Here is a 139,776-nt window from a genome sequence, read left to right on the forward strand (position 1 = left end):
AGCTCAGTCTAGGCTTGCTCAGTGTCTGGCACTTAATGATTAGAGAATATTATCAGAACAGGACAAGCATATTTTATTCATCAAAACCTCTTAGCACCTAGAAATCCATGCTATAAGGACAGCCTAAGAACATACATCTTTTTTATGGAATTGTTCTTGATGGTCTTTTATGAATGATTTTTTTTCTAACTGTTTTTTGAATACATTTATACTCTTTCAAGTTAGCAGATTGCATTCAGAATGAGACTGTCAGCTGCAGTTGGTGGCATGTGGGCATGCCAGTTTCTATCAAATAAGAATTCACCCCTTAGAAAATTCAACATTAATATAAGAACTGCTTCATCTTAATAAACTTTTTAATTGACTCATCTTCTAATGTAAGCAGTTTTTTATAATGGAAAAATAACTATGTGTTTAAATCTGGCATTTTGATAGAATTTTCCATAGTGATTCATTTTTAAAAAAAAATAAATCTTGAAAAGAACTTTGAAGCTTTTGTATTCTGAATTTGTTTAAAAATATAGATTTTGTAGATTTGCAAATCCAATTAATATAAAAGAAAATGTTACAAAGTAGCAGCAGTGCTCTATCTAGTTTAAATGCTTTGATACTACATATATGTACTTCCTAACTCTGTATAAAATCTAGTATTCCTAAAACCCAAATGTTACTAACAAATAAAATTGGCTTTAAAATTTTATTCTGTGACATTTTGACAAAGGTGAAAGTGAGGTAAAACTTCCCTGTGCCTGAGATTAGGCACAAAATAAAACCTGATGCAGGTGGTATTGCAGCTTCTGATGGTTTTCTGTCTTCATCCTAGGCATGTGAGGTTCCATGCTGGATCACCAAATACAAGAGAGACATGGACAATCTGGCATTAGCTCCATCTTGAGCCTGCCAAAGGACTTTATTCTCTCAATTCCTGCAACTATAGGGATAACTAAGGACATTGGGGAGACCCTAGATAATGCTAAGGGCTCACCTGTTTCCAATTCCTTGAGCAGTAGTTTCTTCTGTCACCTTCATTTTACCCTCCTCACTTCTCCAAGCATGACAGTGATGGTTAGAAATGCACCTCTGCAGTCTCCTCCTTGGTTTGCCACACAACTCCCTGAGCTACTTGCCAGAACCTGATCAGATGCTGAAATTTCCATTTTGCTTTGCCTTAAATGCTTATTCAAACAAACAGAAAACAACCCATAAGCACAGAGTGAAGTCCTCAGGCTCTGGATGACTACAGCGAATTGCTTGTATGTATGCAAAATGTTGTCATAACAAAACAGGTGTTCTGTGGTAATTGGGCTAAATATCCTAACAAACAAGGTTCATCTGGCACAACTCACCCAGAGCCTTCAGGGGACTTGCAAAATTTATTTACCAGTGAGAGAGAAAAATATTCTCCTTAAGCTAAGGCAGTGTAGAATAACAGAAGCCAGCCATATGCATCCTTTTTGTGAAGCAGGAAGGCTTGTTTAAACACAGCATGATCCTCCCTGACACTTCTGCAAAAAGAAATGGCCTCCAGTCCCTACCAGATCTCCTGCCTACACCTTGGTTAGAAACTGGTTCTCCTAATCTTTAGCAACAGGGGGGAGAGGAATAACTGGGGAAAAAACCTGACTTCATCCTGGTGAGTTTGGGCACATTTTGTTTCATGTAGATTTGGGGTAAGTCAGTAATGGGGTGTATGAAAGAGGTGATCAAAAGAAAGTCTATGGAAGTAGAAACTTTGTTTGGAGATAGGGAATAAAATATATGCAATCAAAATATGGCACAGGCAAAAGAAGGAATAAATAAATATGCCAGCTCAGGGACCAAGGTCAGTGATGTAGACAGAGGCATTCATGTTTGTATGTTTTCCTACAGTTAAACCCCAAAATGTGCTCAGCAGCATGTAATCATAAATCCTGACTGGATCAGAGAAGCATTTTTCATTGTTCGATCGCCCTTCCACCGAAGAGAGCGCTGACAGCTTTCCTAACAGGTGGCACTTGCTCTATTATGTGCTACTAAAGAGTGAAATGGTACAGGCTGTCATCCTATTCCCAAGTATCATGTCTTAAATGTAAAAGAGCTTTCAGTATTTGACTCAAACTAGCAGTGTGGTCTTCCATCCTCTATCATAAACCTGAATATAACAACATTTTGGACTAAGCTTAAATAGGTGGATTTTTATACATGATTTGTGAGTCTATATAAAATTCTAGGTCTGCTGAAATCAATAATAAAGTTCATACCAACAGTTATAGAGCCAAGGTTTACTGAACTTTTTTAAAGCCAGGCATTTTTAAATGTCAGAAATAATGTATTCAGGAAACATTAGTGCCTTTGCTCAGCTGAAAGTGGGAACCTTGCTCATGAAAGATTTGGCTGTTCTTCCAGCTTAGCTGGTTTCTGGATATGCTTTGCTGCCTCCTACACATCACGCAGTAGTGTTGAAACCAGAAGAAAACAGGATCTTTCTTTCCCTCCTGAAAGCTTTGCATGCCATTCCTCCTAATGAGCCCAGGGTAACAGCTGGGATCTCAAAAAACCACAATGCTGATGGTGGATTTGATCAGCAGTGGTTGTTGGATGCTCAGACAGGGGTTCCTGGAGCATGGCTAGAGCAGTGTTGGATCTGTTCCTAAGAAGGGGGTTGGATTTGCTTTCCAGGGGTAATGAACTCTTACCCTGTCATGCAAGAAATGCTGATGTGTCTGTGGGTAAAATACCAGCTGAATTAGAGTCATTAAAGCCCAGACATATCTTTTGAGGGTCAAGGAGGCAAGGAATTGTAATTCACACTTATGGGCGAGTAAGCACATAAATTTTAGTATTTAACTAATTGCTTACCTTACAAAGATAGATTGGACAAGGCTTTCCCAGAAAACACCAACAGTTTGGACATGTTTGTATATGGGGACACTTTCCCAGTCCTCACTCAAAACCCTGCCAGAAGGTCATTTCTCATTATTTAAACTTTCTGAACTATTTCAAATCATTTAATGGACCCAATATATCCAGTGTTTCTACAGCAAGGATAGAACAATTCCCTTAGGATCCCTCAGAGATGCAGTAGGCTCTCAACAGCCTTGTGGACTGGCATAGGAGCAGTTAAGAAGCAATGAACTCTGGTTTGACCTCTAGTCAAGAGAAACTGGGTGTTCCCCATCCAGTCCAGCCCTGGGAATGAACTGTGAGACACTAAGCCAGCTATTTGTGGCTGTATTTCCCTAAAATGTTTCTATTTTTCCAAAAATAGTTAATTGCCATAAAAACAGGACCCGTCTCAGATGACAGGCGGGTCAGGAGCTTATCTTTTATTTTCACAGGAATGGCACATGAGGAGTTATTTGCTCTAGAATGTGATGTGCAGTAACGGGTATGAGCCAGCACTATTTCGCCCCAGGAAGAAAGTATGAAGTCATAAGTTCTGCATTTAAAATAAGAAAAAAAGCTCCAGGAATCAAAGACTTTATCTGGGAACAGAGCATGCCTGCCAGAACCAGAAATAGTTCTGTTGCCTGTTCCTTTTTTCCTCAGGCTCACAGACCCCAGAGGTGTTTTGGGGAGCGAGTGGAGTTGCAGTGTTTTAATAAAGTACTCTGGAATTTTGTTAATGTGAAGGGCTGCAAATACCTGCAGTTCTGGTCATGTGAGCATCTGCATTCAGCTGTCCTGGATTTTAATGAGGTTCTGAAGAACATTAGCTATGTAATTCATGTGGCTGCTCTTTCGGCCAGTAATAGGGCATAGCAAAGGTAATGTTGTGTTCACGTTTAGCTTGTAGTGTTTGGCTTACTGGAAAGTAAAAATAAGTAAAAGAAATCCTGTGCCTTGAATGGGATCAGAAAGACACTTGGAAATGAAAGGAGTGATTTGCAAATGTAGAACTCAAGGAGTGATGAGTAAGGCTAACCAGAAAAGACAAGGAGCCTGGTGTTAGAGTTTCATACCCAGAGACTTCACTGCAGGTCTCAGGCTCACAGAAAGCACTGTGTCCTATTACATTCCTAGTTAGGAAGAGCTGACAGCTGAAGTGAATTTTAAAACCTTTTTCCCTTCAAGAGAAAACCAGGTTGATCGTGCTTCTTAGAAAGAACAAATGCTCACTGTCTGGGGACCTCTTTATTAGGGCATATAGTTTGCTTTTGGTCCCAGTTCAGTTCTGACTGGAGGTCAATTCCTGCAAGAGGACTGCTTGTGCATTGATGCCTCCCCCAGAGAAGCAGGGGCTGGCTCAGGAGCAGAGCACTGCTACAGAGGTACCACTTGGAGCCCAAAGACAGCAGCTCCTTCCCAGGAAGCAAACTGAATTCCTCTGTGTGCCACTTTTTAGATTTCTGGCCATAAATAATGGAAGATTTCTGAGCATGGACTAGAAGCTCATCCATACCCTGAACATATATTTAATCTTCCTTCAGCATGCTTAGAAGTGGGAAGATAGCAATTCCATATGCGAGTCCTGCTCTGAACTTCAGCTTCCTTTATAGCTGTGGTCAGGTTACATGTCTTTTCTACTCCCAAAATGCACCCCCATTGTTGGATCTGGTGTAGTGCTGCTTACTTGCTCCCAGGGGGGAACTTGGCCTTCTAAAGGAAGTACACTGTGAAATCAATCAGCACACAAGTAGTCATTTGCTGTGTACAGCCCTTTTTCTGGTCAGTTACCTGTTCTGTGATTGGGGCGGAGAATGGTCCTACCCCCTGCTCAGTCACTGGTTGCTGAAAAGTCATCACCTCTCTTGGCTTATCCTTCCCCTCCTCCCGATGGCAGTCTGAGCAACCTACCCATCAACATGTGGCACTCCAGCAGACAGACCAAGGATGCCCTCTCTAATGACCACTAGAAGGATCTGGTCAGACCTGCAATATCAGGCAGCTGGTTTTGTTGAATCCTCCTCAGAAACTGTCTTCCACCTCCTCCTGAACTCCTCAGGAATGGGGTGTCACAGCTGGGGAGAGACCCTAGGCATGCTGGGCCAGAGCTGTTGTGCAGTCCCTCTCTTGTAACTGCAAAGGCCAGCTTGTCTGTGAAGATATTTGAATCACATTTTTCCCCTGCGCCAGATTGTGAGCTGTATGTCATGCTGTCAAGGCTAGCAATCAGCCTGATTGTTGCAGACTTGACAAACATGCTTATTTTTAGAACTGTTGGATATTACACATTGCACTAGATCTCCCTTTCATGTTAAAGACTTTAATCTTCTGCTGGGGTTTCTTATTGGACATCTGCCCAGAATATAAAGACTGATCTTTCTTTTTTTCTCCTTTCTTTGATAAAGTGTCAGAGCCTTACTGAAAGGTGTAGATGGCAGTCAAAGGATCTCAGCTGAAGTCATGCCTCTCCCACCTCTCATCCAAATTATAAGTGGGGGTTATTGGCAGCATGTTGAAATAACTTTACCTTGGGATAATAGCCTTTTGCTTATCTCCCATCTATCTGTCACACTGTCTAACTTCTGTATTAACAGAGTCTACCTTTGGGCAGCTCACACAGTACAGTAGCTGTCATTCTGTCCTCACTCCTGGGTATTTAATGTAAACTAAACTAAAGTATGTTAAAGGTATACCAGGAAAGACAGTCATTTTTCCATCTCACTCCCCAGCAAAGTGAGAGGTAGCCAAAATAGTGGCCCTGCAGCACTCCAGATGTGAAGTAGCACAGTACGTATCATTACAGAAGAAACATTTTCTGCCTCAGGGGTCTATTAGTAATTTTGACAGCAGAGGCACTGTAATCCCATGCAGAAGAAAACAAGAATAAAATAAGCTGGGAACTAGTGAAGTCCTAAAAATTAAAATTAAGACCCAACTGAGATATCCTGGCCCTGCCATCAAACTGGAGATTGCTGCAGACTGCATTCTGGACTGCAGAACTCATATTGCCTGGCTGTGATGGCTGGGAATAAAGTGAGACTTGAAAAGATGGCAAAGTTCACTTGAAAGGCTCATTTCTTTTATCCCAAATGTGAGGCTAGGTGACAAATCTCCCACAAAGACAATGGACTCTGAGGAACTGAGGCCACAACTGGCATGTGACCACCTCCTTGACTAGCATGCTTCCCCCTCTCTGCAGGAGATGCTATCCAAACACAACAAGAGGAGGCAGAAAGGAGCTGAGACAACATCTAAACCTTACTGGAGCCCCAAAATTGGCCATTTATGAGAAGCAAAGGCCCCAGTATCTCACCAGCCATCATTTGCACTGTGCCATAAAATGAAACTTTGTCTTCCCCGAATTTTTTTAAAGCATCTAAAGAGATAAAGTGCATCAAATAAGTCAAAATGTTTATGACTATGTTCCATAAATGAGTTTTTCTCCATAATTTCACGTGTTATTTCTGCTCTCATTTTTTTCTGAATGGCATTCACTTATTGTTCTGGTTTTGGTCCATGGCCTCATTCAATAAGACTGGGGATATAGACTTTTGATCCCTCTTTATCAATTTGAATTTTAAAAGGGGGTCATGATATAGCATTTCCACAGGCTAGAATATACCCAGTTCTTCAGAGAGGAAATACGTGAAAAATTCCTCAAGAAGGAATCACTATACCTTAACAAGATATGTGATCTTTTGTGCATTTAACAGCATTTGAAGTGCCCCACAACCATATCTCTCCCTTCTATCCTGCTGTCCAGCTGATCCAGCTGGTGACATGAGCTGATAAGGACATGCTTGGCAGCCAAGCTCCGCACAGAACAAATATCAGTGCATTGCCTCTTGAGCAAGTGTGAGAAAAGGTAGGAGTGCCACAAACAACAGGGAACTGGCCTGAGGCAGTTCAGCTTGTTAGCAGAGAGAGTGGAGCAGCCCTGAAACAGATGTAACCAACACCCTTCATCTGTAATCACAGCACAATTCTCATGTCAGGAGAGCTTGGGCAATATGAGGATCTCAACTGCTGTCAGTGTCCCATTCATGAGAAAACAGAAGATGTGGCAAACCTCCAAGGTTTGATGGTCGAGCAAGGCAGCAAGTTAGTATAGCACAGGAGAGACAGTTGCTTTCCAGCTATGGATCTCAGTTACTTTTTTTTTCCTTTCTTTTTTTTTTTCCATGACAGATGGGGATTAGTGTAGCTAACCAATATGCCTAATCTCTGGAGAATGGAAACATTTTATGCCACTCAACAGGAGGTTTTATAGATGCTAGAGGTCAAATTCACAATGATATCTGAAAAACTAAAACCTGCAGGGGTACTTCCCTTTTGTCTTAGTGGGAATTTAGTCTCTGGAGGGTTAAATCTTAAACACCTTTGTGAAACTGAGCCTGGACATTTAACATTTAAACTATCTCCTGAGGAGTTTTTTCTCAAGCTATTCCTGAGTTTCAAGAATCTCTACATCTGCTATAAAGCTCAGACTGTGTGGGGAACAGATTTTAACTATTTCCACAGTGTCAGTAATCCTGAAAGCAGCAAGACTTGCTGTACAAAAGTATACCTGCTGTACAAAAAGTATTGACAGGCTTATACTTTTAAGAGTAGCATTGGCCTTTCCCCCTTAACTGCATAACTGGGAAACTGTTTAGTGAGTGATATACCTGCAGTCACAGACCCTGGGAGCCTAATATCCCATGAATTCTGTGTGGATGGAATGGTGTTGCAGAAACTGAATTTTATGTCAGACCTGTCGATAATTCCCCACCACTGGCATTTTTCCACCTTTATTAGTACAGTGCCTGTTTCATACACCACTAGCATTGGTAGTGAAAACATTTGCTATGTCTTCTTATCTGCAGGAAAAAAAAATAGCCCTGGATTTCTCTTTGAAATGAGGATTCCCAATATGTGTCAAAACATGCTGCCTCTTTTATTAATTCCTTCCCATAAGCATTTCAAGGACCACGGTTTAAATTAAAATTTAAGAGCAAAACAACCTGGAATAAGGTATCACCAGTACCTGCTAGAACACCTTCCCTTTAAGGCCTTGCATTCTGCCCCAATTAACATTCCACTTTTATTGCATGTACCTGGCCTGAAGAGAGTCAGTAGCCACTGGGCATAGGATAAATTGTTGGCCTTCAGCAAAATGAACAGCTGAAACACATGCAGTACCTGACCATGCTTGTTAGGCTATTTGCTCCTTTAATCACTGCTGCACTCGTGAATGCCTGCTATTCAATTATCTTCCAAACCTTCATCATGTCACTAGACAATAAAACGTGACAAGACAGGTATTACTGTGGTAAGGTCATCTGATATCTAGAAGTGTCTCATTATTCCCTTCAGTGATTAGCTACAATTACTGCTCTAACCCAGGTATTTGAGACCATAACTGTTTCAAATACTCATCACAGGATACCTTATGAGCGGTAGAAGTGTTCATGGAGTGTCTCGAGAGCAGCAGCAATCCCAGAGAGAGTGCTCCAAAATATGCTGAGACCCCCAGTTTGCTCCAAAGACACAACCAGACACTCTCAAGACAAAGGGTAGGCAGCCTGTATCTTGCCTGCGCTGGTTGCAAGTGGTATCAGAGATAAGAAGGATCCATGGGCAAGACCATCCTTGACTCATCTTTCTTGCCCTAATCAGTCCAGGCACGGCTGATAGGACAGCTGGAGCCCAGAGACTAACCTGAAGCACTCAAAACATCTCCCAGAGGGGATGCCCCAGAAGCACCTGTACATGCAGGCTGGGTTGGCCCCAAGGACAACATGTTGCCCCTCTCTGGTAACACAGGTACATCTGGCTTTAAAGTTACTGCAGTTTCTGGATTTGTTAGGAATTTATAATTAGATTTAAGATTGGGCCATCTTGTTTGTTAATCCAATGTAGTCCTATCCTAATAAAGCCTCTTCAACCAGCTCAGGACCAAGAAAAGTTTTTGTTCCTGATGCCTGAAAAGAGCAACTTGCAGGGGTTACAACCAATAAAAACTGCATGATCCCATGTTCCTCAAGTGGGAGGTAACTCACTGAATTCTTTGCATCCTTGAGGTGACACCATTTATAGTGCACAATGGACAATGGAGAGTTCCCTCCAAGAAAGAATCCTACAGGTAAGCAGAGATGAAGGAAGCAGGGCTGGCAGTAGGAATGCTGGTTGTTGAGGAGAAGGCAGGACAGACACAGAGTTTAACATTTCTCAGTAAATCTAAATTACATCCAGGATCAAATTATTGTTGCCTCTCCCCCTTTCACCCTGCCCAACCAAAGTCAAACTCTGGTGAAAAGGAGAATTCATCCTGATCCTTGAATTCAAAGGCAAGACACACATTTCATAGCAGTTCTGTGAGAGATGGAAATGATACCTGCATGAAGTCATAAACAAGAACAGCCAGACTTTCACTGGGGAAAGGCAGTTTTACAGGCGCATTGCCAACTGAAACCTCTCTCCCACTGTGGCTCAGTGGCCCCAGTATTTGCTCTGCCTTCCACAGAGCATTCAATGTGACAGGCTAATAACCACAGCTGGCACTGCCGCTGGCAAAGTCAGCAGTTACCTCGAGCAGATGACTGATAGAAATGGGCAAGATGGCTTTTGCATTACCTACCAACAGAGCCCTGGAAAGTCAAGTAAGGGGATGTGGCAGATGTCCCACCCCAGTGGCACAGGAGTAGCAAGCCTTGCTCTCCAGGACTCGCCTCCATTCCAGCCCTTCTTTTGTCCTTCCCCATCCAGCAGCAGGACAAGCCCAGTCCTCCAAGCTTCGGACTGCAAAATTCAATCCTGCTAACACTGCTGAAAGCTTTGAGCTGGCCCTGCAGACAACATGGCTCACTGCAAGAGAATGAGTTGGCAATTTTTTTCTTGTGGTACAATGAAACTTATTTAAATAAAATTCTGATTAAGACAGAAAGGCATGGACTTGATTCACAGCAGGGAAAGCTGAAAAGTGCTTGCTACATGCCGTTAAATTACCAATTTCTACCATTTTATTTTTAAAGCAGTGTGCTGTTTCTTTGAGCTGGGAACAACACGGCATGCGCATCATTTTGGGTAATGTCTATGCAAGGTCAATTTCTTCATTTGATGTTATTGAGCCCAAAGTAAGAAACATGGGGGATTCTTTTCCTCTCCGGTTGTGCAGTGTCTATTGCCATGCAGAAATCAATGACCCTATGGTAGCAAAAGATCTGTCTTGACATGCAAATGGTAAATCAAAGAGGCCCCCCCACCAGAAGGACCATGCAGCTTTTAGAACTCCATGTCCTGTGCCAGGGGTGTGCATCAACGAGGTAAAAGAAACTTTTTAGCGCTCTCATCTACTTCTCATATTTAAGTCATAACCGCTAATAGGGCACAGTTAAAATTTGCAGATCATTGATTTCTGTCTCAGTTACAGAGGACCTGTTACATGTACGAGGCACATCTGGCTACAGTTCAATTATACAAACATTAAGATACCCTATTACAATACACCAAAACTTTAATTTAATGCTAAGTGTGAATAATTTTATTCATTTTGACCATATTTCCTTCTCGATCTTAATCAGCTAATTGCTGACCAACTTTTCCATTGCCTGGGTATGACTATTCTCACCTTAGGCCATGCAGCCATGTTATAGCTGGTCATTTAAGATGGTTTCCATTTCCTACTGGTATAAGCATGTCAGCAATCCTGAAGCAAATACTCAAATATATTTCATATGGATAGTTGTATCTAGAAACTAGAACACAAGAACTTCCACAGAAAATGGCTACAAATAAAGCCAGATAAAGAAAGTTACAGGAATTAATATTAGTTCATCCTTTGAGCTTTTTTCCTTGATCTTCTTGACAGAAATGTTTGATCCGCCATCAGCTAGCCTAGCTGTGATTTTGGGGTACTGTATCAGTTTGCACCACTTGAGAATCTAGTTCTTTTTGTACTGTCTATGTTTAGCTATAACAGAACATCCCAGAAAACACCTCCAATACAAATCAGAGAAATGTGTCATCGTAACTGTTGTGTTTGTTTTCACTACCCAGACAGAGAATTAATTGCATTGATTTTAGGAATCTGCATTTTAGATGAGGGTGCACTGCACAGGACAGATAATTTTGCACGATTGTGAGAATAAGCACTCATCCATTTTAGAGCATCTCGTTGAAAATAATCCCTGGCCTTCTGTAATGACAAAAGCTTACAAGTGTAGTTCTTTTCTATAATAACTTTCAGTGAAACCATCTTCCTTCAGCAATGCCCTGTTTTAAAGGATCCAGCTACGTTAGAAACATTCCCTTCCTCTGCAGAGGGGGCAGTGATAGCCCACTGTCACTATTCTGCTGCAATTCCATATTAGGCTGTGATGGAGAGCAGTCAGCCCTGTCAGCTGCAGCCAGGATAAGCTTTCATGTTTAAATCATGTTAGATCATTCAGCAGTTATACCCAGGGCTGCCTAAATAGCACAGATAACATGCCTGACAAGTCTAAGGCAGGTAAATTAAGAAGTGCTGTGCTGAAACTGTTTCTACTGATCAGTTTTTTTTCACTGGATTTTGAGGAGTATCTGTACACCCTTCCTCAATGCATGGCATTGTTTTGTGCCTGTGCCTCCACTCCTCCAGCCATTTTCTCAAACAATCTTACACCCCAACTGTGAGTGCAAAATGCCATTTATTCCACATCATCAGTGCTCAGGTAGCATGCAGATATGTGTCCATCACTACCTGGGAAATCCTCTTCTCCACATTAAAATGTCCCTCCTCTTCTATGAGATAGCAGACAGATGGAGGGATGAGAACAAAAAGTTGATCCAGGAGAGCAGAGAGGGTGAGGTAAGGAAGACAGGTGAGCTTGCCAATTCATTAGTCTATTAGCCCAGAGGCCAAAAGGCTATTGCGAAGCCTCCAGGTCCTGCTAAACACCTGGATGCAGGCCAGTACTTAATGAGAAAAATTTCTATCAGCTGACTGTGCTGTGGCTTTTTCTTTTCACCACATGCATCAGCATAGTAGCAGCAGTTGATACGAGCAGACTATTTCTAATTCAGTTATTTAGTTTCTGTGGCCAAATATTTGGCCATGGTACCTGGACTTTCTATATGGTCATCTGAGTCCCCCGGACTGGCTGAAGGGTGCTTAGTTTGCAAAGCATGCTGTAATCAAAGTCATCCAACTCAGTCTGGTAAGTCAGGCTTCCTGAATTCTTCATTATAGCAGTCCTTCTGTGGGGCCCTGAAGTTTTAAGTGACTCACAGCTATGTACTGTGCTTATGTGTCACTCCTGAGACTTGTATTTGTATAATAAGCCATTGGAGAGATTATTCATTGTATGTAATTAAGATGTTGGTTAAGCGTGACATCCAGAATGAGCATTAGAGCAAAAACTCTTCACTAAATCTGTTGCAGTATTCCAAGTCATCAAGATATCAGTTTGACTGACAGATCAGATAATCTCTTTAGTAATCCTCTGAATTCTAAACACAGAAACCCGTAACTCATCATCAGATAAGAATATGTTGTGTTTATATTCTAAAGTGATGGAGGGCAGCATTTCATTTGGCTGGGTTTATCCACTCCCTGCATAAGGTTCTTAGAGCATCTCTGTTTCAAAATGAAGTTTAGTAACATCAGGCAGGTTTATCCTTTAATGCCAATGACACGTTCTTGCAGAGGTTCTGCTTGTTGGTTTGGTTTTTTTTACAAGGCACTAACGATGTAATAAAGATCAATTAGTGTAAGTTATAGTGTCTGAAATGTATACATTCAAGCTGTTAAATGTGTCAATGGAGATCCATAATGACAACAATGGGCATTTTATTCTCAATAGGGATTGCTCTATTTGCCAGTATGAGATGTGGGGTTTTTATTAAGACAAAACCAGTGAGAAGAGCCCAGATTTGAATACAGCTGAAATAAAAGCCTTGCTTTTCACAGCATGATAACCCTTGATTTTGTAAACACTATTACTTTGCTTTCATTACATATTCCTGCTGGTATTATTTCACGGCATCAGCTCTTTTACCAGTTTTGTTTGGCATCGTATTAAATCAGGCCATCAGAACATGCTTAGCACCTCACAGCTTAAAAAACCCCAAATTAACATGGTGTTTTATGAAGGACAAGCACTTGCATTTCAAATAGAATCTGTGTATCCATATAAATATCTGCCCAGGTCTAGATGACCCATCAGATGAAAAATTTTAAAGCTCACTGAACTTCTGCACCCATTAACACACAAGGGAGTGCTGTGAATAACAGCACCTCTGTATGCTTGGACATTCCACAGTCCAGTTAAGCAGGCATGCACACTCACTACTGGATCAGAGAGAGGTGATTACCAGTACCAAGCCCAAATCCACCCCTGTCTATGGGTCCATATTGACAATTGAGATGTACTTCTGCCGTCTCCTCATTCCACCATCACTTTAAATTGTTAGAAGACTTCAGCTGATTTTAAAATCATTTTCAAGGTATCTTAAAATAAGTATGAAATGCAACAGTAGGATATTTGCCACAAACTTACTGTTTAAATGCAACAAAAACTAGTGGCAAATATGTTGCTTGGATCATTGTGAGTGCATAAAGCAGTTATTAAAATTCAGTGCTTGATCTGGTTTCCAAAAAGGCTGTCAGTTACACTGGATGGGCAATTCCTCACTAGGCTGAAATGGATCCATCTGAAGGCATTTCCATATCCCTCACAGCAGCCTGGTCCCAGTGTGGCATTCAGCCAAATGGAACAGACAGTGCTTCTCCAATTCCCAGCTTGTCACACTAGAGGGTTTTCCTTTGTTTGTGTTTCTCAAAGGAATACTTTTGCTATGAACATTTAGAAATTGTCTCTGAACACTGTTTTACAAACTTGAGAATTTTACATAGGATTCTTCTGTGCATGGCATTTCTTGAATTTTGTGCATCTGAGGTAGGATATCAGCCTTTACAAAAGAACATTGAGATGTCAAAATTAGATATTGTTTTCTCTGGAGTGCTTCTTGTTTGTTTGTTTGCTTGCTTGCTTGCTTGCTTGCTTGCTTGTTTTTAAGCTGTAGTCTGTAAGAAGATTCACTGTCCCACTCCTCTGTGATTCAAAGTTTGATCAAAGAAATTTCCTCAAAATTTCAGCAGGAAAAAAAGTCTTTTATGAGCTGAAATCAAGCACCACGTCTTTCAGCCTTAGAGAAGCCTGGGAAAAATTTGCAAGTATTTGAAATTGAAGGGGAAAAAACCGATTCATGCCGAGAGTGACTTCCCTGACACCTGGAGAAATGCTGCTCTTGCCTCTCCCCCTGCCATGGCCTCCAGTTAAAACAATTTCAACTTTTTCAGAGCAACATGAGAAGGACTCAAGACCAGATCTTCCACTCACTTTTTTCCACTAGGCTTTCCAGCAGTTTCATTCAGGTTCACCTTAATACAGCAGAAGGAAAGTGAGAAGGGAGATGTGGGAATAGGAGAGATCTCTCCTAAATATAAAAGAATGACGGTACTGAACCTCCAACTGAGGAATGCTCACCTCATCCCTCTGATGGACAACTCACAGTCCAAGGGGACTTTTCAGGCAACTTGAGGTTTGCACACCTTGTACAGAGAGTGCTTGCCTGAAGTCTTGCAGTTGTGCTGGCACAGAGCTGGGCTCAGCTGCCACCCGAGGACTCAGCTGTGACTGCAGCAATAGGATACCTGTTCACAGCTTTTCTTTGATCCAGAAATCCAGAGAAATGCCTGTGCTTGGCCTCATACCTCTGGGACAGCATCACAAGTGCATGCAACATCACAGCCGAAGGAAATCAGTAATAACAAGTAGCACACACATGAAAAACTACCGGAGCTGTCAGGGATTGAAATATTAGTGGCCTATGCCTCAAGAGAGCCACGAAAACATGAAACATTGTCCATATATCACTGACTCTGATCTGCTTGCTTGATTAAGATCTCAGGAATAAGGTTGGATAAGGAAGAAAACCTTTTCCACAAAACCTTCACCTTCTCAGAAACAAAGATATCATTGAGTCCAGTGTGTAATAAATTCATAATCTCCTGAAATAATATAAAGTGGCTGGGCAACCCAGCCCTCAGGAGCACAGGCAGCTACACTGACAGAGCAGGCAACTTCTGTAGAAGAGATGAGAATTCACCTGATCTTGGCCAGTCCTGGGGCTTCAGTCACAGCTCCTGCTGGTGAGCCCATACCACACTTCCAGAGAGCTGCCCAAGTGCCAGTGTCTGGATTTGCTTTCTGTAAATAAAAATAATTAGCAATTACTAGTCTGCTGTTGATCAGTATCCCATTCTTGAAAAAAGAACTAAAGACCCTTTGCTTTGTAGGTTTGACTTTGGAATTAAGACTAAGCTATCATAAGGTTTCCTACATTGGACTTTGAAATCTGCAACAGATCTAAACTACAGGTTCATGTTACTTTCCATACATTAATCATTTCTAGAGCTCAAAATATGTTCATTTGCTTAATACAAATCCCTTAATGTGCGGTATGAACATGTATTTACTGAAGATCCCATCTGTGCTTTGGCATATTTATATTAGATGCACGGTTCATCAGTCAGTTACAGAAGATTTTTTTTTTTTTGTAAACTAATCACTGCCACAATTTGGAACTATATATTAAAATGCTTCAATTATATGTCTTTTACTATGAATGAATCTTTTCCTAATAACAGCATCGCACCTGAAGTAATTAAATAGATGTGGAGCTTATAATCACAACAGAAATTGAATTCTCAGTTAACAATTCCAAAGTCCTATTGATGAAAATTCCTACTGATTACAATTCCTATTGATTGAAAGTGATTTTAATCAGTTCTGTTGTTTTTTTAGAGGATTGACCACAAAATAAATATTCTTTTCCCATATGAGAATATTTGCATTACTAGGAGCCATACAGGGATGAAGCTTGAAATTCAGTGTTGGTTTACTTTGTCTAGCTGTCTCCTCTGAAGGGAAAAACAACCTTCTTTTGAAGACCCCCAGCACCATAGTTTTAAATGCATGGGCATATCCAACAGATAAGACATCAGAAAATTTTTAAAAGTCCATTTCTGAGACTGCCAAACAGCTCAGCCAGTGCAAGCATCTACCTGCTTGAATTTTTAAACACTGAGCAAGCACAGGAATCAGCTATAAAAGAAAAAAGCTTCTGGTTTATCAAATGTAAAACCCTTAATATCACTACATAACAAGGGAGCTTTCTAAAATGCTATTAATTTTTTGATATTATGCACCTGTAGCATCTTTCACTGTTCTTTTTTTCTGAGATGTATAAACCTCATATTTACGGCAAAAATAACTATTGGTGTGGAATAACTAACGTGAACCATTCAGATTACTTCAGCCTTCAGAAGAGTTGTGGTCTAGGATTTCTCAAATCTCCTATCAGTGACAGCCTCAACCAGATCATGGTTATGGTCATCATGCTCCTTATGCATGGCTTCAAACCACAGTGGTTATTGGTATTTTACCACAAATTTTACTGATGTAAAAGTGTATTTCAGTGGGGAGAGCATAAGCTAGTGGCTCTGAAGGCATCACTGTGACACTACACGAACTAAACATCTGCCTGGGTGGGGACTCTGAGAAAACCCGGTGACTGGCTCCATTTTGGAGATAAAAATTTCACTCCAGCCTGCTTATTCAGGGATGCATGGCAATGAGCTTTATGAAAACCCTTCGAGAACCAGCACTGAATTCAACATCTGAAAAAATTTCAGTTGCAAGTCCGTCAGATCTGGCCTACGGAGTATAATGTCATAACACATGGTAATGTATCTGAGACAATACTGTTCTAAACCACACCACCTTTCTAATTTTCACATGATCCATAAGAGCATAATTAAGTCAGAAATTCTGTTGTAGTAGGGAGTTCTCACTTTCTCTCACTGCCATACATGGTATGGACAGACTTACAAAAAATGCCTGTAATTGGAGCCGTGAACACCTGAACTTCAACAGAGAGCAGCTGTCAAAATACTGTAAGTTCATCTTCAGATCAAATATCCTCAATGGTTCCTTTGCACAGTACCTTTGTTTAGGCATCAGAGCACACAAGTCTCCCAAGAAGGATCTTGGTTAAGATAAGCTGATGTCCTGTCTTTAAATCTTTCAGAACCCTGACTCTGTGTGCTGTTATATACTGTCAACTCCAGTATTCTGCAATGTTGTGACCTAATCCTAGCGTCTAACTTCATGTTGGAGATGTGCTTTGCCTCCTTTGGCACTACAATGCTATTGCTGAGGACAGAAGGCGTCCTCTGTCAGTGGAGGACATCTGCAAGTCTTCTGATAAATCAGATTGACTAAAGATTTTTCTTCTTTCTTTTTTTAATTAAAAAAAATTCAAGCGAATCAAAACCATTTGAATTGTGTGATAGATAAATTGTCTGAGAAAGTACAACATACAGAAAAGATTCAGGGCCCAGAGTCTGGCAATTTCTTTAAAATTTCACAGAAGTCGAGATGACAAACAGATGGCACGGTTAGGAAAATCTAGAAGGCAAAATATAGCCCCCATGTCATTTTAATGATGCCTCTGCTTATCACAGCCTATATTTTAAATCAACTTATAAAGTATTTTTCTAAATCATAAAACTCTCTTGAGCTCTATTTTCTAAAGACAAACTGGTCTGTAAAGATGCATCAGTCAAGCAGAAGATTAATTCCTGTTGTACCAAGTTGTTGTTTTTGGCACAGAAGTCAATATTTATAAGACAGAAAGCAGCTGCAGCACGCAAGTTAGCATAGTGCATAAATCTTTGCAGCAGGTTATAGCAAGATGATGATACTATCCACAGGTAACACGATGGAAGCACTGCCACAACAGAGCCTTCCTAATGGTGGTCATCCATTTACCAGTGTGAGCCACGCTAATGAGGTCACACTGATTCACTTCTTGTCATTTCCCCTTTGGAGGCAATCAGCGCAAATATAAACCAGTAATACATTAGGAGAGGTCACCCAGCGCAGTAGCTCTGTAAAGAGTGAGCTGTTTGTACAGGACTCTGAGCCAGATCCAAGCCTGCCTGGAGCAATAGGACGTGTGGCTACTGACAACAGGGCCTGGGAAGCAGATTAACCCCCGGTCCCCATGGAAGCTGGCCCAGGCAAAGCGCTGCTCTCGGCTTTGCCCGTGGTGCAGCTCCTCAGCCCCCTCTCTCTCTCTCATCACCCCTCCACATCGGGGTGGGGGTCGCAGCAAGGGCAGGGGGTTAACTCGCAATTTTCCTTCTGCTGATTGAAGCTTTTGCCTCCTGCCTGGTGATGCCGGATGGCAGCTTTGGGGCAGCAGAGGGACGGGGCACAGCACTGCCAGGAGTTGTGGCAGATGTGCTCCTGCCTCCCTCACAGGGGGATGAGAGACTTGTCATTTGAGAGGCGTGCTGACCTCCTTCCTCATCGCTCCACCTCTCTTGCTTGATGCACCAGCAATGAGACACCCACTCTCCCTTTCCCCCACAACAGAGACCTGGTGTGGTCAGCAACAGGGTCAGGGCATGTTGGATAATGCCTGACCAACCAAGCAGGCAAGCCCCAGCAATGCCCAGCCTTGCCTTCAACATCTTCAGCCCAGCAATCGTTCTTTTCCATGGCATATGATGAGCTCTGCAGTGGAGAGGCTAGAGCTGATCTAATTTTTGATGTCCAAGTTTATACAGGTTTTCCATGTCTCTGTCAGCCCTTTTACCAGCACTGAGATTGAAGATATCAAATCCCTTGCCACAGAATTATCTCCAAAACTAGAAGTGAAGGAAGCTCAGACTATCAAAGTACCTGGGTTTTTCTCCTTCTTCTTGAGAAGACTGTCATGCCAAAATTTTGGGGTTCCTGCACTTTTCACAAGAGTGTAGCTACTCACTTACAAGACCATATGCAGTTTCAACCCCATGGCTCTCTCTCTAGCCACTGCTGCACTAGCTCTGACATTTCCAGCCTCACTTCACCAAATTATATGGGGCTGTAGGCAAAGATGTCTGAAATTTAATGTTGAATAGATGCAGATTGAGCCCACATGGGAGGGAAATACAGTAGAAATGTGGAACCCCATTATAAGAATTTATCAGTGTACATTCTGCATGCTTTATAAATTTCACTAGCAAGATCATCTATTTCATTCCTAGAAGAGAAAAAGCTATATTAATTTCTTGAAATAGGCAACAGAAAGAGATTGACTTGAAATAAACAAAATAGTTGAAATTTAATTTTCTTGGCGAGATTTGCTTGTGTTGTTCGTCAAATAAATGTACATTATGTCTTGCACTGTTACTCAGCTGTGATCCTGTAATGTGTTCTCTGCATCCTGTCAGACATATGATCCTTTGTCCCATAATAGACCCAACTATCTCACAACCAGCTGAGCTCAGGGTCATCCCAGGGTCAGGCTGCTTAAAGATGGCTGTCAGTTCTCTGCCTGACTCACAGACGAACTTTAAATCACCTTTATCTTACTTGTGCTGATGTTTTCCAGCCATCACTGTAGCAGGAGCTGTAGCATCTATGTACAATATGGGGAAATGTCTTACAGCTTCCCTGAAAATTCCTCTGTGGATCTGCAATGTGCAGTGCATTCAATATAAAGAAAGTGCAGCTTGATGCATAATGTGAAATGGGAACTATTGCAAATACCTTTATGCAAGGTAGTTAACAATATGGTTGTCATCCATCTTGCAAATGAAAACAATAATTCAGAGGGTGAAATATCACCTTTCAGATCAGAAATACAATTATTACTTAGCCTGAAATTTCCAGCAAAAAGAGTTTTTGCATAAGAAGGACAGATAATCTGGGAAATGCATCACCTAATGTTTTATTGCGATAAATACCTCTCTTCAGCTTCTGCAGCTATACAACTTCTTAATGTTTGTCACTGGTCTCCAAGGTATAGAAGAAAGACATGTCTTAATTGTAAATTTACACATGCTTTATTACTGGTGCAATGGCACGAACACATTTAACAGGATTGTCATTCCAGTTAATTATGCTGATTCTGACATGTACCTATCTCATCTAAAATTGATAGTGCCTTTTGACCAGTTAGTAGCATCACAACGTGTTGTGTCTTTCTGTCAAAGGTTAAACATGTTAGGGGCCAGAGAAAAGCAGGAGAAGAGTCCTTGCATATCAAGTAAACACCAACAGATCAGCAGCCAAACCTCCTTTTAAGAAAACTGTAGACAGCTGAACCCCAGCACATGTTCTGCATTTCTGTGTCTGCCCCAGCCACAGCACACCTGCCCCAGGCAAAGACAACAATCTGCATTATGTCTAATAGTAAACAACACTGGTCCAGCCCCTCAGAAACTCTTGGCCTTGCTCACAATGTGTAGAACCCAGCACCCAAGCAGATGGTAACACTTATTGAAGATATTAAAGCAGAAGAAAAGACAGCAGAAAAGGAGGCAACTATTAGAGAACACGTTGTGACTAGGGAAAAAACAATTTCCGTGTTTTCCCTGCAGCAGAAGTCTGTGAATTCCAGACTGAAGAAATTGGGGGAAGACATGAAATGAACAGCAAACAACAAACAAGTGTCCAATGACAATAAAACATCACCCTTACCCTCAGCAGAGTTATCAACGCTCAGATCAAAGCCTCATTTTCAAACCTCACACTGAGAACGAAACTGCACATTATATTCTTCTCTTACCCATACGCTGCAGAGGAAGGAAGGAAGGAAGGAAGGAAGGAAGGAAGGAAGGAAGGAAGGAAGGAAGGAAGGAAGGAAGGAAGGAAGGAAGGAAGGAAGGAAGGAAGGAAGGAAGGAAGGAAGGAAGGAAGGAAGGAAGGAAGGAAGGAAGGAAGGAAGGAAGGAGAAATCTGCTTTTGTAGAAAATCTATTAAAAAATCTTCATTTTCTATCCTGTGGTCCACCTGCCTTTTGAAGAAAAGCAAGCTTTTTTGGTCTATCAAAAGCATAAAACCGTGGATGATAGTAGGCAAACTAAAGAGTGCAAAATCCTGGAAGAAAAAAACCTTGAGGAATTAAAAATGCATTAAATAACAGCAATCCTGTTGGACAGTAGTGTGAAATGTAATCTGAAATGCATCTCTGTGTAATATAGAATTTCACACTGTGCTTGGGAAAGGACAAGCTATCACCACTGAGGACTCTCCTCTCTGTGCTGTGCACCCACTCCTGCCCCTACTCCTGGGCAGCAGTTTCTCCTTACAGCTTCCCCACTGCTCTATAGCCAGTATTCTTGGGGACAGTGGCAGCAGTGTCCAGCAAAGCTCCTGCACAGCTGTCCTTCTTCCTTCTCCACACAAGCCTTGCCCTTTTGACCACCTTCATTCCAACCTAGGTTGTAGCAATGGAGGAACTGCACTGAAGGCTGGAGAATGTAAGCTCTGAAGTCTGGAAAAGACTTGGGTCACCACGAACAGATGCTGAAGAGCTTGTCTCATAGCTGTGGATAAGCATCTGGGAAACATCTAGATAAAGCTTGATTTTTAATATTCTTTTAAGGAGGAGAGTACAATGGATGTAAGGAAGAACTCATTTCCTCCATTTTCCTAAAAAGAATTGTTCAGCTCTTCAGCTTTTGAGTACATCTAGAATTCATTTTGCTGGTCAACAAAAAGCCATATTTTCAGTAGTGGCATTCTGGCTAAGCCCACACACTCCTGCTCACAATTAAAGGGATGTTGTCACATGACAGCCCAAGGGGTGTCCTTCAGATCCAGCTGACAGGATCTCTGGACCAGAGCACTGTGCCTGCCTTCGGACAAACTCACATTAAGCAGGTATGTCTCAAGACAGTGCTGCTGACAGATTTCATTCCTTTCTCCCTCTTCTTTTCAAGCTCATATAATGATTACCTCATGAATAGTGTGACTTTTGGGCCTACTTCCACACTCCTTTTTCTGAGAAACTCCCCACTGAAAATACTAGGCCTTTTCACATTTCACAAATACAGCAGGAGTTAACCTTTTGTGATGAAAAGAAATCTATTTGATGCCTTCTATTTTTTACCCTAAATATTTTACTACAATAAAAAAAAGTGCTACCCTCTGAGATGCAAATATATCTCAGATTATTTAATCTTCACTTAAATGCAGACTGGTTTTTTCCAAAGGCTGATATATATTCCTTGCCCTGGAGAATATTTAGAGACAAACCTAATTTTGAGGCACAGGCTGGACTCCATCACTTTTAGTGTTGCTGCTCCAAACTAATAAGGAATTGCACTAAGCAAAATACCTGCTTTAAGGGTTAAAAACATGAAATAATGTGCCTCATTCTCATGCACCCTTAGACTGCTCTTTTCCTTCAACATGGACATTTTAGACATGTCAGCACATGTCTAGGTTCTCTCAAAGGTGCCTCTCCAAGGAAAATGGCTGTTGGAATTTCCTATATGTGATAACAGCAACCTTCTCACTCGGAGGTTCCACGCTGAGTGCAGACACCAGGGCTACAGGGGACCCTGTACAGCTGCATGGGGATGGCTGTCCCACCTGGCTGAACATGCATCCTGCCCTCAAGGAAAGGGGCCAGGTTTGTCTTAGCCAACACACACCTGAATGCAGTTAATATTGTTCAGCTCTTCCATTCATCTCCTGGCCAGTATTTCGGTCTCTAAGAGGAAAGGAATTTTATGAAATAAAGATCTAAGGGCTGAAAATGTGCGTGCAGAGGAGTGGGGGGCGGGGAGTGTGACAAACCTTGCAGCCCATGTGAAAGGTTGCTTTGCTTCTAGACCAAAGGGGAGGAGGCCTGATTCTGCTCCTGTGCTAGATAAGCAGATATCCTGCAGGCAAGCAAAGCTGGCAACAGGCTGAAATCGCGGTGAGAGTTGAAAAGCTTGTTTTTCTATATGCACAACAAACCAGAAACATGGCCAGAAAAGTAAAAGAACATCTGCTCATGCTGATCTATGAATGCTTTTCCTGGATCCATTAACCTCCTTTCTTTGTCTGTCTCTCTTTTTTTCCTAAACTGAAAATTATCATTTTAAATATTCAAGGCTTTCATTTCTCTATTGATCAAATTAAATCTCCTTAGCTACAGCTAAAATACTCTGTGAGGTCCTCCAACCAAAGATTATCTGCCTCGCAATTAGAACTCATTTTTAATACAACAGGCGGGAAATAGAGAACCACAGCTGCAGAATCAATACAACTATAAATTACATGGGAAAGGAAACGGTAGCATCCTTGCTTGAAACAACAGATTTATTATCAAAGAGGATGGTATTTTATCGACAGAGTACATAAGTTTTATAAAGAAAGAGAGAAGGAGACACAGAGAGAGAAATCAATGTTAACATGGGCTCACTGTTGCTTTAAATGCTGCATTTGTGGTAACTAATTTTCATTTCTTTTTTTAATTTATAAAATGTCACACTGAAAAATGTTTACTGGCTAAAAAATCCTGTCTGGAGAATTTTTTACGGCAGAACCCCACTGATTTTAATGAATAAGATCTGAAGAAGAAGGTCCCATTATGTGTTCTGTATTTTATCCTGGTTAAGACTAGTTACTAAAGGACTTCCTCCATTCCCATATTCTGAGCAATATCATAGTTCAGGTTGCATCAAAGACTTGTATTTAAACTTCGAAGATTTGCAATTATTTTGATTCCCACCTACAGGATAGGGTGAGAAAAATTGTTCTTTCTGATAGCAACAAATACTTTAAATGCATCACCTTCCCCTTCCACAATCAGAATTCATCTATGGTTGATTACATATAGAATACAAAAAAAAAAAAAAAAACCCGAACCTGTGATCAGAAGATTTCTTGCTAGATTTTCACTGCTTTCAGTGCACAGTCTGCCCTGCTGTCTTTTCAGTGAAAAGCAAAGGGGAATTTTTTCCTGTGGCTGAATATGGAGTTTCCAGTTAGGGCCTGATCCAAAGCCCAAAGTAATAGCTATGTCTTCTTCTCTTTCAGCTCCAGCAAAATTGGGAGTCACCCTGTATGGCTGACCAGTCTCAAAACACATCACGATGTTCCAAAAAGGGGATTACATAGAGATTATCTGGATTTCTAGCATCTCTCATCTGATTTGCAATCAAACTGTCTTGTTAGAGGGTCCTAAGCAGAATTTTCTGTGGGTTTGGCTTCATTCCTTATATACTTTACTTTATAAATGCTGTTCAACCCCTGGGGTGAGAAAAATGAGATCTGAAGAGAGAAAACTTATCTTTACTGGTGGATCACCAGGCTAAATGAGGCTAATTTTTGGATTGGCAGATTTGTGGGTCTCAGGTGAGCTGAGTCTCCCTGAGCAATGAGCCATGGTAGGTCCCACTCAAAGCCAAGATATGTATCAGGTACAAGCCTCAAAATCAAATCTTTCAAACCTTTCAGTTTGTGAGCTGACTTGAAAGAAGCTTGGGTGATGCCTTTTTACGTGAATCTGAGTTTTTGGGGACATACATGTTCCTATGGATACAGAAAAACACTGCATGTTCCCTGTGCAGTGGGATCTGAGCTCTGTCACTGAAGATCGGTCCTCTCGGGCCCTTTTTGCCCCACCTTCTGTTTCCATGATCACTGCCTTGCCTCATAGCACTGTCAGAAACACAGAAAATAAAATATACAGGGGGATGTAATGAACTGCAAAGCCCCATGGGGTCCTGCCTGTCTGCAATACCCACTTCTATGTCTAAGCATATTGTTCATGTTAATACTGTTTGCTGGTAGGAGTGTTCCTCCAAGATAACATTTTTGTGCAGTGAAATATGCATGGCTCTCAGATGGCTCAGCTCAGATGGGATCACCTTTCAGTTTCTAGACAGTGGGGTTTTTTTACCCTTTTTTTCCCCATCACAGCTTGAAGAACACAACACTATCCCACCAATGCCTTTTGTTTTATGACCCATCTGTCCACAAAACTATGCAAGGATGTTAAATCCATTGATAGCGCAGAGCTGTGCTGCAGGGATTTTATTTCTTGCAAAATAGAGTAATCTGGTCCGAGTGTCTACCTTTACTGGGTGCTAGTGGGAATATTTTACAACTATGCTAAGAAAATAAATTGAGGTTTGGATGACATTTCTACTGCAACTGATGTTTTGCACTAGAGTTATTTGAGGTAATGTGCCCATAGCAAAAGTAAAGAAAAAGCTTGGTTTTATTGGAACAGAAGAGTTTCAATTAAAACTATGTAGAGATTCCCACTTCTATGGCTTAGCCCCTTCCATGACCTTCACCTACTTATGAGGTGGGAAGTTTGGACACATGATTGTTCTCCGAGACCTCTCCAATATGCCCCCACTGCTCCCAGAAGGGGTCTGTGATTTATACAGGTGTGCTTTGCACCTGAAGGTTCACTGGTGTGCAGTGGAGGAGGCCCCCTGCTTCCACCACCAGCCTCATCCTCACCCCCATCTCTTTTCATTACTTAACTAAGCTGGTCTCCTGTGTTTTCTCTGCTCTTTATTGCTTGTCACCGGGGCTGAGTGACTGCTGAAGATGAGAGGGGATGAGGAGTGTGAAGAGGGAAGCTTCTGCCTTTGGTCTGAGCCTGACGGGGAATGATGAAAAACACATGGGCTATGAAAAAGTCCAGTCCAACTTTCTGTTTACCGAGCTCCCTAGAAACGTCAACATCTGTCACCAAGTTACCCCTAAAAGGGGCACCCCTTGCTACAGGACCCCGATGGCAGGTCCCATCCCTCTTCCCCCAGCACGGGCTGGAGCGGAGGGGTGTTGACAGAGGGAAAGGGAGGTTATCCGGGATTTGGTGATGGCTGTATTAATAGACAAAGGACACCAGAAGCGATATCCCCGGCTCAGCGCTGCCGTGCCACCTCAGGCTCGGCCAGCCGGCCCGCAGAGATGGGGGGGCGCCGGGGCACCCCTGGGGTGAGCCTGACTTTTGCCGTTCAGCAGGCGGGTCCCGAGGGAGAGACCCGCGGAGCCGGGCGCGGAGGAGCGCGGCCGCCGCGTACCGCGCACCGCGCACCGCGTACCGCGCACCGCGTACCGCGCACCGCGCACCGCGCACCGCGTACCGCGTACCGCGTACCGCGCCCCCGCCGCCCCCGCGCCCGGCGCCGAGCGGAGCGGAGCGGCCCGGCGGCCGCAGCCCCGCTCCGCTGTTTTTCCAATCCACACAACGAATTTCCCTCGTATTAGTCATTTCATGAAGATCAAATACAAAGACAGCTGCGAATGAAATCGATCCCTACAAAACGTGTTAGTGAAGGGTTCAGTCTAAGTAGATATTTCCTTGTTCTTTTTTTAATCTTTAATTTATAATAGTCGATAGCATATTGCTATATTTTTACTTTTATTTTCTTTTCTTTCCTTTTTTTTTTTTTCCTCTTTTCTGGCGGTGAAGGTACAACCCCGCATGGGATAGAATTAGGACATGCATAAGCACTTGGCAAAACCAAGCTTATTGGAGGCAAAGAGGAACCGCAGCGCAGCGCCGAGACGCCGGGTGGGCATCGAGACGGGCCCTGGGGCAGGGCGCGCTCGTCCCCTGCTCTCCACCTCTCGGACACTGTCTACAACTCTGGCGAGCAAGACGCTCCATGAGTCCCTATATATTCCTAATCTCTCCGCCTGCCGCTGGCTGCACCACCTCTGAGACCGATGTGAACACAGGCACGAGAGTTTGTGGTTGAGACTGGCTTCGTGCCTCCCGCTGTCCCCCTTGTATTTGGGTTATTTACTTTTTTTTGCTTTTTTTGCTTTCTTGATCAGGAGAAGTTTTGAAATACGTTGAGTTTGTGTTTATAAAATGGGCACTTGGAGAAGTCATCAACTGGCTACCGGTTTTGTTGTAGCCCTGGCTGGTCATTGTTTGACCACATTTTTATCAGAACCAGTAGTTCTGATTTAACTTTCTGAGATATACACTTTCAAGGAAAATATATTGGAAGGCCAAAATAATAGTAAAAGTAATAGCTGAAACATTCTCCGTGTGGAACAAAGGCTTACACTGTGTCACTTCCCTATAAAAGTAGCACAGAAGCATTCTCTGGATCCATTCCTGCTCGTATTAGTGAAATGTGTAATCCTTTCGAAGTTACATGGCAAAGAGGACTCCTTGTACAATCAAAATCAGCATAGTTTGCTCCCAAATGCCTAGGCACAAGAGAAGACTTTTTTTTTCCCTAGAGTGCCCGTTGATTTCATTGGTCTTTCCGAGCTTGAAACAGGAGAAACTGTGACCTGTAATATTTTATGACACATCAACCATAAAAGAATAATGTTAACAATGAGAGTTGGCCAAGTAGTGTGCCTAAGGGAGAAAAGGAATGTTTGTGTTGGAAAAGGAGAAAGGCAAAAGGGGAAAGAGGGAGAGAAAGAGACAAAAAGTGAGAAAGGCAGACAAAAGAAAAAAACACGGAAGGAAGGAAGGAAGGAAGGAAGGAAGGAAGGAAGGAAGGAAGGAAGGAAGGAAGGAAGGAAGGAAGGAAGGAAGGAAGGAAGGAAGGAAGGAAGGAAGGAAGGAAGGAAGGAAGGAAGGAAGGAAGGAAGGAAGGAAGGAAGGAAGGAAGGAAGGAAGGAAGGAAGGAAGGAAGGAAGATTCTCAAAATACATGACATATCTGTTTATTCATATATTATTAATTTAATTATTTATGTAATGCTTTTTTGTGGTTACAAATTTACTGTGATCTCACTGAGCTAATTGCTAAAGAAAAATACACAAGAGATCTTGCTCCTAAGCTGACGCGAAAAACATTCCTAAACTACTCTTTCCGCCTTCAATAAAAAACTCATCCCGGTGTTCCCGCCGGGTGCAGGGCCCGGCCGTGTCGCGGACGGCAGGAGCAGTCTCAGTCTCCCCCGGGGCCGTCCCCAGCGCGGCGCTGCCGCCCGGGCTCTCCCGCGGGCGGCCCCGGGCTCCGGGGGGAGCATCCCCAGGGCCTGGCCGGGAGCTCATCGCCGTCCGTGCCCAGGGTCCCCGGACAGTTCCTGGGTGGGAGGGGGCATCGCTCCCGAAAAGCAGTTTGGGGGTAAAAAGCAGCTCGAGTCTATAGCCCAAACGTGAGCTGCCATTAGAGAGTTACTAATAAATCCCTATTAAGCATGCATTTATGCAGTGATTATGTGAACTTTGGCCTTTGCAGAGTCCCAGCAATTAACGGCGACGTCCATCGCGTTTTGCCCGGATTTCTACTCTTTTCTCGTACAGGATGGAGAGGGGAGCATGGCTGTACCAGCGCCTCCAGCTGCCAGGTGCCTCTCCAGCCATCCCTTTCCTCATCGCTGCTGAGGAGAAAGCCCCAAGCACCCCTCCCTTTGTCCCCAGACCTCGGCTTAAAAATGCCGGGTGCTTTACGAGATGGCTTTTTTTTTCCCCTCACTCCGGTACCTCTCGCCGGGGATACCCGCCTGAGCGTCGGATGCAGCGCGGGGAAGATGCCGAGTTTTTGTTATCTCCGCAAAACAACGGAAAGCTGTTAAAAATTAGTAAAAATATTCTGGGCAAAAGTGACAGGAAAGTTGCCGCTGCTGGGGAGACAGAGAGAGAGAGAGAGGGAGAGGGATGACTCTGTAATTGTTGCCTTTATCAAGGCTGTGAGATTAACTACTGGGATTTATTCTAAAGTGACCCATCACCGAATTCATTTCTGCTTGAACTTTCGGTGAACCTGAGATTAAAGAGGGGAGAGCAGCTAAGCAGTTTGTTGTTAGCTGCCTTTTCAACAGCCCTTTCAGACTGAGTAAATATTGATCGGTTTCAATCTGATTGCCCCAGAGGAAAACACCAAAGCATCTCAATAGCCTCCAAAAGTAAACTTTAAAGGTGAACAGCAGAAATGGCCTTAAGTATGATAGGAAGATACTAAACTCTGTTTGACATTTGAATGCGATTTGTGTTGACGGATTTTGATGAGATGCGGGCTTTTTCTTCATTTTTCACCCTGAGATTCTAGAGAGATTTTTTTTTTTCATTTTTAAATGTGTAAAAACAAAATCCTTTCAACCTTAAGGGTAAATTAGTGCCTTCATTGAAAGCGCTTTGTGGGGGAGGTTTAGCGATATTTTTGTGGTAGAAGCTATAAACTAGAGATTTTAATTTTTCTTCACCGCACCCCTGAACCCGAAGGTTGATGATATCGAAATGGTATTAACGCTAACAAAATGAGACAGGATCGGGAGGTTTGAAGCGTCTTTGCTTGAAATATATTATGACTGCGGGGTGGGGGGGCAGGGGGGTGAGAAATATATATATATATCTGTATCTGTACATACATATATATATATATGTATGTATATGGGGTTTGGGCTTGGAAGAAGATGGGATTCTTTGCCCGCGAATCGCGAATCTCAGATTGACGCACTGACAAGCGTCTTGTCTCTCGTATTTAGGGTGTAATTTATGGCCGCTCTTTCTAACACATTAAGTCAACACCGGTGGAATCGAGTTGTAGATCCGGATTCCAGCAATGTTTAGATCCAGATTTCGATATTGAAATGCCCTCATTGGCATGTTAATGCCACTTTAACACATCCAAGACTCTGGGAGAAGGCCATCTGTTTTGCTTTGTGGCTTTACACTAATAAACAAAAGGTAAAGTATATGGCAGGCGGGGAAATGAAAGAAATAGAGGCATCGGCGGGAGCCTTTGGAGACAGCCCCGCTCCCTTGCAGATAGCTCGGCTCTTGATATGGCCGCCGCGCCTTGCAAATCAGGGCTTGTCTCTTTTGACACCGAAGTGAAGAAAATTTCCTTGACTCTCTGCGGACCCCGCAAAGCGAAGCCTGCGTGGGCAGATCAGCCCCAGGAGAAGCCCAGTAGCACTTCCCGCAGCTGGGCCGGGTGAAGGAGATGTTAGGCGTGTTTGCCTTGTAATTCAAGAGGCATCAGCGACTTTAGACATCCCCCGTCCAGCTGAGCATGCCTCTGCTGTGTCCTGCCACCCAGGTTCTCCCCACAGAGGCTCCTCTCCCTTCCCCACCTGCTGTTCACTTGATATTTCTTGGAACAATTATATTTACCTGCAAGAGCTTTCTCTTGTACAGTGGAGGGGGCGGGGGGGTAGGCGCGGAGAAAGAGGGGAAGGGAGGGTGGAATGGGCTGGGGTTAGCACCAAAGACACCATGGGAGCCATCTCCCATTTCGGCACCCCATCAAACGCTGGGGATAGCAGCTTGGGGTGGGAGAGGGAAGCAGGACAAGCTTAGTGCCCAGGCTAATTAAATGCGCGGTCCTTGGAGAGGGGCCTGCAGTGAGAGGAAAGACTGGCTGAAGAGAGTTTCTGCCTTTGAAGGGTGCTCTGTTTATTTAAGTGTCAGCATCCATCCCGAGGTGAAAAGGTTAGCACTTGACCCAGGAAGTTCTCCTGTTTGTGCTTCAGAATTAGATTGGGATCATAAATTCCTCCCATTTACAGAGAATGGAGAGAAGGACCTTATATTGTCTAAAAATAATATTATTTGAGCATAGGAGAGGAAGAAGTTTTGTGTAGGAAGTCAGATTGGGCAGCCAGAGCTCTGACTCTGACAAAACAACATAGGAGGGGTTGTGAGACTCTTATTCCCTTTCCCCCTCGGAAAGACCCCAGTAGAAGAAAAGAAGAGAAACAAAAGTGCTGAGCCCAGCCTGTGACTCAGCGCTGACGTCACGCAGAGGTAGGCAGACGAGGGCTACCTGAAAGTGGAATATATTTATTACAGACATTATAAGGACCCGTAAATCCTGCCCTGGATTCCACCACCGGTGGAATCACAGAGCCTTTCATGATTGTACAGAAAAATCAGGAGGACATTTTGCTCACACACGACAACTGATAGAACTCAGTGTACCCGCAGTACAGCAAAGCACGGTGCGTCATGCAAAGGTCTGGACACCAACCACAGAAATTATACATTCATTTGGCCATTTGTCACATTCACGAGTAGTTTGAAAAGACATCGAGTCTAAAGGAGGGTTAATATGAAAATAGGAAGGGGCGAGGTCTTTTGGATGGTTGTACCCTTCAGCTGCACATAATCCAACACAGCTTTTGGGGCAGGGGGAAAAGGAGAGGGAGCAAGCACACCGGGCAAAGTTTAAAAAACCTAGTGCAATTGAAGCCTTGTTTGTCACATTTAAAGAAATAGCGCTACTTTTTTGAGGTATCTGCTTGAGCTTAAGACGTTTACTTGATACGGTCGTCTACTTTACCAATATAAAACTGGATCCAGTTTGGCGAATGCACTCACCCTGCTTAACCTGATAATCAAAACATCATTCTAGAAAAATCTGTAAAAAGATAAATCTCTCGGACAAAGTATTTACAAGCAACAAACTCATTAACACGAACAAAGAATACATTAAATTAAGGGGATGAAAGTCCTATAAGTCGTGTAAACACTTGCAATAGTGCATCTCTTTGTGAGGTTATGTACCCTAAATAACCTGTCTTTCACTCAGGGAAACTCGGTGGAGCGTCCTCGCAGTGGAGGAGGGAGACCCTTACGCGTATGCCAACGCAGCTCCACCAACAGAAAAGGAAGGGGTGGCCGGGAAGCAAATTCCCCTGGCACCAAGGCGCCGGGACCCGGCGGAGCCGGCACCCCCGGGGCCGGACGGCGGCGGAGGTAGCGGCGGAGGGAGCGGCAGCTCGCCGGGACCTCTCGGGGATACCGACCGGGCGACCGACCGAGGGACCGGCAGAACAGCGGCGGAGGGACGCGTGTGCTGCGCTGGCCGTCGGGGCGCGGCCGGTCTCAGTTGGAGGCAGCGAGCGTGTCCGAGGCGGAGGAGGCGGGCGAGGCGCTGCAGGGCGAGGAGCAGGACTTCTCCGACGAGTCCTCCGCCTTCTCCTCGCAGCCCGTGGGGGTGGCGGGGGAGATGGGCAGCAGCCCCTCTTTCTCCCGTTTCTTTTGCTTCATCCGCCGGTTCTGGAACCAGATCTTCACCTGCGTCTCGTTGAGCTGGAGGGAGGCGGCGATCTCCACGCGCCTGGCCCTGGTCAGGTATTTGTTGAAATGAAACTCCTTCTCCAGCTCGGTGAGCTGCTTAGTGGTGAAGTTAGTTCTGACGGTGTTGGGCTGCCCCACGAAGCCGTACTCGCCAGCCTTGCCTGCGAGGGGACATGCAGCGGTAAGTAAGTGAGCGCAAATGATTTATAGGCGATGTAATCAATATGTCCACACCGGCTAAGCGATAGGGAGCAAGAACTTCTTAGGATAAGAGGGAAACCCCGGCAGGGTGAGTGATGGAGTGCGAGGTGCTAAACCGGAGTCAGCCTCTAGTGTCAGAGCAAACTTGATAAGTGGTTTATGAATTACCAGAAATATGACCACGGGAGAGGAGGAGAAGGGGGAGTCGGGAATAAGTGAGGAATAAGCGGCGCTGGCTTTCAGCTCCGCGGGAAGGCAGCCGCGACTGCTCCCAGAGGTGTGGGCCGACCTACCTGCCCAGAGCCCTGCGGGATCCCGCGCCTCTTTCCCCGCACCCTCGGCGCAGAGAGAGAGGAGCGGCCCCTGCCCCGGCCCTCCCGCCGGCCACTGACCTGTTTTGGGTGGGTTTCTTTTCACTTTCATCCAGTCGAAGGTCTGCGCCGGCGGCGAGGTCTCGGTGGAGGGGGAGCGGGCGTTTTCCCGGTGGCCAGCGTGGAGGGGAGACAGGGCATGGTTGTAGGTGCCCAGGGGCAGGCTCTGCTGCTCCTGCCCGTAAGGGGGAGGCACGTACTGAGCGGGGGCCCCCGCGTAGCCCTGGTGCGGGAGCGGGTGCTGCGCGGCGGCGGAGGAGGAGATGCTCCCCGAGTACACGGCGGGGGCGCAGGGAGGGAAGCCGCCGCCCAGCTCCGCGTCCTGCCCCAGGGGGTAGGGGCCGTACGCCGCTCCGAAGCCCTGCGCGCTGTAGGTCGGGCCGCAGCCGGGGTGCGCGTAGGACACCCCCAGCCCGCCGTGGTGCTGGTAGGCGGCGGGCTGGGCCGGGCTGTGGTGGTGGTGCCGGTGGGGGCTGATGGGCACCCCGCGGCCCGCCAGGAAGCGGTCCTCTCCGCTGCAGCTGCCGGCGCTGACGGCGCAGGGCTGGAAAGTTGTAATCCCGTGGTCGGGGTGGTAGGCGCGGGCGGCGCAGCCCCCCGTCTCGCCGCCGAGGACGGGGTACTCGAGGAAGGAGCTCATCCTCGCCGCGTCCCTCTGTCACGCCGCCACCGGGTCTTCAGCGTCCGGCGGGGCCGCGCCAACTTTCCCACTTCCTCCATGGGGCCGGCAGGAAAATGACACGAAGGCGCCGGCAGCGGGCAGGCACGTGGGGGGCGGCAGCCAATGGCTGCGGCGCCCGCGGGACTTCCCCGGCTCCTGCCGCTGAGACAGCGCCGCGTCCGGGGCATTTAAACGCCGAGCGCTCCGGCCGCCGGCACCGCGGGGCAGGGAGGCGGTGGCGGTGCCCCCGGGGGGCGGGGGCAGGCCGGGCCGAGCTGTACACACACACTCCCGCCGTGACAGCCCCCTGGGTCTCGTCCGCCAGCTGAGAGAGGAAGGCAGGAGAGACCTGCAGGCTGCGCACGGCCCGCGGAGCCCGCCGACCGTCCCCTGCAGGGTGAGTGCTGCTGCCAGGGTGCCCCAGCATCACCCTGCTGTCGGCGCTGCCAAGCTTGCACCGGGCACCTCTGCTGCCCACCAAACACCCGCCAGGGCAGCGGCGGGGATGGGGGAGGCTGGGGGACGCGACTGGATCCACGGCACGGGGCGAGGGATGGGGCGGAGAGAGGCAGAGACAGTGCTGAGAGCATCAGCCCTTGGAACGGGAATGAGAATGGGGAGAATGGGAAGAATGAGACCGTGGATGCGGTTGGGGACTTCTACCGGGATAGGAATTGAGATAAGGACAGGAATGAAGGTAAGGATAAGGTAGAGAACAGGCATGGGACCGAGGACACGGATGTGGATGGGATGCGGGTGGAGGTGGAGACGGTAACAGTGCCGGTGCCGAGGGGTCTCGCTGGTCCAGCCCCGCCGCAGTCCCGGCGCGACGCCACGCCAAGAGTTAAAGGGGCTCGTCCAGCCGCATCACCAGGCGGCCGCGGACATTAGCATGGAAATGAGGCGCTTTTGGGACTGACGGCCATTGTGCTCTCCCAGGCTCACCGGGCACCCTCTGGCCCTCATCCCTGCTCCCCACGCACCTCCGCCGGGCTCACCCTCACCAGCCTAGGGTTGGGGTAGGGAAGGAGGAGCCGGGGGCAGGAGGACAAATGATTGGACGGGGGCCCGGGGGCTCCGCAGCCCATCTGCTGTGCTCCCGCAGCGCCGCTGCCGCCCGTCCGCCCTGGGACGGGGGGGGGGACGGCTGTCCGGGGTGTCGCGGGTCGCACCCCGAGGAGGCGACCCGGGACAGGGGCAGAGGAGCGGAGGGAGGCGCAGGGTCCGCCGCCCCGGCCCCTTTGTCCCTGCGCTCCGCCACCCGGGTCGGCGGTAGGGAGAGGTGGCAGATGGCCAGTGGCAGCCCCAGACCCTCGGGACCCGCGCTGAGCATCGACTCCAACCCACCCCTCCCCAACACCGTGGGGACGTGGGTCAAAAAATGGGTCCATGGCCAGAGAAGGAGGGATGGCGGTGAGATGTGGGTTACGACCTCACAGGCGGTTTACGTATACAGAAAGGGAAAGGGGAGGTAGAGGCCGGGCATCCGTCTGCCCCAGCGCACCCAGCCGTCTGCAGGCAGAAAGGACGGCACCAAAAGTCTTCAAAAGAAGTTCTGGGAAGCGTCAGCCTCGGAGAAAGATGGATGGAAAGTCATGTCCCCTGACACTAGCCCCAGGAGGGGCTACCCCCTCTATTTCTGCAGGTGCCGACTCTTACGTCCCTCTGTTCTCACGCTCGATCCTGGCTTGTTTTGAAATCCAAAAGGCTCTTCCAGCCCGCCACCACTCCCCGCTCGCGAATACACATGCACACACCCACATACACACCCTCAAGCTCCTCCCTCCCACACGAGCTACAGCATAACAACACTAGGCGCGGAGCTCTCCTTCCCACCGCTGCTGGGTCAGCCCTCATCCCACGGCATCCGCACGGCCGCTCTGCTGCCAGCCAAAACCGAAGGGCGCCTCTCTCCACCACGCGTCATCCCGGTGCCCTCAGTACGTCTATTTGCTCTGATTTACTACAGAGGCAGGGATGGTTAAGGGCCCTGTGGAAAGGTTCAGTTTCTTAAACTGCAGGGGGGCGGAGTGGAGGACAAGAGCAACAACACTCCAGAGGCATTTATGATATTATACTGCGCCAATTTTGGTTATGGTTATAGCTGTAAACACATTTATTTCATTCTTGTAAACCAGTTGTGATAAATACTGCATAAAGCAGAGGAAAGAGACAGCGATTAGGATTGCTTACTAATAAAAGGGCTGACATCTTCTCAGTGCTTTTTCCTTCAGCCAAGAAAAAAAAAATTACTACAAGTAGCTCCCTTTTACCCGTAAATTCCCATGAATCACTTTTCTTACAGTCTCCAGCATCCTGAATTCCTTTTTTCTCTGCCTTTTTGGGGCCATTGTCTCTTGTTGCATTGTCTCTCTGGCGGGGCTCTCGGGTTTTGCTGCCCGCACTAAGCATGGGGGCAACACCATGAGAAGGGTCGGAGCAGAGGAGGAACACACACCACACCCTCCCTGCTCCGCGGCCAGGCGAGGGGGAGCTCCTGCCCCTTCCCCCTGCCCTCAGGCCATCCCGGCCCCTCCGCGGCTTCGCTCCGCGTTTCCTGCCAGGGAACTGAGGCTGAGGGGGCGATCCGGGCTCTTCAGGCTTTTCCGTGGGAGTGTGCCCCCGCTGTGGCCCCGGAATTCACCCGGAGCCTCGGAGGTGGCTCCTGCTTGCTGAATTCCCACATTTATTTAAATTGAGTTTGTGAGAAGTTTAAACCTTGTGGCAGGTTTCCTTTTTCTTTTTCTTTTTATTTTCTTTATGTTTGATGTTTCTGGGTTTTGTTTGGGAGGTTTTTGGGGTTTTGTTTTATTGTTTGGGGGTTTTTTGAGTTCGTTTTGCTTTGGTTTTCCTTAAGCGTAGTCAGCATCCGGAAATCTGGGCACAAAAGAAACCCCAACCCTTACATGAACGTTGCGGTCCAATTTAACCCAGTGGCAGAGGAGTGAAAATGCCGGGGAGGCTGCTCGCTTTCCGCAGGGACACGGCTGGAGCAGAGGGAAGGAGGAGAACCGAGGCCGAGGTTTCACCGCGCCCGCAGCTCAGCCAAGCTGTTGTTTTAAAGGAGCAATAAAAGTGAATTATGACTAAACGCCTTCTCACTTAATGGTTTTAGACGGGGTTCCCCAGCCTCGGCAAATACGTAAGAGGATTTTTATTTGTGAATGTGTTCCTGCAATTGATCTCTTTGATGACATTCTCATTCATAGAAAGAGTTTGATTTATGACTTTCGGAAGAATTGCGTTCAGCCCTTCCAGCTATAACCCACGCATCCCAGCTCCGCAGCGTGTTACAGGGCTGGGAGACAGCACCGCTCGCATGGACGGACAGCAGAGCCCCGTTCACAGCCCCCCGCCCAAGCCCCACTCGCTTGAGTAATGCAACCACTCGCACTCACGCACGCAAAGAGCCGGGACCGTCCCCGCCCGGGATCCCGCGGCCCCGCTCGCATCTGTTGCTCCATTTTAGCCCGAAGGACGGGGCTCACCCTCAGCTTTGGGGTTCGGCCACGCCGGCTGGCAGGCAATTTGGTGGAGATTTCTGAAAGCCCGTCTATGCCGCCTCCAGCAGAAGAGCGGGGAGCCCGAGGAAATTGTAACTTTAAAGTCAGATTTTCCCCTTTTCGTTATCAGTCTTTCACCTCTCAAGGAGGCTTACACAGAAAAATATCTTCGGGTCTGCCCCCGCACCGCCCCCGAGAAGGATGGAGTGGAGAGGCCGGTTCCTCCCTAAACATTTTTTTCTTCCCCCTGCGTTTCTGCCACCCTTTTGATTTCACAGGCACTAACTTCTCTATTTCCTCTCCTTCTAGGGCTGATTTCTTGGATTACTCAGCACGTGAGAAGTAACCAACCACATTCTTTGTGAGCTCTGATATTTTTTAGGATACGTTTTCTGAAATATCTTGCTGGCTGCTAAGCACTACTTTCTAGAAAAACTGGATTATTTTAATTTTTTTAAAGCACCTTTCGTTCATGTAACAGGCTGGTTTCTGCAGGAGATGCTTATCCTACTGACTCTCTGTTACGTTCTGCCTGTAACAGAGAAAGTCCTCGTTCATGCTTTTGTTACAGCTCAGGATTTCCAAGCTTTGTATCCTCACAGAGATAAGATGCCACATTTATACATTAAAAGGAACAAATCTCCATCAAATCTGTGAACGGTTTTAATTTTTTTGGTTTTTTTTCCTTCCCTTATGAGAATCCTTATAATAAAGAAAATGAAAGATTTTTCCTCTCTAACGAGTGTCCTAAATTGCCAAAAGGGAAGACCTCATTGTCAGAAGGTTGGATTTTGATTATTAGTAAATTAATAGTGGAAGGGATGGGGAGAGATACCCGTCATGTTATTCATCTTGAAAGCAGAGAGAAAGAGAGGAGAAAGGGAAAGAAAAAAGAGAAAGCTCCTTGTAGCAAACAAGAATTTATTCTACCAAAAATACTTATGACAACGCATCCTAATGTAATACAAAAATAAAAAGAAAGTGAAGATACATTCCTATATGATCACTTTCTTACAGACCTCATATATTGCTTTCATAGAAGGACCTAGAATGTGGCTAGGTTAAAATTGAACACAACTAAAACTTCATAAGAAACGGCAAAATGGCATATCAGAGGGAAGTAACAAACAGAAAATAGTGAAGAGGGAATGGGAGGGGAAGCATAAAATTAATTCACTGGGGGAAAAAAATAAGAAGAATAAGGAGGAGAAAGCAGGACCCTTGGAGAGGACTTCTTTAATTTCTTAGTAATTTAGATGCTGCAAGTCAATTGTGGTGAGTGTGTCTGTAAAAAAGTCAAAACTGTCAGCAGAGATATCTACGGGACTGTCCAGAGATCCTGGCAAACTGGGGGAAACTGCATCTGAAAGCTGTAGGCAGGAATCTGTGGAGAAAACGTTAAAGTCCTGTAAAGAAGGGACATCTAGGGCCTCAGGACTGTCATTGTTCAGGCCAGCTGCACAGTTCTGGGCCATTGTTGAGAGGCAGTTTTGAACAGTGGGTGACTGATGTTGAAAATGTTTCAGATTTTTCTCATTGCTCGTTAAAGGCGAAACGGGGAAAGTTTGGGATTCGCCATTGTGCGCATTCTGCGCCTGCTGCTGGGAGAGGGCATTCTGCTGGAAAGCGTAGCCTTCCCGCTCCAGGAGAGCGCCGGAGACGTTGCTGAGGGCTTGCTCGAAGAGGGATTTCTCCTCCTCCTCCTCTTCTTCCTCGTCCACTGCTTTTTCGGGGTCCTCTAGGTTCTTAAATTTCCCCTCGCTGTTTTGATTCTCCTTGCACTGGGTCTGTCTCTTGTGCTTCATCCTCCTGTTCTGGAACCAGACTTTGACTTGTCTCTCAGTCAGATCCAGCAAGGCTGCAATCTCAACCCTCCTTGGTCTACAGAGATACTTGTTGAAATGAAATTCTTTCTCTAGCTCCAAAAGCTGGGTGTTGGTGTAAGCCGTCCTCAGGCGCCTAGATCCACCGCTACCGCTATCGGGGATTTCAAGGGGGTCTGTTAAAAAAGAAAGAAAAAAAAAAAGAAAAACACCACCGCCACACGCACCCCAAAGCATCCCCGCCCGAACAGCGAAAGCAGAGGCACACGGACACACATACAAAACAGATAAATGCACGGATTGAATTTCAGCACCCCAGCTCATCGCATCCCGGGGGGGTGGGGGGGAGTGCTCTCTCTGCATGTATGTGTCTATATCTATATGTCCATATAGCATAAAATAGCAACTGCAACAAAATGGCCGCCTTTGGATGCAGTAAACCCATTGTGTTGCACTGCTGAGCGCCCGGTGCTGCGTGCCCCTCGGCCACCTCCGCCAAATCGCTGCCTCCAGCTCCCCAACCTCCCCACACCAGAGCAAACTTTATATTAGCCATACCGCAATTTATAATTAATGCATCAGCTGCTTAGCTGAGCGGGAGCAATCTATCACTCTTCATTACTGTCAAATATCCTAACTCTAGGACGGCGAGACAAGAGAGGTCAGCTCCAACTCAAATAAATCATCCCGCATTAGGCAAGTTTGGGGAAAGTTTGGGTTTCCACCGAGCCCCGCCAGCTCCGTCCTTCCCGCCCGCCCGCCCTCCGCCTCGTCCCCCCGCGAAGCCGGGGGGATGCAGGGAGCCAAAATAGCGGCCCGGCGGAGCTGGCGGCTCGTCTTTGGACTGACCTTTGTGGCTGAGGCAGGCAGGTCCAGCAGCTGAGGCGGAGGCCGAAGCGGGCGGCAGCGCGGATCGCTTGGACGCCTTTTTCTCTTTCATCCAGGGGTACTCCGGGGGCGGCGGGGCGCCGGCGGGGCCCGGGCTGCAGCTGCGGCCGCGGGGGCTCGCCTTGGGGCGACCGCCGCCGCTGTGGCGAGGGTGGCTGCCGGGGTTCAGGCTGGGGATGGTCTGCTCGAAAGGAGGAGGAATCAGTGTCGAGTGTGAAAGCGTCGAGTTCTTGATTGATGAACTTTGAAATGTATCACCGACAGGGGGAAAAGATGTCAGGCACTCAGCAAGCGATGGCTGGCTATTGATAAAACCGATCTCTCGCTCAAATGCGAAATTCATGGCCTTCAACTGGCAGCCCCCGCGGAGAAAAAGTTCCCTCGGATTCAGGGGCCTCGGGGGGAGGGGAAGGCCCAGGAAAAAGGAGAGAGAGGAGAAAAAAATATAGCATAGAAGATCGCTGGTGGGGTGTTTTTTTTCTAATTCACTGATTACAGCCGTATGGGGACCGTGCTACTATTAAACTATTGAATTCATGGAGACAAGGTTGAAATTGGACCGAATTGGCTGTCACATGATTGCCTCTGCCCAATGACAATTTGGGCTTTAATCAAAAGAAGCCACTGTCTGTTTGATTGATCCAAAAAAGTCGGGAAGGAACGCCTCATTGGGGGCCAGAAAGGCTTTATTTACACTTTTTTTAAAGGGGGAAATGATATCTCGAGTATCTATCCCCTTGGCGTCCTAATCTGAAATGATCGGGGGTGGGGAGGAGGGTGCGTGTGCGTGGATATGTTTGTGAGAGAGGCTGCGAGTGTGTGTGTGTGTGTGTGTGTGTGTGTGTGTGTGTGTGTGTGTGTGTGTGTGGCTGCTTGTCCTGCAGCCTGCTGCCTTCCTCGCATCCACCCGCACACTCTTCTCTCATTGTTTGGGACTGTCAGGAAAACGCTTTGCACCTCACAAATCATTTAAGCACCTCAATCTGACGCCTTGAGTCATTAACAAAGTAATCCATTAATCTTCAAAGTTTTGACACCGTCAGGCCCCCGCATAAGAAGTTGCACCCAGGCAGGAGTCTGAAGCAGAGGGTCTTGAATTTTTCCTAGGAATAGCACTTCCTCCAAAACTAGTTTCTCCTTCCCGACGCAGCCTCAGTGGGCTCCTTTGTATTTTCTGTTTGTTTATTTGGCTTTGTGTTCTTGTTTGATTTTTCTTTCTTTTTTTTCCTTTTTTCCTCTTTTTTTTTTTTTTTTTTTTGGCGGCTATCGGGTATACAGTATGGAGAGCAATCGGTCGCCGGTGCTGAGCCATTGTTTATCAGGATCTTCCTCAGCAACCTTGCTTCGAGGGGAAGAGTCACATAGGCAGCAGCCCTGGCGCTTCATGACTTCCCTCTCCAGTTGGCTTCCCGGGATTGGACCGTAACACATAACCCTAGGAGAACCTCTCTGGGCGAGCCAAATCGCGAGGCTGCAAGCGCGTCTGGCTGTTGCCTCTTTAAAAAAAAGTATATATCCCGTGCCTTAGCTTGCAAACGATACTCCCGTCTGCTGGCATAATTTGCTTAATAACCGTAGTAGGCTGGGTCTGGTGAGTATTTTCGATTACCAGGAAATATATGGGCTGGTAGCGGGTTTGTTTTCAAGGGGCCAGACAGAGCGAAAATGCTGCGGGGTTCTGACTTGAGAGACGGCACTCGCCTCCGATGCTTGGCTCCTGCCGCCGCCGCCTCCAGTCACCCCTGCCAGGTCGAGGCAAGTCCCGAATTTGGATGCTTTTGGCATAATTTTCCAGCCATACTGAGGCGACAGGGAGAATGATGACAATGATGGCCACAATCACCAACCCGATGAATCCTATGGTCACAGCCGCCCTAGACAGCCCGGACGGGGCTTGCTTGCCCGCGGAACCCGGGGTGCACGGCGGGGTGGGGTGCGCCGGGGGCCGGGGCAAGGCGCTTCCGAGCCGCTCTCCGCGTCCTCCAGGAGCCAGGAACCATCGCCAACGCGATGAGGTGCCGTCTCGCTTTATTTTCGGAGTTGCCAAACAGGGGTCGGCAACCGTCTTCGTAATTATATTACAAAAAAAAAAAAAAAAAAAAAAAAAAATACGGGGGGGTGGAGGGAGGGGAAACAGAAAACAAGACCCAAAGCACTCAGTGGATCAGTCTGCGTCCAGTCTGCACGAAGTGCATTTTAAAAATCGGTTTTAAGTTAATGCACCCACAAGATATAGCATATCTGCGAAGGCATTGGAGAGAGGGGGAGGGGAGGGGCCGAGAGGCTTTAAATGGGCTTTTTGGTGGTTGCTTGTTTAAATAAAATATAGAACGAGACTTGTCATTTAATCCCTCAAAAGGGATGCCTTACAAATATCGATGCTGTTGGAAAATGCAAGGGGTTTAATTTTCTTGCTTTTAGTCCAAACAAAGCTCTGGTGGTGTCTGCCCGCGATCAATCTTGGCCGCCAAAAGGTTTGACAGCTACTGGCCCTTAAGAACACATTTAAAGCTTCTTGCTCTTTCCAAGATCAAATGTGGCCGTGAAAAGAGGCAGAGCAAGAAACGCAAGTAAACAAGGAAAAAAGCTGCTTTTAAAATATGCTGGCAGAGGACTGGGCTGCTTGTGGGAAAAGTCCGGTTTTATTTTGCTTCTTGATGGCTACGTTTTCTTTTCTTTTCTCTGATTTCTTTTTAATTTTTTTCCCCTCTGGAAAATATTGGGATTAAGAGCAGGATGACAAATAATAAAGAGAGAGGTTTGGACTTTAACCAGGCTTTGTGAGTAAAACCTGTGTGGGTGTCTCTATTCTGCACATTTGTTTCTTGTGGTCAGCCTAATACAAAAACCACCTGGAACAAAACCTTTGCAGAGAGGACGCGAAATTCTTGGGACAATCAATTACTTCTGCCTCCAGGGGCATCTTTTAATCGGACGAATCTTAAATGCAAAATTACAAATTCTTATTTGCAACCTACAGGCTCTGAAGAGAGGATTGAATACGGTTTATGAAAAGAAGGGGGAAAAATCGCCTGTATTTTTCTTTCTTCGGGGTGGGAGGGGAGTGAAACGCCAACTTCCTTCTATTTGAACGTTTTCCTAAGTGCAATTCGTGGTGCTAAAGGAACCACGCAGTAAGTATCGTGACTGTACCGTTACCTTTTGTTGTATCTAACCTAACTGATCCGAGAGCTGGGGCGGGGGGAGACCGGAATTCTATACTGGCGCTCCTTTGAAACGAGCTTTGTCCCGCAATGTTGCAAAAATGCTTCCTTCGCCTACAAAAATAATAATCAGTCGCTGGTCTGTATTGTGTAATAATCAGATTTCAGTGAAAAATATTAGCCTACATAGCCTTTCCTTCCACGGTTACATGTCTATATATACAATAAACAGCACGGTATAAATCTATTTGCTATCCTTTTCTTTGACTGGGCATGCTTTATCTATTTATGCAGAAAAGCTCCATATAGATTCACGGATGCATGACAATGTTTCAGCATCAGGCAAGGATGGTTCTGGGAACAAGGTAAAGCCCAAAGATTAATAATATTTCAGCATGAGACCAAAATGGCGACATTTTTTTTCTGCGCTCTAGAAGATACAGATGGTGAACAGCGTGCGTTATTATCTACACAGCACAGGAATATGTCTTTATAAACGTGCAGGGGTATATTTTAGCTAGTCTATTAAGGTCCGTTTTGATTTATCTTTCAAGTTTCAATCTAAAAATTACGGACATTTTGCCTGAAAGGAAGAAAAATCGGATTTAAGCACAAGCTTGCGGGTTTCTCCATTCCACCTCGATCCGATTCGGACCGGGACCCCTACGGGTGCCGGTTTGGGGCCGGGACCGTCGCTCTTCTACGGTACCGTGTCCCCCCGCCTCGCCCCCCGACACAAACACACACCCGCACACTCATCCACACCCCCCCGCGGGAAGAAACGGAAGACAACGCTCCCCTCCCCCACACCTTCAGGCTGCCATGAGAGGAAAGGCGGCTCAACAAAAATGAAATCAGCCCCAATAAAATATTTTTTAAAAATAATAATTCGGGGGAAAAATAGGGAAAGGAAAAGGTAAAATCCGCTTCTTAAAGGAAAAGGGGAAAACGGCGGGGTTAGCGAGCGGAAGGAGCAGCAGTGCGCGCACCCACCCCCAGCGCACTCGCGGTGCGGCCGGACCCGCTCCCCACGCTGCTCCCCCGGGCTGGCGGGGCTCCGCAGCCTTCACCGCCCGGCTCAGCCCCGCGACAGGGAGGCCCCTCCGCGCCCGCACCCACGCGGGGCTTTATGGCTTTATCCTGAGCGCCGCTGCCCGCGCTTCCCACGCACGCTCGTACACCCACATCCACACCCCCGGCTGTGCTCCCGGCGCTGCTCCGCGGCCGATCCCCCTCCGGACCCCGCGGGGAGGGGGCGATCCGCGCCCGCCGGGCACCGCGCGCAGCGGGTGCGGGAGGAGGCGGCGGTCGCGGGCCCTGAAACCCTGCTGGAAGAAAGGAAGGGGAAAAAGAAAAAAGGGAAAAAAAGAGAGAAGGGAAAAGAAAAATCTCTCTCCCTGCCTATGAAATGCTGAAAAGGCATCGCCGGGCCCTTCGGGTGAGCAGACCCTCGTGTAAGTTTACAGACGAGTTTCCTAGCTCCCCACGTCATGAAGGGCTTTCCATTCCCCTGCGCTGCGAAGAACATGTCCTTAACTCTTTATTATTCAGAATAAAAACTTTATTTTTTTTTTCCAGAATGTGAGCAGCAAGGAATGTATAACTTTCAAAACAAATCTAGCCTTTTCAGCTTCACACACTTTTTGCCTAGCTGGATGTTACAAGCATAAAGTATTCAAACCGCGATCTTTTTTCCCAGATTTTATTGCATCGTCATCATCATTATTATCACTATTTTTAATAAAAGGAGTTAATAGTTTCCTTTCAAATGATATTTCTAACACGTGCCGATATGCCATCTAATATATGGCCTCCTGAATATTCAGGGTACAGATTTTTTTATATATATATAAATATGAACAAATGGGGATAAATAAAATTTTAAACACTTAGATTATTCAATGTTTGCAAAAAAAAAATATAAATAAATCTGAATGTTCACCAGCATACACACATTGAAAGACTTACACGTATCAATAATTGTCCAGGAAGTCCCTGTCCAAGCGCTTTTGATGTCTTTCTTGCTATTTAAAAGAAGTGCAATAAAAAAAATTGCTTCCCCGTGGGATCAATCATGTACGAACAAATTCACATTTAAGAATTCCTTTTATAGAAAATTTGTTCATATACCCTGTTTTGATAAAAGTGTAGAAGGTAAAGTATAAAGCCTCTGCATACTCCCAAAGTGAGACACAAGGCTACAGTTCAAGAAGATAAATATCCACTAGTGAAACTATAGAGCAATTCAAGCAACAAATATTGCTACGTCACATAAACTAGAAAACGCTTTTACGAAAGGAAACAAAACAAACCAAAATGAACAAAAGAAACGAGAAGGGAAGGGGAGGGCACATGTTGGGGGGAGGAGAGAGAAGGGAAGGGATGAGTACTTTCCAAAACTTGGGGGGCTTGCTGTTCCTCTTAGTGACTCCTGTCTCTTACAGATGAGTGAGTTTGGGCGCTTCCTGAATTCTTCCCTGAGAAGGATGGTGAGCAGTAAGGTCTGTGTATGTTGGATGCGGATCACAAGGTCCATGGTGGTGATTGTTGGCCATTGGCCCGGGCCCACTGTAGTCCATGTTGGCAGAGGGAGGATGAGGGAGATGAGTTAGACCAAAGATGGAAGGCCCAGAATTGGTCATGGTCTCCACGTAGTTGCCCCCTACATAGACGGGGCTTCCCTGTATATGTGGATTCCCATAACCGTTGCCTTGAAGAGGATGAGTATCGTATTCAGGTGTCACAGCTGCTGTCCCCGTGTATCTCTTTTGAGGAGGTGGGCAATTATTAAGAGGAGCAGTATACGATGCAGGGATGCCATAGGTGTTTTGATGAGGCTTGTTAAATGGTGGAGGCGACTGGGGTTCGTAGGGGACACTGTTTACTAAAGAATGCATAGAGTTTAGATATCCCCCAGCAGCTGGAGGGACGGGGCTTCTGCTTGGGGACTGTCCTCCTGAAGAGGTCATCATACCCTTTCCCTTTTGATCCTTTTTGTATTTCATTCTGCGGTTTTGAAACCAGATTTTGATCTGTCTTTCTGTGAGATTGAGCAAATTAGCCATTTCTACCCTTCGTGGCCTGCAAAGGTACCTATTGAAGTGGAACTCCTTTTCCAGTTCTACCAGCTGGGCACTTGTGTAAGCTGTACGGGCTCGCTTAGAGGAGGCTTGCCCTGGAGGGCTTTTATCACCAGCACAACTCTCACCTATGTAAATCACACAAAGAACACAATCAGCATGGCAAACCTACACACGGCAACATGAGAAAATGGCCAACAGCACCAGCACCTGGAGACTTCAGCTCCCAAAGGCAAGATGGATGCCCATGCGTGCAATGAGTACTCCCCCAAGGCATGAGCTCAGTTGTGCCAAGCTCCAAGCCTCGAAAGAGTTCCTTGACCTCATTAGTGTCACTGTATGACTACACTCGCTTCCCCTAAGAATGACAGCATCCAACCTATCTCCAGCTTGGTAAAGAGGAGCAAGGAAGGTTCAGGGAAACACAGCGAGGTTTACAAGTGCTGAAACTGAACCTGTGGCTCTGCTGACTTAGTGGGATCAGAGTCTTCAAGAAATAGCTGTTCTCCATATATATATATATATATATATATATATATATATATATATATGTATATTTTATATATATACATCAGCTACAAATGCCTGAAAGCTAGATATCTACAATACAAAAATTTTAACATATAAATATAGAATTATCGGTCTAGTGGATTTTTTTATCATGTCTGGTATATCACATGTACATATGGTAGTGATTGGGAAGCATAATATGTATAAAGAAGAACATACAGGAGCTAGGCTTGCGTATAGGCATGGAGATATATCTAAATCTCACTGCTTTTTAATTAAATAAATACATGATATGGAAGGTTGAAAACAGCAGTCTTACCACAGCTTTAAAAAGCAGGCCAGCAAAACATTTGCTAAAGTTTTAAGCTCTATTTCCAAGGCACATTTAAGCAGAAAAGAGGAAGAAATCAGAATAACCTGACTTCTGGTCTTTGGAGGTAGCACTGGTGTTATCAGTTTGGGTTTCCTTGAGTAATAAAAGCATTGATATACACTTCCATCCCTCAAATAATGTTTTATGGGCTGAAGTTTATAGCACTCCTGAATGATTTTTGTTTACCAGGCTTGTAACTTTGCCAATCAGCTTATTAAAATAGGAAGAGGTTCTGACTGCATGCAGGGCATTGATCCTGCCTGCACATGATTATGAGCTATTTTATTCCCGTTACACTTCAGCAGAGATAGGTCACTGTCTTATTAATCTAACAGCACCATGCCAACAAAGTACTTGGGACAAGCCTCTGGCTTAAGGCCTGGGCTGCTCCACACTGACATGATTTACTGAAGGGGGGATTACCTAAGAAATGTGATAGATGCTGGAGGGCACAAGTGGTTCTGCCACTAGGAAGCAAAGTCAATTCAGATCCCTTCTGCAAGGCTGGGAAAGTTTTGTATGGGGTGTTTATTCACCGAGCTCCCCTCAGTGAATAAGCTGAGTGATGGCAAGCCCTTTCCAAAAGTTTCATGGGGTCAACTCAGAGGGTAAAAAAGCCCCCACCCTCCCCTCCCTGAAGTGAAGGTGGGTAAGATAGCCCTCCTCCCCACCGGATGCACAGTCAGCCCAAGAGTACCCAGGGAGAGGGGGAGCACGTTTCATACCTGAACTGGAACTGCTGTTTTTCTGCTTTGTGTTTTGCCGAGACTCTTTCATCCATGGGAATATCTGTTTGGACACGGTGGGTGAGTTAAGAGCTGGGCTCTTGGTGGGGTTGGCTGGGGCAGGGTTGCTGCTGGCATTTTGAGATGGTGAGGTGGAGGTCGGAGGTGGAGGCTGTGACTGCTGGGCTGGAGGCGGCTGCGGTGGAGCCTGTGGGTCAGCGAGGCTGGGGGGCTGGAGAGTCTGGCTGGGGAGGGTCCTCATGCAACTCTCACTGATGTCATTGGCCTTGTGGTGGGACACAGAGCTGCCGGGGGACTGGAGGGAGCACGCGGGGCGGTGGTACTCAGTTTCCACAAGTGATGAAGATGGAGGATATTGCTGCTGACTCGCATTATAAGTGAAACCATTTGCTCCTTGGTAGGGGTAGGCACCATAGATTGCAGAGCTGTCGTAGTAGGTCGCTTTTTGCATTTCGTTGTTTCCCAATATTTATTTCGCAAACTGACAGGGTCTTGACACCCTTGGAGAATAACATTGGCACCCCTCTGTCACGTGGCGCTCTTCCTCCAATGGCCTCTCCGGGCAGACCTGGGGTGTGGGGAGAGCAGAGCAGGGTGAAGAAATGGTACAAATCCATCTTACTTTCAATAGCTAAGTGACATGAAAGCCATAAAAGAAAAAGTGGTCAGCAATATTTAGCAGCATGACTTGGCCTCAGGCGTGGAGCATTTCGATAGAAAAGCTGCCTGGATTTACTGGCAGCTACAAATACGTGCTTTGCTGCACCGGGATAGAGGCTTTCTAGGTTTGTTTTTTTATTATTATTTCTTTCTTGTTAAGGAACAGAGCAAGCGGGTTGATCTTTTATCACCAAGAGGCTGTTTTAATACCGGTCTCTGAGATAAGGGTGATCGAGGAATTGGTAATGCAAAGGGGCTGGGCTATTACTTCAGTCCAAATCTAAGATCAAACCCTCTCCTTTAACCAGCATTGTTTTATTTTTAGCCTTTCTCTCCTGGTTACGGCTCTTCATACAACTTCAAAGAAATATATGAGGTGGTTCCTGTCTACGTGTGGCAGGGGGCAGGAGCAGGGTGGAAAGGTTTCCTAGGCAGGGATATTTAAACACCCCGACCCCAAGTGATGGATTTTGGCTTGTCTATGAAATGCTCGATAGGAAAATAAACCAAGCCAGCACCTTCTCCCCTCCGTGCCCGCACACCGCCCCGAGCCGCCCAGGTCACGCACCCTGGCAGCAGCGGTTTCTGCCGGGCGAGCCCCGCCCGCCGCCCGCAGCGGCTCCCCCTCGGTCCTGGAGCGCGGCTCGGGCCGTTCCACGGAGCCCCCGAGCCTGCCTCCCACTCGCGAGTGGGTCCGGCCTCAACTGCGCCCGGCGCCGCTCAAAGCCCCTCCAGAGAGGCCAGCAGGGGCGGTCGTTGGTTTGTTTTTTTCAGCAGTTATTTTCAAGACACTAACTTTTCGTGGAATCAGCCAGATCCTACCTGTTAAAACATGATGGATTGGGGGAAAAAAACACACCAGAAACCCAGAAACCTGAAAAACCAGCGTTCATCTCCATGACCACGGCTTGAACTTTCCTTCCAACTTAGCGATAATAGGTTCTGTCTTGGAAACTGCTATGTAATTTGATGTATGAGGGTCACTTGGCTGGGGAGAGGGTGGACACAAACTCAGAGAATGCTTCTCCTGCCCGGGCGAATCCCTTCCCCCCCCTTCTTTTTTTTTTTTTTTTTGGTCACCCATCCTCCTTTATTTCTGGGATACCCCCCCCGCCCCCCGCCCAAATTAAAGTCTACTCGTCACCTGCCTGAAAATAACCAATTAAAGAATCGCCCGTATTAATGAGAGAGGAGACCTGTGCATAACCTCCGATCTAGGAGGTGTTTCCACACGCACTCACATTGTTCTCAGAAACTGAAGTGCGTTTCTCACCGTCCTCCTAACCCCTTGCTGGCAAATAACCACGTCTTTTCAGATCAGAAGGGCCTCCTTCCTTTTACCACTTTCCCTGTACTTAAGCAGCTGGGTATTTTCACCCCAAAACATCTAACGAGGACAAATGCTTAGGGGCGAAAAGCCTTACACAACACAAGCACCAAACGAGCTCATTCTACGCCTTTCAAGTTATACAAGTTCTTAGAAAACAGTATTCCCTTTGTCAGATCGTAACAAAATGAAGGTAACACACCTACAGCAGGGCGGTTACCCTGTTATTGCACTAATCAAGCGCTTTGGATGCTATTAAGCTAATAAGCCAATGGAGATCTGAAGCACATACACAATTTCCAGCTCCTCGCCTCTCCTTGCCTGTGCTATCGAGGCCTGGTGTGATTTTTCTCAATTCCTTTGAAAGAGAGACTATAGACACCACTACCAGAGGAGAAGGAGGAAACAATCAGCCAGCGGTGATTTCACAAAGGCACCCGCCTTTCATGACCGCGACACCAAATATTTCACCTTCCTTCGGCCGCTGCGAAGTTTTGTGGCGCTGGCAGGACGGGCAGCGCGGAGCGAGGGTGCGGGGTGCTCTGCTCCCGTAGCTGCCGGCCTGCAGACAATAGGCAACTTTACTTGGAAGGCAAAATATTATTGGAGCTTCGGCCGTCTGCCAGCAAGTAAAAAAAAAAAAAAAGACCCCGAGTTTGGGTTCGCCAAGTTAATCACTTCCTACAAAGTTGTAGAGAAGCGAGGGTAACCTGAGGAGCGCCCGGTCATTCCAGGAGAAAGTGGGAATAGCGGGATTAAGAGCGACAACGATCCCGGCAGCGTCCTAACGGGACAGGGGAGAGGAGGTGGATTCACCACCCCAGCCGGTGCCTGGGATGGGAAGAGCTCTCCTCTCCCCTTCGAAGACAAAAAGGCAGGTCTTACAAACACAAATGGGCCCCCAATCTTTCCAATGCCTGTTTTATCGGCTCCGTCTCGGTCTGTGCAATACACGACTCTGCACTTTACCAACTTCTCTCCCCCCACCCAGACAGCCCAGAAACAGCAGATGAAAATTGCTCGGGGAGGCAAGTCCGCTTGGTTTCCCTCACTCCCCACTTCAGCTCTCTTCTACCCTGTCCTTCCTTGTGCTTCCCCCCTTCCCAATCACACCAGATCTCTACCCTGTAGCTCCCAACCGAGCCCCAAACTCTGACTCTCGGACGAAAAACCAGGCAGCCCCCCTGAAAGATTTCCTGAAAGATAAAGACAAAGTTGAGGGAAGGTGGGGGGTGGGGGGAAGAGAGGAGAGAGAGCTGCCTGAACACGAAGTGTAAGGGTATCAGTCACTGCCTGGAAGGAAGCCCCAGCTTGTGAACTCTTCTTGAACCGACATTTAAGTCTACGGTCATAAATCACTGGGACATAAACTCCGCCATTCACGACTGATAGCAGCGTATTTGTGGCCTGCTTACCTTAACTTCTGACGACTGAGGCGGAAGCCAGCATGCTCGCGCTCTCTCTCTCTCTCTCTCTCCCTCTCTTTTTTTTTTTTTTTTTTTTTTTGGAGGCGACACAACCCAGAGAGCAGGGGCTGTCTGCCCCAGCTCGGTCCCTGCGGCCGCGGGGTGGGCACCGGCTCAGCTCATCTGCAGCCGGCACCCCCCGGCCGAGAGGGGCGAGTCCTGCCCCGCACGGGATGGGGTCGATTGCTCCGCACACCCGCCTACCCCTCTCCCCTGACGCTTCAAGCTGCGCACCCTACCCCGAGCCGGTCCTCGGCGTACCGTGCTCCCCCTGCGCGGGGCACGGAGGACGGGGATGTTTCCCAGGGCTGCTCTGGGAAGGGAAGGAGAAAGAGGGAAGGAGGGGGGTGTGGGGGGAATTGGAGCGGGGAAAATAGGAAAATATAAAAAAAAAAAAAGGAAGAAAAGAAAGGCGGCCGCCTGGGGAAGCTCGGGGCAGGGTGGGGGCTGGGGAGGGAGCGCAGGAGCACGGCAGTGAAGGAGTGCGTTCCCCCCGCACCCGGGCGTCACCGAAGTCCAGGAAAATTATGCTAATGAAGACAAACGGCGCTCACAAAGGGTCGCTCTCACCAGCCTCCTGGGTGCTGCTGTGGGGGTTTGAGTTTGTCCCTCTTACCGGTGGGCTTGGGGGGCAGCTGCAGAATAGCCCCTGTGCCGCTCCCCACGGCCGGGAGCCCCGCACAGCCCCGGCTGAGTCCCGGGGAGGGGAGCAAAGCCCGCAGAGCCGGGGCTGGGTCCGGAGAGCCAACCGAAGCCCACCAGGATCCCCGCTCTGGGCAATGCTTTCAGAGCCACGCTGGAAATCATTAGAGTTACTAATTATTAACTCATGCATGCGTGAGCGCACACACACACAGATGTACACACAGACACCCCCCTGCCCCCCTCAAATATCCCCAGCGCCCGGGACGGGCACAGAGGCGCTCACGCACGCACATGTGCTGCACAGACGGGTCGGGGTGCCCGCAGCACCCCGTGGGGACGCGTGGGTGGGAGCCTCGCGTGGATGCGGGCCCGGCGCCTCACGGCTCGCCTTCGCCTCCTTTCCGCGGCGCAGCCGAGGAAGGCGCTGGCCTCTTTCCTCAGCGCCACGGGCTTTGGGGGTGGTGGTGTCCCCCCGGTTTCCCGCACCAGAAAAACGGCGGCGACCGTGCGAACGAGAACTTAAACAAACTTGCGGATCCTGCCCTTTTGGCAGGCAGTAACGGGGCTCTGGGCTCCGAGCATGAAGCGGAGCCTGCGAATAAAATCTAGGTGTAAACTTGACGTTACTTCGTTAATTAAGGCATTATAAATATAACTAGTCCGTTTAAAGCACGAGGGAACGCAGCGTCATCTTTAAACACAAACAAAGCGAGGGGGAAGCGAGAAATAAAAAGCACTATAAGACTGGGGTGGCCTCTTACGCATACCAATGGTTTTTGTCATTTATGGCTATGCAAGATTTATGACTTCGTGCACCAAAGCTGTAAACAGAGCGCTAAAACAGAAAACACTTGCTCCTTATGGCATAAGTGAGAAGGCACCACATGAAAGGGGAAGCGGCCAGCGTAGGAGGAGAGAAGAGGCAAAAATCCTTCGTATGCGTTTTGCTTCAAACAATCCTGTGAATGTTGCTTTGGAAGAAAAAAAAAAAAGTCTTTTTAGTCAATAATCAACCCCACACTTTCTTCTGAAACTGCTGATCTGCCATTCGCCCACTTGCCCGGCCAAATACTGAGAGAGGCAGCGCTGCGCCCCGACGGAGCCCCCCGGACTGGCGAGGAGGATTTGGACAGGGAGAGAAAAGATGGGGACTGCCGAAATCTGCGGACACCGGAGAGCCTGCCGGTTTGGGGGGCCCCGCCGAAAGCCGGGCGAGTTTTTCCTAAGAGCGCGTTTCAACTTGGGAGCCATCTCCAGCGGGATTTTCGGACTAAATGTCTGTATTTAAGGACGGGGAACGGGAAGCGGGGGGAGTTTGTTTTTTTTTTTTTTTTTTTAATGAAAGGATATGTAAAGACTTTAATCGTGAGAACCGAAGTGGTTCATAGGAATATGGAAGCGTTTCTTCCATTCATCTTACTGCCTGCAAAGAGTATTTCGCGAGATTTCTCCAATTAGTCCCATTTCCCCACGCCCCCCCTCTCCCCAAAGAGGTAATTTTAAACATGAGAAGATGATTATTTTTTTTTATGTCTCCTATGATGTCGGGATAAGTGTCCCAACGCACAGATCCCCGCTGCTTTTATCTGCCTTTCCCTCCCAGAGGCCGAATATTTTCTTTCTGCTCCATTCCACGGAGAGAGATAGGGCTCAGCTCGGGGGGGAGACGGGCAGTGTTTGGGGCTGATTTCTGAGTCAGAAATGACCTGCCTTTTCTCCCCGAAGAGTCCCACTCCGTGGCGCTCCCTCCCCTCCCTCCCCCCACCTCCCTCGAATTACTATTTTCCGAATAAAATAATGCCTGTAAAGCGCCTTGTCCTTGGATGCCCCGAAATGGAAGCAGGCAGCACCATAATTCAGGGCTGCTTCTGGGGCAGCTCCTAGAGATGAAATAGCAGGGCAGGGAGTTGAGGGAGAAGGGGGCCTGTCCTGGAAGTGGTGCTTGTCCAAGTCGTTAGAGAGTTAGAAGGGGATATCAGCTGAATTAGAGAGGGACTGAATTAGAGAAGCAAGCGGTGGTCAATCTAAATTGTTGTTTATATTTTCTAACACTAGAGAGGGAACGCAATCTTTGCTATTTGCTCAACAGACTGAAGTTATTTACAGAACTCGCCGAAATCCCCCTTTCCTCCAGAACTCTTCTTGCTTTCTTTTACTCTAGAGCAGGACTGTATTATTTATGAGTGTTTTAACTGGGTCAATATGCATCCAAACTGGGTCATAAATCAGAGGAAAGACTGCCAAGTAATTTAGCTGCAATTAAAGCTTGGATTTTATTTTTGAGGCACATTTTGGCTCATTTCAAAATATAGCAATGCCAGTGTTGGCTTTTAGACATACAGATGGGAGCAAAAGAGCTCTCCTCCTCTTGCTGAAGAGAGAGAAGTGCTTCAGTGTGGCGAGAAGGGGAAATAAAATTTATTTGGGTCAGTTCTGCTTCGAGAGCCGCTTTAAAGAGCAGGGAAACGTGAGACCCTCCAAACATCACCCTGAAGGTCTCTGCAGAATGACCGCGAATAGCTTCGAGTGGAAATAACCTTTTTTTTTGGTGCTCTCAGTGGAGTTTTCATCATCGTTCACTTTTCTCCCTCTCTCCCTCTCTTTCTGACCCCTTAGAAGACGAGCAATTACAAACAGCGCGTAACTGGACACAAAATGGCTCAACAGGAATAAGCGAGAGACATGGAACAAACTGGAGGAAAGCGAGTCCCAGGGCTCCAACCTTTCCCAAAGCCGAGGCAGAACGGGGAAACAGGGTTTCATTTAGCATTTTGTCCTCTTTCGATAGTCAAGTAATCTTTCATTTTTGTCGTTTAAAGTACATTTATATCTATGCATTCACACTGATAAGTATACACAAATACTTAGATATTTGTATATATGGATATATCTATATTTATGTATGTGACCGCATGGATATTAATTTAGAGCAAGTATCTGTTCTCCTAGAAGATACTTTCCACTTCTCTCCTTTTAATTCTCTCTTTCCAGATCCCCATTCAGAGAGGCAGAATAAACCTCCACATTTTCAAGGCTGATTTATTGTTAGAAGCCGTGGCTGGCTCTTGGTTCAGCTCCTTCTCACCGCGGAGAAATAAAGAGGAGCGCCTTGGCTCATTTGGGAAGGGGAAGCTTTGCCATAGAGCTGAGCACTCATGCAGCGCTCCTCGCACAATAAACAAAGTACCACTAAAGCATCATAAATAAAATGGCAGCACGATCGCACAGTCATCGATTTACAGAGCGGCAGCGGCCGAACAAACACCCATAAAACAACAACCGCCGCCGCACACTCGAGCACGACCCCGACAGAGGAGCATCACACACCCCCCACATCGCTTTCTCCTACTCGCCCAAATACATAAATAAATAAACACACAAACGCACAAATAAAATAATAGAATAAAATTAAGGGGGGAAATATTCAAGCACGGCAATAAAAGAGTCTTCCCATCTCCAGTCGGTCATAAATAATGGTAAAATGGCAATCGAGGGGCTGTAGCGGAGGCAGCTGGCCATCAGCAGCAGTGTGGGATCTCTATGGAGAAAAATAAATAAAGAAGCAAACTCTGCCTGCTCTGCTCGCTGCAAGGGTAGAGTTGAATATTTACCACAGCAAATTGAAACAAAGGGGGAAGCAGCCTGGCTCCGGGTGCACACACACCCGCACGCACACACACGCACTCACTCCAGCCTCTGCTACTGACCTTTGCCTCGAACAGCAATAACTCACCACATAAATGAACAATCAACGGAAATACCTTAAAATAAAATCCATCCTTTCTAACGAAGCATTTCGTCCTCTCGGCTCGACAATAACCTTTCCATAAGGAACGAAAGCTGTCAGCGAAATGGCCAGCTCTTGTGGGGACGGTGATGGGGGCAGGAGGAAAAAAAATAATAGAAAGCAGTGCTTGCTCTGAACAGAAACTGGAAAAGCGTAATCGCAGACGGAGCCAGACCGGGTCTCCACTCCAAATGCCACAATAATGCGCTGTATTATGTGCTCACGTGGTCATACGTCAACTTAAATCCTTTTATTTGAAATAGGGAATCATTGAAGGAACAGGGTTTCTTAGCGTGAGCCTTCGCTTTTTAAAGCCTTAACCCAATATGTTAAAAGAGTTTTAAGGGAGGAGAAAAAAAATCTAAGAGATGCAGATGACTATGGGGCGAGATTGGTCTGATTCTCTTTCCTCCCACACCAATATTTCTTTACAGAAAACCCATTGGAAGGTAAGAGGAATCCTTATAACGCTGCACTTTGATACTTAGCCTAATTAACCGGCGTTGGCTCCCGAGGCCCGGCACTCTGCTCCACGTCGTCGCATGTCCTCTGCAAGCCCCGAAGAAAGCCCAAATCTTAATGCTATTATTTCCAGCCCCCTTCTAAACGGGACGATTACCAGCCTTCCCCCCACCCCCAGCTCCCTCTACCCTGCCATTGTACAGGGCTTGCTCAACTCCCACACGCTACATCAGGGCTCCTGTAGAAACTAAAAAGACCTATAATTACCTGACAAAGGCAAAAAAGAGTCTCTTCTAAGAGGCTAGTTGATTTTTGTCCTCGTAACACACTATGAAGAATACACCTTCCTTCACTGGCGTGCCTCTGAATTTTGCAAAATCTTTTGGGACCTTGCTGTTAAACCTGTGCTTACGCATTTCCTATACAGCTAGTTTGAGTGATGCACAAAATTATAGGTTTCTAGCGTTGGAAAAGGGAAAAAAAAATTGGGGAGGGGGAGTTCTTTGCCTAAGGGGAAAAAATTAAGGAAAAAAAAAACCAACAAAGTTGTATGTGGCCCCTGAGCCAGGCAGCTTCGCCTGTGTGTGAACCCATCACATCTTCCCTGTAAGATTGTTTAACTTGTGCTATTGACACAATAAGCTAAACAAACAAAAGAAACCCTCCACTCACACAACTTTTCTGGAAGGAGTCAAAGTAAATCAGATAGTCCACGCTTTTACCGTGTTCCTGGTTCAGTTCTGTGGCTCCAGCATTGTGCATCATCATGTGTACACCTTTGCCCAAATCTTTCCGCCATCTCCCATGAGCTCAAAGAAGCCAACTGCATATCCCCTCTTACTGTTTCACCTACACTTCATTGAACAGAATGGAAGGAGATTTCTTTTTAAGGATGACTTTTAGTGTTAGTGTAAGGTTTTTAGTGACAAGCCTTATTATACTCTCTCCTGAATTGTAAAAGTGGGCCACTGGAATGTAAACCCATTCCTAGCAGTGTACAGTAGTGGCATTGCAGCAAAGTCAGCGCGACGTTACAGCAGGAGAAAACTTTGCAATTTTTCACGTGGAAGTGACTAAGCTTGTACCAGGGTATACATATATTATCCCTCACTGGGAACTGGAATAAAAACTACAAATGCCCCAGGAAAGAGGGGGCATTAGACACACTCGACATGCCCGAGTCTGTAACTATCAGCTTGCCTGGTAACTCCGCAGCTCTCATACTTATTGTAAACCAAGGCCGATATTTGCTTGAGGTGGATTCTCAGCTCTTTTAAATTTGGTGAGTTTGCATCCCATGGAGGAAACACACAGAGAAGTTCTTCTGCAACAATGAAACTGAAATTAATGGGGAATGGAGCAGATGTTGAAAAAAGCGAAACAAGTCTTTCTTGGGGCTGTTGTAAAAAGTTATCGACTGCTTTGCGTCAAAAGTAGAAAGATGGCTTTAGAAGTTACAGTCTTGAGCAAATAGAAACTACAAAAGCAATAAATCACAATCATAAGTCATCTGAAATGCCTTAACGCTAGCTGTGGCTATTGGCTTCAAAACCTTGTTTCTGTGAACATCTTTATTGGTATTAATGGTCAAGTTAATCCTAAAACTACTGTTTAACAATTAACTTGGTGTATATAGTGGGGAAACTAATTAATTCTTAAGAAAAGTAACTTCTTGACGTGTGAATACCTTTCACAGAGTGTGCTTTGGGAAGGCAGAAGGGGGAGTCTGCCTAACTTTGTGCTGTCCTGAATTGCAGCTGAAAATTGTTCTCTTCCGCCGAATTTGGAGAAAGTTTTCTTTGCCCTAGTAGCGTGATTACGAGGTTTCAGATGCAAATTCAAATGATGCTGCGAGTCGCAGGCGCTAGACTTCCCTCGCCACCCCATTACTTCCTTTGTTCCTGTTCCTGGACACCCAACGTTGTTTACCTTGATGATTTGGAGACCCGAAAGAGTGTTTCTAGTAGAAAAAATATGGACTTTATCAGTAGGTGTACTACTGATTTTTCTGTGCTTTATACACATGCCTTGGAGCTGAGTTTGAATTCCAGCCTCAGTAACAACAAACAGATCTGAGTTCATAACGTGCCTTCATTAAGGGAGACCCTTTGTGCCCGTTCTGGCATCAATAGCCAATCTTAGCATTAATGCTATTTGAAGTTACCTTCGATATAATTGGAGTTAGAATTTTTACTGTGCTTCAAGTTTACTTTTATGCCAGTCGGTAAGAGGTGTGCCTATCACTCCCATGTGGAGATGAAATGGGAATCACCCGTACGATATAAGTACTTATTTCCTCACTACCTCGAAAGATTTGCAATCTGCTGGGGTGCAGAGCTGTTTACCTACATCCGTGCGCCTGATAAAGTTGGCCTTTGATCATTCCCAAGTAGATAAAAAGAGCAGCGTTATCGACTGTGCCCTTGCGAGAGAAGTTCTGCTCAGAGTCAGCTGAGTCTGCCGGTGTTGGGTCCGCTAAGGAATCCCAAATATCTCTGCCCGCCATGCTGTGGGTACATGCCACCGGAGGAAGGTTCTTTCGTACCGTGTTTTCGCTTTCAATTTCCGAACGCAAGCGTGAATAGACATTTGCAGCGCCTTTTTGTAGTTAAGATTTAAGCAGCTCATTAAGCCAACACAAAGAGCCCTTGTAGTCCTGTAATTTATGGCCGCTTTTAAAAGGTAGTAAAATACACTAATTGTACATCAACATCCAAAAAGGAGCAGGTAAATCTAGCAGGAATTTGAGCTAATTCTATGTAATCCTCCCCTCTCGACGGCCGGCATAAAAAAAAATTTGTCACTATGGAAAGCATTTCTTTTCTCCTGCCAGAGGACCACGCACATCAAGGACTTCAGCAACTCCGAACCACCAGACACCGACCTCCACTCAGCGCAAAGCAGGCCAGACGGACAAACACCCGAAATCTATTCGCGAACCATTCTGTTGTACGCACGCAGACAAAAATCAGGTTTTCTAACATCCCCACATGCACTTCTCGTTTCCAGGACCGGCTGCGGAACTCCTCGAGGAGGAGGCGAACAGACAAGCCGCGATAAGCAGCCATTCAACACCGAACTGGCTCCAACCCTCTCTCCCTCGCCTTGTGCCTTTGATTTCGGAAGGAGCTAAGAACGGACAAAGAAATTCTCTAACTCTTTCGCTCTTCAGATGACTTTGCATCCTTCCTGTCCCCAATGCCTTTATAAGGATGGCGATCACTCAGGTCCCGTACACTTCTTTGTCTGCCCAGACACGCGCATTCACCACCCACGGAAGATGAATAGAGCCAATCCAGAAAAAAAAATTCCAGCTAGGTTAAATATTTATCGCAACAACAACAAAATCTCATTCCAGCAGTCTTGTTCTTCATGCAGGTACCAGGCAAATCGCATTCTTACAGCCGCCACCGGCGCAAAGGCAGCGGCCGCTGCCCGGCTCTTACCTCCTCCAGCTGCGCAGGGTTGGGCAGAGGCGCTCCCAGCTCCTTCCACCGCCCCGGCCGAGCGGCTTCGTTTCGGGGCTCCCTGTAAACAAGCAACAAACAGTGCCTTACCGGGGAGTGCAGGGGGAGGTATTTTGCTCCTTCATTGGCAGTACATGGTTTGCCGGGTGCGCTGGGAGAGCCCGGAGAGGGGCGGGCGGGGATGGAGCGGGCTCGGGCTCCCGCGAGGAGCGTGGATTCCCACCCGGGTGAGGAGCACGGGGAGCTGAGAAATAAAAGCGTGCAGTTGTTTTGGTTGGGGTTTTTTTCCTTATTTTTTTTCCCCTGTAGACAGCTATGCCTTCTGTCTCCAAGTGTTTGGAAATATTGTCATTCCAAACTCTTGTTACATGAATGTCTGCTTTATTTTCCTCTGGGAAACCTTTGTTTAGGATCATTTAATCAAGAACAGACATTAAACACAAGTCGTGGTGTTCATCTCTGCTGAATAAAACTCGGAAAGGATTCCAGTTTAAATGCGGGGCGTATTGTGGTTGGGCTTTTATTCAAACGGTTAGCCGGGGCCCAATCCTGCCACCACAAGCTCACTAAGAGACTAACAATTGACCTCAGCGAAGCGGGATCGGGCCCAAATGCTTAAAAAAAATAAATAAAAAAATAATAAAAAAGTTCACGAACACAACATACGCACACACAAAAAAAAAAAAACAGCGACGAAAAAGCCGACATCCATGAAAGCCATTGACAGAGGGAAAAAAACTGGGCTGCTTCTTCTCCCCTAAAATAAACAGTACTGCTGGTCCAAAAAGACAATAGTCAGGTTATTTGCATGCCACTTACTGAATCACTTTTACATATGAATTAATATTTTCAATCTGTATTCCGTCTTGCTAATAAAACCCATCAAACGCATCTTACAATCGTCAGTAAATGTAAATGCTAATAATTAAATAACACCGTTCTTGCTGAAGGGTGTTATCTGAGCCCTGGAAATATTAAGTCTGTCTTGGGACAACTTTTCGAGCAGATACTTTGCTTTGGTAATTTAGTAGTTCCATAATTACACTAATAATTTTAAATTTGGTGTTGAACTCCAGTCTACATAAAATCATGCAATAATAGCCTACTAAACTGTTTATTGCTGTCTCATAAATTTGCGAGCGCTGACTGCTAAAATCTACTGGCAAACACAAAAGAAAATGGAAAGTTCGAACTGCAATCACAGAGCCCGGGCGCTGCTTCCTGGGGTTATCCTTTGCTCTACCTTTCCTTCCACTCGGCTTCAGCACAGGGGGAACCCCCCGGCATTTTAGGCTCAAAGTCGTACCTTAGCTGTTTTGATCCCTAATCAATAATCGTGTTACAAGCAGCAATAATCATCGATCAAGCGTGTCGTGACTGGGTTGTCCCACTCGTGTTAAATATGGAGCGTGTATCTGAAAACGGTGCCAGCGACTTTCTGTTATTTATTTTGGAGCTATTAGGTCACGCTACCATATTTTACACTGCCACGGTCCTTTAAAGTATACTGTTTCTTGAAAGAGTTGCTAAGTAGCAATAAAGCACTTTAAAAAAACTATGACTTTTTTTTCTTTTTTTTTTTTTTTTTTAATTTGTTGTTATCCCAAGCTCTAATATTCATCGCGGCGCTCAAAGTTCGTACATAAATCGTTCAGACTAATGAGTCATAGAGAAATTCGCCCATGACTTTTCCTTTGCAATGCTCACTGCCTTTCCATTGCTTTTTTGGCCATGTATTAAGAGACGGTGATTTATTAACGCCAGGAAAATTGAACAAAGCAGGTCCTCCTGCACTGTGGCACCCAGCCTTCCACAGTGTGAATTAGAACATTATCAAGTGTGTTTGCCTCCGTAACACTTAATCACCAAAAGCCATAATGTGACCACAAGGCAGCTAAAACAAAGATTTAACATTTCTAAATATTAAACTTGTTAAGCAAATGCTCAGCAGACAAAGCAAGCACAAACAATTAAAGTCATCAAGCTAGAAATACACACTACCTACTTACCAACACAGACCCTATTGCTTGCTTAAGAAGTTTAGAATCTTTCAAGATAAATCAGGTGGGTTTTTTTTAAATGGAAAAAAAAAAAAAAAAAAAAAAAAGGAAAGAAAGAAAGAAAAACAAACTCCAGTAACAAGGAGTTGAGTTTCACTTCTGAGAGAATCACTCCTAGTGAGGACTGACGGCCACAGATCCATTCCTGACTATCTGCATTAATTATTTAATGAGTCACGTGACCCTAAAGATTAAAATTTCAATATCTCCCCCAGAACAGACGCAACACCTTTATCTGCGAGCGCAGGGATGTTCGTACTTTGGTCCCCTAATCTCTACTGCCTTTGACAGCTCCTCAGTTTCCAGGGAGAGCTCTGGGGCATTATTAACAAGGGTTTGTCCCGTTCTGCACAGCGAGCCGGGGCAGCTTTGCACCCTCCTCCCCCCCCCCCCCCCCCACTCCAAATGAATCAGTTGAACCCAAATCGTCATTGTCTGCAGCGGGGAGGGGGCTCCGCGCTGCTGCCAGGGGCACGGAGAGCACCAGGGCGGCATTGCCCGGGCCGCCTGCCACGGGTGAGTGCCGCCTGTCCGCGGGCCCGGGCGGAGCCAGCAGCGCTGCCCGGGCCGGAGGGAGGCGGCCGCGGAGCTCCCCCTGCCCACGCCGGGAGCCCCGAGCCCGCCGCACCCGCGTGGGCCGGGCCTGGGCGCCCGCGCAGGAGGGGACAGCCCCGGAGCGACACCCCGGGGTCCCACCCGGCCCGGCCCAGCCCGGCCAGGCCCTGCGGGCACGGGCACAGCCTCCGCCTCCTCGGGGACGTGACGTGCGGGTCCCGCGGCCGCGCCGGCTCGGGCGGAGGTGCGGGAGCGGCGGGAGAGCCCGGGCTGCCCGAACGCGGCCCCGACGCCAGGCGGGGGGGCCGGGAGAGCTGGACTTCACTGCAAGCCTGTCAGGATCTCCGCCTGTGCGAGGGCTCCCCCCACCCCTTCCTCGTTTACAAACACAGGACAAGAAGAGCTGGGACTGCAAGCACCCTGGGGGAAAAAAATTTAAAAGAAAAGAAAAGAAAAGGAAGAAAAAAAGAAAAAAATCCTAGCATTGCGTAATCCCCCCATGCAGGATGGCCCTGGTTATTAAATACCACAAGGCGCTTGTCACAGTTCAGCTCCTCCTGTAATGAAACACCAGGTATAGCAAGAGCTTGCAGGAGAAACGAGGATGGGGATCTCGGAAGAGGAGTATTTTTCTTAGTGGGTGGAGGGGAGGTGGGTGCCGGGGTTAACCGAGTGGCGTTCCCTGCTGACAGCAAATTGACTCCGAGGTGATTTGGTCTTTCTTTGAAATATTGACACACTTCCACTTCCAGCGTTTTGAGCTGTGCTCGCCTTTGTGGCCAGAGCAGATAAATCCGTGTGTGAGAGACACCGGGAGAGCGAGAGAGAGGGAGGGGGGGAGAGACATTTAGGTCCAAGTGCCGGATTAAAAAGAATACTGTCTTTAAAGGTCAAGGGTTTGAAGGGTCAGTCTGCTCCTCTAAAAAAAACAATTAATGGGATAGAAAATTTGTCCTCTCGGTGAACTCCTGGTTGCCTTAGCAAAGGGAGCACAATGCGAGAATTTAAACAGGACGATGTAATTTTTGAGGTTATTGTAAAGACGGGAGGTATTGGACGGGGAGCAGAGGGCTCCCAGCCCGGGAGCAGCATTCTGCTCCCAGCACAGGCAGAAGGGGAAGAGAAGGAAGGAGAATTTACCTTAAACGATGATAATCGGCCATGGGGTATTTTGCAGTCCGCAGTTCAATCTCCAGCAAGAGAATGTACATTTTTTTAGGAGACAGCCAAGATGCTGTGTCTTTACACATGACCACTTTTTTTTTTCCCCCAGGAAAATCCTTTGCGTCTTCACAGACTTTTCCAAGAGAATGCCTTTCAGAACCGCTGTTGAATTACAAAGAAGTATTTATTGTAGGAGGTGATTAATGATTCTCCCTAAAATTGCTATTTGCAGCGTGATTTCATTTCTCTTTACAATGGGAGCAAACCAGGTTTGTACGCATAGGCTGCACACTAAAGAAATCCTGCACTGCCAGTTAATATGTTTCAGCTGGAATTTTGCTCAGTTGTACTAATTTTGGCTCTAAACACATTAAGGGATTCTCAAGCAATAAACCAAATGAAGAGCTACACATTTGCAGATAGAAGTTACCTGACATACAGCCATATTTTTTTCCCCCTTATAAGGAGACAGCTGGCGACTCAGGATTTAGTAAACAGCAATATGTGAGCAGAAGTGGGCTTTTCAGGCCTGCTCCTTGGTCAGGTATGGGGACAGCCGTGTTTGCTGAGGGTGTTTACAGCTGCCACCTTCCTGATGCTGAACGTGTTCTGCCAGTGGCACGTTCCATTTTCCTCTGGGATGGTACATATTCCATGGCTAGGCAGGGATGCTGGCACAGCCTATGGAGCCTGGTGCTACCTCAATCAGGGATGATGATGCCCCCTGGTCCTGGTGGCCCCACTAAGGTGAAGACAACTACTGATTCCAAGAATCCATCTTGTATGTATTTGGGTGAGTAAATAAATAACTATTGGCCTTCAGGTCTTCCCTGGAAGATTTAGTAGTACTTGAGCTCCTTTCCAAGACTTTTCCTACCCAGCTCAGTGCTACACCATGTTGTGAAAGCCCCAGGCAGCTCTGTTAGCAGCTCTGCTTTGCCTGAACTCCTTAGCTGCCTGGAAGCAGGAAGATGCACAGCCTGAGCTGGAACCAGCTGAATCCCATTTTGCCCCAGTAGTTGTGACAATCTCGGCCAAAAAAGCCTCATGAGTTTTATCCAAATTCGTGTGTCTACCGAGGCTTTCTCAGCACATTTTGAAATAATCTTAAAAAAAAAAAAAAAGGAAATAGAAACAGAAAAGGCAGCTTTAAAAGAAATTTTAGGTTACCGTTCATGTTAAACAGTGCTAGCCAGCTAAGAAATCATAATCAGGCGAAAATGAATGAATAAACCACGACTGGCTAAAGATTTAAAGTGTTATCACGGCATGGGAGCTTATTGGCTCCCAGAAGAAGCACAGCTTCTCTTGTCAGGCAGCTGAAAACAGTCGCACGGCCAGCGGTGGAGTCAGACTCATTCTGTCTAAGTCAGCTAAAGAGAGCACCACTCACCTATACAATGAAGCAAGACCTTTCCTCGTCCTGCAACTCAATTTTTCCCAGCCAAGCGAGTAGGAGTCAGGAGGTTTTTCACCACATTTAAAATAACCATTGCCTTATTGACAAGATGAATCCAAGTCAAAACAATGCATTAAACTGTTGGTTTCCATTCGTGATGCCAACACCAGCCATGCACAAGGTGGATGAAACAGCACGTAGTGGACTTGTGTTTCAAGCGTTTAATTCTTTTGTACAGAATAATCTTTATTACTAGCATTTGGCACTGTTATACATTACACCAAAAATCCACAAATTGTACATGGACCCAAACTATTTAGACGGTGCCAAATATGAAGACAGCAACAGCCTTTATAGCAATATTTCTTTAAATAAATGCAATAGGGAATGTGGAGAAAAACTAATAGATCACAGCTACTGAGGGGGCTACACTTAAAACCAGTTAAGTTACCTTTGATACATAAAACATTTTCCTTTAGACAGCATAAGGGGACTTTTTCACAAGTCTTTAGCCTCTTGTGGACGTGTTCGTTCTCCCATGTTGGTCTGTGTGTGTATACGTGCCTGTGCACCATCACACACACACGCATGCACAGAGAAATCCATGAACACACCACAAAACAGCGCTATTCAAGTCAATGCCTTACACAAGTGTCTCACGAGCTCTTTGCTTTGTTTTAAACGTTTTTTTATTTTTAACGTGTTCCCTAAAAAAAAAAAAAAAAAAAAAAAAAAAAAAAAAAAAAAAAAAAAAGAGTCCGTCTTAGGTACAGAGAATTCGTCCATGACAGCATCCATCCCTCTCTTACACCGAGGGCAAGAGAGTGTTTCCATAAATAGAAAAAAATGATGGGCATGGAACCATTATCTATATACAATGTAGACAATCGTCCGGGTTTTGGTTTAAACATGTGTCCGTTCTTGGACACGTCTCGTCTTCCTTTTCTGCTCCTGTTTTTTTTACACAGTTTGGTCCAAAAGGCCAGCCTCCACCTTGAGGCAGCTTGAAAACCCCAATAGATAGGCATATATATTTTTAAAAAAACACAACAACAACAACGACAAAAAAAAAAAGCCGACCAAACAAAAAAAGACCAAAATTACTCAAACCAAAAACCGTATTTATAGCGCAGCTGCGTTGGGTGTAGCCCCATCGAGCGGATGGGGGTGGCCCTGTGTCTGTGCTTTGGACTGCTGGCTCAGTGTGGACTGGTTTGAGGAGCGCATCTTTGTGTTAGGCAGTTTATGGTCTTTCTTCCACTTCATGCGCCTGTTCTGGAACCAGATTTTGACCTGGCGCTCGGAGAGGCAGAGGGTGTGCGCGATCTCGATGCGTCGCCTTCTGGTCAGGTAGCGGTTGAAGTGAAACTCCTTCTCCAGCTCCAGGACCTGCTGTCTGGTGTAGGCAGTGCGAGACCTCTTGGGCTCCCCTCCGTTGTAATTGGGGTTGACTGAAACGTGCTCACACAGGCACACACATACACACGCGGAGAGGAAAGAAGGAGAGGGGAAGGGATGGAACATAATCATTATATAATAACTTGACACCGGGTTCACATAAGATACATAAACGGCAAGAAAAATTGTTTCCCAGCCTATCGACAGTGGGGACAATCGAGGAGCAATAAAAAATGGTGATGGGCATTTGGGTTAGAAGAAAAGCTTCAAAGACACATGGCCCAGAGCCACTGCAGGGCAATTAAATTTATGGGGGCTATAATTACTGCCCTAACAGTTTAGCGTCTCGTAAATCTTTTGATAAAGGACCCCGGATACAAAAGGTTTCTCACTTTTTTCTTTTTCTTTTTTTTTTTTTTTTTTTTTTTTTTCCCTTGATTTTTTTTCTTTTTTTTTTCCATACTATTAGGAAACGCGGAGGGAGAAGGAGGGGAAAAAAAAAGCCACACACGCCACGACCCATCCCGGTCTCGGGAGCACCCTCCCCCCTTCCCTCCTCTGCAGGCGCATCCCCACCTCCCCCTGGCAAGGGCAACTCACCCGTGCTCACATGGATCTTCTTCATCCAGGGGTAGACCACCGGCTCCTTCCCCTTCAGCCCGGGCAGGCTCTTGTCGGGCAGCAGCGGACAGGCGGGCCCGGTGCCGGCCCCGGCGGCGGGGGCAGCTTCGCAGCGGCGCTGCAGGGCATGGCCTGGGAGCAGGGGCTGGGGCGGGCCGGGGTGGCCCTTGGCGGGCGGCGGCGGCGAGGCGCCCGGGGCGGCTGCTCGGGGCCCGGCGGCGCTGCCGGCGCTGCTGTAGCTGTAGGGCGCCTGGGGTAGGAGGGTGCCTGCGCGGGGTAGAGAGCCTCGGGAGGCGGCCCCGCGGCCCCGGCGGCGCCGCGGGAGCCTGGTAGCCCGGTTCCCGGCGCGGCCGCGGAAGTACTCGGGCAGCGCCGGGCCCGGTGCGCGGTGCAGGTGCGGCGGCGGCGGCGGCGGCGGCGGCGGCGGGGCGTGCGGGTGCGAGTGATGCGGGTGGTAGCTGGCGGAGCTGCCGGCGCTGCCGCTGTGCTGCGTGTATTCCTCGCAGGGAGGGAATTTGGGCTCGATGTAGTTGGAGTTTATCAAAAACGAACTCATGGTCATTAATTTGTGAAGTGCAAAAATACTAATTTTTCTCGCGTTGTCGTTTTTCTGGGCTCGGCGAGGCCCCTCCCCTTCCCCCCTTCCCTCCCTTCCCTCCCTCTCCCCCCCCCCGCTGCTGTCAAGTGCTGCCGCTGCCAAAGTTTGGGCCTCCAGCCCTTCCCCCCCCCCCTCCTTCCCACTGCACTCCCCTCCCTTCCTCTCTTCCCACCCCTGGAGCGCCTACAACACACACAAACACACACCCGCGCACACACACACCCGCACCCCCCGCCGCCCCGCCACCACCTGACCGCCAGCGCCAATTACCGCGCGGGGCCGCGGACCCCGGATCAGGAAATGGAAGAGGGACGAGCGGCCGCAGGGCAGCTCCGCGCCCGCGGACCTTTGGCGGAGACCGCGCCTCCCCCACGGGCGGCGGCTGCCTGGCGAGGGAGCGCCCCGCGTCCGCTCCTCACCAGCATCCCCGGCTCCTCCCGCCCGCCGGCCCGGGCCGCGTCCAGCAGTCGCGGTGTCAAGCGAGATAAAACTAATCCGGCGTTGACAGTCTCCCACCCGCCCCGCCCGCCCCAGCACTTTTTGTGTCTTCGTTCTCCCGTGGGAGAGTGTAGGAAGCAGGGCGAGGAAGCGGAGCGCAGCCCAGCTGCGCGATCCAGAGGGAGGCAGGCATTGCACAAGGCGTTGCACAATCCTTTTGAACAAGCCCATCTCCAAACGCCGGGGCTGCGCGCAGGCAGAGGGCGGCAGCGGCTGTCGGGCACAGGCCACCGGCCGCCCTCCAGCCTCTGTCCCCAGCACCCCGCCGCTGCGGACCGCGGGCGGCCGGGGGTTCCAGGGACAGCCTTTTGCCCCTTTGAAGCTGGGCTAATTGGAGGAAAAGTTAGAACGAAGGTCGCGGGGAGGCCGAGGAGAGTCCTCGAGGGGCTTGCGGGGTGTGAGCCATAGAGCGAGCCTGAAAATAACGGGGAACAGAGGGGGAAGGGAGAGGGGAAGACGGACACGACGGCATCAAACACTTCCTACCGGCGATTACAGGGCTCACTGGGAGCATCCCTCCCCGCGGAGCAGAGCTTTCTGAACTACGAATTTAAGCCCGTTGGTTTGGTGTGCCTCGTCTGGGGTTTATTTTTAATTTTCACTTCCATAAGAAATCGCTAGCGCCTTCGCAGCAGTAGCTCGCAAACCCTGGTGTAGGAGGGAGAGGGCACTCGGGCACTTCTAGGTTGCTAAAACTGAGACTGTTAACGGTATTTGCAGCTCAGGGGGAAACGAGGCAGCCACCCTGACCTTAGGTAATTGAAATTTGATGGTTGAACTAATTACGCTCTTATTCTAAGGGGGAAAAAAAAATACTTATTGAAAGTCAGTTAGTCTGCCACGTTTGGAGTAGGCGCGAACTTTTTCAGATTATTTTTTCATCTGTACAGGAAAGAGTATAAACAGATAGAAATATTTACCACACCCTTAGAGAATATAATTGCTGAGTGGCTAAATCTCATCTGCTGGTATGGGAAAATCCTTCTAATATATCAAGCATAAATATGATACAGTTTAGATCTTGCCTTCCTAAAGATATTACACTAACAGTTACCCTGGTTTAAATTCAGATTATTGTCTTTTGCAGTTTAATAGATAATGGATACATGCAATAAAATTCTATTTGAATATATATTCTATCTAACAAGACACACAGCGTATCGATTTATATTTTATCCACAGACACATAGGCGCGCACATTGCATGCGGCTTGTAATATGTTAGAACATTTCCAGCACTTGGGTATACTGGGGTACTTATCTAAACAATCACTCATTTCCTCCTACTATCGAATGTCTAATTTGTAAAGAGAGTTAAAACACATTTACTTACTCATTTCCAACAACGCATCTATGGAACTTTAACTAGAGTAATAGATAAGTTTCTGTATTTACTCTGCGTGGAGAGGAAATGCGGTTACACACACGCGGTTACACACAGAGACGGCCGCAACTGCTCAACAGCACACATTTGATAGAAAAGGGGAGATTGTTTTATTTATATTCCAAACAACAAAACAACAGCAAACCCAATTCCTAAAAGAAAAAAAAAGCTCCCATCTACATGACTGTTAAAAATAAAAGACCGCCGAAATCCACCACGACAGCATTTCCCCGGTATAAAGAGATACATGCACACACAGAGACGCATACATACAAATACCTGCCGGCTAGCACCAGATGAATTACACTGGGGTATCGTAAATATTATCCTCGGCATAAGTCCTGAGGCTCTATGGCCGGAGCACTACAGCGGGCTGCCGTGTTCCCACGCCACAGTAAAACACAACGAGAAGTGTTGTCTCGGTTTGTAAGATCAGCGCTACATTGGGAGAGTTGACCGGGCTCTGCTTCATATTATTTACTGTGATTAGATCTCAAAGTTTCACCGTGCCCTTTCCTACAGGAGGGCTCTGGCGCTTGGTTACAGAGAGAAGGACTCAATTTTGTATACGAGTGTAAATCTGCAAGGTGACCTGAGCTGCCCAGCTCAAGTCTGGCTTTTTCGTGTGGTTCTCTTAGTCTGTGAAGATGTGCTGAGGCAGGACCTCCAAAAGGCCTGTTCCGTGTCTTTCTGGTTTTGTTATCATAAACAAGAACCCAGCCAAGACCACCAAGTGTTATCTTGCACACGGCCATTTCGACATTTTACTGCAAGATTTATGGCTGTAATAAACAATCTCAAACCCTTTTTTCCCCCAGTACTTCCCTTTAACAAACTTGTACCATCACCCTAAGTTCTCAAAGAAAGAAAAGGATAGGATAAAATAGGCCAGCTCCCTTATTTTTCCAGAAGGACTAAAGGCTCGATTTCACTGGAGAAGGAGACTTCCATCAATTAATAAAGAAGCGAGAGTTTCCTGGCCAAGGCTGGCCGAGAATGGGATGGGGACAGCACTGGAATTAAGTTGAGAGGGAGAGAGTAAATTTTCATGCACCAAGAAAAAGCAACTCAATACATACCGAAAGAGGGAGAAAAAGGGGATCCCTCTTTTTCTTGTGAAACAGGCAAGCATTCCTGTTACCCTCCACATACGCAGCTAAAACATAATTACCACGAAAGAGAAAATAATAATAACAACGGCAATAATAATAATAGTAGTAGTAGTAGTAGTAGTGTAATAATAATAATAATAATAATAATAATAATAATAATAATAATAATAATAATTCAAGTCAACCTCTTGCCGTGCCGGGCATCCTCCACCGAGAGCGGTAGGAGGAGGAAGAATCGCACTAGCAGCCTGGTTTGACTTTGATTTGAACCATTTTGAATATATTTAGTCCCAGCTTTCCCCTCTTGAATGCGAGGCTGTCCCAAGTTTCAAAGTGACCGAAAAGTGACACCGTGTGCATTTTGTTTCTTATTAATCTTACACATTGACAGTCTTTGTTAAATAACAAGGCGTGCCCTTCACCAGGCGACATTTTCATATTTGTTAGACGCGGTGACCTGAAGTTCACCTCGGCCTTGGACTTAGTTTTTCTAAAAGGTCTATAACAGTGTCTTTTAGATAGCAGGGTGCTTTGCCCAGGTCACTTCTTCTAAGGGAAAAATAAGAAAAAAATCGAGGGAAAATGTAAACGTTATGGAATGTATCGACTGTATTCCTTTCTTTGTTCCTGGGAATGATACAGCCCCGAGGCTGCTCCTGCCTCCGTGGATGAGAGCGTCCTTCCCGATGGGTACTGCCGGGGCAATATTGGCATTTTTGCCCCAAGTTCAGCATTTGATAAAAGCAATGGTTTCCCTGGCACTGGGGCTCCTCTTAACAACGGGGTTGTTGGCGGGGTTTGCTCACCCTGTCCTGGTGCGCTTAAATAAACACACGTAAAATGTGATTTGTGCCCGGATTTTAAATGAATGGTCTTTTGAGCAGACCTTCCACGCCAGAGAGCAGCGTGCTGAATGCAGAGAGTGAAAGGACAGAAAGAGTTCGTCTCAAATTATTAACTGAACTGTCCTGTTCTAGCTTGTTGTCTTTTTTTTTTGGAACCGGGGGAAGGGGGAAAAATTTAAACAATAATTGAAAAGAGTCAATATTTATGTAAGTCGCTGTTTCAACTTCTTTGAAATTATTCTCATTGATATTTTTATTCTAAACCAGATTTAAAATATGGAATTCGGACCACTAATTGTTTTAGTGAGGAAGTAAATGGATTTCTGTCACCTACTCTTGAGTAAGCCGGTTATAGTAACAGCTTTCATTCTGGGTATATCAAAGACGCATTGTTATTCTTGGAAACAATCCGCCTGCTATTCTCTAACAAAATAGATATTTGGCTACGGTTTTTAGCTTGTTATCAGGCTTCGCTCTTACACCAAATAAATAGTCCGGATGTGAAAGGTTATATACTATCTCCAGAGCGGGCAGGCTCCCTAAACGTGCAGTGCCAGGGCTCGCTACAAGTGAGCAGCAGCAACAACTTGTGAACAGCGTCTACACGCCGAGCAAACACTTGCATTACACACTTTCCAGGCTTCAGCAGGTACTTTAGGCACAATCTCCGATAATCACTTTGGCTAATCTGATATCTAACCTCTCGCGTACTTGTTCCCAAGATACAGCGCTCGCCTGCCACGATCCAGCTGTGTCTCTGGCAAATAATTCACGCGTACCAGTTACACAGAGGCCGGTGTAGGCTGCTGCCTTGGGGGTGGAAAGGCAGCAATGCGTGGCTGGGGGTGAGGTGCGCTCTTTCTCGGATTTCCTTGTCGCACTGTCGCCTCCTCCACACCTTTCAGGTCTGATTATGGCTATATTCGAGTATCCTTTCCCTCTTCCACCGACCCCTTAGCATTAAAATTTCAAGCTGAATCCCGCCTGCGATGATGTCCTCCAAAATGAAATTGCTTGAGCAATATTGGCTAGTTCTCCCTGCAGACACGTCTAACCAAGGAGCTAAAGCTTTTACTCAGAGGCGGCACTGAGAACAAAAAAATCCCAGCAATGTGGGAATCTCTCCGCGCTAAGAAATTCCACTAAACTTTTTCTTGGAAGGGTGAAGAGGGGTGGGTGGCGAGAGGAAAAACAACGCGTCCTACTCCCAATTTCGCTGGGAACTGCCGCCTCGGGTAATTCCAGAAGGCTGTGAGAACCCTCCAAATCACGGAGAGGCACAGGGCGCCAGCTTCTCCGTAATATTTTCCATGGGTATCGCACCACGGCTCCACGGCTCCGCATTTTAAACGAGCTCCTTCGGACCAAACATATAGCCCGTATTATCTCCGGCATGTCCTGTTTAAGCACAGTTTAGCGGTCGCTACAGAAATGAGAGCAAAAACAAAGACGCGGCTAGGATCGATACACGCGTTAATAGCTTCGCTCCTATCTTATCTTCCTGCCATTTTGCAAAGTGAGAAGGCTTAACATTAAACCTCTTAGAGCAGGTTATTATATAATAAACAAGGGTGAGGCATTTTGCTACCTGACTTTTGGAGGAGGCAACATCAGTGGCTTCTGTGGGGGTAACACGCGTGTTTACCTGCCGCGGCTGGACCCGAGATATTCAGACACAAATGTGGCTGATAATTCAAGATGAAATACAACGTGTATTACTCTTGAAAAGAGGAATTTTCTATCCTTTCCTTGGTAATTGAGGTCATTCAGCCAGTAGGGTTCACCTGGAGTCCATACTGTGATACACACGTAACTCAAAGCTATTTTATCTTTTGTGCTGATAGTCAAGATCTCGGCTATAACATTGACATCAAACTCTGTCTGGGCGAATGACTAAGAGTGGTGCAAAACGTAAACTTTTGACCCTCAACTTTTTGACCTGCAGTTGTAACGCCCTTAACCACAAAGATATACAAAAGCTATGCAGCTTCTTTTAGGAGTAAGAGACTCGCACTGTTTGTTTCAATACTTCTGCTTGTTTCCCCCAGCTTTCTAAGGGCTCTCTTTTTTATTGTTGCTTTTTTTTTCCTTTTTCTTGCTGCTGAGAAATCGGATACTTTCGCATTTTTAATTGTTTTTTTCTTTTCCTTAATCTCTCAGCTTTGTAAAATGCTGTTAGATCAGTTTGCACAGCCTTTCGGCAGCGTTGGAGGGAAGCCTGTTACTCAAAGGCGCTAAATGGTTACAATTGCAGGTGAATTGCTGGGTAAGTTCCGGGCGTGAGGTTGGAAGGAATGGAACGACGAGCGTTGGGGGAAAAGCTGCAGCTCTCTGCTGAAGGGTTTTAGTCATTTCTCCTTGATTTAAACATAAAGAAACAAGTCTAATTGTTTGCAAAGCCTTGTCTAGGCAAACGAGTTGACTGTGAACTTGGTCTAAAGCGAGCTCTGCTGGTGATTCCTAGGGTGTGCAGATTTATCTTTTCTGCATTTACTTAACCTGGCAGTGAACTGCACGGGCTGCCATTTATTATCCGGAGACAGACTTCACCTCAAGCAAGGACTGTTCCACAAAATTGCAATAATTACCCAATAACCTTCATAGCAAATATTATTATTGAAAAGACATTTTTTGGGGGGAGGGGATATAGAAAAGATTCCTTTTGCGTGTTATAAGGCAAAATCCATGCAAATTTTACACGATCTCTGTGTCAGATTTGAAATTGTTTGTGCGCATAGCTACAGGAACATGTGACCGGGGTGGTCCATGAGTATTTGCCTTACAGAGAGACATTAGTGAAGATGCTTTAATTTGAAAGGGATAATATCTTCAAAGATGACCAGAAGATTGTGGGAACTGTGGTTTTCCGCTCTAGCTAGTAACCCTAGCCTCAAATCCGGGAGATTTTGAGGGCAGAAACAGAAAGGACTGAGAAAGCCAACGACATCTTAACTTGGTCAGGAGATTTACTTGTGTCTGCATTAAATGCGTCAAATCTGTATTTACGGGGAGGGAAAATGCATTGCTCCCGTATTCAGCGTTAGAAATCGAAACCTCCTGATCTCCCCCCTCATGATCGGTTCCATTCAATTTCCCATGGAGCAAATTGCAAACTCCTCTATTGTCACCTTTCCACGGATACACACTTATTACATGCAAGGAAACGGCAGAATAACAATTTCCTTGTTCTGAAATTAGGGCATTTGCATGGTTTAGACAAGGCTGTAGAGCTGTAATTTACGGATGATTTTCCATCGGATTGTTACACTCCTAGTTTAGAGAAAGTTAAGTCTTGCAAAGTCACCAGTTCCACACATTAAGAGAGCTGCCTAACCTTTAATCGGTTTTACACTTAGACATGAGACAATACACGCAAGTATTTCTTTCAAATGGTTAAGTAAACTGTATTTCAAATCGCAGAACGCAACGTGCCATTCCTAAAATAGAAAAAAACTTGCACTTATTAATCCCCTAAACTAATCAGAAAAATAAGGTGTGCAGATAAAACCTCTCTCCTGATTCCCAGGTATAATTTCCCATGACATTTTCCCTCGGAAAACAATTCGGACCTGGGACTACTTTCGCAGAGTTCGGCTGTCTGGGCTCGTTTGAATTTCAAATTTCAAAGCGTATTAGGAAATCTTAACGCATTTCTGTGTTTGAATGGTTTCAACTGTGATGCTTAATACAGGGCAGGGCCAGAAACAGGGCGAAGTTGTGATTTCCAGCTAACTTTCTTTTGTTGCTAGTTTTTTTTTGCAGTACAGGCGGGTTCATATGCTTCTGGACCTAGGGATATTTTTCTTTTCCATAGTTCTTGAACGACTGTACATTGTTTTGTGTGGGATATGGTCCAGAAGCCACCTTCAAAAATGTGGAAAATACACAGTAGCGAATCTTTTCACTCTAAGCAATGAAAAATTACAATCCAGGATGATATCCAGGATCCTAAAATATTAGTCCAACGGGCGTCCGTGCGTGCTTGTATATTAGCCAGTTAATTCAAATAGGGCAGTGTTGTTAAATACTGAGTAATCATGAGCTGTTTGTGTCTGGTATAATTCCCGTCTACAAGCAAAGGGTTTTCCTTGGAAAACGACCTATATATAAATGAAGACCAAACTTTTAAGGGTTTTTCATGCCTTGCCTCAAACTATAAAATTTTATGGCATATAGTATAATATAATACACGCCTATCATATACAACTTTCTGGTATTCCTATTGACGAAAATGTGTCAACTAGAGTACTATAAAATCTCCAGCTGTTTAAAAGGAAATGATTTTCAAATGTGTATTTGGATATGCTCTTTTAAAGCCTTTCTCATTTTTTAAATATGAAATATATGCAGATGTGTTTGTTTAGTGCTGACAGGAAGGATCGACAGACACAAAGGCATCAGACTCTATTTATCTTCTGCAAGGGTTGACTTAAAATATTAAATGCTTTTAAAACTGAGCTCTTTGGGAGGAACCTACCTTAGATACTACCATTTCTTTAAAGACAAATAAATTAAAAATAGGGATCAGTCAGCAATATGCAGACCTTGCAGAGGTACGCAACAACCTTACCCTCCTAAAACCCTGCGTCTTTCTCCCATTTTCGCTCACAGCAGCCAAACCAGCCTAAACCACAACATTCAAATGGCATAGCACTAGCGAAATAAAACAAAGCCCATCTCTCTCTCACATCAAACCACTCCATTCTTTTGCAAACCCGACTTTATGACACATAAAAGAAAACAATGCAATCTGCTGAATCAATGTTACTCCAAACCTGTGCAGAGAAAGAGATACCCACCGCTGGTTTGGAGAGATAGATAGATAGATAGATAGATAGATAGATAGATAGATAGATAGATAGATAGATAGATAGATAGATAGATAGATAATAGGCAATTCTCAGAATTCTACCATAGCCCCTGACTAGTCTGTTTATACCCCCCGAGATCACTCGCCAAAGTAACAGCTCTGAGGATAAGGATCAGGCCTTAATGTTACCCAGAGAAAGATAGAGTTCCTTTCACCCTTTCATTCAAGTCCTGGAAATTCAAAGACTGAAGTTAAATCCGGCCATAAAGTTTATTGCTGAGTAATCACACTCTAGTGAGAACAGTCCACTTAAATAAAAAGAATGTTGAAGTAAACACGCAGCTGGGGCCTACCCCACAATGGCAGCCAGCAATATAAGGCAGAAAGGGAGAGAGCAGAGCTAGGGGGATATTTACAATCTTCCATAAACCAAGCCCGTATTTCATAATTTGCAGCACTCTAATGACCTGTAGTCTCTTGTATTAATGCTACAAGTTACAGTCAATTGGTTCGCTTAAAAAAAAAAAAAAAAGTCACAGGAACGTATATATGTGTACACACGTACACACCCTTTGTGTACATGAATACACCAATATTAGACACATATATGCATCTGCACGGCTTTACAGAGAAGTACAAACTGATTTGTACATGCAGGCACACATGAATATAATTTAAATACATTTCTATTTATGCAGTTACGTGTAGAACCGGGAAAAAGTTACAGCAGCGTTATAAATGCGCATCCCCAAAACACACTACGCACTCACAGATGTACATACACACACAGCTAAAGCTTTCTGCACAACCCAATGCAGAAAATATGTATCTAAGCACTCCAGTACAGTCTGTGCCATTTTAATACTGGCTCTGATGTGCAACATATTTCACCAATCCAAAGATTATTACCATATCATCACGCCTCCAACTCTATCATGCCTCCATAAGATACTGCCCAGATAATATCAAGCCCAATCTATTTTGTTTCTCCCCTTTTTTAATCGCCTGCAGTAACTACTCTTTGCTAAACAAAACCTCTCCAAACGTGGAGAGTCTATTGGAGCAAAGGAAGTAATTATCTTCTGCGGTAGTCAAAGTGATTAAAGCTAGGCCCCAAAATCCATCTCTGCCAAAGTCGCTTATTGTGGTTTACTTTGATTTGATCGTTAAAATAGAGAGCTAGCTGCTGCGAGTGAAGGGATGGGGGGAGGTATTTGCAGCGCAACCTGGATCATTAGTGCTTGATCCTGCCTCTCGGGCTCGGTGGGACCGTCCTGAAAACCTCCAGGCGGAGAGGAAGGGAAAGAGAAAGAGAAAGAAAGAGAGAGGCGAGAGGCAGCGAGAGCGAGCAGGAGCCTCGGCTTCCCCACTGTACAAATAAACTTTAAGGAACTTGTGCACAAAACTTACCTTTGACTTGCAAGGAGCCATTTTTCACATAGTACTGAGAACTTGTGGTTTGGATACTTCTGTCCCTAAACCTGACAATTTGAATGGCCAGGAGGCACACGTAGCCTGCAAAAGAGTCAAATGAAGTCCAGCGTCAGTGAGATTATATGTTATGTGGTATATAATGTTGGATGTCAACTCCCCAAAACCATAAAACTTACTTTAATGGCACCACGTGACTTTTTATAGCCAGTGAGCCTATCTGTCTGTGCTATGGATGATTTTACGATCTAATTCATAGACAAAACCCTATTCATTTGGCACCCAAATGTCATATAGCCGGAACTGGGGCTTATAAAGTTTACTGTTTTATAACTTTTAAGGGAAGGCATCAATGTAACCAGTCAGTAAATGTGCAAATCTTTAGTTGCTCTTAGAAGCTCAGAAGAGTTAACCATTCAAGCTCTGATGGGGTAAGTAACATTACGTTTATAGCAAACTAATTCTAGCGAAGAAAACCAAAAATCTTTAAAGGGTGAAGAGTGGGAATGTGGCTAGAGAGGATTACTAATAGGCGCAGAGGGCTTGGACATGGCTGTCCTAAAATATACTTAATGAAACCACAGGAGAAATTCTAGAGCGATGTAAACACACCCTGGAGTTCGCAGCGTATTTTAACAAAGCACATGTTTTGGGGTTTGGGTTGTGGTTTGGGTTTTTTTGGGTTTTTTTTTTTTTTTGTGGTTTTTTTTTTTAATTTCAACCATCAGCAAACAGTTAACAGTTGATTCAGCCACAAAGGGTGTTGATTGTGGTCCTGCGATGCAGCTTTCCACCTAGCGAGAAACAAGTAAGGAAGAACTTATGGTCAAACTTTCAATTAAAAATACTGGTAGCGGACAATTGCAGCATCCACCATATGCAACGTGCAGCAGGAGCCAGGTAAAATATTACAACAAACTCTGCACGGGCTAATTTTTTTTCTTTTTCAGAGGCAAATCAGGAAGCACAACTTCTTGCTTTGCACAAATCAGATCACAAAAACTTTACAATAGAAAGTTTATTTTTTTGTTGATTTCCAGTCAGGTTTTTTTAAAAACAAATAATAATAATAATAATTAAAAAAAAAAAAAGCTGATCACAGTTTGCTCAAACAGCCAGACTTTGACTATATTTGTAACTTTGTTCACAAAAAACATACATCACAGAAGCTGCGCTTAATAAGAGCCACTTCTAAGAGTTCGTGCAAAGAGTCATATACAAAGGCACAGCAAGGACATACTGCTTGGAATCACAGTTTTCGTCACAGATTCACTATTCACTACACGTAGGACAAGTTCAGTTGATTTCATCATTTCACCTCTACAACAGCATTAATTACACAGGAATTATATAGGTAGTTTGAATAAAAATATTTTTAACAGCTTGGAGCTATACAGACATTAACACTTGACCACACATGCACAGTTAAGCAGGTTGAGTGCAACACATAACATTTGTACTAAACCGGGGGAGGGTTTCCTTTCTCTCTCTCCTTTTTTTTTTAACTTCATTTTTTTTCCTTTTTGTTCTTTTTTGTTTAGTTTTGTTTTGTTTTAACAGTTACTTCAAGTAACACAGCTTGCTTCATATAAATAAGTTAAAACATCTATTATTTTTTTCAAGACAAAGCCATTCAAGACAAAGAAATGTACGATAAAAGCAGATCTACTTATACACGCGAGAGAATGGTAATAAACAGGCTCATGATTAAAAGATGAATAAGGGCGACAAGAACAGGGTTTCTTCACAGAAGTAACACAAGGAAGTTTTAGAAAGTCAACTTAGTACTGACATGAGACGACGCAGGGTCAGCTAATACTGCTCAGTACTTTTAATTGATCAAACGCTTAGGGACGGAATGCCCCTCCTGCAGCTGCCATGCTCATACTTTTCAGCTTATTATCCTTTTTCCATTTCATTCTCCTGTTTTGGAACCAGATCTTTATTTGTCTCTCTGAGAGGCAAAGAGCATGTGCTATTTCAATCCTTCTTCTGCGGGTCAGGTATCTATTGAAGTGAAATTCCTTTTCGAGCTCCAAGGTCTGATAGCGGGTGTAAGCAGTCCGAGCCCTTTTCCCTTCTGGTCCCCCTATGTTGTCTGGAAGAGAAAAGTACATGATTTAGATTCTCAGCAGCCTCTCGGAGCCTTCGTGTCTCATTGCAGCTACCAGCAACCAGGACCGTTATTCTCAGTCCTGCTTTGGTTTTGTTTCTGGTTTGGATAAACGCTCAACAAGTTTCCCCCTCCAGCCCCTCTTAGGAAAGGCTTGGGGGAGGGGGATTTGGTAGTCTCGGTAAGTTTTCGCTTGGATTTGCGATTCGATTTTTTCTAATTTTATTTTTTTCAGTTCCTTTTTTTTTTTAATTTTTTAATAAGGTTAGTTCTCCCCCATGCCTCCCCCAGATAAGCTGATTTGGAGGATGTCTCTGCTGATAGCTGGGTTTTCAGAGCTGAGAGAGCAAAGCTGAAGCGTGCAGCCCTTTCCCACGGCTGAGCTGGGGAAGGCTCGGGAGGCAGCGAGCCTCCGGCCGCTCTCCCAGCAGCGAGGGCAGGGCAGGTACCCGGGGCTGAAAGTTGCTTCGCTCCCCCGCTTTGCCCCTCGAGCCCTCTACCCCGAGTTTGGGGCGACTCGCCCTGCCCCCTCCCCCACGGCTTCCCAGCAGTGAAAACTGCCCTTCTCGCCCTTCCCTATTCTCTTTTTAATATGTCTAAGCAAAATAAATGGGGTCAGCCGCGCCGTTCCCACTGGAAGATCCCCCATTCAGAGGAGAGCCGGGAGCAGCCTCTGCTCCCGATCTCCCTTCGGCAAGGCGCCTTCTACTCCCCCCGCCGGCGCTGGGAGCCAGGCGGGCGGTGTTTTCGGGGCCGAGAGGGGTTTTTTCCTTTCGGGGGGACTCGCCCAGGGAAGGGAGCGTGCTTCCCTGCGAGCAGAGTTGTGGTGTGCGGGGACACTGCCCGCTCTCACGCCCTCCTCTCCCCCTCTCCCCGACCTTGCTCGGCACAGCCACCCGGTTTACATTAAATCCTCCTTTTCCTCCAGAGAAATAAAGAAAGAACAGGGTATTTGCTTTACCATGACTTATGTGCAGTTTTCGCATCCAGGGGTAGATCTGGGGCTGTGAAGGCTGGGCTGTGCTTTGGTCGGTCGGGGCACTTGCCTGCTCGCTGCTTGCTGGAGTGTCTTCCTCAGTCCCAGACGAGGTGCCAACCCCGTCTCTGCTGATGTGCGTGTTGCTGCTGGAATTGGACGAAGTGCTGGTGGAGTTGGCGAGGGAGTTTTTCACCCCGTGGTGACTCTCGCTGACAGGCGAACCGGCCACGGCGGTGCAGGGCAGAGGGTCAGGGGGAGGCGAGTGGGAAGACGTCGCGGGCTGGTTGTACCTGGGCTCTGTCGAGGCAGAGGTGGTGTTGGCCGGGTAACTGCGGGGTCTCTCATTGGCACCAAAGTGAGTGGAAGCAGAGCGCCCGACGCTGAGGTCCATGCCATTGTAGCCGTATCCGTACCTGCCGGAGTGCATGCTGGCGGAGTCCCTGTATTGCTCGCTCACCGAGCTGTGATCTCCATAATTATGTAACTGGTAGTCCGGGCCATTTGGATAGCGACCGCAAAATGAGTTTACAAAATAAGAGCTCATTTGTTTTTTGATATGTGTGCTTGATTTGTGGCTCTTGGTCGTTTTGTGCGTCTATAGCACCCTTGCACAATTTATGATGAATTATGGAAATGACTGGGACATGTACTTGGTTCCCTCCTACGTAGGCACCCAAATATGGGGTACGGCTTCACATCACGTGCTTTTGTTGTCCAGTCGTAAATCCTGCCTGATGACCTCTAGAGGTAAACTCGTGCACTGGTGGGGGAGCTGGGAGGGCGCGGGCGGCCCGGGGCGCGCCTCCCGTGCGCGCCGCCGCCGCCGCCGCCCGCCCGTCCGCCGGCCTCCAGCGCCACCCGCTGGCGGCGCGGGGGATGGCGCCGGCTCCGCGGGGTCGGCCCGGGGTGACGGCCCCCGACGGTGGCGCGGAGCGGCGCGGAGAGGCGCGGAGCGGAGCAGGGCTCGCCGCCGCCGCCACCGGCACCGGCACCGGCGTTGAGGCTGCGGGGCTGGCGGGCATTGCTCCTCCGAGCCGGGTGTGCAGAGAGCGCTCCGCTTTGTGCCTGCCTTCTCCTCCGTGCGGGGGCTTTTTTACACCGGTTCACAAATCCTATACGATCCGTTCTCGGGTGCTGGCAAGGCTTATGTCCCTTCTACATATATATACATAGATTTGTAATTTCTCCCACACTTATTCCCGTGCCGGAGCTTTCGAGAGGCAGCCGGGTCCTACCGATGTGAAATGGCAGATATCTATTAAAGATGAGTATCGTGCAGCGTTTTTTCCAACTAGGGGGTCAGATTCCAGGCGACTTTACGGCTGCCGTTATTTCATCGCCTCTCGGAGAGAAAAAAATCCTCTAAATGCGGTGGTAGCCATTTTGCATTATATTCTCCAGATTTGGCTTTTAAAACACTTAAGAGTGGCAGCCCAAATTGTGCTGCCTTCCAAACAAAAGAGCCTCGATGCGTATACAAGTGCATTTGTACACAGCTTCACATGCACACTCATGCACACGCAATATAATATAGAGAGATATAACATATATATTAATCACTATTTTTTCTGTGCTTATTTTACTTTTACAAATCTCGAAGTGGAAGCATTTTATGGCAGCTATTTTTCTTCAAAGTACCAATTTATTTTTTCCAGTGCTAAGTAATGCGAATGTGAATTAAGATACCGCAGAAGCAGGAAAGAAAATCCCCAAGTTAATAAGACCTTTTCTTCAAATAAGAAGGAGAGGAAGGAAGGGAGGAAGGAAGGAAGGAAGAAAGAAAGAGAGAAAGAAAGAAAGATAAAAGGAAAAAAGATCGATCTAAGCTCACGAAGCTCCAAGAAATGTAGTCCATAATTCAAAGCCCCTTCAGTGCAGAGCTGAGCTCACCAAAACCTTAGCGTAAGCTCAACGGGAGCCACAGAAAATTGCCCGCTTCGAAACCTCTTCCCTCGCTTCCCCTGAAGTTTAACGCCGAGTTTTTACTTTAATTCTATAGTGCAGACTAAGCAGTTTAACGGCATTAAAAAAAAAACTCCCTGCAATTCATCTTTGCTTTAACTGAAAGTTTATACACAGGGATTTATACACATTTTTTGAAAGAAATTTTCTTCCTTTTGCTATTTAAATATCTTATACATAACTAAAACTTTTTTCTCCCCTGTGGATCATAAACTCCCAAACACAGAATAACGAGATGGCCCGCCGTAACGGGAGCTAGCAAAAACACAAACCAAATATTTTCTAAAATCTCTTGTCTTTCTACAATATAAGCATTTCTAATTAAAAAAAAAAGATAAAAATAATTTGCTTATCTTTTCTCACACAAGCACACCAGGGACACCCACCCACTCACCCATTTGAGATGCTAATCTCAAACATTTAAAATTCTGGGCCAATTCTCTAATGCTTTAACCGACGCCATATATGCTTTAGGAAGGTTGTTACATACATACATGCCTGTAGCTCGAAAGCTGGGGCTTCCACATATATTAGAGTAAGTCACAGATGATTGCAAATATACATCTTTTAACCAAGCCTTTTGGGGATTAATAGACTGTGACAAACCTATAGGATTTCAGTAGCAGAAGGAACACAAGGTAAATAATAATAATAATAGTAGTAGTAAGCGCTAAGGAAAGGCCTGGTAGCGTTTATTAAACGTGGTTCTACTCCCCTGACTTTTCCTCTGTTTCTTCGCTGCTGGGCTGTGTGGAATTTATGAATTTGTTTTCCTTTTTCCATTTCATCCGCCTGTTTTGAAACCATATTTTAATCTGGCGTTCAGTAAGGCAGAGAGCGTTTGCAATCTCAATACGTCGTCTTCGGGTTAAGTATCTGTTAAAATGAAATTCCTTCTCTAACTCTAGCGTTTGGTATCTGGTGTAAGTTTGCCTCCCTCGTCTCCCATGTGTTCCATATACTGTACCTGTAGAAGTAAAGACAAAACGATCGCATTGGACAGGGCCCACTGATTTCAGACCAGAAAGAGCGATTAGTATATTCTGCCTCCTTTTGCAGGCACAATCACGGGGAGTGGGGGAAGCTGCTCTGGTTTCCTGGGGGCTTTTTTTCTTTCTTTCTTTCTTTTTTTTTTTTTTTTATTCTCTTTTCCTTTTCTCCTGCCTGACGAGCTGTAAATGCAGATGTGCAGTGCGCTTACGGGGTAAGTGGGATACAAAGAGGCTTTAAGGTGGACCTGGGGAAGGTGCAGGAGGTAGCACGGTGCGAGTCGCTGGGCAGAGGCTGCTCTGTGCGCGCTGGGAGCCTGTGCGCACACACAGGCACAGGCACACGTGTGCTACCCGGGAAGCCTCACGCATGTTCTGTGCGTGTGTGTGTGCACGCACATGTGGCTGTGTTGACACAAACACACAGCCATTGCCATGGCTGGGACTGCATAAGGTCTCTAAGTATAATTATAGACATCAGCTAAAGATCATAGAAGAGCGTTTTGCCATTTGCTCCGGAATTTATTGCTCTTGAATGCAAAGCAGCATCGGAATGGTCTTGCTAAAAGTTTAATTTTCAAAAAAAGGAGTGAGACCTAGCCTGCGGCAAACATAAACTCGGGAGGATGGGAGAGAAGGCGAGTCATTAGCGAACACTTGAAGTAAACGTTTAAATTTGGGATTATAAAAAATAAATGTCACTCCAGTACAACCCTCCCACTCCACCCCCACCCCCCATTCCCCCAGCACCACTCCTGTACGGAATAGTTCAATTATGTGAAGTTCACTCCTAAGTCTGAAAAAATTCGCGATGCCATGGAAGTGCGCCCACGGCCCCAGAAACGTGCTCTCAATATCCAATACTCACAGGCTAATGAGCTGGGGGAGGGGGGCGAGGAGGAATGTACCACAAATGCCTTGGATCCTCAGTACAGAGGGCATATTCCATGCATCGCTCTCTGACAATGAAGAAGCAGAGCAGAGGCTTTGGAATGGCTTTAAGAGAGTGATAAAAGTGCTTTGTTCCTTTTAATTTTTTTACCCCCTACTTTCCAAGGATTCCCCTGTAACTTTCACCAGTAAACCTACATACTGGGATCTTGGCCACCATTCCCTGGGTGCCAACGTGCCAGGCCAGGTCTAAACCTGCGAAGGTTTCATGTTACATATTGCCCTGCAGGAACCGTGTTTCTCCAGCAATCTGGACTTTATCTAGCCAAAAAAAAAAAAAAAAAAAAAAAAAAAAAAAAAGAAACTTTTCCTTTTCCTCCCCTCTCCGCCCTTGACTGCACCGAGATGCCTTACCAGCGCAGGAGTTCATCCGCTGCATCCAGGGGTAAACAGGGCTCGTGTACTTCCGGTCGGTGCCTTCGTCATTTATAATTTTGGCTTGGCCGCCGCTGGTTTTGTACTGTTGATCGGGAGAAAAGTGCAGGTAGTCCCCGGGCCCCCTCTGTTTGCCACTGCCGGAAGGAGAGGCGCTACTAATGTCCTTGTCCGAATAAAAACAAGAGGCTCCGTACTCATAGGAAGCCCGACTGCAAGCAATGACGGTGTTGGACTGTTGGTAGAAACAAGGTGAGGTGTAAGTCTTGTCCTGCAGGCTGCTTGCCCCGTACGAAGCCGGAAAATGCCTGAGAGCATCATAGCCCGCCGGGTACAGGGGGATCTGCCCGAGGAAGGAGTCCTGGCCCCCGGGCAGGCTCCCCGGGAAAGTGGGATTCACAAAATAGGAACTCATTTGCTCTCCCCCTCTCCCGGACCGTGATTTGTTGTGTATTAGTACATCTGGCGATAACTATTAGGAGTCATCGAAGTGGTTTGTTTCTGGATGGCCGAGCGCCAAAAGCGACAGCAGAAAATAGGAGCAGCTGACGGCGGGGCGGCCAATGGGAGCGCGCGCGGCGCCCGCTCCCCCGGGGCCGCCGCCACCGCGCCGCCAACTTACCGGCAGCCCCGGCCCCGCCGCGCCGCCCCGCGCCCCCCGCGCCCGCCGCGCTCCCCCGCGCAGCCCGCGGCACCGGCCGCGCCCCCGCCGCGGCACCGCCCCCGTGCGGGAAAATAATCCAGTAATAATAATAATAATAACAACAGGAGCGGCGATAATTCCCGGCAGCGCGGGCGGTGCGGGAGCGGGCAGCGGGGACACCCCCCCGGCTGCCGGAGGGGTGGGGAGGGGGGCGCCCTTAAAAGTTGGAGGCCCCACGACGAGGGAGTCGCGCAACCCCGTGGGAAGGGTGGGCGAGCCGCCCCCGGCCCTCCGGCGGAGGGAAGGAGGAGGGAGGGCAGCAGACGGCGGTGGAGGATGCTGCGAAGGGAAACTTTGGAGCGGAGGGAGCACGTGAAAGGGGGAGCGGAGCGCCGCGCAGCCTGGGGAGCGAGGGGGGGACCCGGCCTCTCTCTATTTTGCCGTCGCGATGCCACAACTGCATCCAAGAATTTTAAAGCTATTCTAAAACGTATTTATTTATCCATTCAGTCGAAAATTGCCCCTCCACTAAGGCTTCCCTTCGGAGCTCAGGGAGCCCGCCCTAGCGCCGAATCCAGCTTTTGTGAGAGAGGCTAACGCGTCCTGCAGTGGAAGAGGCCTCGTATCTTAATGAACATCCCCATAATTAGGAGGTTGGGGCGGTGGCCTCCTGGGGAGTGGGATTTTTGATTTGCACCAAGTGCCCGAGGAGGCCTGGGGAAGAGCCGCATGGGCTCCCGGCGCCCCCCGGCAGCCCAGATGAAGTTCCATGTGTCTGTTCTCCCCAAGTCTACCCTCCTCCCGCCAGAGTAGAGCCGAGAGTATCAAACATTCAAATTCAGAAACGAGCCAGTAGGACTATTCCTAATTAATACAACCCCTCTAGTGAGTCAGCGGAAGCCAATCGGTTTCGTTGTTGCTCGGGATAATTTGATTAAATGTGGATTTGTGTCTTTAAGAGGGGAAGAACAATACACGAAACAAACATTTCCACCTTCATTTTTCAATATGGCAGTTACCCCATAGCGGAAATATAATTCTTGGCCCAGGGCTCGGACAGTAACTGTTCTGATGAAATTCGCTGATGCGGGTTTAATTCAGCCGTAACCCTGCAGTTCCTGCAGATAACATAGGGTTGTTCATTCCAATATGTGTTTACTCATAATCCCTGCCCATTACAACAGATTGAATAGACCAATTTTAAACGCGCTCTGTCACGTAAAGTGACATTCGTACGAGCAGCGTTTCCTAAAGCAGCTTTCAAAGGAGAGTTTTGTTGTTGTTGGGAGACTATTTGTCTCATTTCCGGGGGCACATTACGATACCTATAAAACAGTAGTGAGTTAAAACATCGCTCCACAATAGTTTGTATTGTTGGCAGTCTCAGCTGGACTTTCACATTCAGATGTTGATTGCCTTCGGGTTTTTTTTCAACTTCCTTAACCTCTTCAGCCCAGCTAATCAACAAACACACCTGGTAGAATTACAGCTCACTAGCTGCATGCTTTGAGAGGTCATTTCAGAAACATGTATTTCCTGAAAAGCAGATTTCTCCGGAAAAATAAGGGTTTTTTACTCGGTGAGAATAAAGTTTAAAAAGGAGGAAACACCAGCAAGCAAGCACTCATACACAGCATGCTAAATGCGAAAAGGCTTTTAAAAGAGCATATTTTCGCCAGTAAGTCAGAACGAAAACGCACCACGAAAAAAAGAATACTCGGGACAAACAAACCCCACCGGCCTTACTTCCAAAAAGTTGTGGGCAGACGATCTTTTGTTTGAATCCATCACACAAAAAACCAAAACAAAATTTAAAATAAAAACCGTTCCAGGCTTAGTTCCATTTACATTTTGTAGCATGGGTTACAGTCTGATTTTGCCCCCCTCTATTTCTTTTTGTTTCTTTCCCGTTTTTCAAGTTACTGTTTGCGTCCAAACCAAGTTGTGAAAGCCCGATCGCAGGCAGCGAAAATATTTATTCGCCGATCCCATAACACGAAAAGGAATGAAATCTGCACGTTTGCCTGACTGGGTCGTGTTCGAGTAGTTACACTGACAGCCAAGCAATCTGCACCGCAATCTCTGCTTCAGTCACATTGAGGCGTCCTTTCCGCTCCTCCCCCTACCCCAGAAAACCCCGAATCACAATAATCTGCTGCCCCCCAAGTCTGCCGAGGAAATGTCCGGCCTGGACACATTTCACAGCAGTTCTCCTTCACCATTCCCGCCCCCACTCTGGAAAGCAGAAAGAAAGCCAGTCGCTGCATTTTGCCACCGCAACAAAGTCACACTTCGCGGTACCTGTGTATTTCATACCCCGTTTATTTGTTTTCGTAATGCCACGCACCCCCAGCACCTCCTCCACAGAACATTCCGCCTTCCTCCTCCCGCCGCAAACGCTTCCGCGACCCCAGCCACTTTCGGATACAGGTGCGGGAGTAGTTACCCTCTTAAGCTTAAAAGCCTCCTTCTCTTCGTATATAAAAACCACTTTCAAATCATTCTCGTGCTCGCCAGCGTCATCAAAACCAACCTTTAACTAATAGCTCCTAATCCAAACAGTTTGGGCAAGGCGGACCGTTGTTTAGACTGGCGGGGTACAGAGAGCCCGGCCGGGGGGACGCGGGCGGGTCCTCCCCAGCCGGCTCCCACCGTGGTAACTTGTAGTTGACACACACCGAGCTAGAATCGGAGGGAAAGGGGAGTGGGTAGAGCCGGTCCTGCCGGAATATTTTGCCCGGGGGCGAGCTCCGATACTCCCACAGAAGAAGGTAGGTCGCATTATTTTTTTTTCCCCTCTTGGTCTTTTATTTGGGCTCCCCCGAGCAGCGCAGGCTGCCAGCGCTGCTGTTCCAGGGGCTGCGGGGGCCGCTCGGCTCGGCGCCCGCCTGCGCCGTCCCGCCACGCCGTGGCAGCACTGAGCACCCGCCACCGCAATAAATAATCGGCGCTCACTGCAGCTCCAGTCCGGCGGATACCGCAATGCAATGCAAATGCAGCGCTTTATCAGCCCGGCGGCACAGCCGGAGCCGAGGCCGCCGTTTAAAGCCTTCCGAGCCGCTCTTTCGCCGTGAGGAGGCGGGAGCGGAGCCGGGCGGCAGCGGCGGGGGGTCCCGGGGGCGCCGTCCCCGGGTCCTCGCTGCCTCCCGCCGGCGCACACCGCGGGGCACCGGCCCGCCGGCCGCCGCTCCCCCGCCCCAGCGCCGCACCGTAACAGTCACAACAAGGAGAGAAAGGAGGGGGGAAAGCTCCGTCTCCGGCGCTGAAATGGGTTCAGCCGCCGCCAAGCCCGCTCCGCGCACCCGAGGCGCGCAAGCTGCCCACGCCGCGAACCGCCGGCAGCGCGGACCCACGGCGGGGCAAGGCATTTATGCAGGCAGCGCTCGATCTGATAAAGAAAATCTAAGCCACATTTGCGCCGTTTCCCCACGTCTAGAAATAACCTCCCGGACATGGCAGAGAAGCTAGGAGACATTGTGCTGTTTGGCTGTTGTTTTCCTTTTTTTTTTTTAATGAAATAGTAAAAAAAAAATCACATCTAAATTTCTTCAACCGCAAATGAAATTTAAGATAATGGGTTAATACTGCGAATTAATATTAAAAAATGTTTGGGGATATCACTTTCTTTTCCCCAGTGCTGGGAAAAAAAATATCCCCTCCACTGATGCTGTAAAACTGAATTATTAGAAAATAACCTGTACGTCACAACATACCCCTGCCTAAGGCAAAAAGAAATCAACTTCGTGAAAAAAAAATATAAATCCACCTCTTCCTTGCTAAATCACATAAAACAAACATTTTATTTAGGCATATTTTTGCATGCACTGACTAAGTTAAAATCAGCTGAGCTGCAGCCATCTCTATTTTTGGCCGGTAACATTTCCATTTGGTTTAATTGCACATGTCTAATATTTAAACGTATTAAACCATTTTTCCCTGCTTACAGTAGTGTCATATACATTTCTCACCTTTTAGGTTCTGGCTCACAGGAGCCCCTGCGACTTTGACAGCTGTCGCTTTGGCTGCACAGGAGACGAATCGCCCTCCTTTTGGTGCCAGAAGAAGCAGGAAATTAGCCAGGTTGCAAGTTGAAAATCTGCCACGCCAGTGCTTTGAATCCAATATGCCACACCTTCCAGCGGGGGAACTGGAAATTGCCATCCCGGATCTGTGTTCTAGGCGGCTGCTTATGCCGAACCTCAGCACACTTTGTTCACTATTGCCTTACAAAGAACAAATGAAATGGGGATTGAAAGCCAGAGAGATCCGAAGCAGGACAGAGCTCAGCAAAAGAATGCGGCTCTATTCTCGCAAGGGAAATTATAAAAAAGTTCATGTTCACGGTTACCATCCACATGACCGACAACGACCAATGGAAAAACCGAACAACTCATAAAGTTGTATTGCAAAGTTGTAAATTTTCATAAACAACAACGGATTTATGGCCTTTTCCTCATCACTAAGAAGAGGCAGGTCTTAGAGAGGCGCCATCTTACCACAGAGGCAGCCCTGGAGTTTTTTAAAAGACCTGGACTTTGTACTAATTTTATTAAAATTACAATTAGTGCATTGACCAGGAACGGAGTGTAGTAGAAAAAAGGGAACTTCAGCGCAAATAATGCTCCAGGTCTTACCTGTATTTACCCGGCCGAATAAAAGGACTTTTCAGGTTCGATATTTTTTTCCTTTTAATTAGAAAAAAAGGGGGGAATATTAGATCTCATTGATATTACGTGGTACCTGGCAAAAATAAGACGTTTTCTAAAGCGGGGCAGTTTTCCCCCATTTTCGCGCTACCGTGATGCCCCCTGGCCCCCGAAAGCCGCACACACAAACCACACATGTACCCCATCAGATCATTTACACTTGGAAGTTTCGTCTTTCACTTTCTGTTCATTACAAAATATTCTTTCACTGCATGAGACTTCGACTTGATTGCCGATCGTCTGGACTGGGGTAATGACTGCAAGAGGACACGGGAACACGGTGGAAGGAAGCTCTCCCATAAAGAGGGCTTTCCGCTTTATTAATCAACAACGCTAGGGGAAAAAAAATCACAAAGTCGAGATAGAGATATTGACTGATTCCTATCAATTCATCACTTTGTTGTTGTTGTTGGGGTTTTTTTTTTTTCCTTTTTGATTACCGAAAAAAAATGTTTAGATGGTCTAATTTCTTTATTAGTCTATGTAATATATTTTTTGTTGCTTCCCTCGAACTGGTTCCTTAATAAAGAAACACAATTCATTGTCAACAAGCATATTTATTTTCTGTGTAACATGAAACACATTTATCGTGGGAGATAGTTGAACACGGTATCACTTCCAAAGAGAGTTCACAGACATTTTTTTTCCCACTTCCAATACTTACACGGCATATCCAAATGTTCACAACGAACACACCGAAACACATTGTAACATACAATTTGTGAATAAACTTTAGCCAAACCTTCAAGACGGATTTATACAGAGTTTTTAACAATACATCATGCTACAAAGTTTCCAAATTAATTACATACTTCGCAATTTATGACATGATCTTACAAATGAGGTTCAAGACGAATATAAATGACAAAAAAATTACAATATCTGCTATTGTAGGAAAATTCATGGTATTACATATTAACACGTTCAGATAATCAGGACAAATAGTTTGTGGATTTTTTTTTTTAAAGGTGGTTACATGATCGTTTAAATTCACTTTTCAAAGAACACTTTCTGCTATATTAAGTAAGATCAACGTAGAATAAGAAAACGGCCTTTAGCAGAAGCAGCTGAAGGTAGAAGCCAACGGGAGATATTAAACCGCTTTGTACAATATTGGCGTGTGTTTGCTTCCTCTCTCGAAATAGCAAAGAATCGAGAACAAAGATATATTGCAGCATATGGTTTTCATTTATAATTGCTTTGGAATAAATATATTATTTTAAATTTAAATATATTCAGACTTTTCGGTACCAAATTCTATACCAAAGCTATTGATGCGTGCTTTTTGAATGACTACACTTACATGTCTAAAAGCATTTTGCGATTCACATTAGTAATCTTGTAACATCCTTTTGACTACTAAAATACAGTATACTTTCGAAGATAGGTAGGCAGAGCAAGATATATAGGTAGGTAGTCTGGAAAATAGGTAGTACAAATAATTGCTGTAGATTGTAGTGGTTTGTGGAACATTTTTCCCCCCTTATTTGCTGTTTAACCTTTTGTTAGTGTAGCTGTTACTTAAGATACTTTTCTAACAACAATTAAAAAAAAAAGAAAACAAAAAGAGAAGTGCAGAGCTACTTATTCAAAATTAGGTAGTTTTTCTTAATGTGAGCCTAATGCACTTTTCCCCTTAGACATGATTGGGACTATGGAGTCAGGTAGTTACTTCGGAAGGTCACGGTTTAGTATCTGTGCAAGCAGCAGTTCTCCCACTGAAATGTCCCCTGAAGAAGCCCACCCAGTTTTGGGTTAATGGAGATTAAAAAAAACAAGCTGATTGTAAGATGCTCTTAGGAGATATTACCGAAAGGTTCAGCACAGGGCAGGTTTGGGGAGTATGGGAGAGTGGAGAGAAGGCTGGAAGACCAACCCAATAAATGTTTTCATGTTTGCAAACGCTTGCTTTCAAGATGATCATTAAAGGGAGCTGATTTCTTTTTTAATAAAAAGTCTCTCTTTTTTTTTTCCTTTCTCCTTTAAAGGGAGATTTTTCCAACTGTCATGTGCACACACTATTCTAAGAGATCACTTCCTCGAGTGGGACTCCTTAGTCCTCCTCCTCTTCGTCTTCCTCCACTTTCTCGACAGAGGCTGCTGCTGACGTGGGCTCGTTGGGAGCCGGGGTGCTGGAGCTCTCCTCCTTGTGCTCCTTCTTCCACTTCATCCTCCGGTTTTGGAACCAGATTTTGATCTGCCTCTCCGTCAGACAGAGGGCATGGGCGATCTCTATCCTTCGCCGCCGAGTCAGATAACGATTGAAGTGGAATTCCTTCTCCAGTTCCAGAGTCTGGTAGCGGGTGTAGGTCTGGCGCCCTCGCTTCCTATCTGGACCTGAAAACAGGCACACACACGGCCAGGAGTTAGACAAGAAGAGAAGTGGAAAGTTTTCTCTTTTTATTTTTCTTATTGATATTTTAAATAAATAAATAAATAAATAAATAAACAAGCATACAAACAGAAAAGTGGCCGAGCCAGAGTGAACGATCCCCTTCTTCGACTTCCACCCGCCCCCCCACTTTGCCCTAACAAAGACATTTCAGCCACACGACCTGCCCTGCTCAGGCAGGGCAAAAATTAAGTTGCTCGAGACCTAGAAAAAGTGAAGAGAAAGCGTTCAGGAGAGGAGGTGGGGGAGGAAATTGCTTTTGGGAGGAGGAACTTTTCCCCCAGGCGATGTATTTCCCTAAAACCTTCCAGACTTTCACGTTTCGCGAGGGGAAATAAAAAGCTGGAAGGCCGGGCTGTATTTATTTTATTTTAATGTCGTGGGCTCCCCCCACCCATCCCGCCTGGATCGTAAACAATACATAGCATTTAGCTCCAGAAGAGAGCTCTCCTTTTTCACACACACTCTCGTGCCCCAGTGCCCCCCTCCCCCCTCCGTTTTCCTGTTTAGTACATTTCTATAGATTCTTATCTCCGTGGAAAGGGCAGGGGGGACGAGAGTGGCACGTCTCGGCAACGCGAGCTGGCGAAGTCCTCGACACGCCGTCCCCCGCTCCCGAACGCCTCTGTCCCCTCCGCCTCGCCCAGCGAGCGGGATTTTTTTTTTCCCCAACTTCGACAAGAGGGCAGGGGAGACGCTTAATCCGTGGGGGCTCCGGGAGCCGGCAGCCAGCTCTCCGCTTTTTCATAGCAAACAGCGCAAATCAACTCAATGCTAAAAATTCCATAGCAAATGGAGTTAAATAAATTTACGAGGCTAGAACCCATTAATTGGGCAATAAAAAGTTTTATGATACTCATTTACATACAATGCCACGGGCTTTCTACGCAATGGCGCCTCGGCTATAATTAAAACCATAAAGGCTGTGCTGACAGTAATCCTGGCGACACGCTTTGCCTGGCTGCCACGGCTCCGAGCCCTCTCCGCTCGCCCCTACCTGAAGACCTCATCCAGGGGTATATCCGGAAATTAGGCTCAGCCTGGTTGTGCAGGTTGCTTTCCTCCGCTTTCTCACAGCTGGGTTTGGTTAGCTCATTGCAGAGGACGGGAATGTTCTGATCAAAAGAGGAACAATGCAGGTTGTAGGCATCAGAGCCCAGGCTGTATCCGGAAGAGAACGGGCTTTGATATATGGTACTGTTCACATTGTACAAGCCGGGCATGGAGGAGGCGAAGGCACCCGCGCCTGGTCCATAGCCGCTTCTCTGGGAGTTGCTTGCAAAGGAGCAAGAAGTAGGCTCCGCATTTTGGAAAAGAGAAGCCCCCGCCGTATATTTGCTAAAAAGCGCATTCACATAATACGAAGAGCTCATAATTTTGACCTGTGATTTGTTGTCCGGCAGGCTTCAGTGTCGGTTTTACGAGGTAGCGTGATATATGATAACATTACACCCCCAGATTTACACCAAACCCCATTTTCTTTTGGACCGAGCTGCCCGCAGCACGTGACCGGTCATGTGACGCCGCCCGCCAATCCCCGCCCGCCTCACAGGTGGTGCCGGCCGGGGCCCGACGGTGCCCGGCCATGGACGGGCCGGGGCCGCCCGCCCGCCAGCGCCCTCAGCCGCCGCCCGCCCGGCCCCGGGGACGCCGCGCCTCGCCCGAGCGCTGGCGGACCGCGGGGCGCTGGGAGAAATCGGGTTTTGAAGCTTTAAATGTGTACGTGCGGAGTTATCACTGTGCGCCAGGTTTAAAGGAGGTGGCTCCTCTCCGCCTTCCCCCCCCTCACCCCGCGTTGTTTGCGCGTTGTAATGGCAAGAGGCAGGCGGCAACCAACCCTGCACAGGGTGTGCCAGGGCACCCCCCGCCGGCCCCCAGGGGCTGCCGAGCCGCGGAAATCAAGGCGCTTCCCAGCAGCCAGCCCCCGAGGGGGAGGCAAAAATCAAAATCGCCCTCCCCGGGAAAATAAAGGAGGAAAAAACTGAAGAACACCCCAGAAAAACCCAAACCCCCAAACAAACAACGACATTCTACTAGACAAAAAAAGTCCCACCCAACAACAGAACGCACAAAAAAAAACAGAGCACCCACTACAAATAATGGCCCAAAAAAAAAAAAATTGAGGACTCAACTTTCTGAATGTCTCAAGAAGAAAATACAGAATAAACCGAAACTCTAGAGTTGAAGAAATCGCCTGCAAATGGCTTCAAATCGCCGCCGCCTCTTTCCTGCCCGAGTTACCTTTCCGCCCTACATACCTTGCAGTCCAGAGCGTTAGGCGGCAGCGGTACGCTCGCATGACGGGGAGAGTGGCTGCTTTTCTAAACACTGGGATCCCCAACAATGCGAATGGCTCTCCATTGAGGATGCTGCTCCGTGCCCTTCCTTTAAACGGATCGTAAAATGAGTTTCCTTCCCTCAGACAGCGAGTCCTGGTAAAGACAGCTTTTACTGCCTGCCTGTATTGCACATCATAAACTGGAAGAAGCACAATGGAATTGCCCCGGAAATTCTCCTTTCAATTATAGTTTGGTGCCCCGTGTACAAAGACTTTCTCACCAGTTAAAATTGTTCTTGCCGATATTTCGCACGGACCCTAAACTTTGTGTTTTGTAAACGTGGAGCACCCTCTCACCCCCCCGCACACCTCCAACACCCACCCGCGCACCCTTTGGCACCCTTTATGCGTGGTTATTGCAGCCCCATGAACACAGGTTACTGACAGAAGCAAGTCAATTCTTGAAATCACCAGATCCCTGAGATACTGGTGCTTCGGAGCATGCAGATGTGGTGGATGTATGTAAATGTTTGCCAAGTGTTAAGTATGTGAAAACTCAGTTATTATTCGCAGGCATTAAGGGAGAAGCCGCCGAAAGAGCCCCTTCGGCTATTTCTTCCAATTCACTAATATTAGACAATATCTCTACGGTCTCAATCGCGGTGCGGGAGCATGCCGGCAGAAGAGGCTGCTGGAAGGGAATAGAGGCCCAAGAACTTAAACGAATGCGATGCAAACAAAACGACGACCAAAAAGATCAAAGAGGCTGAAGTAGATGGCATTAGACCAATAAATTGCTCCTCTGGTGACAACATACCAAGATGCAAGAAAAAAGAAACAGCAAATATAACCAATGTCTAGACTTAAATATGGAGAGCATAGGACCGAATAGATTCTCTGGGTGGTTACATTTCGAGCTCTCTGATTCTCTCCAATTTGCACGTTTATGTATTTTTCTTTGCTTACATGTGTTTGTCGCCGCCACGTTTTATTAAAATGTATTTTGCTTGCAGCTTATTTTTCCCTGCCAGCCGTTTAGATTTATCAAAAAGCCTTCACTGAATAAATGCTAGAAGGACCCCTAGACAAGGGTCCCCGCCACCTTGTTGACTCCCCCCACCCTCTGCGAGTTGGGCATAACACTGCTTCTGAAACACCCTCTGAAATCTCCCGTTTCGTCGTTTACAGAATCAGGCTAGATTATCCTGCCTGTAAATCCACTTTGCATTTGAATTTATTTTTTTCCGATCGAGTAAGGGTGAACAGGCGCAGATTTCAAGGTTTTGGTCATGGTAATATTCTCGCACGCTTTAAAAAATAATCCTCTAGGATGGATTAATTGTATTTTTTTTTCCTTGTAAGCTCTGGACTACCCCTCTTTGGCACTGAGCTTTCCGGGAAGTAAAATGTAGTGATAAAACGGTGCTCGTAAGTTATAAGCGACCTGGGAGCACTACATGATTATGGCTTGTGTACTAAGCAGTATCTTGATGTGGTTCATAGTAGAGAAGATTTTGCTGGTTTGGAATCTGTTCTCGCTATAATTTATCCACGATTATAATGGAACATGCTGTGCCAAGTTATTACTTAGTATGACGATGCATAAACACTTTTTAATTTCAATATAATTTTACTGCCCAAGGAAAAAAATAATTACTCATAATAAGTTTAGCAATGCCATTGTCGACAAACATTTGATAGGAAGGCTCTTGTTAGAAAGCAGGGAGTGGCTGTTGATCCTTATCCCTAGAAAGTATTAAATCTTTGAATCAGTGCGGGAAAAAAAACTAGCTCACTACATTGCCAGTGCTGAATTTCGATGTAAAGAGAATGGCTTTGATTTAAGGAAATGCAAGTAAGTTGCAGAGAAAGTAGCTCTGTTACAGAGGACTATGAAGGGATTTGTTTAGTTGTCTGGCTTAAACTTACGAAATACAGCGTTTATACTTCAGCCCATATTTTATGCTTCCTTTCCTCCTGCATTTATTTTCCTTCCAATTACTTTTTTCCCCCGTCTCTTTTGGCAATTGCCATCTGAAAATATTCCACAACTCCATACTAAGCCTCATTCTCAAGACGCGGGAGCCAACAAAAGCAAAGCGAAAAAAAAAAGGGAAAAAAAAAAGGAAAAAAGAAAAAAAAAGAAAACTATTCGAGGAAACAAAATAGACGGCGAGAACAAGTTAGGAATGACTTTGAGAGACACGTCAAGTTTGCAGAGCATCAGCCTTCTCACATCTGTGTAATATAATCACAACGGGTCCCACAGAGCTGAAATTGCTTCGGACACAAGCAGGGCTTTTTATTTGTATCAAAGACAGCTGTTGAATAATTTCACTGGCCGGTAAATAATTTTCAAACTAGATTTTTGCAGCACTGCCGGTACCCCTCACGGCTGTCTCAGCCGTGCGGAGCAGACAAGGGCATGGGAAAATCCATCGGTTGGCCCCAGAGCTCCAAAGGGTGAAGACCTTCGGGCGCTCTCCTCCCAGGCTGAACCGGGGAGACCCTCTTACATCCTGTCCGAACCCTTCAATTCCCCGTTTCTCCCAATATTTCATTTCACACCAGCCCTTCGGGAAATCAGGATACCCTGTTTGTAGGCTCGGAGCTTAAGCAGAGAAGAGCAAAGGTTTGGGGCAAGGGAGAAAAAAAGGAGCTGGCAGTTGGGTGCCAGGGCTCAATCCGTCTCTATCACATAATATGAAATGTCTCGGTGTTTTGAGAATAATAAATGCACAGTGTGTCCTTGGTGCAGATCAAGCTTCACTTTCTCCACGAGTGTCCTGAGCGTGGCCAGGCGGCAAACGCGACCCCGACGGCGCCCGGTCGACGGCGTAAAGAGGGAAAAAACTCGAGGATAAAGGGGGGCCAAAAGCACCCTCGAACCCATCGGCCTTTGTCAAAACAATCTCAGCGCTCCCAAGCCCAGTTATGCTCCCATAAAGTCGACATTTTAGGAGCTGTCGGGAGGCGGCCGAGCGCTTGATGGCGGAGGGCGGCCGGGCGCCGTTTCGCGGGCTCACAGCGCCACCTGCCGCCGGCCGGCCGGCACTGCCGCGCCGCCGCCGCCCGGCCCGGCCCGCCGCAGCCCGCGCCCCGGCCCGCCAGCCCGCGGCAAGATAAATGTCCACCTCCCAGCCTGGATTTAAGCACGGGAAGGCCAATAAAAGGTTGTTATTTCCGCTCTCCCGCTTTATCTAAAACAGCCAGACAAAACAAATGAAAAGGCTTTTGTAGAAAATCTTAATTGTGGCTGGACAGTTGTAAACTCATTAAGAGCCGAATTCCAGACAGTTTGCAGACCCGTCATTTATTACACACTCTTAATGCTGATTCTTTGAAGTTGCCTCTGTCTGCAACAACAGAGGGCGTCCCAGCATCCCCAAATACTGGCTCGGGGATCAATTAGAGTTTTTTTTGTGTGTGTGCACGCCAGAACGAGCTCCCTTTTGCTAATTAGAACTCATCAAATCTTACCTCGGATTTCTTTCTTTCTTTCTTTTTTTTTTTTTTTTAAGGTGAAGTCGAAAGTTTTTTTTTCCTCCCGCAGTTCTGCACATCTGTAAACTTCTTGCCAGCTCCCTAAGTTTTGTCTTCAGCCCTGCAGCGTTTTACACCCCATAAATGGTTACAGCAGTCATTTTCTTTTATTGCACTGTAGTATGGCTCTGAATTTTCCTAACAACAACTTCTGCCAAGACCATAAGCGTGTTCCGTCCTATTTTGCTTTCAATACATATACATATATATATATATATATATATATATATATATATGTATGTATGTGTAAAGGTACCTTCATAAAACAAGAAGGATCTTATTGTTATTCGCCATATTTGCAAACAAGCAAGGGTCTGTGTGGTGTAGAGCTGTGCTGCGGTTCATGTTATGGAGGATATCCACCGTGAGCAGTAAGATGTCCGCCCAAAACAAGGGTAAATTTCAGCAAGCTCATAGACTTTGCTATTTTCTTTTGTTGCTGAGCTTGGTATGGCTTGGGGCGGCGGGGGAGGGGTAGGTGAAATGCGGAGGGGATGTATGGAAATCTTCCACTCCAAAGAAATCATCCTTCTCTTTTTAAAAATAAATACAATTTCGTGTTGTCTGCAGTAGACTGTGGCCAGCCCACCGCTTTCCTTCGGCTAAATCAGCGACTAAAATTGACACCATAAATTCTACCATAATTATCAGTAAAATTTTATCTGATTCTATATCTATCTATAAATTCATATATAATCTGAGGCGCTAGTAAAACGCAACGGGTTGTATTTATTTGCCACGGGACATTTAAAAGGGAAAAAAACCTACAAAAATGAAGGCACGGGAAGGAAGAAAGTGGATGACGTTTGAAATAACATATTTTGCATGGGCAATTATCTCTAGCAGGGAATTTGAAATGAACGCCCCGGTAAGGCGAGCCTTCTCACCGGGGTTGTGGAAGCACACTTAGTGCTGGACATTTTCTGGTGGAGGCTGATTAACAATCTCAGTTTAAATGTCGCTGTCTGAGCAGATTTACATTATCGTCCGCGCTAAAGAACGTCGGACATTTTGGTTTGGTCCTAGTTCCCCCGCCCCGGCGGCGAATTTTATTAAAACGGCGTTCGCTCGGCACCGTGCCCCGCTGCCATCCAAGGGGCTCCCTCCGCGCACTGCTAAGCACCAGCTTACCAAATCACGCCCCGAAGGGGGGAAGAAATCCCTACCCTCAGAGAAGCTATGGCATTTAGGACCTGAATCTGTCCATTTCGGATAAAAATAAGACCAAATTTCCATCACTTGGGGGCTGCGTTTATAAAACCGTGTTTTTGCCTCGGCTCGAAAATAATACCACTCCTCGCCTCTGCAGTTGCCCTAGCCCCGCCACATCTGCTGGCGACATTCGGTGTGCCGTGGAAGAATCTCTCCTCAATAATCTTAAAACATCACAAAATAGAAAAGAATCAATATATTTTATTTGGCAAAAAGTTAAATATCATTTCAACACAACGATTTGGTCAGTAGGCCATGAGGTAACTGTTTCAAAATAGACAGTGTACGTTCTGCAGTAACATAACTTCCCAGATTTTTTTTAATCGATACAAATTTACAATAACCAAATGTAGGTTTTTATAATGTATAATTTATTATCAATAAAATTAACCTTCATTACAATAACCATCAAATCATTCGATTAAAATTCAAACATAAACCATAGGTAGTTACCCTTTTCACATATACGTATAGCTCCGAAATCTGCTAACTGCTCACTGGTGCAAAAACAATATTTAGGCTAGTCTGTTTATTTACTTTTTTTTAATATATAGATTATATATACAACCGACAAAGACAGTACTATATATGTATCAACTGTGCATACTAAAATGACTTGCTTCATATTTTGAGAACCGTAATTCCCAGACATCCCGAACGAACGGTTTTTTCTACCTTTTTTTTTTTTTTTGCATTGAGATATATATAATATATATATTTTACAATCAAAGGTTAACTGTCTAATTATACAGAAAAGACTTAATACACTACAGAGCTATACTCTATGCAATTTTTATAATAAACAACCTGAGTTCAAATTGAATTCTAGCTTACACCATTACATCCGGTACAGCACCCAAGCACATAAATTGAGTCACAAACATAATTACCACAATAAAACACAGTGTTCAAGTATTAGAGCAGAGATCTCTCTGCCACGCAAAAAAGCGAATAAAATTAACTACATAGACTAAACTATAGAGTCCGTAAATAGTTGTGCATTATGAAAAGGTAGTTTTTCCTTTTTTTTTTCTTTCCATAAGTGAAGAAACAGGTAGATTTATACAAGCCAGTTAGACAGCCTTTTCGTGCTAATGCCCCCTTTTTCTTTCCTATTAGAAAATTAAAAGTCTTACTGTACCTCTCCTGGCAATCTGGCCTCTGTGGCTATCATTGTACAATCATAATCAGAATTTGCCAAAGGAAAAATGAGGCCTGGACCCAGACGCATTGCATGGCAGGGCTTGAGGGGATAATATTTTTTTTGTTTGTTTTAACTTTTTCTTTTTTTTTTCTTTTACTTTACGCATTTTCATTTTAACCCACGTGTCGCCATCATTCGTCCTTCGCTCGATCTTTGTTGATTTTCTTCATTTTCATCCTCCTGTTCTGAAACCAGATTTTCACTTGTCTCTCTGTTAAATTGAGGAGTCTGGCCACCTCGTATCTACGGTCCCTAGTGAGATACATATTGAACAGAAACTCCTTCTCCAGTTCCAGTGTCTGATGCTTGGTGTAAGGGCATCGCTTTTTCCTGGTGGACCTTGCGTGGAGCCAGTTTGCAGCTGGATTATCTACAAGGAAAACAACAGAAGTTCAGGCTGAGGGGGAGGGTGGGAGGTGGAGGGAGGGGGCTGGGAGGGAAATCCACGCAGAAAGAGCCCATCAGGTGTCCCGGTATTCGTGTTTGGGACGTGGCTCTCATTTCCCCAGGCACAGAGGCTCGTGAGGCACAATGGACTCCAAAATACAGACACATGGGGAGGTCACACGCAACCACACGCGGCAAAGCCCTGTTGCCCCCTCCTACCCTCGCCTTTTTTATTGTTTGGAGAGAATACAATTTTTTAATACTTTCTCCTCCTCTCTCTTCTTCACTCTCTAACACTCCCTCCCTCCTTCCTGGCCTCCCCACATCTCAAACTGCCAGACCGGGGAGTAACCAGCCAGATCAACATGTCATCGAAATCGTCTTTTTAATCTCTACCTTCTCCTGTGTCATCCCTGGCAAAACCCAGGGAGCTGGCGAGTTAATCTACAGCTGGCATAATTAAACCCTCGCCCTCTTAGGACCCTTATTCGCACGGCGTTAATCGCGATAGTAATCCCGAGGCGCTCTGCCACCAGTCTCGTAGTCCTGGGAGCATCCAGCCCGGGGTTTTCCGCCGAGGAGACGAAAGGGGGAGGGGAGGAACCAAGTCAACGGCGAGGTTTCTGCTCTCAGCCCAGCAATAGCCGCCCTGTCCTGAGAGCCGTCTCAAAAAAGATCTGATTCACATCCAGTGCTTTCTAGGCACCCTTCTCCCCGGCGTCTGCCCACGCCTGGGAGCGCGGCGAGGCAGGAGGATGTGAGCACGTCCTGCTGAGTTTGCTGGGGTGGCAGGAGTGAGGATGGGCGGCTATTGCATTTCTCTCTCTCTCTCTTTTTCTTTTTTTTTTTTTTTTTTTTTTTTAATGATTTTTTAAGTTGCAGTTGTAGGGTGAGTTTTTGTTTTCCTTTCACCCTGGAAAGCCAGAGCCGTCCTAGATCCCGTTCGAGCCTGAGAAAGGCAGCGCTGGCTTCTGCAGATGGCAGACTCCGGCGGGCTGGCGCAGCGGCGGCGGCAGCGGCCGGTGCTCGGCCGCGTAATTAGCCCCAGCGCCTCGACACCTCCCCGCGGCCGGCGCAGAGCCCTGAAGTCCATTACCCTCGTCGTCCCACTTACTTGGATCGATCTGCGGTTTCTCTCCGTTTGCCTCACTTTCTCCATTGCTTTCAGAGAATGCGCCTTCGTGGCTTTGCTTATCCCTATCAACTGGAGGAGAACCACAAGCATAATCAGAGAGAGACAAAGTGTGAGTGTCAAACGTGGTACAGTCAGCCCTCCTGGCCGCCAGCGGTTCAGGTTTAATGCCGTAATGCCTGCTGGTAGGTAACCCGGGGAAAGACAAGGAGCCCGGCACAGGCTCAAGCCACGAACGCATGTACCTGCCGTCGGGCGGTGCCACGGGCGCCTGGTGGTGCGCGTAGGGGTGGTAGACGGCGGGGACGCCGCTGGCGCCGGCGGGGTGCGCGGGGCTCCAGGGGGGGCCGAAGACGGGCGCCTTGGGCTGGAAGCTGCAGGGGGCCAGCTCGGGGTGCTCGGCCAGCGCCGCCGGCCGCGGCGGCGGCCCCAGCGGGGCGGGGGCGTAGCGGGGCGCCGCCAGCTCGTCCCCCTCCGGCACCAGGAAGGAGTCCACGTAGTAATTGCTGAGGGTCCCGGGAGCCGACATGGCGGGCGGGCGGGCGGCGGTGGACCCGCCGCGGTTCGGGGCTGCGGGTTTCACGTAACAACTTGGTGCTGGCGGAGAAGTAGAGTCAGTAATAAGTTGAGGGCAGCGCAGGCGCCCATTGGCTGCGCCTGTCACGTGGCGGGGGAGCAGAACAATAAAGTATAAATCAGTCCGCGGGCTATTAATGGGTCAGTGTTTTCCAGCCATAATTTTTATAGCGAGGCCATATGTTTTTATGCAAAGGGATATTTGAGTTATACGGCGGGGTTTGTTTTAATTGCGGCCAACTGAGATTAAAAGATCAGATTCCGTATTACAGCCCCCCTCCCCTCTTTCTCTCTCTCTTCCTCTCTCTCCCCTCACTCTCTTTTTCTTTCTTTTTTTTTTTTTTTCGTTTAAGCGGACTATTTTATATCAAAATTAATCATCCCATCAGTGGGTCGTGTTCTCCGCGGAAAAAAATCCCGCCACCCTTGTGATCGGAGACCTTCACATAAAACGATACAATAACCGAAGCAATAAAAAGAGCAAAATAGTAGTTGCGGTATACTGTATTTAAATATACATTTATTATATTTCATAAGGAGTTATTGTTTCAGGAGCCACGGGGTTGTTATTAAGTCAGTAACTATGAGCGCGCTCATTTGCATCGCTGTGTTTCACAGCAGTAAAAATTTACGAGTGCTTGGAAAGGTTAAATTATACTATTGTGTTTAGTTTGGGAACCCACTGTAAATAATACCGTTCCGTTCGGCTCAGAGCTGGCAGCGGAAAGTCAAATTCAACGTATCCCCTTTCCGAAACCCCGCCGCAGAGCCGGCCCTCCCCGCCCGGCCGGAGAAGGACAGGGGCAGGCGCTGGCTCGGTATTTAGCCCGGCCCGCACCAAACTGCACTTCACCACCCCACCCTGCCGGGCACGGTGTGGCAGTGACCGAAACACCCTCCTCGTCCTCCCCGCCGCCCCTGCCCTTGGACCGGGGACCCCTTCGCCAGGCCGGGGAGAGGAGCCGGGGCTGGGCGGCGGTGCGGCGGCAACCGGAGGGAGCCGCCGTCCTGGCCGGGAGGGAAGGAGTGCGGGCAGAGCCGGGCAGCGGTATTTATCACCACAATTAATTCTTCAACTATGCAGGGAAGCAGCGGGGGGAAAGGGGAGAAAATGCCCCGTCTCCCCTCTGCCGAAAGGCACCCTGCTTCTCCGGGCGGCTATCAAAGGGGCGTTCGCAGCCGGCCGGCCGGCATTCTGGCGAATCAAATTTATGTGCAAATATAGTTATTTATTTGCTGGCACCTCCTGTGACTGCAGGACACACGCTAGCGGCATCGGAAGCCGAGCGGAGGGTTACAATCCTCCGCAGAAGGAGGGGAGGGTGCGCGGGGGAAAGTAAGAGGCGGCCAGATCCAAGTCCAGTGTTAGGAATTAAAGTAGTGGCTGAGCTCTTGGCAAACATGCCTGCGACTCCCTGGTTTCTCCCTGGCGGACATTCACGCTGTTTATCCCCATGGCTGGCGAAGGAGCGCGGTCACTAAGATGCAGGGGGCACAAAAAAATCTCCGTGAGAGGCTCAATTTACTCGAAATATCTTGTATTGAAAATAGAGCCCAGCAAATGCCAGAGACGACTGAGTAATGATTAGAATCGCGTGTAAATATTGTGCATGCGAAAGTGTGGTTTTAATTAGTTTTACATCGCTATGTGGGCTGCCTCTCTCCCTCTCTCTCTCTCTCTCCTTCTTTCTTTTTCTTTTCATGTCTTCTCAACAGTTTAATCCGAAATCTTACAGAGGGCCTATTTTAACACCGCTCTCTCCCACATTCAAAATTACAAAGGCTCATAATGAAACTATTATCTCCCATTAGAGTTCGAAAATCGTGGAACAGTTCAAGATCTCAATAAACAAGGCGTCCGTTATTTTCTAACAATTTAAAAAATGCAAATAAAGCTCTCTCTCCCTTTTTTTTTTCTCATTGTACAGACACTCCCTAATAGAAAAAAATAATTGTATTTCTTTCCTGGAAAGACGGAACTCCACGTCATTTGTATTTATTATTAAGAGTCAGCTGTGGTGAAATGTGATTGTAGAACTTCCTTTTTCCATTCAGAAAAAATAATCTTAGCTGCAGGAGTCCTGGATGTTTATATTCCAATTTGGGTTCTCAACTTCAGCAGCGGGTTTTATTTTTTTGGTTCGTCACCAAAACTAATAGCAAATGAATAACAATAACAATAGCGCTTAAAAGAACGTGACTGCATTTTTATTTCCCCTGTAAAATTCCGCATTTGTTCGCTGCCAACATCCAAGGGGCAGGAGAGGTTGTACAGAAAGTAAGAGGAGAAATGCAGCAAATAATTAGATATTTTTCACGCGGTCACGTTGCTGACTATTACGCTGGGATGTTCGACTCTTTTATCGCTGTTTTAGATCCATTTTCACCCAAAGTACATTTTTCATACGAGCCACGTAGGCGATTTCGCTTCATCAATTTACTTTGCAAATTACTTAAGGTTTTGGTGACTTCTACCATCGGGGGCAAAAGACCCCAAACAAGGCAGAAACAGACATTGACATTAAAATGCTATATGAAACCAGAATTCCCAGGAAGGAAGCAGCGCTGGAGCGATCGTGTCCGAATAAAAGTACTCCCTGTCCTCCATCCCAACACAACCGAACAGGCAGAGCTCCCATTCCGCTAGCTCCAGCACCCGGCTGCATCGGGAAGGATCCCGTCTGTTTTTAAGCAGGGGGGCATCTGCAAGCGCTGCTTCCTTAGCCGCGCATCACAGAGGCGCTCAGCATACGCGGGCGCGGGGCAGGAATTCGCGGGCGTTGGCGATCTCGCCTGAACGGGAAGTTCAGGATCGCCTTTCCCAGGGTTTCCTGCCACTGCAGACCTCTCTCACTGAACCAGTGGTGGTACGAAGCCACGGAGGGGTTTTGGCACAGTGAAGAGAAAAAATGATTCAGAATTTAGAGGAAGCAGTCCAAAATCAGGATGAGGCGATTCAACTGGGAATCAAAAGGGCAGAGGCAAAAGACGCCATACAGGCACACACAAACACAGAACTGTAAATACACTCCCCGAAATGTACACAGACACTGCAGATAGCCCGTCAGACCTTGTGTGGACAGGCAAACACAAGCACTTAAATTTGACTGCAATGCAGAGCTCTGCTCCTGCCCCGGCCGGGGACGACTGCTTTTCTGAGTATGGCTGAAATCCGCTATCCAAACTCATCTGAGCTCCTGCAGCCCAGCCTGAAGTTTCGAAAAAGTTCTTAGGTTTTAGTATCGCTATTTTTTTTAAGGCAAACATAATCACGACAGATAAAAAATAAATAGAATTAAACGAGCAACGAGTGAGTTTTCAGTCCTTTTCCCCGCCCTCCTTTCCTCCGCGAAGGGTGCCCCGCTCCGCGGCCGCGGCGGCGCTGGCTGCTGGCGGAGGGCCCGGCCGGAGCCCGCCCATTGCCCGCGGTCGCGCTGCGAACACAAAAGGCGGCGGTGGCGGCGACGGCAGCGGGCCCGGAGAGGTCGCTGTTGCCCGTTCCGCCGCCGCGGAGAGCCCGCACTGCAATCGTGATCGTAACCGAGGCCTTGCGGGCCGCGGGGCAGCCCCGGGGTAGCGGGCCCGACGGCGGAGGCACGGAGCCGGCCGAGCCGTGCGCCAGGCTGCGGCAGCACCGGCCTCCCCAGCGCGGGGGCCGAGAGCCGCCGGCGGCGCCGGGCACCCCCGCCGCCCGTGGGTGCAGCCGGCCGCGGGCGCTGCGCTCCGGGCCCCAGTTTTTGATGACGCCTGGAGTGGGGCAGGTAGATTTGGTCTCTCCCCACCCCCACCCCCAGGCACGCTTTCAGGTCTCAGTTTTTAATAAATCCAGACTGAAAAATAAAACAGCCACCCACCTCCCCCCGGCCCCCCGAGCTCGACCCACGCCGAGTGGAATGCAAAAACGCACCTGACCTTGAATGCAGCCAACGAGATATATTAAAAACCCGCAAGCAGGCAGGGACTCGCTTAGGAGCTAGCTAACCTTGAAGAACTTGTCAAGCTTCCCCCCTCGGCTGCCGTGTTTATCTGAGGAATCAAAGGAGGCTCCGCTGCAGATGGGAAACAATGGCATTGGGACTTGACGCCTACAGTTCACTTCAGCGCTAAGATTTCTTCGGGTAGAAAGGACCCTCGCACCAAGCATACCTGGTGATGATATCAACTGAAGTAATTAAGGCAGTTTCGTGCTGTAGAGAGAAAGGTGGAGCCCCAACAACATGAAACTACCTAAACCACAGAGCAGTTCTCAGGCGCTAATTATTACTTTCCCCATGGCCGTGGTCCTTAACGCAAGGATCCCGCTACGAAAATAAAACCAGAAACGTGACTAAAACATGCCTCTCGCCCTCCCGCCCACCCCGCCGGCGCCCCTCCGAGCCCCCCGGCCAGCCTCGGGTGGGTTAATGAAAACAAGAGTAAAATATAATAACAACCACCCACACACACGCGCGCGGGCAGCTTTCGCCTTTCCATGCAGATGTAATCGGGGAAAAAGGGCCGTGCACGACAATGTTACATCACGAAAAGCTAACGGCTCCCAAGAAGCCAGCCCGGGTTCAAAGTCTATCCCCCCCTCCTCCCGCCATACATATACCCTTGCAAGGAAGCATTAGCTGCCTCGTCTCTTCCAGCCTTCCTTTTGCGTTCCCTTTGTGCAAGACCCTGTTAGCTAAACATGCAGCAAGAAAGAGAGGATGCAAAAAAAAAAAAAAAAAAAAAAAAAAAAAAAAAAAAAACCCACAAAAAACCAATAACAACAAAAAACCAACCAGGCAGCCTGTGTGAAATAAGCTCTTCCACATGCAGCCAGGTAGAGAATAGCCTTGTCTGGAGGGGCCCGCTGGCAGGGAGGCGAGGCTGGGGTCCCCCCACCCCCCCACCATGATCTCACCTTTACGATTTCTTCTCAGCCCTGAGATAAAGCTAGAATTTTGTCAACGTCCTCTGGAGTTAAAGATCTCCGCACACTTGTAGGTGTTCGATTAACAAAAAGGAAAAAAAAAAAAAAAAAAAAAAAGAGAAGAAATATATCGTTTCCCTACCCTCAAGAAATAGTAATTTGCTTCCTCAGTCTATGCAGTTCCTCAGTCAACTGAAACCACTCGTTCAAGACAGCAACAATCCAGATATACTAGCAAGTCATAAAACTGAACAAAAGCCGACAAACCTTAGAGCACCATCGCTATATGGCCCAGACAAATTACGACCGTCTAGGTAATATTTAAATAGATTCCTAAAGTAATTGCAGGGGGTTTAGGCAACTATTCCTGTTGTAAAAGTTCTCGAAGACATAAAGTAGAACCTGAGGATAAACAGTCACAAAAAGAGGTAAAATTAAAAGGATTCATTCCACGGTTTTTTTATTCTTCTATGAGAACATAAACATCGTCTTTTTCACGCACAGCAGCATTACAATATTAATTTATTCCGATTTAAGGTAAGAACTAGATATAGCTAGAACTAACATTTATAATAACGATAGAATGCATTTGCTTAAAACAGTATCGGCATTTTAATAATAATAGACATTTATCCATATCTGTATTTATAGCTTTTCCCCTTCTTTCTCTTTTTTTTAAATCTTTTTTAATTTTTTGACCTATATGTTTGACCCTTGAATGAATGTAACTTCACAGTATAAAGGAAGACGAACATATTCTCCCTCGCAATCTCAGACTCTGGCTCAGAAAGTCCATCTGATGTTCAGGATATATACTTTCAGTGAAATTAGTGAGGAAAAAAGTGACTATTTTCTTTTCAAGGGGGGATTTCTGTGTGCTTGTCATGCGTTACCAATGGTAACGTTATATATAGACACAAAAGAAAATCACCAAATTCACATATTTAAGCAAAACTACATTAAGTAAATATCTACAACCGGCGAGAGAATTTCAGAGGTAAGAGTAATAATTTAGTCCATGAGTAAAACGAAATCTTTTATACCTTTAAAGAGAAGATATTTCATTTTCCTGGCCAAATTTAAAGCTGTAATATTGGCTTTTAAGGTAAAGTGTAAAAAAAAAAAAAAAAAGAAAAATGATTCCTAACACCCGTTCCCGTGAAACCCTTTTAAAGGATGCCTGCATTTCATTATTTTAAGTCCCGCTTTTCGAAGGAAAAAAGGGGGAGGGGGAGACAAGGCAAACAGAGAAGGGGAAAGCTCCCAATATATAGAAATATGGCAACGCTTAAATTCTTCATTGTGCAGCTACGTACAGTCCAAGTTACAGCACTTATATTTTAAATGAATGCACCTTTAACTAGGATTGTTTACTTTTCAGAGAGACAGATAGGGAGAAACATATTTGCAGCTCCTGAAATGGTATTTTTGTGTTTCAAAGCTTAGAGGAAACAAATTGGCCCCGGGAAAGGCTGAAGGAAGAGGGGAGGTTCACACACGGCATTTTGTGCTTTAGCGTGACTTTAGTCCACCCACCCCCCAAAGTAGCTCTTAAGAGGTTAAGGACATATTGAGAACGCCTAAAATCGTTAATCCATACAGGTGCGGATGAATACAGCCTAGGAAAATGATACTGGCTCTTTAAACCATAAAGATGTGTTTATAGGTTCATCAAGAGAAATTAAAGTTGGCTGTGAGCTCCCGAATCCTATTCTCTCTGTTCATTTTCTTCAGTTTCATTCTGCGGTTCTGAAACCAGATTTTAACTTGTCTGTCTGTGAGGTGGACTGTGCGGCTGATCTCTAGGCGACGCTCACGAGTCAGGTACATATTGAATAGAAACTCCTTTTCCAGCTCGAGAGTTTGATGCTTGGTATAGGGGCATCGTTTCTTTCTGCCACTTTTTGCCGTGAGCCAGTTTGCTGCATTTTCTCCTTTTGAATTGCCTAGTTTTGAGAGAGTAAAAAATGGACGTTACCATCGGTTAGGAGGCAAAGAGCTGTGGGGGAGAAGGTGGCAGGAGCATCTATGCGTGTGCCTGTGTCTGTGTGTGCGATGGGCTCGCTCCGCCAGCTGCGGAGAATTGGAATGTGGGGTGTCCTTGAGGGAACCGAGAGCTTCAGAACGGTTTCCCAAAGGTTTTGGATGTGTCCGGGTAAGAACTGCCACTGCTCAAAAACCTCCGGACAGCCTCTGGCGGGGTAGCGTGCCCCGGATTGTAGTTTATCTCCGACCCTCCAAAACGAGCTCCTACCCTCTCCCTGTCGGCCATTCCGAGCCCTTTGGTACTGGGGGCAGTTGCTGAAGGGCCTGCAGCCTTATTTCCTTCCCCCCCGGCACCTGCTTCCAAAAAAACAAAGCCTCCGGATCCGGATTTTGTAAGCGTGCTACGGAGGTGGAAAACAAGGTGAGCTGGGGAGCCGGAGCCTCCCTGCCTTCAGCCCCTGCCTTTCCGGAGAGCTTCGCCATGGCCTTCTCATTTCCAACCATTTCGGGGAAGAAAAAATGCGGTCATAACAATAATAAAAACGTTTTGAGGTGATTTCTAACTGTGAAACTGACTGGGAAAGAGGTAACACCAATCCCTTGATGGCTCAGAGTGGTTAGTGGTTTGGGGTTGGCTCTCTAACAGTTTTTCGCTGACCCTTTTTTTTTTTCTGTCTTTCTTTTCTTTAAATGCTACTTTCCAACGGGTCGCCTGAAAGGAATAAAAGGGCGTCCGAAAGGCGGACGGAGAGAAGCTCCTGCTAAGTCTGCCGTCCGGGAAAGGGGAGTTATTTTTTGCCATGGGGACACGAAAGGGAAATAAATAAGGAAAAGTATAAATAACAGCTCTGTTATCTAGTGTAGATGCTGAAGGATATTCGCCGTGCATTCATCAGTCTAATTTGATAGCAGCTCATAGATGGCACATTTCAGCGCGGTTGTTATTCCGAAAAGCATTCTGGATCGTAAAATATAACTTACCGCGTTAATAGGTTTATTTATTGGCACTGCCTATTGCTTATTTTGGATGCTTTACAAACATCTCTGTTATCTGGTAGGCACCTTCACATCACGGGGGAGAGATTGATCTTGTTTTTCTATATGTTTTAGCAGCATGCAGGCTAAAGTTGCCCATAGCAGAGGCTCTAAGGGTTTTAAACTATAGGATGGACATTAATTTTTACGGCAACCCCATGCCCGAATATTACAAAGTTCAGAAGGTCAGTCTGAGCAGAGCTTCTTGGCAGCCCCGCGGGGCAGCTGGGATCCTCCTTTCGCATTTCAATGCCACTATGATCCTCAACGACTATTTTTCTTACTTTCTTTCTTTTTCTTTTTCTTTTTTTTTTTTTTTTTTTGCTCTTTAATCATCACTACCACCATCACCATCATCGTTCGCTTACCTACAGGCTCTTTCTCAGGAGAAGCTTTGCTGCTCTCTGACGGAGCTGGAGAGAGCTCCTCTGCGGTGGAAGATGAAGCCTGAGTCTCGTCCTCCCTCTGGGAGACGCACGCCAAGGGGCTTGGGGAGCGCTCCTCATCCTCCTTCCTCCCCGGCTCCGGGACGGGAGGCAAAGATGGAGGCGTCTGGAAGCGGCCGGGGGGCTGCGGAGGGAAAGGGGCAGCCCCGGCTGGCCCCGCGCCGTAGTTCTTGGAAGTGCCATAAGCCTGGGAGAGGCGGAAGTAGCCCGGGACGGGGACCCCGCCGCCGCCGCTGGCTGGGCTGACCTCGGCACTCAGCCGGGGGAAGGGAGCGAGGTCTGTGGCGGCCGAGCCCTTGGGGCATTTCTCTGAGTCATAGAGGCAGTAGGAACTCTCCTCCTTAATGCTTGTAGCGAAGGAGCACGAGGTGGCCTGCTGGCTCTCCGGCTCTTCCATGCGACAGGACCGGGGGGGATCTAGCCACACTTCCATCCCTGACACGTAGGAGTGCGAGTTGGGGACCATGCTTTGAGAAGTACCTTCATTGCGTTTGCCCAGAACGGGGAAAAGTCCGCAGCTTTGCAGCCCGTAGGACAGATCGGACGCCTGTGGCAGGTAGATACCACTGTTGGGATAGTAGCCGCCTCCTCCTCCGCCTCCGCCTCCTGCTCCCGCCGCTTCCCCTCTGCCCGAGCTGATCAGGGAGTCTACCAAAAAAGAGTTTGCAGCCGGGCTCTCGGAGCATGACATTGTTGTGGAATAATTTGGCGAAGGGAGCAGATAGCCCTTTCTGGCTGACATTTCTTGTGCAAAACATGCTGAATATGATGAGAGATACCCCCGCACCACGGCAGGCGCCCGCAGCCAATGGAAGCCCAGGCCTCCCCAGCAACCCCTCCCCGTCTGGTTTCGTATGCACAGAGCTGCTCTCAGGTCGACCTCTGAATTTGGAAGATAGATGTATATTAATGTGTAATATGGATTTCCATACACACAGGCGCGCGCACTTCCACCATATGGGCGAGCGCCTGCGCCCAGGCGGGAGCCGGGCTCCCGGGAAGGGGAAGGGGAAAGGGAAGGGGAAGGGGAAGGGGAAGGGAAGGGGAAGGGGAAGGGGAAGAGGAAGGGGAAAGAGAGGGCTGTGCTGGTACTGGCTCCAAGTTTTGCTCCCCTCTTATCACACACACCGCTATAAAATAGCCCGGCGGTCCTGATGTTTATTATACCTAGGCTGAAGCCGTGTCCAGATGAAGCTTTTACTATCGCTCCTCTCTCCCCGTGGTTGGGCTTTCCAGCAGCAATGCCTGCTCACCTCCCTCCGCAACCTATGTGTCACACGAAATTAATAAAGCCACGGCTCGCCCGGTGTTTTATGCTCAGCCTCTGCTCATTTTATTTGATTGTCTCGTTTTTTTAAGAAATAAAAGACGTGTTATTGTTTATCACGGATCATTGGAAACCGTAAAGGGGCCTGGTGCCTCCCGCGTTAAACTACCGAGGAAGGGGGCTGCTTGCAGCCTAACATCACCGCCACGACGCCAGGCTGGGCTTAATTTTCCTGGAGATAAAATGCTCGCCGCTGCGCTGAGGAATCTCTTAGGGAGCAATGCCACTCTGGGAGGATTGATTGTGCGGTTGCAGCTTCTAATGCTTTAGTTAACGCTGGATTCTTACTGAGGTCTGATTACCATTTAAAATATAAAGCCAGACATATGTCACAGAAAGAATCCAGACGCGAGCAGTTCAAATGGATCCTCGCAGGATGCTGCGCACCGTGTTTATTGATGTGTTTATATTTGGACGATCATTTTTATATCTCCCCTCCCTCCCGCTCCATTTGGGTCTTTTCACTTTCGCCTCTTCAAAAGCATCGTCTCCGTTAAGCAATGCACTAAATAATAGAAATAAGACTAGCTAGATAAATACCGAGATACTAGACAGCCCAGTCCAGTCGATATGTAATTGTGGCGGAGGTAGCAGACAGAGAGCAGACAGGCAGGGACGCAGGCAGAGAGACAGATAGATTTCGTAATGAAATGCTTAACGATGACTTGCTTTTCACTTCCATCATCTCTCGCTTATGCCATTTTGAAGTCGCCTCACTGCCTGGCACGCGGAACTAAGGGCACTTTAGTTCAAGGGGAGCCTGAGGCTGCCCAGCTCCCGCTGTCCATCCCTGAGGAGCATCACTCGCTCCTCTCTCCCGCACGCCGCCTGGAGAAGCGGCCATCGGCCGCTTCCCGCTTCCAGCAGGTCGGGCGGGTGAGAGCGGCCGCCGAGCGGGCGTCATCACCGGCCGGGACGAGAGCCCCTGCCGGGCACCGGCTGCCGTGGCCGGGAGGGCACCGGCGGCGGTGCTGGGGCCGCTGCCTGCGGGGAGGGGTGGTGCCGGAGCAGGCGCGGCGCCCCGAATGCCCCGGCCCCTACCCTCGGCCTTCGAAACCCCCAGGGAGCTCTTCTTCCCCCTCGCCCCACGGATCTGTCAAGCCCCACGTGGTCTTGTCCCGCAATATTTGCCTGCCACGGGGAAAAGCTTTTTTTCCACAGCGTGACATTCCCCTGGAGGAATCCCTCCTTGCGGCAGGAGGGCAGTGTCCCTTCCCGCGGGGGCCTCCCCAGCGTCCCTCCGCGCCCCCGGAAAGCACCAGGGCAGGCAGGGGATGCTACAACTTTGAAACACCCATAAAATCTCTGTGGAAAGGCGCCTGATTTTTCCAGCGTGGTGGGGCGAGCATCACATCGCGGTTTCCTTCTGACCGACCCGTGGGATGCGGTGACAGGGGTAGATCTCCCAGCCTATAGAAGCCCTTCGAGGTTTTTTTCCTTCCCGCATTTCCTCCTGTAACATTGTTTGTGATTTCCCAGCCCGACTAACTTCGGATGTGTTAATGTGCGATGGACGAACCCTTATCAGATTCCTATGAGGGCCATATCATTACTAACAAAATTAATACCACATAAGGAACTGGTTTATTGGCTGGTATACAGGAAGGCTATTATCAATAGGCTTAGCTTCATAAATACAGATCTAAATAAAAAGAAACGTGAGCCCCAGCGCCGCCTTCCAAATACATTTCTCTACACAAGTCAGGTATAAAAATTACTCTGGGGAAGTCCGCTCTTGCGGTATGTTTATTTTGCATTTGCCAAATTAAATAGAAACGGATTGCAAATCTAAAAGCCATACGGAACCGAGGAGAAACGCTTGAAATCATTCCAAAGCTGTTTTTAAAATAAGCAGCTCCCTTTTAAAAATTGGATTAAAGTGAAGGAAAGTATTATAAAAAGTACGCTGCAATCCTCGTCAGCCGAAATGACTGGGAGTGCATCGATGAGACGCGAGTTGGCTTCTCCTCCCTCTGCGATCTAATGCAGGGGAATCAGACAAAAGGCACAGAGGCCGGTGAGGATTTTTGAAGGTGTTCTTTAGCCTCCCCGTTTAGTTTTGCAGCAGCGGGTTACCCCAGCCCCGCGTCAGGTCCCGCGGGAGCTGCCGTGGGCTGTTGTGTTGACCGCAGTAAACGGAGCCGGTTTGATGGTCAAGGCACCGACCCCGTCTAGATCATGAACTCAGCTCGGCGCTGCATTATCTCCGCTTTCTTTAATCGCTAACAAGGCCAAGGCAAATAGTAACCAGCATCATCAAACCCAGCGAAGTAAAACTAATAATGTTCACTTGATTCGTAACTATAAAAGATAATGGTCAATTCTGACTAAACTGAGCTAATTTGGCATGAGCTGAGTGCAGCTACTGCGTTACCAGCGCTTAACAATGTGTCCCTTGGAACTTAACCCCTATTTAAAAGAAATTTTAAAGAATATTGTGGACGCCAGGGGACGAGAATTACTTTCTTTTTAATTCTACTTCTGTAAGTAAAGCTATCCGAGGGTCTATAAAACCGAGCAAATAAAATTCTGATAAATATCAAAGCCAGCGAGAAGGTGTTTTCTTGGAGAATCTAAATTCATGGCTTACATAGACAATACTATCAAAATAAAATTTTATTGATCTAAGAAAAATATAATAGATGCATTAATAGCGTCGTTAAGCCGTTTTATTGGTTGAACTAAAATTAAAAACAAAAAGGGAATAAATAAAAACCGACAGCTCAGCCTAAGCAAACTCTGACTGGAAATCTCAAAACGTATCGTGTTAAACCGTGATTTATCTTTTTATTATTGGCCCGTATAACCCAAAAGATCAGCGCTGTTAATCCAGAGACGCATTTTGCGAGCTAATTAAAATATGCTTTTATTTGTAGACATGGGCAAGCTGCAATTTGTGAAAACGTAAACGGCCTTGCAGTCTGTGCGGGAGTGCATGCGCCGCCTATCTGAGAATACAGCCGTGGACTACATTTTATACAGCTCCAAAAATTAATGCGATCAGACTATAGTTATTTAATATTGGAACTGTCAGCTCACTGGAACGTGTGTGTGTGCCAGATTCCTCTTTTTTCTTTTTTGCTTGTTTTTTTTTTTTTTCTGGATTTGCTCCAAAGAAGGCGGATTTCAGACAGGAGGTTTAGGAACAGCGTCTGTGCCAAGTTAGGTGACAAATGACGGCCCCACTAATTTTATCTTTACTAGAAATTCTTTCACGCTGGTGGTGCTGCTGGGGAGGTTGGCTTGTTTTGGCGGATTATCTCGTTAAAAATTAGGCTGCGATATAATTTTATTCCAGCCATCCGGAGGCTTGCTCGCCTAACTATGTTTTATATTATACATGTATCGTTTTACTTATTTGGATTAGGAACATATTTTGCAAGTAATTCTGACGAGTTTCAAATGCTAGTGTGCGGCAGGACAAAATACACCCAAACCAATTCATTAGGGCTTTATTTCCTCGCCGTTTTCCGGCACTGACGAGAACAACGGGGCTTTCTATTGTCCAGAGAGCCCCAAACACCATGCAGAAGCAACAACGGTATCGGGTTATAGATGTGTGGGGAAAATATTGCATGCCCAAGTCTGTCTTTTAAGTGTACCCCTTCTATTGCCAGAGATGAGCCGCACAGCTCTATTAAGCATTTGAAACTGTAGCCTTTCTCCCTTTTTTGTAGCTGTCTTCCCTTTAAAGAAGATCTGAATGCATATACAATTTTTTTTTTTTGGTTGTGGTATAGCTTGGCTGTCAGACACACACGTTGGCCAGAAGTTTCGATTTCAGAGCATTTAATGAAAAGATTGTGACCCAAACAAAAAAAATATATAGACAACAAAACTCAAACCCAATGAGCTTATGAAAAAGCCTCCCAGGGGTTTGGATGTGGTATGTGAGCTGAAGTTGAGTACACGATTAATTAAACACAGTGCAGACACTGAGCTGGCTTCCCCTCTTCCCTCTAAAACATGCAAACCCAAATAATGTGAAATAATAAACAGTTATTGTAAGAAACAAGCTTGTTTTTTTTAAATATTATCCTATGACCGCGGCCGTCAGTAAACAATTCGTAACCAGAGGGCGCTTTAACTGCTGCTGGGGTCCCTTTGATTTATTCAGCCAAGTATTGAATGGGACAGGGAAACAACAAGGGGAAAAATAAATATTTGATCAAATATGCAGAGTTTAACTTGACTGGTGTAAAATGAAATGTTGCAAAGGGACCCTCAAATCTCCCTGCTTCTCACGTGGCTTCTTGCGTCCTGGCATTGCTGAGGGAAGTCAAAAGGGATCAACATCCCCGAGCTTTTAATGGAGCATCTTTGATGAAATCGATAGGTTCCAATAATCATCTGAAACTGCTCTCTGTCGACTGAGCATGTGCTTTTAACTACACTTGCAACTGTCCCCTGGAAGCACAATTTAAAAAATACTGCAGGCAACAGGCATTATATGCATAGAAGATAAAGGATAAAATAATATTTTTGGTTTTTTCGGACAGATATTTTAAACTCTGCTCTAAGAAACACGTGTATTAAAGTATGTAGCCAAACCAGTATCTTCTCCATATAATACCACCTTCCCGCCCACCCTTCTCAAATGGAGACATAAGAAAAACATGTGAAAATTTTATGGGCATGAAAAGTAACCTGGAGTTAGGGGTACTCGTAGAGAGGATAGAGTTTCAAAGCTACAATCCAGAGCAGCCCTGAGCACATGAGAATGAGTGACTATTGTTTGTTTACAGCACATGTGCTGATTAAGAAAGAAAGAAAGAAAGAAAGAAAGAAAGAAAGAAAGAAAGAAAGAAAGAAAGAAAGAAAGAAAGAAAGAAAGAAAGAAAATCGAAATCCAAATCTGGTCTTGCACGAACATTGACTTAATATGCAATCACATAAACAGTTTTTAGCATAAGTATGTCAAAAGTTGTTTACCACAATCTGTGTCCAGCTGCAAGGAAGCAGACTACCCTTTAAAGTTACCAAACGACCCTAACTAAACTATAGTTCAAGACTAATAAGATCGTCAGAATTGTCTGTCATTTGCAGACTGTGTTGCCATAGATCTATTTGATTGAAGACACCTACTGTTCCACACATAAATGTCAAGTTTCATAATATTTCCAATGCTACACTCTTTTTTTTTCTTCTTTTTTTTTTTTTCTTTTTAATAAGTGGAAGAAAGCTACAAGTTACTCTGAAAAAATATTTCCAGATAACGTGGATTTTCCACGCGGCTGGCCAAAACTAAGAGAAAATAAAAGGTCAACTGCAGCTTAGAAAGTCCCTTCTATATTATTTCACATCCTAATCACCAACTTTTTGCATCCTTTCCCCTCCCTACAGTTCTGTTCCGCGGTGCTCAGTGGTCAGGGCAAGGGCCACCCCACATGGCAGGGTACCATTCCGGTCACCGCACACTCCTCGCCGCTCTCCATGCCGGATAGATGTATAAAACACTTACCTTCGCGCATTTCCTAACCCAAAGCCCAGAGGCTTTAACTCCACCGAGAAGCCCCAGCGTCTCCCCCCTCCCCCGGCATCCCGAGCGGCTTTTTGTACAGTGGAGCCCGGTAAGTGCAATAATTACCCGTGTGGCTCCAGGGATGCAAAGTGAACAAAGGCCAAGATTTTCTTTTTTTTTTTTTTTCCCTTTGCAGGGCTGCTCCCCTTGCCCCGGGCGGCTTTGACATTGATCTGAAGATCGCCATCTTGTGGCAAAGCAGCCCCTAAACCGCGGCCGACGTCCGTCCGTCCGTCCGTCTGCCCGCCCGCCCTCACGCCGGGGCCCCGCGGCAGGACGGCGGGCGGGCGGGGGGACGGACAGACGGCGGCGGACAGCAATGGTGGCTCACCTCCCGGTGTAAAAGCCTCTGGGCGAACCTCGGCTGCCTTTAGAGCGATGCGTTTGGTACAGGCGAAGCGGACGAGTCACGGGCAGTTTTTATGGCCGCAATGTCACAGCAACACAGAGGATGCGATTTTATTGGGCTAGGAAATCCGAACCCCGACCACAGAAACTCCATGTTTTTACTGTCTCTAGGATTGGCTCTGAATACCAGTTAATTTTCAACCAGGAAAGGAAGCTTGCAGGCTTAACTTTCATTGCCATTCAGCTCTCCATCCGTCCCTCTACTCCTCTCTCACCGTCTGCCCATCCATCTGTCTGTCTCCTTTTAACTGGCATTTCCCCTTGCATACAAGACAAACAAACAAATAAAGTCCCCTCTTTTCCCCCTCACTTTTCAACATTCCCTTTGGGTAAACGTTGGCTGGCTGGGTGGCTGTGGTCAACAAAGGCCCAAAGTCAGTAAGTCCTTCACCTCAAGGTTATGGGTGATGTCCAAGCAATACAGAAGTTCAAAGCCAGTAAACAATGCAAAAACAGAATCCACTTTCTTCTCCTGGTTAGGATTAGGGTCAACATTAAAGATTCAAATACTCTACTCAAAACACATTCCTATCTCAGCTATTGTTTGGTGTTTGGGGTTTTCTCCCCCCTGCCCTCTCCAACTTTCTCCCTCCAGCCCTCCTCCCCCCGCTGCCCGCCTCAGTCCACCCCCTCCCTGCCTTGGAGATCAAGGACAATTTCAAACAGTCCATTTCCACCACACTGCCATGCCGATTCTTTTCCCCAAAGACAACAATTTTCTTAGGGCTCTCAAATTCTGGCCACATCCATCAGCTGGCTTGAAACTTCCCTTTGGTGCCAGCTTATAAAACGTGTCCCAAAATGCTACCGGCAGGCATTTCTCCTGGACACATGTGGTGGGGAGCAAACAGCAATGGCACATCCAAGCCTGGAGCACAGGACCTTGCCCCGCCAGTGCTGGCAGGAGAAGGAGAAGGCCTAACACGTAGCGAGCTATGTACACACTTAATTTTCCTTTTCCTGTGACCCGCTGGAGGTACGCTCAAACAAACCTAGGTTCACTTGTTAACTCCGGAGTAGAAGATTTAACAATGAAGTTCACGAAAGAAGAGTAATTCGCCCCAAATGGCTGAAGAAGGTCACGAGGAATTTTGGGTCCCAGAGTTACATCGGATAAAAGAACATGCAGTAACGTAACGCCAGAGTAAAAATATAAAGTTTCCTTTTTTTTTAAAATTTTATTTTCTTTGTGCGCCGTTCCACTGTATACATGCAACCAAATACTTGCGCATATTAAAAGAAAACTGTATATACATATAGATGATACATATTGAAAACAGTGACGTCATATAAAGATATTGCATTTTGTGAATTCTGACAAAGAAATTGCATCCATTTGGTAAAATTTATTAGTCAAAAACATTCTTATCACCACTTTGTTGCACATGTAAAGAAATCCCACACCCTTTAGCCCCAAAGGAACAATTAAAAAAAAAAACAAAAAAAAGAAACACCACTGAAAAAAACCAACCAGGGAAAAAAAAAAGGGCATTCGAACAAAATAGGTCATGGGTTCTTTTTTTTTTTTTTTTATTATTTACAAGTCTTGTAAAACACCATTCCTGTATGAAATATACATTCAGATATTCTCGACAGCAAATTACCTCAACGATAGAACACGGTATCCTTTGTAAACTGATATAGAATTTTAAATATTTTCCTTTCTTTTCCTCTTTTTTTTTTTTTTTTTTAATTGCATTTTTTCACGCTTTGGTTCCTGCAGGGAAATATATATATTTATAGATATTTAAAATAAGTTCAAACAACTCTCCATTCTTTGCATACGTCGACTGGGCGACAAAGTAGAGCTCATGACATTTAAAGTAGACAACAACAAAATTACCATATTTACATTGTTTGGCTTCTGTTTAAACTCCTCACTAGTCACCTTTAAACGAACATGCAATAGAGTTATTTTAATCATCCAATGTTAGTGCATTGCACAACTCCAAGTTTCAATTAAGTGTTGTGTGGTATTTGCTAAACTGTCGTTCTCCACAGGTATTTCCTGAAGAAAGTTTGTGAGCCAGAAGCCAGAAGGTTCGTTTCCTTTAAGGAGTTGTTTCTTTTAAAACGATGAAATTCACACTTTTTTGCCGATTTATTTTTAGTATTTGTATATGATTTGTCTTCAAAAAGATGGCAACGCATAGTCTGTGGTCATAAATAAAACAAGAGCTAATTAATTTTTTCTAATTTTATTTTTAGTGATTGTTTCTTTACGACATATGGCGAATTTATACCTGATTTTTAAAAGTAAATAATTAATTTTTTCATTTCGGTCTTTTTTCCCCTCGCCCCCATCCCATCCCACACCCCCAAAGGAAACACTACTATAACCATCACTACATCCATATTACAACTACTCGCGGTTGGCCCCAGGAAGGTGTGGACATGACATCCCCCCCTTTCTTTAGTTCTGCATGTGTGTGTGTGTGCGTGTGTCCGTGTGTGTGTGTCCGTCCTTCAAATCTTATTTCAAACCCATGAGCAATGGAACGCTGCCACAGATATTTTCCTAAGGAAGAACAAAAGATTATTTCTCAGAGTTTATATTCTGCAGTGGTCCTGGTTGGGTGAGCCCGACCTGGCAATCTCCAGACAGATGTTCCACAGCAGCACAGGGGCGAGAAAGGGCCGAGGATGGGCGAGTCCGGGGATGGAGAAGGACCGTCCCCGCCCGTGCCTGCCGAAAGCGGTGGCAGGGTGAGCCGCAGTGCCTGGAAAGGTAAGAGGTATGGATTTTGCACTCAGAGGTGACGTGCACGTTTAGAAATGGATCCCATGTGTGTCAAAATCAAATCGATTCCAGTTGATATGTAAATACATATATAAAAAATCATCATTGCAGTTCCAGAGAAGGTTTACGCGTGTGTAAAACCTTAGATTCTTCTAGTCCCGTCAGATACACACCTCCTTCCTCCACGTAACCCCGTGGCTTGACCTTGTCAAGGGCGAAATCTGAATTTAATCTCGTCTTGAAAAACGCTATGAGTTTTAAAGTAGTGGATTAGCTGAGTAATATTGTAATCGGTCCCTGTTAATTTTTTTTTCTTTCATTCTTCTGTTCTGAAACCATATTTTGACTTGACGGTCGGTCAGATTGAGCATTCGGGAGAGCTGGAGGCGTTTCTCTTTGTTTATGTAGACACTGAAGAAGAATTCCCTTTCTAACTCTCTAATCTGGTATTTGGTGTATGGGCATCTCTTTTTACGCGTACGTTGTCCACCTGTGGAGCGAAAAAAGGCAGAAACATTTGAGACCCGGCGGTGGCCGGCGGCGGGGGCTGAGGAGGGACGGGGGTACTCTCAGGGAAAGCACTTTAACGTGGAAAAGACGCGTTTTGCCCGCTCCGGGGTCGGAGTTGGTGGCTCTGGGGCTTGGCGCCAGCCCTCCGCCTTGGCGGGTGCGTGCGGCCGGGCCCGGGAGCCGCCGGCACAGCCCGGCCCCTGCAGCGCCGCGGCCCCGGGCAGCGTGCAGGGCGAAACCCCCGCCGAGAGCGGGGATCCGGCCTCGCTTCCTCCGCGGGGAGGGCAGCTGGAGGAAGGAGCGGTGGCGGGGGGTTCTCGCGGATTTCACGAGCCGGAGGAAAGCCTTTGTAGGCTGCTCGGCCGGGCGCCACCCCGCACGCGGAGCTGCCCAGGGAGCAGCCATCACCTGGCTGCCTGCAGCGGGCAGCGCTGCAGCGGGCGGGGGGGCCTGCGCCCAGCCCTCCCCGAGCCCCTACCCGCTTGGATCTCGCCCTCGTTGCCCGGCCTAATCCCGTCCCTACGTCCCGAGCAGAGGAAAAACCCCTGAGCCCAAGGCTGGGGCGTCTCCTTCTCCCCCTAGCCGGCTATTTTCAAGCACGTTCTCCACCGCATCGAGGTATTCTCCTCTCGATTAGCCATTACGGTTTTAAAGTTCATTAAGCAGAATATAAAAGGTTTCAAGGTTCAGGAGCTCTTTACATTAAACGTAGCTGCTATCCCTTTAAAAACTTCCTTTTCTGGTACAGTTCATTGTCGAGGTATTTTTTTTTCCCCGGCCGTATACTAGCTTTGCCTTTTAAAAAGCCCACATAAAAAAATCAGACTTTGACAGATTGAATAACAATTGTAAGTAACAAACTGTTGGACAGAAGGCAACACGTAATTGCCACAGTGCCTTAGTAAAATGGCTTCCTTTAGACAAAAAGGCCAGCTTTAGGTTAATTTGCTTCTTTTAATATATTGCTACAGTTCAGGCGGCTACTTTATCTGTTAAACGCTATTCTAGCACAATCGTTAAAACGGCGAGGGCTTTGAATTCAGCTCCTAACTAGACTTCTGGTGCAACACATGGCTTTTATAAAATCACTGGATTACATTGATATCAAAGGAGTCAGGATCTCCTTTTTTTGCCGAATTTACAGGCACAGAACTAACGTTATTATATTTTCAAGAGCTGACCACGGAACTGGTTTTTTATTATTATTTTTTTTAAAAAAGCAGAAAAAAGAAAAAAAAAATGAGAAGAAAAAGGAAAAAAAAAATTAGGCATCCATTGCCCGGTGGGTATTTCACGGCCAATTTCAGCACTAAACACGTGATCTCGCCTTTTATAACAAAGTTTTGTTGGGGGAAATCTAAAGGCCCTTCATAAACCTTATATGCTTATAAAACAGCATATAAAAATTTAACAGCGGCGGTGCGCTAGATTTCAAGCTGCCTTTCCTAAAAGCGCTCCGGCGCTGCCTTTATACGTACTGGAACTGCCGGATTTCTCCTCATTGTTGCCGGAAGATGACTCGGGGCTGCTGCTGCTCTCCGGCCGCCTCCTCCTCTCCTTCTCCGCCGCCGTCGCCGCCGCCCTGCCGCAGCCGCCCTCCGAACTTGAAGTTGCCGCCGCCGCCGCCCCGGCGGCCGCGGGCGCCTTCTCGCCACTCTTGTCTACCGGGTAGTCCGCCGAGGCCAGGTTTTCCGCCGTGCCATAAGCCGTCTCGAAAAATTGGTCGAAAGCCTGGGGCAGGACCCCGTTCCTGCCCACCGTGCTATAGAAATTGGAGGAGACGTTGGTGCTGGGGTGGTAGACGTTAGCTGTGTTTTTGCCGAACATCTCGCCCATGCTAGCAGTGTTGGTGGCAGGCAGGCAGTCTCTGTGCATGATCTCCTCTGCGGAGTAGCAGTGGGGCAGATTGTTCCTGGGGTGCCATTTACTGGAGGGATCAATGGCATATTCCCTGAAGGTAACTTCTCTCACAGGTTGGACCTGGGGTAGGTTGGAGGAGTAGGAGTATGTCATAGGGCGAGAAGACGGGGTTTGGGGCAAAAAAGAAGGGAGGCTGGAAAAATCAGGACCCGAGACGTAGTAAGTACAACTTGGCAAATACATGTTAGAGGAACAAGGAACACGCTCATCAAAATCCATCATTAGGGCTACCTCGGCTTCTCCGCATTAGCTGAGCTTAACATGATTCTCTAACGCAGCTGCCCCTTTGAAGCGGATCCGTGAAGTAAGGGATGGGGAGACGTAGGCTGACGTGGAGAGCTCTCCCGGCGGCGGCAGGGAGGTGCGGTCACGTGGCCCGACGTTGACATTGACGAGCGGCGGGCCCGGGCCCCGCTCCCTTTGTGGCCGTCGCGGGGGAAAGCAACAGCTCGTCGCCAGCGCCCAGGGGCGAGCCGAGCGCAGGTTGGCCGGGGGGGAGCCCGGGGGGACACACAGCCGCCCTGCCACTGCCCCACACTTAGCCGCCCGGGCCCTGGCACCCTCTGGCTCTGGAGCAGAGAGGCTTATCAATTTCCCCCAGGGTTAGGTGAGACCTTTCTGTTTGTTTGTGGGCTTGCTGGGGCGTTCGGCGGCTCGCTGGCAGGTTCCGAGAAGGAGGGCACCGTACTAGAGATGCACGCACGCTTTCTTGTGGAAAGCTGCTTACGAGGAGGAGGAAAACGCTCCTGAAGAAAAAGTCTCCTTTTTTTCCCCCCTTTTTATTTTTTCTCCTTTTTTTTTTTTGGATCGGTTTGAGCTTTCCCTCCTTCCCCCACTAAAAAAAAAAAAAAAAAAAGCCCTCACTCTTCAGGGTTTTTCTGGAAACCTTACGAGGAAGAATGTGCCAGGGTCAAGTCTTTACTGATTTTCATGGTGAATAGATTACATGCTTGCATTCATGTTCACTTCCGAAGCGCTTAGTGTCTTCCTTCCCTTACTTACATATTAACCTCAAATACCCCGCGCGGCTTCAGCCAAGCTTTACTGGAGGTAGTTAACAATGTCGAGTCCCAGGGACGCAGGTTTCCCCTCCTCACCCTCTCCAAATCATCCCTTGCCTCAGTCGCAACGCCAGAAAGCCAGCAAGCCCTTTAAAGTGCAGACCACGGAGCTAAAGACTGTTTGCTGATCTCTCCGCCTCAACTCTGCAACAAAATGCCTGGAAAACCAGTGGATATTGGGCTACCCCAGCTTTACAAATACTCCGAGTTTAATTGCCAGAAGCCCAGTTAAAATTATTTGACATACTGTTAACCCGTAGGAACAAATTCGCCGTACCGAGATACTTTCCTTTTAGCTTTGCGTCGTCGCTGAAGGCTGACACCCAGGGAGACCTATTTTAAAAACCTGGTTAAACTTTTACTATTGTTGCATGAAAGGGATGATATAGAAAGCGGATTGTACAGGGCAGAGACGAAAAAGTACTTTTCTGCCAATAAAAATGCACACCCCTCCGAATGAGCAGAGCCAAAGAAAACACAGAATTACGCCAAAGAATACAGCACCTTTTGAGGCACGGACATCCCTAAGCTCTCGGAAAAAAGTATTTTTTTGCTCTTCTGATGCTCGATTTCAGAAAAGAAATATTTGAGTTCCGGCTGGATTTTATCAAAATAGAAAAACAGGGTGGCAAACGGCTATTGTGAAGTCGGTACTCTTCGGGAATCAGACGTAGTTCAAGATCCATGCTCCCGTGGACTTGGGAGGCTAGTGGAAGGGAAACGAAAATGTTAGGGAAATAATATTTGGATTTTCCCCCCCTCTTCCTCTGCAGTGCTGTGGAAGTATTTATATATCCGGAGAAAGTTCTCTACTAAATTCTGGAGATCCTCGGTATTTAAATGTCAACATCGATTTGTTTATTTATTGCTTGGCTTATCGTAACCGACTCAATAACAAATCTAATCATGTTATGCAGAGAGAAAATATTCTCATTATGTATTTCCCCTACATTATAGTTAACTATTGCGTTTGAATTCGAGCTGTAAATTCAAGATTATCAAGTAATTACTTTGTAGTGGAGTAAACTAATTTATTAGCATTAATGTTTATATGCCTTTTTCTTATTTTACAAGGGTTACCCTTCACAAATCAAATGCTCCGGACGTATCCCTGTAATGAACTCTTTATTTTGGTTTGCTGCAAGAACTTCTTATGCTTACTGCACGTCTGTGAGCTGAACTTGAAATTAATTAATTAATCTTCCAGCTTGACATATTTGCTAGAAAGTGGATGGAAAGAGATTGCATGTCGTCAAAACCGCTAGCAGAAGACTGCAATGTCGTTTAGGGATTGTAAAGATGTTTGGGGGCTTTCCCTCTCTCTCCCTCTTAATTTTTTTTTTTAACTTGAGGTGGGGAGGGGTGTGCCAGAGCTCTGGTTGGCTTTTTCCTTAACGCTGTAATTTTGCTCGCGTTTACTTTCCCCCCAGTTTTTTGCAGGGGGTGGTCGTCGTGGGGTGGTGGGTGGAGTGGACTGGGGGGTCGGAAGCCCTCTTTTGGTGTCCGAGCATTGGTTATTTTCCCTGTACACCCGCACCGTTCAATTCCGTCGATGAAAACCTCTCCCCACACCCTGCACACACGCAGACACTCCTCCCTTCGAACAAAAAGGAATGTATAAGGATTTCAGTGACTTTGAGATAACAAAGGCGCCACCATTGCCGAGCCTCGCCCCGCCTCTGTGTGATGGCAAACAAATTCTTGCACTTGTATTAGGGCTTTTAAGGCTATAATTGAACACGGCGCGTCTAGGGGAACCGAAAACAGTTCTAGACTGACCTGCGGTTTTATAGCACTTTGGCAGTCAACTTCAGCTTGTGCCAGAGCAGACATGACAGAGCTGCCCAACACTCAATCGCGGGACGCCACCTCCTCGGACTCACTGCAGCCGTCCTCTTGCATTTCAATAAATTTCAAACCTTGGGGCTAGAAATGGGGAGCAGAGCTGGCACAGGTTTGTATGGGGCTCTTTGCCGCTCCTCTCAGCAGCGGGGGCTGCGGCGCCGTGCGAGGCTCCGCAGTGCCAGAGGTCGGGGCTGCCTCTGGGAAACAAAGGGAAATTAAGGCAAGAAGGGAGAGAAGGCAACTGGAAATAGGAGTGTGTGCGTGTGCGTGGGTGTGCGTGTGTCTGGGCATATATGTGCTTGCACAGCATGCACACGTGCAGTCCCGATGCCTGCTTTTGGATCGCTCGGGCTCTCTCCCCCACCTCTCCAAAGCGAGCAGCCTATTTCTCTTCAAGCGGGTTTGTAGCGCAGGGGGACCCCAAAACGCCTCCGGGTGCCGCCTGCACAGCAAGCGGGAAGGGCCATGGGGAAAACCGAGGGGGGCACAGCTCGTCTGGGAGCGACTAGACACCCAAGGCACAGGCTGTTCTCTGCTTTATTTGCTGTTAAGTGAAACAAGAGATAATGTACGCTTAAAGTCCCGGAATGTGTGGGTAATTGCAGGGAGCCTGCTGTTAAGTTGCTGTGTTCAGCACAATTATCAATGTTGATTATTTGGTCTAATGTTGAATTGCTCTTTTAATACAGTAATTGGGACTTCCGCGTTGAGGAAGGGGGAAAACCGAGCCTTCCCCTCGCTAACCTCACTGAGAACAACATAAACAAAGGCAGGCATTTCGTTTGGAGAAGCAAAATGCATTCGTTACGCCTTCCCATGTATTTCGACCGGATTAGAGAGGGTAAAACCGCTCTGAATTTGGAACCTCTGCTGCAGGACAGTTTTGCAAAGGAGAAGCGTGGCCAAGAGGTGGGGAGACTCTTACCCATAGCTAAGCTAAACAAAGGGAGGAGAAAAAAGCTACATCTCTTCTTCTTTGGAGGAATATAAACAGAACTAGGACGCCTCGATAGTCTAGCTTTTACATATACAGATGGTGTGCAAGGGGAACTGTTTAACTCACTACTGCTTCTCCAAAAGGTCAAGTTCTATTGTATCTAAATTGTTGTCTTTTTGTACCGGGCTCTGCTTGGAAAATATTTGCAGCCGACCATTTACCTTGCCAGTAGGGTGGGTGCCTCTAATTAACAGGAGGAACGTGTGCTAGAAGGAATTTGCGTCAAGAGGAGCTAATTAAAATATTACAGGATCCCTGGCTTCAATCTCTGCTGCTTCTCTCGCATAGGGAGGGTGAAGGGCAGGAGCTCGAGCAGTCGAAAATATCCACTCCTCTCCACTCGAGCAGGAGAAAATATCTAAGGAGTTAGGGCATTTTTTTTTTAAACTGAGGGTCGATTACAGTCTACAAAGGCTTATTAGAAAAGCGTAGCATTAGGGAATTTGAAGTGTCGCTGCCAACAAAAAAAAAGCGCACCGTCTTTCCACCTTTACCAATGCAAACAGGGGCACAAGGCGATGATAATTCGGCACAAAATTTGCCAGGAATGCAGCTTCAGAAAAACCTGTTAATTATTTGGATTTTAAATATCTCGGGCTCATAAGTTCTTAAAAGACATGTCTTTCCTGTTTGCCGTTTTGTCTGTTATGGAAAGAAGCTATAGGTATACTTTTTTTTTTCTTTTTTTTTTTAACTAAATATGTTTCCATAAGATTGCAATAGAATGAAGTGCTACAATAGCTAGCTAAGTAATTTAAATAATAGTTGAATTCTTGTATGTATTTGTGTATGTGCATATATCGATAAGGTGGAAGTCCCGTACTGTGACATGGCTATTTATTTTCCAAAACATGAGGCGGCATGGTTGATGATTTTTCTAGGAAACTGCAGAATACGTGTAAAGAGAATGAGCAGATGTAAACAGGATTCAATGTTATTCTGACCTTTTTTTTTTTAGCACATTATATTATTTCAGAGGCTTGAATACCTCAAAAGGCTGCACTCATCTGGGCTAGAATATTTTAGATTAATTTTTAATATCAATTAGCAAAATCCTTTCCTTTCCTCTGTCACCCTCTGTGTCTTTTTAAGTTGCTGAGATTAAGAGGGTGATTGGTTTATTTTTTTCCTATCAAGCTTCCCGTCTAGTTTGAATTTTAGGATTAAACGACTACGGACCCACAGAGATATACTTGTTGTTGGCCACCAATCATGATATTTTGCATCCCTTTGAGCTGAAGAACATCTGAGGGCTCTCTGACTCTGATAGCAGCAAGTAGCCGAAATATTACGGTTTTTTTTCAGGAGAGGAAGATACTTCTAGATAGAAAACTTCGTGTTTCGGCAGCTATTCTCTTGCTCACCAGCAGACGAACGATTTGGTGTTCTGACAGCCTCCCGGCGCCTTCCCAACGCGCGGGGAGTCTCTCACAATGTCGTGTCTCCTCACCCCCCGGTGTCCCAGCCCAGAGCTCCGGGGTCTCGGGGCTCCGAACATCCCTAAAATGTTTGCATTTACTGCTCGGAGCCTAGTCCTGAAAGACAATGCTGGCGGGTTTGGCAACCAGACGGTCGCAAGAACAGATTTTCTCAGACCAACTAGTGTACCAGAAATTGATTGACTGACGATGCTTCTATAAATGTCTCTTTTTCTCCCCCTGAACACTCTCGGAGGCTCTCCCAGCACAAAAAAACATACACACAGTCACTTATTCCCCCCCCACCCCCTCCCCCGTCCATCCAGATACAGGTGCAAGAGACTTCTAGCAAACTTAGTCTGCGGGAGAGGGATGTCTAGAGCCAGCGGCGGGCTCCAAACTGGTGCGAAAGCAAATTTCCTTGGTTATAACGCCGGTACAGAAGAGCAAGCACTTTCCACCCACTCCCACCCAGACCCACGAAGTGCCGTGTCGTTAGCACCTTTTGTAGTAAGCAGGTACCAGTCCCCCTTCGTGTCAATGTATTTTATGAAGAATTAAGCAGAGCGGTTTAGGGAAACACCCCCAGTGATCCCTTGAAAGTGCGGGGCTAGTAATCGACAGTTATTCCTGCGGACGGCCTTATCGCGGGCGATGTTCCCATGCAAAGCTCACCCGCAACCGAGAGTGCCGCTTTACTCTACACATTAAAAAAAAAAAAGTCCACCAAAACATTCCCGTGTCGACTTACATTTAAAAGTATTGCTAGAATCGATGCCTTGAACTTGACCTTAGATTTGTTAATCCAGGAAATATATTCACTGAGAGGAAAAAATAATCCTATCGCCTTGCCTCTGGCAAACGAGCATTTTCTGCCTACGAATTCAAGATATAAACAACGCACAAGAGCTATGAGATATATAATGTGCCCTCTAGATTAAGTCCAGAAAGCTGCAGAAAGCGAAATGCCTCAACGCCGAGACCAGCCAGTCGTAGCTAGACTGTTTCTGAGACGCCGAGATCCACACTCTGCCACAGAAATTCACGTCAAGGTAATTGACTGGGATTCTAAGCTAAATTGAATTTTATAGGATATAAGGTTCTCTCTAATGCACATTAAATTTTAACAATGATTTATAAAGGTATTTCAATTTTTTATTTAATTATTTTGCCCAACTCGCCAAGAAACACATCAGATTTTACTGTACCGCTGCTAACTTTATAGGAGAGCCTTATTCACATATCGTGAAACCCACCGAACTAAGGACATTTCTTCATCGATGCTTGCTTTAGGGGGCGGGTACAGGAAGTATCACTATAGCGGGACTGTCAAATCAACGACTTCAAAGCTCCAACTTCATATTTTGATGGACTCTCAGAATTGTATTATAATTAAGGTACCTGTACTTGTGTAACTTTTATAGAAGCTATTTGTATAACACGAGCCTAAAGTACGTGCTGCAATTTAGGATGCGATCATATGCCCATGTACAACTCAGCCAGCTCGTAAGGATCGTTTCTTGTCTCCTCTCTCATATGTAAAGCAAAGATACCCATAAAAGCAGCTCTTCCTCTAAGCCTAATATGGCTGCTCTTGCCTATGCCCGGGTGGAAGCCCGCTCACTGTCCCGCTTGTTTCCCTTTCCCGACTTTTCGACAAATGATGATACTAATAGCAGTCCTTTCCTTCAGAAATCGTGTCTCGTAAGCCTGATAGATCCGCATTGCAGCAGAGCCCGAGTGAATTTGGGCAGAACATCCAGAATGGGACCAGGCGAAGTGCGGGTGTTAATCGTTCTTTCTCTTTCGGTTTTATTTTTTCCATCAAGTGGTCATGCAGCACAGTATTTAGAAATCCTCACATATTTAAATGTAAACCAGCCACTATCTGGAGACGAAGTCCATGCAAGATTGCTTAGTATCAAAGTATCAAAGCCCACATTTTTTCCTTTTTTTTTTTTTTTGTTTTTTTTTTTTTTTTTTGTTTTTTTTTTTTTTTTTTTTTTTTGTTTTTTTGTTTTTTTTTTTTGTTTTGCCTACCCGAAGGCATTTCGAAGCCAGGATGGAAATAACCCGCTTTTCCATTACTCCTCACCCAAGCCGACCATACAGGTCGTTTTATACGATCAGGAATAAATGAAAGCAATTTGCTTAGTGCGTTCAAATCAAGGCGATTACGACGAAATTCAGATTAATTAAAACTGACAGGTTACAATGCCCGGCTGGCATTTTTCTCTCTAGATACACACAAACAATGGCGAAAAGCAGACCGGTTAAACATCCTTCCCCATATTTCTTCCACACACAGCCGTCCACCCTCCTCCCCGGCACTTGAATGATTAAAATAATTTCAGAGGCAAGTACACGGGAATAAAACAACCGGGGATAAAAACCAGGAGACGCTTTTCCATGCAGCCTGACCCAGCCCTGCAGTACAACACGGCGCTGCACAAAGCCAAACAACCAGCAGCTCTATTTGCGAGTCTGCTCTCGTCCTGGGCTCTGACCCCAGCCTCTCCTGGCGCACTTTCCTGCCAAGAGACCTCTTTGCTTCCCACCTATGCTAGAGAGGAAAGCAGCATCCCTGGGGAAGGTGGAGCCGGCACCCAAGCTAGGAGAAACAGCCTTACTTTTTCTACTTTGGCTCTATGAGCATCAGCTCAGGCAGCCGCCTGCCCCCAGGTCCCCGCAGGAGAAGGGGCACTTCGGCCTCATACACCGTGGGAGAAGCGGAGTGGGGCGGGTGGGTGGGCTGGGGGGAGAGCAGGGGCCTGGGAAACTCTCCACAAAGGCCTCCCGAATGACTTCGCTCCAGCCATGCAGGGGCCTTTTTGCGAGGGGACCGGGTGGGTGTTTGCTGTTGGCTTGTTTGCTTAGTTCACCACCGAGCAGGGAGAGAGGAGAAACATTGAGCCGCCTCCAGGAAGAGCACGAAAATCTTACCCCAGCATCCAGAAGTCTCTCGCCTGCGCAAAAATATATCCCCACGGAGACTGACAGTTAGGATCCCGCGCTGGGCTGTAGATCTCCAGTTCAGTGAGGATGGATTGCGTATTTTTTTGTTTCCTCTCTTACAGATTAAATATACACGGTCCACCAAACATTCCTTCTCGATTTTTCAAGGTCTTGGGTTGCTGTTGATGTGGGGGTTTATATTTTTTTTTGTTCTAGTTCTGGTTGGTTTGCCTTTAGATGGAGAGAAATCTAGCCACGGGGGCACATCGTCCTTCCTGCCAGCTTCAGGCAAAATGCAGCGATATCACAGGCTAATGACGATTATTGCTATTATTATTACTACTACTATTATAGCTATTTTTTCCCCTCTCTCTCTCTCTTCCCCCCCGCCCTCTTTCTCTCCCTCCCTCTCTCTGTTTCTCTCCTGGTCCCTTAGGATTTCCGATGGCGATTTGCACACAAGGTGGTTGCAGGAGGCTAAAATGCTGTCTAATTCCACGGAATCCCATCGCACGAGTAGGAGAAATAAAAAAAAAAAAAACAGAGTAAAAAAAAAAAAGAGAAAAAGTCCCAGTGTTTTTGATCACGAGACACCCGGCCGTTCCTCCCCAGTACACCCCGGGTCACAGTACAGTAATGACCGTGGGTTGTGCGTTGTAGGACTTGACCTTTCCTACGTAGAAGAGGGCGCTTTACGCTAAGGGGAGGGAAGGGAGGGGGAAGCGGCGGGAGGAAGAGAGATGCTCTCTTTGGGGATGTTTAATCACAGTTCAGATCTAGGAACGGGCAAAGCTTCTGCCTTGCAGTACGCCATGTTGAAGCTATCCACTGGAGAGAAAAAAAATTTCTTTTTGGGGGTGCGGGGGCGGGAATGAAGCCGAAGGGAGGGAGGAGGAGGATAGACTTAATGAACATTAGCATTTCGTACCCTAGTTCATGAATCAACTGCATTCAAGGGGGAGGGGGCGCAGGGGGGAGTGAAAGGCTCACGGCGTGGCCAGAACACCCGCGGCCGGACCCCCGCGGACGCGGCCGGAGCGCACCGGCACCCACCGCCCCATATTCCCCCCAGGCCCGCCAGGGAAAGCCACCCCTGGTTCACTCCCCCTCTTCTTTTTGGACTCCTTTAAAGGCCGAGAGTGCGCAAGGACATCTCTTCGGATCCTCATGAAAGTGCATTGAAACGCATCTAAATGTTATGAATGGCGACAAACGGCCTTTTAGCGCCTGCCAATATTTTTTTTTGTATTAAACGCTGTCTTGATTTTATTGCTAATGCTGCCCACGGAGAATGCTGAAATGCACCAGGAATGGGGTTTTATTTACGCCGTAGATATTTTTAATGTATAGTCTAGAGGCCGAGATTCTTACCCGTTCTCTCAGACATACATACATATATATATTTATATTTATATTTATATTTATGTATTTATATATGTATAAACTCGTTTTTCTGGAAGTAACAGGCGATTTTCCTAACATTTCAATATTGAGGAAAACATTCCGGGATATTTTAAACGGGAATCTTTCTGAGCAAAAGGCAGCCGAAAAAAAAATTAGATTTAGAGTTATTCTTTTTCGGAAATATGCTCCTGTCAAGGTTTATTTCCCATAGCAAACCACCTTTGCTACTGCCAAGTGCTCTAGGCGGGGATAGATGAAATACCAGATTATTCGCTGGGTGGAAAAAAGTGTAGCTTTTGTTATACCTGTCTGTCTGCGTCAAAGACTTAAGGACATTTTCTGCTCATGGGAAAACTGAGAGACCCACGACGCCAAGAATCAGGCGATTATAAACTAACATTTCCAGATACTGGGAATTAAAATGTATGCCTCTGAATCTAAGACTGAAAGTGAACTACGTGGAGATTGAATTGAAATTGAACTCTTTTTTGCCTTTAATTATATTGCGCATTTTGCGCTAGGAATGAAATAGTGCTCTGATATTAGTGCTCTGATAAATACACTAAATATACAGTAATAGCAACAGCTTGCATCCTCTGTCCCGTGAATCTCTCTCCACATTTGCTAAAATATTATATCTAACATTCTTGACTCAAGGGAAGCTGAGAAAATAAAAGATTGTACTATGTTTACATACGTTTTGTTTTTCAATTTTGTGTTCCTTTTCCTTCCAAATCCTTCTTCCGGCATATTTTCTTAACGTTTGCAAATAAAACTCCTTGCACCCGTAACTCTACGCAGCAATCCAGGCACAGTAAGTTCCCTACCACCATTTTAAAACATTCTCTGTAACGCGGAGAATATAAATAATAATTATCTTCGAATCGTGTGCAAGGACGGAGGTCGTGAATTAATGTATCACGTTGCTTAATTATTTTTCTTGGTGATAATATTCACTTGTAAAACGTATTAGGGATGTGTTTTAAGACTCTGGCGGCAGATTGGTGAGAGGGGAATATGTAGTACAACAGCAATTTGTACTTGAAAATGTATGTGCCAACAGCTTTTGGGCGGTAAATGAAGGTAATAAATAACATGAACACACACACACCTACATGCCCGCTCTCCCCCACGCTCCGAGGCCGCATCTACCCGGCTAAGGGACGGAGGGGGATGGAGGGATGCAGGCGCGGGGGGCTGCATGGGTGCAGCCGTGGGTCGGCAGACACGCGGGACGACAGAAGCGAGGGCAGGAGTGCCCGCAAGGCCCGCGGAGAGCGAATCTTTCGTGACTCGGAAAACCGCAGACACCACCGTCTGGGTGCCCTGAGCCGTCGCATGGCCGCGGAGCGCTCCCACGGGCACCTCCGCTCCCTTCAGCTCCTTCCTCTCGGTGCCCTGGAGAGCGAGGCACGGAGCTTTCTCAGGTCGTTGCTCACCTGATCCGGCCACTCGCACAGTGGGATATTCCTCCAGAGGCGCCTCGAGCCAGGCCCGAGGAGGGGCAGCGGCTCGGCTCGGAGCGGCCTCCCCGCGGGACCGGGCGCGAAGCCTCCGCCGCGGCCGCCGCACGCCCGAGGCTTTGGGGAGACACCCCGGTGGGGTGCGGAGGGCTCCGCCGCTGGCCTGGGGTCCTGCTTCCCTGACAGGGACTCTCCGCTGCGGGGCCGGGAAACACGACCTGCTCGTCCTGCTAAAGCCTACGAGAGCCTCGAGCCTCGATGCTGGCTTACATGGTAGCAGGGGTCGGATCCAAAATGTTACCTTACTCCTGCCAGTGATCGCGAGTCAAACGCTCCCCTTTTTACCCTGTGAAATATATACGCGGCTGAGCTATTTGAACAGTAGTGGGAATTTAAATTCACAGCTAATCCACAGTCAGTCTTGAAATGCTTAGCAAATTTGAACGGTAGGTAGTTCAGTGCGAAAACATAATCTTCAAACGCTAGCTCCGATTAAAAGTTACCTTAAAAAACAAAAACATAACACCCCCCCCAACAAAATTTAAAAAATAAATCCCCACAAACAGACAAAAAACCAAAAAGTGCAATTATACTAATGTCGGCCATGTTCTCATTGTGGGCTACTTTCAAGGCGTCCCTGAATTGTATCTCTCCCGGGCAAGGTCTGAAAATAGAAGATCCTGACTAAGGTAAGCAGGATTCAGTCCTCTGTATCACCCCCAACTCCGACCTGAAGTAAATATAATTTGCGTCTCATGCAATAATTACACAGGCTGCGAAATTACACATGTTAGGAAATATAACGAAATAAACAAAATTATTCACTCGGAGGAAGAGCAAGTGTAATTCACTAGTGGCCTTCTGCAGGCAATTTCTCTCCTTCGGCAGAAAACGTCGCAAGCAGAGGGCGGGAAGGCGGCTGTCCGGTGCCTGCAGCCGAGGCAGACAGCCCGTGGGCAGCAGGTACAGCCGGTGGGAGACAGGTCCCCGGCGCCAGTCCACAGCCCCGGACCTTCGAGCAGGGTATCAGGGCTTCCCGCAGCTACAACAGCTCCAGAGCGGAGTTTTCTGCCCGCTCCAGCTCCCCTGAAAATCCCAGGCCGCGGGGCTACCACGGAGGTCCTGGAGGCTATTCCCCAGTGGTTCCCCACGCCCGTGGGCAGCCCAGGGCCCTGCCCGCCATGGACGGGTGTGGCTGCGCCCGTGGATCTCTACCCGTGGTCCCTCGCACGGTGTCGCAGGCCACTGGAAGGCCGGGTGCTTGTCACAAGGGGCCGGCACCCTGTCACCCCAAAGCACAACCGAACTGCATGCTCTGGGAACCGCCTGCCAATAATGTGACGCTCCTAGGCTATTTTCGCAGCAGGATGGGATTTCTCGCTCAGAAATTCCCTGACCGGCCTCAGAAGGGATGCATCCAAAATTCCCACGCTCCGCGGCCGCGGGTTTCCCGCGGCCTGAGAAACCACAGGGCTTCGCAGCCCGAGAAACCACAGCGGTTCACAGCCCCTGCGCGGCCGCACACGGCGGGAAGGCTAAAATCCCGAATGTAGGGCAAAGCCCCCGACACGAAAGCCTCCTGGAAAATAAATCCCGCTTCTGCAGGTAGTTTTCATGTCAGTTGTCGCACGAATGCCTTACAGTCAGATCTGAGGGACGGAAATCGCTCTGCGCTGATCCCTGCAGAGGTGGGTCCTTTTGAATTTCAGAAATGTAAGGCTAGAAGCGCACAGCGAGTGCGGTATATGATACCCTCTAAATGTACCGTAAAGGTTCCCCAATAGCTCTAATTAGAGCTACAGACCACCGCAGGAGACAGGCGGCTATGGCAAACTTCTCTTTGTGCCCGGTCAAGTCGCCCTCCACTCACGATCCTGGCCGGCCTGCGGTTCCTCGCACGGCAGCAGGCACCCCTTGGCCGGGCACCGCCTGGGCACCGTGTCAGCCCGGTTCAGCGCCGCCACCTCCAGAGACAGAGGGAGCACGGGACGCACAGCCTGCTCCGCGCCCTGCCTGGCACGTCCAGAGACATTTCACCCCGACATTTTCCGCGGCGTTCCGGGCGGAGCGGCGCTCCCGGCGCGCGATGCTGCGCGGGCGCGGCCAGGTGCGGACGCCGCCCCGCGCTGGCCACGAGGTGGCGCTGTCGGCCCGCGGATGCCGCCGGCGTCGGGAGCTGTCAAAAGTCAAGGTCACAAATCGGCTTTTTTCTCCTCAAGGTCAAGGTTTCGGGCCTTCCCCGTCCTGTCATCGCCACGCAGCCCCCCCACCGCCCCGTGGAGGCATCGGCAGGCCGGGCAGCGCGCCCCCATCCCAGGGGTCGGCCGCCGGCCTCCATTTCCCGGCGAGGGCTGCAGCGCTGCGCTCCTATCATCCTGGTCTTCCGCCCCCCGTCCCCCAGCGCGGCTGCAAAACCACTGTTTAACATTACCGAAACATTTATAGTTTAGGAACGCTGGTTATCAGGCGTGCCTGCCCACAGATAAACACCGCCAAGAAAAATAAAACAAAATCCACCATCTAGACAGAAGACACATGCTGAAAGACAACAGTATAACAATTATAAGACAGATACGTTATATTTTTTCTATTAAGTGTGCGTAGGAATGGAAAAAATAAAGAGTATTTCTTTCAGGTTTTATTACAGTGACTATTTTATTAACAGTATTAATACTACTATACTTCTACACGTCATGGGTTTTCAATTTTTTCAGTAGAAATATATAAAAAAAAGGGTGCATAAGTACATTTTCACAGTGCGCTGATTTCTTTTTATTTACAAGATAGCTTCTTATAGTGAATAAAAACAAAATAATGTGCTGGTTGAAATAACTGATTGGATTAAAAGGTGCTGTAAAAAGAATCCCTAAACATTCTACTGCGGCCTCAGAACAGACAATAAACAAGGAGAAACGACTAATTACTTATAGATCAAATATAGATTACATAAATCAAAATATTTCTGGGAAAAAAATGTATTTCAGTTCAAAGTTCTTGGGTATTTTTTCCCAGGCCATTTTTTTTCTACTGTAAAGAAATGCCAATATTCAAATATTAAAAATTTCCGGGGACTTAGAATATTAATTATTGAAGATTATTTCAGGTTTAAAATAGGCAGAGTCCTTTAAAATGTATCTATTGTATGGTCTGCAGGAGAAAAAAAATTAAAACCCCCAAACAGACAAAAAAATCCCAGTTTAGATGACAAGAATTAATCTGTGGAAAACAAAAAATAAAACCAAAAGACATCTCCAAGCAAATATTTTCCTTTCTATTCTCACTAACTTGCGATGTTTAGATTTACTATCAAGACAGATCCTCCACAGAACTTCCTTCATTACTGATGTCTCTGAAATCCTTATTCAGTACCTTCGAGGTTTATTATTACTTTTTGACAATAAATGCATTGCTTAAAAACATACAGTAATTGTAATTGTTTCACTATTGTTTACCTGAGCAGTCATTCAACATACAGTTTGGTTTGCAATGGAAGAAAACCAGATCATGTGTCCACATCGACCTCCTCACGTTAACCAGCTCTCGCATCGTGGCCACGAAGGGTCTTCTCTCAAATAGCAGGGTCCTAGAAGTATTTACAAGTTTCTCAGAAAATCGTGTCTAATTGAAAGTGTATCTCTCGGAGCTGGCCTTGTGGGCTGTACAGTCTGTCAGTGATACTGGCTGGCTGTTTGGGATTTCAGGAGAACTGTCAGTTTTCACCATTTTGCTACAGCAATATTTAAAAAAAAAAAAAAGAAGAAGAAAGAAGGCTATAATTCCAAAGATACAGATCTCTTGCTCTGAAAGAAGAGGTTCATTGTCTTTTCTCTTTTTAATTATTATTAATAATTACTTTAATCTGAACACACACACAAAAAAAAAAGTTCTGAAACTCTTGAATTGCTGCTTCTCCATTTTTAATCCATTAACTGGTAGTCTTCAATTTGTTGATCACTTTTTTCTCTTTGACCCTTCTGTTTTGGAACCAGATTGTGACCTGTCTCTCTGATAGATTTGTAGTCGCCGATATCCTCCTCCTCTTGTCTTTGGTTATGAATTTATTTGTAGCATATTCCCTTTCGAGTTCTTTTAACTGGACCTTTGTGTAAGGCACTCGTTTCTTTCTTCCACGTCTGTACGAGTTCGCATCCGAGGGATGAGAAACGACGTCTGGAACAGAAAAAGCGTGCAGGGAAGCGTTAGAAAATCGCTCGAACCGGTTAGGACATCTTCAAGAGATACAAGGACTAGGGTTAGAGCACACTCCTCCGCCTGCCCCGCTCCGATTTAGCTACTAAAGCCCCGCTCAGCACTGGGGACTCCTCTCTCCTGGCCACCGCAGGCAGCTTTTAGGCAGGGAAAGGCTCATTTCTGTCAGACAGACAAATAACAACAAACCCCATGTAGCTCGGCCAGGGACTCTGGAAAGGATCGAGAGGGGCTACGGAGATTTGCACAGCTCGCGTACTTCGTGGTCTATGGAAAATAATAGCACAGACCTTCCCGCGGCCCTTTTCAGCTGTTTCCTCTCCCGGGGCCGGCCAGGCGAGGCGGGATGTGCCGTGCGCCGGCGGGGGGCAGGGGGCGGCACCGGTGCCGTTCCAGCGGCGCTGGGGCATGTGTGGACCGGGGCGGGATGGGGCCGGGGACGGCGGGCGGGACGGCGAAGGGTCGGCCCGGGGCGGGTTATCCCGGAGCCCTGCCGGCGGGACACCGGGGAGAGGCGAGCGGGGCAGGATGGAAAGAAGAGACAGGGGGAGCCATGCAGGTGTATTACCCGGGAGAGTGGATTTCCAGAGGTGAGGCGGCTGGCTCTGCTCCTTGGGGCAGTACACTTGCCCGTTCCACCCGTTCGTGATGGCCCAAGGCTGGTAGCTGTCCATGGGGAGAAGGGGGTCGTGGCGCGGCTCGCCGGGGCCGCCGATGGCGGGCACCACGGGCATATCCAGATAACCGGGCACCGGCTGGTAGGGCCCGGCGGCGTAGCCCTGGTAGAAGGCGAACTCCTTGGCCCGCGACGTGAACTCCTCGCCAGAGACCGAGGTGTCCATGTACTTGTCGGCGAAGGTGGAGGCGGGCTGGGCGCAGGACTTGATGGCGTTGTGGTGGGTCATGCGACAGGGGTAGTAGCCGCTGCCGAAGTAGCCGTAGGGCAGCGCGGCGCCGGAGGAGCTCTGCACGGCGGCGGAGCAGGGGCTGCACTGCTTGACAGTGGGCTCGGCCATGCCGGCGGCGGGGGCCTCGCTGGAGGTGTAGGCGGCGGCGCTGGGGGCGGCCAGGGGCGCGGGGTGAGCCATCAGGTTGCGGCAGGGGTTGGCCGCCGCCGCCGCCGCGAAGTTGCTGCCGGCGTGAAACCCGTCCATGTTCTTATTGATCTCATCCAGGCTGTTGTCGTAGAGGAACATGACGGGCTCGATCCAGCGGGGGTGGAGGAGCACGGAGGCTGTCATAGCCCGCTCCGCATTGAGACTAGTGGCTCTTTTTTAAAAGCCCCAAAGACTGAAAAAAGAGATACTCAATCTCCGGGACTTGACCAGGGCTGACGCGCCAGCGTCGCGCCAGGCCGGCCCTCATTGGCCCGCTCGCCCCCACGTGATATGCAAAGCAGCTGATAAACATCTGAGGGAATAAAGTGGAGATAATTAAATAACGCAATCAGCGCGCGGGGCTGGGTCCCGGCCCGGGGCGCGGGCACGGGTGCGGGC

At 46.9% G+C, this 139,776-nt stretch overlaps 11 protein-coding genes across 20 annotated transcripts; all 11 read right to left on the bottom strand.

Annotated features, from left to right (window-relative positions):
* Positions 1-30,470: 30,470 nt before the first annotated feature.
* On the bottom strand, positions 30,471-33,323 carry HOXA1 (homeobox A1). The gene is made up of 2 exons (XM_030971711.1): positions 32,279-33,323; positions 30,471-31,846 (listed from the first exon to the last, which is right to left on the bottom strand). The coding sequence occupies exons 1-2, from the start codon at positions 32,895-32,897 to the stop codon at positions 31,491-31,493; spliced, it is 975 nt and encodes a 324-aa protein (XP_030827571.1). The 5' UTR covers positions 32,898-33,323; the 3' UTR covers positions 30,471-31,490.
* Positions 33,324-36,797: 3,474 nt separating this feature from the next.
* Positions 36,798-41,196, bottom strand: HOXA2 (homeobox A2). The gene is made up of 2 exons (XM_030971709.1): positions 39,094-41,196; positions 36,798-38,420 (listed from the first exon to the last, which is right to left on the bottom strand). Exons 1-2 carry the CDS (start codon positions 39,473-39,475, stop codon positions 37,666-37,668), a joined length of 1,137 nt encoding a protein of 378 aa, XP_030827569.1. The 5' UTR covers positions 39,476-41,196; the 3' UTR covers positions 36,798-37,665.
* A 2,230-nt stretch (positions 41,197-43,426) lies between these two features.
* Positions 43,427-88,996, bottom strand: HOXA3 (homeobox A3). 9 transcript variants are annotated; one of them, XM_030968822.1, is made up of 6 exons: positions 88,674-88,996; positions 76,673-76,777; positions 62,575-62,760; positions 58,799-58,880; positions 46,985-47,573; positions 43,427-45,504 (listed from the first exon to the last, which is right to left on the bottom strand). In XM_030968822.1, the coding sequence occupies exons 5-6, from the start codon at positions 47,454-47,456 to the stop codon at positions 44,735-44,737; spliced, it is 1,242 nt and encodes a 413-aa protein (XP_030824682.1). In that variant the 5' UTR covers positions 47,457-47,573; positions 58,799-58,880; positions 62,575-62,760; positions 76,673-76,777; positions 88,674-88,996; the 3' UTR covers positions 43,427-44,734. The 9 variants fall into 9 exon arrangements, with proteins under 9 accessions (XP_030824682.1, XP_030824707.1, XP_030824700.1 ...); XM_030968847.1 differs by lacking the exons at positions 62,575-62,760; positions 76,673-76,777; XM_030968840.1 differs by lacking the exons at positions 62,575-62,760; positions 76,673-76,777; positions 88,674-88,996 and adding an exon at positions 60,829-60,860.
* Positions 64,221-66,621, bottom strand: HOXA4 (homeobox A4). The gene is given in 5 exon segments (XM_030968902.1): positions 64,221-65,448; positions 65,996-66,268; positions 66,271-66,318; positions 66,321-66,374; positions 66,377-66,621. Coding segments are annotated over 5 exon segments (906 nt in total). The 5' UTR covers positions 66,579-66,621; the 3' UTR covers positions 64,221-65,119.
* On the bottom strand, positions 78,245-80,552 carry HOXA5 (homeobox A5). Its single transcript, XM_030968916.1, has 2 exons — positions 79,768-80,552; positions 78,245-78,791 (listed from the first exon to the last, which is right to left on the bottom strand). The coding sequence occupies exons 1-2, from the start codon at positions 80,327-80,329 to the stop codon at positions 78,541-78,543; spliced, it is 813 nt and encodes a 270-aa protein (XP_030824776.1). The 5' UTR covers positions 80,330-80,552; the 3' UTR covers positions 78,245-78,540.
* On the bottom strand, positions 82,230-84,651 carry HOXA6 (homeobox A6). The gene is made up of 2 exons (XM_030968929.1): positions 84,042-84,651; positions 82,230-82,714 (listed from the first exon to the last, which is right to left on the bottom strand). Exons 1-2 carry the CDS (start codon positions 84,475-84,477, stop codon positions 82,455-82,457), a joined length of 696 nt encoding a protein of 231 aa, XP_030824789.1. The 5' UTR covers positions 84,478-84,651; the 3' UTR covers positions 82,230-82,454.
* A 952-nt stretch (positions 88,997-89,948) lies between the features above and the next one.
* HOXA7 (homeobox A7) lies at positions 89,949-93,309 on the bottom strand. Its single transcript, XM_030971266.1, has 2 exons — positions 92,801-93,309; positions 89,949-91,748 (listed from the first exon to the last, which is right to left on the bottom strand). The coding sequence occupies exons 1-2, from the start codon at positions 93,174-93,176 to the stop codon at positions 91,465-91,467; spliced, it is 660 nt and encodes a 219-aa protein (XP_030827126.1). The 5' UTR covers positions 93,177-93,309; the 3' UTR covers positions 89,949-91,464.
* Positions 93,310-99,896: 6,587 nt separating this feature from the next.
* On the bottom strand, positions 99,897-102,126 carry HOXA9 (homeobox A9). Its single transcript, XM_030971265.1, has 2 exons — positions 101,542-102,126; positions 99,897-100,410 (listed from the first exon to the last, which is right to left on the bottom strand). The coding sequence occupies exons 1-2, from the start codon at positions 102,086-102,088 to the stop codon at positions 100,172-100,174; spliced, it is 786 nt and encodes a 261-aa protein (XP_030827125.1). The 5' UTR covers positions 102,089-102,126; the 3' UTR covers positions 99,897-100,171.
* Positions 102,127-108,219: 6,093 nt separating this feature from the next.
* On the bottom strand, positions 108,220-111,248 carry HOXA10 (homeobox A10). Its single transcript, XM_030971262.1, has 2 exons — positions 110,425-111,248; positions 108,220-108,981 (listed from the first exon to the last, which is right to left on the bottom strand). The coding sequence occupies exons 1-2, from the start codon at positions 111,242-111,244 to the stop codon at positions 108,707-108,709; spliced, it is 1,095 nt and encodes a 364-aa protein (XP_030827122.1). The 5' UTR covers positions 111,245-111,248; the 3' UTR covers positions 108,220-108,706.
* Positions 111,249-120,315: 9,067 nt separating this feature from the next.
* HOXA11 (homeobox A11) lies at positions 120,316-123,225 on the bottom strand. Of its 2 annotated transcripts, XM_030971264.1 has the most exons (3): positions 123,160-123,225; positions 122,487-123,061; positions 120,316-120,988 (listed from the first exon to the last, which is right to left on the bottom strand). In XM_030971264.1, the coding sequence occupies exons 1-3, from the start codon at positions 123,189-123,191 to the stop codon at positions 120,756-120,758; spliced, it is 840 nt and encodes a 279-aa protein (XP_030827124.1). In that variant the 5' UTR covers positions 123,192-123,225; the 3' UTR covers positions 120,316-120,755. The 2 variants fall into 2 exon arrangements, with proteins under 2 accessions (XP_030827124.1, XP_030827123.1); XM_030971263.1 differs by having other exon boundaries at positions 122,487-123,217.
* Positions 123,226-137,948: 14,723 nt separating this feature from the next.
* Positions 137,949-139,551, bottom strand: HOXA13 (homeobox A13). The gene is made up of 2 exons (XM_030943261.1): positions 138,849-139,551; positions 137,949-138,241 (listed from the first exon to the last, which is right to left on the bottom strand). The coding sequence occupies exons 1-2, from the start codon at positions 139,519-139,521 to the stop codon at positions 137,997-137,999; spliced, it is 918 nt and encodes a 305-aa protein (XP_030799121.1). The 5' UTR covers positions 139,522-139,551; the 3' UTR covers positions 137,949-137,996.
* Between the last annotated feature and the right edge of the window lie 225 nt (positions 139,552-139,776).

This window comes from Camarhynchus parvulus, chromosome 2 (genome assembly GCF_901933205.1).
Source record: "Camarhynchus parvulus chromosome 2, STF_HiC, whole genome shotgun sequence".
Lineage (NCBI taxonomy): Eukaryota > Metazoa > Chordata > Aves > Passeriformes > Thraupidae > Camarhynchus > Camarhynchus parvulus.

Coding starts and splice junctions, on each gene's coding strand:
- HOXA1 (XM_030971711.1), bottom strand. CDS start 32,897: ATGAGCTCCTTCCTCGAGTACCCCGTCCTCGGCGGCGAGACGGGGGGC. Junction 31,847..32,278: donor AAGAAACCCACCCAAAACAG/GTCAGTGGCCGG, acceptor GTCCCCTCGCAG/GCAAGGCTGGCGAGTACGGC.
- HOXA2 (XM_030971709.1), bottom strand. CDS start 39,475: ATGAATTTCGCATTTGAGCGAGAGATCGGTTTTATCAATAGCCAGCCA. Junction 38,421..39,093: donor TGCCTGCCTCAGCCACAAAG/GTCAGTCCAAAG, acceptor CTTTTTTAACAG/ACCCCCTTGAAATCCCCGAT.
- HOXA3 (XM_030968847.1), bottom strand. CDS start 47,456: ATGCAAAAAGCGACCTACTACGACAGCTCTGCAATCTATGGTGCCTAC. Junction 45,505..46,984: donor AAACAGCAGTTCCAGTTCAG/GTATGAAACGTG, acceptor TGATTTACATAG/GTGAGAGTTGTGCTGGTGAT.
- HOXA5 (XM_030968916.1), bottom strand. CDS start 80,329: ATGAGCTCTTATTTTGTAAACTCATTTTGCGGTCGCTATCCAAATGGC. Junction 78,792..79,767: donor AAAACTGCACATAAGTCATG/GTAAAGCAAATA, acceptor TTTCTCTTCCAG/ACAACATAGGGGGACCAGAA.
- HOXA6 (XM_030968929.1), bottom strand. CDS start 84,477: ATGAGTTCCTATTTTGTGAATCCCACTTTCCCGGGGAGCCTGCCCGGG. Junction 82,715..84,041: donor GCGGATGAACTCCTGCGCTG/GTAAGGCATCTC, acceptor TTACTTCTACAG/GTACAGTATATGGAACACAT.
- HOXA7 (XM_030971266.1), bottom strand. CDS start 93,176: ATGAGCTCTTCGTATTATGTGAATGCGCTTTTTAGCAAATATACGGCG. Junction 91,749..92,800: donor CCCCTGGATGAGGTCTTCAG/GTAGGGGCGAGC, acceptor GCCTGTTTTCAG/GTCCAGATAGGAAGCGAGGG.
- HOXA9 (XM_030971265.1), bottom strand. CDS start 102,088: ATGTCGGCTCCCGGGACCCTCAGCAATTACTACGTGGACTCCTTCCTG. Junction 100,411..101,541: donor GAAACCGCAGATCGATCCAA/GTAAGTGGGACG, acceptor TTTTCCTTGTAG/ATAATCCAGCTGCAAACTGG.
- HOXA10 (XM_030971262.1), bottom strand. CDS start 111,244: ATGTCAGCCAGAAAGGGCTATCTGCTCCCTTCGCCAAATTATTCCACA. Junction 108,982..110,424: donor TCCTGAGAAAGAGCCTGTAG/GTAAGCGAACGA, acceptor TCTCAAAACTAG/GCAATTCAAAAGGAGAAAAT.
- HOXA11 (XM_030971263.1), bottom strand. CDS start 123,150: ATGATGGATTTTGATGAGCGTGTTCCTTGTTCCTCTAACATGTATTTG. Junction 120,989..122,486: donor GGAGAAATCCGGCAGTTCCA/GTACGTATAAAG, acceptor TTCGCTCCACAG/GTGGACAACGTACGCGTAAA.
- HOXA13 (XM_030943261.1), bottom strand. CDS start 139,521: ATGACAGCCTCCGTGCTCCTCCACCCCCGCTGGATCGAGCCCGTCATG. Junction 138,242..138,848: donor CTGGAAATCCACTCTCCCGG/GTAATACACCTG, acceptor TTTCTGTTCCAG/ACGTCGTTTCTCATCCCTCG.